The sequence below is a fragment of the Amblyomma mixtum genome, chromosome 1 (assembly GCF_055824585.1).
Source record: "Amblyomma mixtum isolate Tamu chromosome 1, ASM5582458v1, whole genome shotgun sequence".
Lineage (NCBI taxonomy): Eukaryota > Metazoa > Arthropoda > Arachnida > Ixodida > Ixodidae > Amblyomma > Amblyomma mixtum.
This window is the reverse complement of record NC_143012.1, coordinates 327,010,974-327,153,556: the sequence shown is the minus strand read 5'-3', so window position 1 is coordinate 327,153,556 and position 142,583 is coordinate 327,010,974. Positions and strand designations below refer to the sequence as shown.

Below are 142,583 nucleotides of genomic sequence, written 5' to 3'. Positions count from 1 at the left end.
AAAAAAAAAAAGTGAAGCAAAAGAGTGTTGCCGGCCGCGGCAATTGCTATCTAATATCTTAAGCACCCGAGCTGCAGCCGGCGGAAACGAAAGGGAAAGGAAGAGGATAGTGAGGAGAAGTATGCACCGGTGAAGCGGTGGTCCCGAGTTCGAACCCTAGACCAGGACGAATTTTTCTTTAACTACGAAGTTTCTGAGAAAGCTGTATAGCTTTCCTTTGTAGCCGTATGGCTGCGCTTGGGTGGATGTCAATGAGTAATTACTCCCTTAAGGCAAGCATGGCTTGCAACAAGGGGGCAGTCACCTCGGGTCCACAATTTTGTTGTCCAGCAAATCCGAAATGACCCCAGCCCCCCACGGCATGTCAGATTAGACTTTTGACAGCGTACGCCAGAACCGTTCTGCGTATGCGCACTGCAGGAGACGCCAGCGAACCTCGCCGAGATGCCGATATCTGTCCGTGCTAGACATCGGCGCCAGGGCACGGGCCCTGGCGCACGCGTCGGAAGCGGGGTCCGGTTGACAGCAATCGGAAGACCGTGGCGCTCTCGAGGACTCTTTTCTTGAAATCTTCGGATTCCCCGAACTTTTCTTCGCGGTTCTTCGCCCCCAACCCCTTTCCTGCACGGCTTGAAATTCTTTCCTTTGACTCGAGAGGAGAGCGAGCCAGCACCAGGGACATTTAGATGCCTTCCACTTTTCGGCGCGCGTTCCGGCGTATGCCAAGAGCGCCTAGCACGTGCAGTTTCCCGGCCCGCCGCTAATCTCGCTGGGGAAAATCCACTTCACATTTCTTGCTTGTCCGGTCCGCGGGAAGGCAGTGTGCCTCGCCTAGTAGGGAAGTATGAACACGTGATGCGCGCCCCGCGGTCCGAAGGTCCGTTGTGTCTATCGGACTTAAGACCGAACTCCATCGGCGCTCTTCGGCGCGCGTCCTGCGCGCTTGGGTCCCCACGCTTCGGCCAGAACAGGTCTGCGCATGCGCGACGCGTCGGCCGCCGCCCAGCGCGTCCACGACGCTCGCATCCGACAGTGCCAGATATCGGTGCCTGCGCGCGGGCGCTGGCGCGCGCGTCGGAAGCGGGGTCCGGTTTACAACAATGGTAGGACTGCGGGGCTCTCGGGGAGTCTTTTCCTCACGGCTGAAAGCTCTTTCAGGTTCCCTCAAATTTTCTCGGAATCCTTGCAGCTCCCCAACCATCTTTTGTTCACGGCTTGTCATTTTTTCAGTCGGCTCACGAGGGGCAGCGAGCGAGCACCAGGTGCATGGAGATGCACGCCCCTTTTCGACGCTCGTCGCGGCGCGTGCTGGTCGCGCGGGCGCTCCGCGCGCTCACCGAAAAGCGCCGATGGAGTTGTGCCTTTAAAACGAAGTTTGTCATAAGTCACGAGAATACTTAATCCTTCACCACATTCCACAGTAAGAATGATTTGCGTTAATTTTTGTGCTCCTCGCAGGATGCAAAGAAATCACGTGAGCTTTGATTTTTGCTGTAATTTCACCGGCTATTTCTATAATTTTTATAAAGCATTTCTTGAACATTTTAGCAATAGCTTTTTTGTAACACGTCCAAAAAATGTCTCTACCGGTCTGCGAACTTCACTTCAAGGAAAGCGAGACTATTTGGGAGGATCGACGTTTGGACGGCACTACCAGCCATACAAGTGCACCGATCCTTCACTTCCGCCTCCGACTATGGACGCTGTTCCATGGAAGTTCCTGAACTGCTCAAGTTGTTTATCTAGAAATTGCACAACGGAGGACCAATACACTAGATGAATTCGCCTGGATGTTACTGCGACAGAAAGATCCCTTGCTGACTCCCTCAAGACGTTTCAGTCCGGCGAAGAAAAATATACAGCACGAATCCTAAGTGACTCAGCGCTGAACACCTGAGAGTCAGTCAGTTTGCGTTTTGGCCTACAAAAGCACTGGACGCCTCGTATTGTTGCACGTTACTAAAGACGGTGCACTATATATGAATAAGATACTCAGTATATGTGAAAGCTGATTTTTCTATTACCTTGCACTACCTAAAGACGCCGCGGACAAGGCTTCGTTCCAATATCTGTTTCTTCCTCCTGTGGCGAAAAACACATCATTCATTATGATCATTGATAATATCAAGATTTGTGGCATCAGTATTACTTCTAGTTCCCGGGGCTAAATGAAGGCTCTCGACAACATCCCTTTGCTGCATGGCCAGCTATGCACGACACTATAGTTCACTATACACATCACTGTAAGAGGATAAGCATCATGCCTGCCATTTCCTCTGCGAACAGCTGAAGCCTCTGTTTGTGAAGAAAGAGCGAAGACAAGATTGCGTAGACTTCAGGGCGTGCTGTTTCATTCGCCTTCCTCGACATCACCACACCTCTGCAAGTAGTACATGAGAAGCTATAGAGCCATCACCACGCCTGGATTCTGATCTGAAGCGTTTCGAGCGGGATAAACGGCAAAGCTGCTCATGACAATAACAAACATAAAAAAGGAAAGCTGGAACACTTCAACTCAATTAAATGGGCCAGCTTTTGTTAAGTACATGTCCCCATGTACACAATTTTGATACTGCCTTTTGGTTAAGATCAAGGTGTTTGGTTTAGTTTGGTTTATGGGGTTTAACGTCCCAAAGCGACTAAGGCTATGAGAGACGCCGTAGTGAAGGGCTCCGGAAATTTCGACCACCTGGGGATCTTTAACGTGCACTGACATCGCACAGTACACGGCCCTCTAGAATTTCTCCTCCAAAGAAATTCTAGCCGCCGCGGCCGGGATCGAACCCGCGTCTTTCGGGTCAGCAGCCGAGCACCGTAACCGCTGAGCCACCGCGGATGCAAGGTCAAGGTGTATTAAAGGGACTATGAAACAAATTAATTGAGATTACGTAAAGATAGGCAATCCATCACTCGTCACCCCAGCGAAAGAATTTTCGAGCTAGCATGAATAACAACGAAGTTATAGACGATTAAAAATCACGCTCCTCCTCTCCCCCCTCAACTCATACGCGCGGAGCACCAAGAAAAAATAAAGAAAACAGCTCCGGGACTGGGCTCCGCCCATGAATACGTCATTCGCTGACGTTCTGTTTACGGCTTCCGGTTGTCGCACTCCCGAGGAGCAGCGTGCGTCGGCAGCGTCTCTCCGGTCTCGGCGCTTTCTTTGCTCCCGAACTCCCGGCAGAAAGAGGCGGCAGAGGTAAATTGGAAACATATGCGTGAAGGCAATGCCCTGGCCCGCGCTTGCCCGAGGGGGTCGCGCGGTGCCTCGAGCAGACGATTTTCACCGCTACCGGAACTTTCTTTCCTTTTTCATTATGCCTGATGGCAAACAGCTCGAATAAAAAAAAAAAAAAGTGTGCCCGTGACGTCGTAGCTGCCGCGGCTCGAGCGAATGACAGCGTGTGGTGGCCTACCGACGTCATGGGACTAGTGACGTCTGTTTTCCCGGTTTTGGTTTCAAAATCGTTCCCTACGAAGACACCAATCGGCCCGCGAATTTTAAAAAACGCGATTTTTAAAAAGCCATAATAAATTGCCGGCTCAGTTCCGAAGACTCATACTTGGTGTCAGTGCTTCTGAGCATAACTTCTAACATTTACAAGCGTCTTTTAATTCTTTTCATGGTCCCTTTAACAGCAACGTCATGCATTTGTAAAAAAGTTGGGCAGTGTTTAACCGTGCACGGTTATACCCAAAGGTCGAGCGATAGCACTTTGACAATGGCCTGGGCCAAATTTGGATGTCGCCATCGGGTCGGGCACGCTAAGTTATGGCTGGACATCGATTTTGGTCAAAACCGGCCAAGTTTCAATTTCGGGGGCTCCCAGGAAAAAAAAAATGAAAATTGTTTTTTTTTTTTAGGAAAGGAAATGGCGTAGTATCTGTCTCACATCTCGGTGCACACCTGAACGGCGCCGTAAGGGAAGGGAGGGAGGTGGGAGTGAACGAAGAAAAAGGTGCCGAAGTGTAGGAAAACTATTTTTATTGCGAAAGCAATACTACGCTCATGAACGGCCTTTCGCGTAGCGGCGGCCGGTAGCCACGTTTGACCTTTAGAATGACCTCTGACGTCATACCAGGGTGAGAGATGGGCTTAGTGATGCAAAACTATCGGAAAATTGACTATCGATAGTATCGATAGTTTTTTTTACACTATCGATAGTGTAAAAAACTATCGATAGCGCTACTATAGATAGACTATCGATAATACTATCGATAGTGTTGCTATCGATAGTACTACTAGCAATAGAACCGCTATCGATAGTGAAACTGTCGATGGTAAGATTATTGATAGTAACAATACTGATATTATGCATTTGTTGGGCAGCGATATAACCAAAACGTCACTTTTACGCAATTTTCCGTGTTACCAGAGCTGTTTTCAGCAACGGGGACTTATTTTCTATCACTTGACGCTAGCCTTTTATCAGCAAAGCTTTATTTTGTATTATACCATTGTCCCTTTAAAGCATTCAACATATATCTTGACTTTCCTCCGATTTGTAAAATGTCAATGAGTTGGAACACTGCGTTTAAAATCAACAACAGTACTTGTAAACATAAATACCCCTGAAAGCAGAAGGTTTGACAGCCGTCGCCGTAGCTCAGAGGTAGAGCACCGGACGCGTAATTCGGAGGTCGTGGGTTCGGATCCCACCGGCGGCATGTGGTTGTTTTTTCTTCTGCTTTTCTAATCAATTAGCTTTAAACGATGACATATTCAGTAATATTCTAAATTGATCAACACCACAAAATAAATAAATTAATTAAAAAAAATCCCCTGTGCCCCTTGGTTTCTGTGGCTGTTGGCTTCTGTCATATTTACAACGAGCCCCTCATCCCCTTCCTTGTTTGCTTAATTGCTTAGCGAGGGCCTCGATTCTGGCAGCCTTGATGGCATAGGAAGCATAAGAGGGTTCTCACACAACTTCCACCCTCTCCGTTCGATGACGTTCTACGTCACACCTGCGGTAACTCAGGACGTTCTACGTCCGCCGCTTATGAACGTGGGTGGCGCTGATGAACACTCTCAAGGTTAGGGTACTTGTAAACATAAATACCCCTGAAAGCAGAAGGTTTGACAGCCGTCGCCGTAGCTCAGAGGTAGAGCACCGGACGCGTAATTCGGAGGTCGTGGGTTCGGATCCCACCGGCGGCATGTGGTTGTTTTTTCTTCTGTTTTTCTAATCAATTAGCTTTAAACGATGACATATTCAGTAATATTCTAAACTGATCAACACCACAAAATAAATAAATTAATTTAAAAAAAAATCCCCTGTGCCCCTTGGTTTCTGTGGCTGTTGGCTTCTGTCATATTTACAACGAGCCCCTCATTCCCCTTCCTTGTTTGCTTAATTACACAGAATGCAGAAATTTAGACGTGAGAAAGTTGCTCATATCTGCTTAAGAAAGTCTCTGCTTGGCCACATGCACCAAAGCTTTGCATGCTGCAGTTACCATGCTGAAGATCACGTGAGAAATACTGCCAGAAAATTCCAAACTAAAAGATAAAATTTTTTTGCGAACCAAACATTTTAGCTCCACTTCTGGCCTTTTTTGAATTCCTTTTCCACCGATTCATGGTATAAAGTTATGCTGAGGTAGTAATTTAGTGCACTGACTCCCAATGTTCACCCCTTACTATCCGAAAAGCTGACGAAAAAGTTGAGAAATTTAAACTAATGAATCTGCAACATAAAATTAAAATTTACCTGGAGGAAGACACGACTGCAAATGATTTCGGTATCCTGGAGGTTTTCTCACAGCCATGGCAGCACTCGTCTGTCATCAAAGAGTATGCACGTGGTGGTAAAGGAAGTCGTACACATCTACAAGAATAAAGAAGCCGGATCCTCTGCTTTTGAAGCAGAGTTTTGTCCAGTCCGCGTATACGTGATGCCCATTGGCCAGTTGCACAGTAAAAAAAAAAAAAACAGTCTATTGAGGAAGGAAAAGACAGGACAGGTTCCACGTGTCTGCCGCGTCTGCAGGTCCCACGTCTGCATACTGACACACATGCCGGAAGTCACGTGCCCTTCTTTCTGCCTGCCACGACATGTCAGCCTTTCACAAAATAATCACAACCTCCTCTCCCTCAACAAACACACACGAATCTCTTACGTTTTCAGTGAGACTCCATCCACACTCAGGACCTCCACACAAATTTCTTCCGTCACGAAATAGCGGTGAAATAGCGTGCGCCCCAAAGCTGCTTTACGTTGGGTCAATATGGCGGCACCCATCGAAGCGGGCCCTCTCGCTTCATCACCGATTCGTCGTTGCCGCTACTCTGTGGCTCACGCTCACGGCAAACTAAAGGCGCACGAGGCTTTCGCTTTGGCTGAAGTTACCTCAACAACACAATTTTAACGTTAAAACGTGCCAAATTTTCAGATTGCTTCCGTGTTTACAGAGCTGCTAGGCTTAGCGAGTACGCGTCGACTGACGTCAGAAAGCGCGGGAGGTTCGAACTACTGATCTCCACAAACAGGTTTGCAATTTTGATCTTCCTGTGTGGATAGACTTCGGTCGGATTGAACATATCCGCATTATAACAAAAATATTTGCATCATTTTTCGCATTTCCTAAGTAGAAATTGGTAACTGCAACAGTTTGCATGTCGTTTTATTTACACAATGAAAAAATACAGCATATATATTAACTTATTCGTTCTGAAAGCTTCTCTTTCCCGCCGTTATGGCGCTGCCTTCAAGCAACGCAAAGCGGACAGAGAACGTGAACCTGTTCCCCTAACGCTAAGCGCATGCGGATAGGGCCACCCTATTCGCCCATGGATGGAAAACTTTATTAAGCAAGTGAGTTTGGACCGTACAAGGTCTCAGGGCCACCGCACAGCCCTCACATTACGCGCATGTGTCCAGGCCACGTAGGGCCATGGCACTGGCACCCCGGTTCACACAGCGAAGTTGCGCGTCCGGGTTCTGCGACGCAAGGAGGCCCTCCCATTCCCAGCTGCGACCAGCGAAGTAGAAGTGAAACGGAGCAGTTGCAAGAAAGGACAGGAGATGGCTATGTAAACTATTTACAAAACTCAATAAAGTAAAAAGTAAATAAAAAGTAAACAGAGGGTTATGAGCGGGCGCATCTGCGGCATTTGCTAACATTGGTTTTAATCAGCTCCTAACTTCCATTGCGGTAAGCGTAGGCGTTTTTTCACCCAAGCGTGGTCGGTGTTATTACGAACGCGACTGTACACTTCTAATTCGCCATGTTCTGATGAAGAATCACTTTGTGCTTCATCGAAAATGACTTTTTTTTTTTGCACACTTTCCATGCAGGCTTAATTTCGCTTCGCTGTATACTAATTAAAGCGTAAGCTGTCTTCATGCACTTCTCTCTTTCCTCTTTAATTCCCCTCATTCCCTTCCCCTGTGCAGGGTAGCCAACCGGAATCCTTTCTGGTTAACATCCCTGCCTTTCCCTCTCTCTCTCTGTCTTCATGCAGGAACCGAAGAAGGCTCCTGCTCTTATTGTTGTCGGTCAGCCACTTGGAGATATCCTTCACCCTTGTCTCCGTTAGTCCCGCTTCCTGTAAAATTCCTGTCCTTGAAGCTATTCTCTCTGCACAAGTCCAAGGCAGGTGGCGAGCATCCACCTCGGCAGCCGATGTGGAACACCTCGGGCAAGTGGTTTGTCCTGAGTTATGGTGACCTGAGTCTTCTTCAGAGCTCCATCGGCACGTGACCGACGGGGTAAGGGCCACCCCATGCAGCTCTGATCCTTCTAAGGCAGGGGTTCTCAAACTTTTTTGTTTGGAGGAACCCCAAAAGCCTTCAATAAGTTCCAGGAACCCCCCCCCCCCCCCCCCCCCCTGCTTTCACTTACCAGCAATGTTGTCGAGTGCATTTTTGCAAAGACAGAGTTGCAAAAGTTAAATGTTTATTGCTTAGATTAATACAAATACTAATGTGATGGGTGGTACTGCTTCCCTTTTAAGAGCAAGTCAAAGCGTGGCTCAGTAGCACTCAGAGCCAGTCTCATATCAGCTGCCGGGTCAGGACCGGTGAGGGTTCTCGCGGAACACAAGAAGACAGCCCGCGGAACACAGGGGTTCCGCGGAACCCAGTTTGAGAACCCCTGTTCTAAGGGATACACGCCCCCAAAATTTGTCTTCCGAGATCTTGGCATTCACACGTGGTGTTTATCGCCTCAAGCGGCACATGGGCTATGAGCGACGCCGCAGTGAAGGGCTCCTGGGTTTCTGTAACAGGCCCTGGCATCGCACAACACAGGGGCTTGTTTGCATTTCGTCTCCATCAAAATGCGGCCGCCATGGTCGGAATTGTATACAGCGACCATGGGATCAGCAGCCGACCGCCAAAGCGACTGAGCCGCTGAAGGGGGTCCCCCTAGATTCTGTATGAGTTATAAATACAAATCAAATATTGGCTCTTTCAATTACCCTAAATTGTTTAATTTCAGCTTCGTTTCGACGAGGACCAAAGGATGAACGGCGCCTGCTTAAACCAACAGCCGTTCCCTGTGCGCAGCTTCACATTTTTTTTAGGGTGGCTCTGCGTGCTGTTCTAACACTTCGGTTTTCTAAATATTGTGAATAAATTCCCAACGCTATTGTTTTCCGTGTATTTTGAATAAATGGACTGTGCTCTGCTGTTCAACATTTAACGGTTGTGTCTGTCTGTGACTTACAAGATATCATTAATGCTAACGCATTTGATGTAAGTGGTGTTTAACAGAAACAGTGCAGAGGGCTACAAATAGAAATAGACTAAAGTGTAAAAAAAAGATGTGTTTGTAAGCTGATGAATACGGAACGCTAAACATGGAGTGAAATTGGATTATATCGCGTCCAAACTGAAGTTGAGGTTTCAAGGCGAATGAGCGGTTAACGGTGTCATGCGCTTGAGCAAACAAATAATAACGTGAACAATATAATCGACGACGCAAAGAAAGCATTGCACGAACAGATACCTCGAAATCGACTGCTTCAACATATCTCACAAATGAAATACAGCCAGCCTATCACTCGTTTTTCCGTTTCAATGAGAACAACTTTGCGTACAATTGGAGCAGGTTATTGCAAGATGTTCTCAAAGAAACTGCACTTTTTATATTTGGCTTACTAATCACCGCTACTTCAGGCTATCATTGGCGGTTCAAGTGCATGGTAAACTTGCAGAATTGCAGGAAAGCTGACATACAGGAAGGTTTCTTCCAACCAAAAACGCTCGTTCACAGACCGCGTTCACTAGCGCGCGAGCTGCGCGAACTTGATTACTTTTGTATTTTGTAAATAGTGTACAAAGCTCTCTCCTGTCCTTTCTTGCTATCGCTCCCCTCTATACTTCTCCTGGCTATCCTCTGGTGGTGGTGGTAGGGGTCTATTTTTCAAAAATAAAAATGAAAAAGTGAAGCAAAAGAGTGTTGCCGGCCGCGGCAATTGCTATCTAATATCTTAAGCACCCGAGCTGCGGCCGGCGGAAATGAAAGGGAAAGGGAGAGGATAGTGAGGAGATGTATAGACGGGAGCGACAGCAAGAAAGGACAGGGGAGAGCTTTGTACACTATTTACAAAATACAAAAGTAATCAAGTTCGCGCCGCTCGCGCGCTAATGTCCAAGCATTGTCCGAAAATAAGTGCGCGCGAGCGGCCACTGCGCACAATCACTTACAAAAGAAGTAAACTGTATGTACATAGCAGCTCGGGTGCTTAAAATATTAGATAGCAATTGCCGCGGCCGGCAACACTCTTTTGCTTCACCTTTTTTTTATTTATTTTTTTTATTTTAAAAATAAATCACTACCACCACCAGACCGCGTTTTCCTCTCTGCTGAGTGAAGGGATTAGCGCGAGGGGAGAAGAGTCAGTAGCCCTCCACTGTATCCTTCCTCGAAAATGCGAGGGGAGCTAGCTGCCCCCTAATGTGCGTGAACCTGAAGCTCCGACAGGCACCACCAGCTTTCGAGCAAAAAGAAGTTCTCGAAAGGTTACAATGGTGCATTCCCTTAGCGTGGCAGCACACTCGGAATGCGCCGTCTCTCAGAACTGAGGGAAAAGCGTGTATTCGCGCTTGTACCTGTCTTGACCTGGTCCTCGCGTTCGCAGCCCCGCTCTGAACAGAAAAGTCAGTCGAAGTCAGTGAAAATTTTGGATACACAGGAAAGCTTTTTTGACAACTTTCTTGTGCACATTCAAGAGCTTCCCTGTCATACAGCTCAAGGGGCATATCTCCCTTTCCTTTGCAAGCAAGAATGTGGGAATGCACTCGGCCGCCGTGCCACAGTGTAGTTACCTATTGTTGCTCCCTCGACGACTGCACACCTGTTGTGCTGGCACAGTTCTAGCTTGGATGCATGCATCATCTCTAGAGTTACGCACGGAAAGGCGTAAGAAACAAAACGTGCAAAGTAATCACTACGTCGCTGCTTTCCTCCTCGTCCTTACATCTGCGACTCTCTTTGTTTGGTCGTGCTGCTTTGCCCAGGCGCCTTGCTTGAAACATTTGCAGTGTTTTGATTCATTTTCTTTACTTGCACTTTTGCTTAGCGGTGACGTTGAGCTTAATCCAGGCCCAGAGGTAGCAAAGAAACTCGATGAAATTATCGAGAACCAAAAGGTTTCTTCATGCGAACTACAGTCTCTAGGGGCAAAACTTGACTTGCATATATCGGAAACAAATCAGAGACTTGCTTCAGTTGAAAGCAAACTGAAAGTACTATCGCAAATAGCCCAAAGGGTGGAAGCCTACGAGCACTCGTTTGCAGGATTGAACAGAGAAATAGTTTCGCTAAGAACAAAGGTGGACTATCTTGAAAACTACCCTCGTCGAAACAACCTGCTCATTTGTGGCATTGAAGAGTCAGAAACTGAAACAGTAGATGACCTTAAGAAGCATGTTCTGACGGAAATATTTGAAAGCAAACTTGAAGTCAAAGTAGGGAGTTTGGTACACCGAGAGAGTACACCGCTTGGGGAAAAAAGCTGAAGATAAAAAGCGTCCCGTGATTATGAGGGTTTTTGATTTCACTGAAAAGGAAGCGGTTCTCCGGAATGCTTCAAAATTCAAAGGTTCCCAAACCTCCATCTCAGAGGACTTCTCGCCTAGGCTACGGAAAACGAGAAAGCTACTCTGGGCTACTGTTAAGGATGTTAAGAAATCAGAGGATAAAGTGTGCCTCATGTATGAGAAATTAGTTGTCAATAAAGAGGTGTACGCGTGGGACGAAAAGAAGAACCAAAGGTATAATGTAAGTGGTGCAGTTTCAGGTGATATCGGTCAAAACGCTCCGAGTAATGATGCAACTCCCTCTGAATCAGTGAAAAATGCCAGGCGTCCGCGAAGGAAATGTGCTCACGCTTCTACTTGACAAGCCACCAGTTCAATTCGGTCTTCCTTTAACGCCCTTAGTACTGATCATCAAATTAAACAGATACCCTCATCTGCAGAGAATATCGTTAGCAATTCTTTTGGCAGTCGGACGAAACCACCACCTGAAATTCGCCAACTACGTGTGATGAACGCCAGAAGCATTTTGAATAAAACAGACAGCCTTGAGGTAGTGCACTTTTCTTATGATCCCCATCTACTGGTGACAACCGAGACATGGTTACACAGTGGCATTTTTGATGAATAAATTGTGCCCCCGGGCTACGTCACATACAGACGTGATCGCGGTTCACGTGGTGGAGGGGTTGCTGTGATTGATCACAGCATTGATCAGCATTAAAGCTTGTTTTTGCACCTAATAACGCATGGCATCACCTTTCACCTTTGTGCTGTGTATCGTCCACCTGATGCAACGGATTATTTTATGTCTAGTCTTTTCGATCGTTTAATACGTTACCAGAATCGGAATCTAATTCTTACCGGTGATTTCAATCTCCCTGCCATCGACTGGGACAAACCGTCGTACGGCCTATGTGCCTCATGGGATATTATTTTAGATCTGATGCTTTCGTTAAACCTTGAGCAAGCTGTTCGTAAATACATCAGACAGTCATCTGTACTTGACCTATTCTTTGTTAGCCAAACCTTTTTCAATGGAGTGCTTGACGTTGAACCGGGGATCTCAGATCATAGTCTTTTATACTTTTGCTGTGCTTCGCCTGGTGCTTCGGGGGTGCGTCCAGCTAAAATGATAAAGGACTATGTTCGTGCTGATGATAATGCAGTCATCGACGCCTTACGATCGCTGTTCAGCAGCTCTTCCGGGAATGACGTTCATAGTTTGTGGCATCACTTTAAGAATGCAGTGCAGTACTGTTCCGAACATTTTATTCCACTTAGAAAAGTTCACACCAACCGTCGAAATCCTTGGATAAGCAGAAAAATTCTTCAACTGAAACGCAAAGTGAAGCCATGTAGGAAGAAAAAGATATCTTCCTTACAACAGTTCCATCTACTGAAACATAAACTTGCCTTAAAGTTAAAATCAGCGAAGTTTCATTATTTTAACATGACGCTCCCCGAATTCATCAGAAGTAATCCCCCAAAATTTGGAATTTTTTAGGACGAAAGAATGAGCAGTTGAGTAAAGTTCGAATTAATGATGACATTGTGACCAACTGCACAATGATTGCAGAAGGTGTTAACTCGTACTTTCAAAGCGTATTTCTGACAGGGCAACCACAGCTAGAATTCGAAGTGAAAATCCTGGTAACGTACCGGCTGTTTCTGTGAATGGTGCTCTGTCCATGCTGCGTAAACTTGATGATAAGAAATTTTCTGGTCCTGATGGGCTTGCAGATGCTTTTCTTAAAGGTTTTGCAGCACAATTATCTGAGGTTTTAACACATATATTTCAAGTTTCTTTACTTTCTGATGATGTACCGGAGGACTGGAAAATGGCCCGCGTTGTACCAATCCACAAAAAAAGGAGATAAGCTGAGTATTTCTAGCTACAAACCGATTTCAATTACTTCTTCTTGTTGTAAGTTAATAGAACACATAGTCTCTGGGTACCTTAATTCGTTTCTAGCTGAAAATAACATTTTATCCCCTTTGCAACACGGCTTCAGAAAGGGTATGTCCACCGTGACGCAGTTGGTTACTACGGTTAATGAGTTCTTGATAAATCCGGGCAGGTTGATGTTCTTTTTTTAGACTTCCGGAAAGCTTTTGACACTGTTTCTCATGGCAAACTCATTTATAAATTAGATAGTATTGGCGTCCCTACTTATCTTGTAGACTGGATTCATGTTTATCCTGAACACAGGAAATAATACGTAGACGTTAATGGCTGCAGATCTAACGAACTTCCAGTTACTTCAGGTGTACCCCAAGGCAGCGTCTTGGGGCCACTGCTTTTCCTAATCTATATAAATGACCTGTCTGCTTCCATCTCCGAAAATGTCTCTTTAAAGCTTTTTGCAGACGATTGCATATTTTTTAAGACCATAAATAAACAGAACGATCACTACATCTTGCAAAATGCGCTTCTAGCTCTTCATCAGTGGTAAGCAAAATGGGATATGCGATTAAACCTTGATAAAACTGTTGTCTTACGCATTTCGCGCAAAAAAAACAGTTTAGTCCTTTCTCTTACAGCCTGAAAAATCATGTAATCCACGAGGTTACACAATATAAATATTTAGGAGTAACGTTAACACATGACTAAACATGGATTTCATACATTACAGACATTTTCTCCTCGTCTTTTAGTAAAGTTAAACTCCTTGCATACTCAACATTCATTAGGTCCAAATTCGAGTTCGCTTCGGTATTATGGGATCCATTCATAAAGAAAGACATATAAAAGATAGAGATGGTGCAAAGGAAAGCGGTTAGGGTTAATTTATAACAAATACAGGAGGTTAGACTCACCTAGAACACAAATGAAAACCAACCATATCCTAATACTTGAAGTACGCAGAAAATTTCTCGTCTATTCTTTATGCATAACCCGCCCCGCAATTTTTGCAAGGACTGACTCTTTCAAGCACAGTTTTTTTCTACGGACTGTTTCGGACTGGAACACTCTTCCCGAGGCCATTTTGCAGTCCTCCAATTTTAATAAAGCTCTTGAGAAGCATTTTCTTGAGTGAATGAGCGTTGTATTTCATTATTCTGCTCATTGATTGTAACCCCATGTATTTCCTTTGGTATTTGTCATTTTAAATGCCTCGTATAGCCCCTCCTGCATGGGCCAACATATTGGCCTGCAATATTTTGATATAAATAAATAAATAAATCTCATGTCCGAGAAGGTACTTCCGCGCATAACCTGAAAGGAAGTACTTGCAGAGAATGGCATTCCTTTGAGCACAGTAGCCCCTGAAATATTGTTACCACGTTGACCGTACGCCGCCACAGTTTTCTCTGCGGGGCCTTTGCAGTGGAATGGTGGTAGTGGTTTATTTAAAAATAAAAAAGTGAAGCAAAAGAGTGCTGCCGGCCGCGGCAATTGCTATCTAATATCTTAAGCACCCGAGCTGCAGCCGGCGGAAATTAAAGGGAAAGGAAGAGGATAGTGAGGAGAAGTATAGACGGGAGCGACAGCAAGATAGGATGAAATAGGGATCTGAAAATGAGTGACAAATGATAAACGGCGAGAATAGCTGCAATGTCAAGGTTTTTAGAAAAAGGGCTGTACGTAGTTGCTTCGTAGTATTGCTCGGCCAGATGCATGCAAGCGCCCTGAGCCACTTTTGCTGCAAACATGGCTTAACCCCAAAGGGCGAACGGGGGGGGGGGGGGGGCATTGTCTCCAACGAAGCCTCGACTTTTGGGTACGCCGGCTCCTTGTCACCTCCGCAGGTGACAGCAGACAGTCCATAGTGAGGAGGGAGAAGGAAGAGGCAGCTTGGACAGGGAGAGCGTTGTTTGGGATTAGCGTCGATAAAGCCAGCAGGACGCCCATGCTCTTCGCTGGAGGCAGAAATGCTTTCCCGTCTTTTTTACCCCTTTTTTTTTACTTTTTTCCGGCTCAGAGGCAGTCCTGCACACACCTGATACAGAGGGAACAGCCACGTGCCATCATCATCACCATGGGGAGCAGAAGGGGTCAAGCTGCTAGGGTCCCTAGAAATACTTGCTAGTCTGGCGTCCGCCGGCTGCGGCGGGGGCTGCTGCTGGATGATCGCCGCGGTGACGCTGCGAGCAACCGGTGTGCCGTGCCGGCCACGGCGTCTGCAGTAGACGCGCGCGTTTCGCCCCGCGAAACGAGCGCGTTATCAGATACTTTGAGCATGCGATTGCGCACTTTCTATAATTTTACATTAGTAGTGGTATTTCAATGCACACTTCAGTTAACGACGCAGCGACGCCAATGATTTTTTTTTTTGCGAACGAATTTTGTGCGCGTACTCATGAGTCGAAGGCGAAACAAACCCGCTCATTTTTATGCCCTATTCTCCTCTCTGAATACTGCTACCGTGCCGTATCGTCATACCGTCTTCTCAGGAATTTAATAAATAAAAATACCTTGCATCAAGACATTACCCTAGGATTCTAAACCCCATGGCTGTGTGTTTGCAACAGAGCGCTGTTGAAAGCGGTAATCTGATCTCAACTTGTACGGACTTTGAAGTTAGAACACAGACTGAACACTGGAAACTTCTAGATGCAGGCACAATTAAAGCATGCAAGATTAAAACCCGAGCCCTGTAAATCGCAACGTGCTTCAAGCGAACTGCGGGCATGCATTCGTAGTGCTTAGGCAACCGAGTTACCTAAGAAATGAACACAAGCATGCATTCTAAGTAGTTTCTTTGAATTCCGTGCTCGGTAAAATAGCATTATTAGCGCATGCAATGTAGATCAGACGTATTGTCAGGGAAAATATACCGAAGAATCACTCACGTATGACACCAAATAAAAACTTTTGTTAAACACATTTATTTCTGTCAATTTTGCACTCAGTATCAGGCTGATCACATTCTTGTTTGCACTACCTACTGGCATCATCTCATCTTTAACAGCTTCAGCTGCTCCTTCTTGGTGGCCCTTTTAACATTGATTGACTTCGTGAAGCGCAGGTGAACCAGAATGTACAGTTTGATTATGTCATTAGCCAGTTCACGTCCATGTTTCACGCTGGCTAGAGACGGAAAACGTACAGAAGGCAAAACATATGTCTAGAACGACTCAGCTGTGTGTTCCGCAGCTCCCAAAGCCGCTGCGATGAGGAAGGCAAAAAATGACGATGAATGAGTTTGACTGCCCATGCTTACATCCAGACCATTTTTAACCAAATGTAATCACTAGATATCGCGTGTTCAACCGGAAACATACCAAGAACGTGTTCTAGACAAGCGGTTTGCCCTCTGTACATATGTTAAAAAATCATCGAAGTCAACAATTAAGGCTAAAATAAGCGAGATTAAGCTGTCTTCAAGGACGGTGATAAATTTTCTTCAAGGGGCCAGAGGGACACAGCAAGGCACCATTATGAAAGTTTGCAGTGAAAGCTGCAGCTTGATCATTTGCTGTAGACGCTGCTTTTTCAGTCGTCAAGGCTGACACAGTCGACACACTGGCTTTTTTCACTGCTTTTCTTGCTATGTAGCCCGAGATACAATAAATTAACACCTCGTGGCTTTTTCCTGTCACACAGGAGCTGGGGTCAGATGTATACGTGAAGCACAAGAGATCAATGCAGTTTCTGCATCCTTGATCGCTACTTTATCAATTAGGCTGTCGAGAATAGCCAACATATTCTAGCTGTATGGCTGTTCCTTAGGCACCAAAACTAATGAAGTGACCACTTCTGGTGCAGTTTCCCGATGGTGTTCGGTTCGCAAGATTGCAAAATCCGAGTGCATTAACAGCAACCGAACGTGGTGCGGCATTCGTCATTATAGCTCCTGACGACTACGGAACCATGCTAAATAGGCTTTCAAGCCTGTCTTGGCTCCGGTTTGCCACCAAACACCATTACTGCAGAAAAAAGAAAACAGCATTCCGGGCTCGCCACCAAGAAGCAGCGCGCAACACTTCCGTAGCCACGGCAGGCACAGCGCGGCGGCCGGTGCAGGCACAGCGTTCCGAATGCGTGCAGCGCCCCCTGCGCGTTCATCCGAGGCGCAGCCAACTGGTTTCGTGGGGAGCTCCGCGCGGACGGCAGACTAGCAAGTATTTCTAGGGACCCTAAAGCTGCAGAGACAAGAATCCGGCGGCACTGACCCTTAAGACCTGGGCTGAGAAGACAGGAGGAGGGTGACAGGGGGGGAGTGGAGATGAGCTTGACGGCATATTTTGCCGTGGCTCATACTTGAGGGGTTCCTGCAGCTTGTATTTTTTTCCTTTGGGTCTCTTCTGAGCAATGAACGTAGTACAATGGTTGAAAACTATCTCCGGAGTCTCAAGTATGCGAATCACCTGCGGCATCTGCTTCCAGTCTTTCAGGATGGTGGTTTCTTCCAGATCGGCAGCTTCTGAATGCCTCTCTTGAAGCTGCACCGCGGGCCCGAGAATTCGCGCTGCCTCATCTCTCCCTCACCTCACCTCACGTGCACGTGCGCGTGCAGTGCAGGCGGTTCTGGTCGAGTAGTGGTTTATTTTTTTTTAATAAAAAAAATCTTATGGGCAAAATATGCGTCTTCTTGCAGCTTGGTGTAGCAGGTGCGACGCGTACTGAGGGGGGTTCTAATCGGGAGAAGAGAAAATGGAGGGGGGGGGGGGGGGGGGGATCCACACATGCAACCCGGATCAGAAGCGAAAGTGGACGATTTTACCCAACCGGCCATGCCCCTTTGAGGTTCTTTTAATTATTTAAAGAAAATGTGCTCTTGGCTAAGCACTGCCAGTCATGCACGACATGCTTGCCATGTTTCGACAGTGTTAGAATTCTAGGCAGCAGCAAGTATCAAACGGCACGCGAACTCCTGGAGGCCTTTCATATAAAGAAAAGAGCAGATGGCTGTATTAGTGATGCGTCGGTTTTTATGTACACTGCGCAGGCGCGTGAGCCTTTTTTATGCCCGAAGTCTTACCCAATAAACCAGTTGTGAGTGCAGCGTTCGTCCGTGTTTTGCGTGTTCCTTCTGTCTGTGTGTGTGGGCTTCTTCGCTGCCGGTAGGATTCAAGAATGTTACCAACTTGCGCAAAAACGTGTTTTACCCAAGTATGCTTACTTCTTTCCAGACTTTTTTTTTTCTGGGAAACAAGGGACACAATTACCCCCCCCCCCCCCCATTCGTGCGTCCATCTAAGGGCAGAAGTATGCATGAAGGATGCCCAGAAGTCTCCAGAGTTTTGCAAAAAGAAGTCCTTTGTTCCATAACCACTACGGAAACATTGTACCTGTGACATTAATGAGATGTTTTGTCCAGACTGTTACATAATAGCTCGTCACAGTTTGATCGTTGAACGTAACTCGTTGATAGTAAAAGTAACATTGTGTTGTATTTGCATGTCAGATCTATGCTTGTTTGTACTGTCAGCTTCCAGTCCTGTCTGGAAGATGGCATTTATGCAACGCATCATGCCAATACGTCATTTCATTTCATTTCATCGCAGCTATCAGCATGTGATGGCTGCGATGTTGGGTAGGTCGTTCCAGTCTGCAGCTGCTCGGGAAAAAAAAATGAAGCGTCCAAAGTAACAATACGGGCACGTGTTCGGGAAACTTGAAAAGGATGACAAATGCTGCCAGATATGCGGTCTGGTGGAACAGCGTAGGGTGGGCAGCCAAGTGAACTATGGAAAAATTTATGAAATAAGCAAGGACTAGCAATACGGCGACGAACTAAGAGGGGTAATAAGCCGGACTGCGCTTTCCACGATGACACTGATCTCGTAAGTATATATAGAAAGGATTAACCTGGCCTCTCTGATTTAAAATGATTCAATGGAATTGACAACGTAAGCATGATGCGGGTTCCGAATGCGTGATGCATATTATAATTTTGATCTGACAAAGGATTTGCAGTAATAATTTTATGTGTTCGGGGGCTTACCGGAGATGACATCGCAAAAATTCAAGCGTTTTATTCGCAGAGAAATGATGTCAGTAACGTGTGTACTCCAGGAGAAATCGTTAAGGCGATGCCTAAGTATTTAAACGATGGAACAGACTGCACAGGGACGTTAGCGATTACGCAATCGAAATAAAGCGGTTTGCGGCGGCGATGGAAAGACACGCGCTTGCATTTATGACGGTTCAGTTCCATTAATCTGCGCACTATATCTGAATGCGGTTAAGGTCGTCTTGAAGAGATGTTCGGTCGAGGACGTTAGTAACTGAGCGATAAGCAACGCAGTCGTCGGCGAACATGCGAATATTACAACATATATTGGTTGGTAAGTCATTAATATAAGTTAAGAACAGAAGCAGATCGAGTATATATATACAGACCTTGGGGGACGCCTGATGTTACTGGAATAGAATTGGAATTGTGGCTGTTAACGGTGGCATACTGTGAGCTATTAGTAAAGAATTCTTCTATTCATTTTAAGAGGGCTTGTTTAAATGCGAAAGTTTTCGCAGTACGCGTTTATGGGGCACCTTGTCGAATGATTTTGCGTAGTTTTGGAAAATGGCATTGGTTAGAGTAAAGATTAGCATGCAGATCGCGAACAAAGATGGCCAGCTGCGTTTCACATGAGAAGCCTTTTCGAAAGCCATGTTGTGAAGGATGAAGAAGGAGTTAGAGTCGAGGAAGCTCGTGACATTTTCATGGATGACGTGTTCCACGATTCTGCAAAATACGCTAGTAATGGAAATGAGACGGTAATTAAGTGGCGAATATTTTTTACCCGATTTTTACCGCTTTTCCAGCCGTCTGGTGGTAGTCCTGAAGAAAGTGACTGCGAAATAAGCAAACACAAAAATTCCGTACAAATATCTCTGGTATTCTTCAGAAGCTTCGAGTTAGTACTGCCAACACCAGATGAGGATGAATGTTGCATGGTTTCAGTTAGAGACGAAATACCGGATGACAAGAATGCGAATGGTGGCATAGCATGATCTATCTTTGAAGGTTGCGTAGGAAATGACCTTTCAGTTTTTTGTGAAAACAGATGAGAAGGCGATATTCAACATGGTCGCGCACTCAGCATCAGATTTATCCGTGAGGGTTATCTCTGGCCTTTGATGCGTGTCTATGACTTGCCAAAATATTCTGGCGTCGGTGAGCATATTAGGCAGGTCCGAGCGGAAAAAGGTATGCTTGGCGTTACGAATAGCGGAGAGAGACGATTTTTGGTTTGGTTTGGTTTATTGGGGTTTAACGTCCCAAAGCAACTCAGGCGAAGAGAGACGCCGTAGTGAAGGGCTCCGGAAGTTTCGACCACCTGGGGTTCTTTAACGTGCACTGACATCGCACAGTACACGGGCCTCTAGAATTTCGCCTTCATCGAAATTCAGCCACCGCGGCCGGGATCGAACCCGCGTCTTTCGGGACAGCAGCCGAGCGCCGTAACCACTGAGCCACCGCGGCGGGGCAGAGACGATTTTTCGGCTCCGTGGTATCTCACCCATGCGCTACGAATCCCCGAAACCTGGCTGAACGGAATGACGCTTCTTTTTGTTCTCCAAGCGTTTAAGTGTTTCCTTAAACTATGGCTTCTTTGAATTACAGCGAAAACTGAATTGTGGATTGAACTTATCGATTAGACTTTCTAGTTTATATTTAAGTGATAACTAATTCTCTTCGATACTTCGGGAATGAAAACGTGACGCAAAGACTTGAAAAAAAAATACATTAAGTTCGTTATTTATCATGTGATAGTTTCCTTTGTCGTGAAGACGTATGGTTTTGTTGAATTTTGGCTCTGGATTGGTGTAAGGACAAGATTAGCGTGAATAACTTTCTGCTCGCTAATTTGAGCTAGCTATGTAATGGTCTGAACGCTGTCTGTGTGATTTGTTAATAAGAGATCTAAAATATTAGCATAATTTTTTGTTACGCGGGTAGGTTCCAGTAGAACCTGAGTGAGGCTGATGTTGTGCCCTGTCCTTTCTTGCTATACCGCTCCCCTCTATACTCTCCTCATTATCCTCTCCCTTTCCCTTTCATTTCCGCCGGCTGCAGCTCGGGTGCTTAAGATATTAGATTGCAATTGCCGTGGCCGGCAACACTCTTTTGCTTCACCTTTTTTATTTTTAAAATAAACCACTACCACCACCACCACCACCACCAAACGTCACTAATATGTTTTAAACGTTGTTCTATGATTTTACTACAACTGACAATGCAATTTTCCTGCTATATAAAGTCGCCAGAAATTGAAAAACATAACAAGATTTAATTCACGACGTTTCGGCTGTAGGACCAGCCTTTTTCGAGTGTATTACAGTATTTGAAACAAACATCCGCGAGGTACAGAAAAAAGTGTAAAACACAAATGCAAACAGTGGTGAGGGAAGAGGTTAAAAAAAAAAGTTGGTTACAACTTGAAAAGGCGGTAGGTGTTCGGAAGGAGGAAGCTGCCACAGGGTTGTGACAAAAAAAAAACTTTACTGCACAAATCGCGGCGACAAGCGCGAAGCGCTTGGCAGCTGCACAGAGAGAAGGCAACATTTCAGGAGAAAGTTCTAGGCATGGGGGTCCGCAGGGATGTCAAAGAAACACCTCCGATAAAAAAAAAAAAAGAAAAACGCTACTACACAAGAATATGAAAAATCCCACTTAGAGAAGGGTTGTGGCAACACAACACGGTACAAGATAGGTCATTAGGAAAAAACAACAAAAAACAACAAGCAGCCACGCCCGAACTCTGAAGTCAATCTTGTCCTTACACATTCGGCGTCAATCCCCAATGTTAATGCAGTTCTTAAGAAATACCACAACATCCTTCTACAGAGTGAAAGGATGAAAGAAGTGATCCCTGCTCCCCCACGCGTTGTGTATAGGGAACCCAAGCTCAAGTTTGGGAGCGCGACGCCAGCGCCGCAGCGGCGAGCAGCGGAAACTCGGGGCGGCGCCGTAGCAGACGCCCTGCTAGCTTTGTGTGCACGTGCGACGGGAGAGTCGCGCGAGGCGCAATCTTCGCGCTGACAGACGCGGTCTCGGCGAAGCAAAAAGGAGGTAGTACGAAGGCCGTAATGTAAAAACCAAAGCGTATGTACACGGTGATCCACTCTTACCGCGAACACGCGAGTATGCGGCCGCGCTCTTCGGAGAGCCAGTGAGTCTGTCCCTACCATGCACGAAAAAAGTGGCAGACGACGCGCAGGCAAGTCGCTCGCTGCTCGATTTTCCAGCCTTGCGACTGCGAGTCGCAAGCCGCTGAACTAATCGGCGAGACAGTGGAGCTTTTGGCAATGACGCCGTCCGCGGACAGTAGAGCTTTCGGCAACGACGTCGCCCGCGGCCACGCCGGGCGACGAGCTGCGCTGCTCCCTCGCTGCCGTAGTCGTCGCTAAGCCTAATCATTTCGCATCGATGCTGCAGTTGAGGGCACTTCGGAACTGGCCAGCGCTTTAATAAAAGTGCTACTCGCGTCACCGTTTTGCTATGTTCACCGTCACATAATAAAACAAAGACGTGATCGATTTCCGTGATGCCTTTAACTGCGGAGCCAGGTGACAACAGGCGAGCAGCACTGGGCATCAGCAAAGCGGATTTGGAAAAGAAATATGCTTGTATCGCAGTTATCGCTTCTACCAGCAGCTCGGTATTGGCCAACGATCCTCAAAAATGATTCATTTTTGACGTTGCTCTACTCCAGGGTTTGGTATGAACGCGAACAAACAATATTAGCGTATTTTTCTGACGGCGGCGGCAGGCAAACGGGTCGGCAGGCCGGCCCTGAGAAGCGCGCCGCTGTCGCTGTCATCATGACGCTTATACGACTGCGGTGCACATCAATACCGTCACGACATCCTCCTGGTCACCGTAGTGCATTGAGAATCGCACCGAGCGCGAGTGCAGGAGACGCGGTCAAAGCAGACGAAATTCTCGAAAGCGCGCAAGCAATGTTATTCCGGAGAGTTTTCGTTTCAAGCAAGAAGGCGACCCGCAGGTCGCACTTGCAAGTGTGAACAATGGTGGTCAAATGTTTAGGGGTTCCCCCCAAGGTGGAGTAGAATGTTGACGAACTGTTGCCTGGTCGCATGTCCTTTCGACTCGCACGTAAGTGGATCGCCCTGCGCATCGCATGCAACAACTGACAACTACGATCAACAAGTGTCTCGCTTTATTTCTCAGAGCTGATAGTACTTCGCATATTTCGAGCATATAATTATACCGTGGACTTACCTCTAGTTACATGTCATACAGTACGACGTTAATACTCTCTCGAGAAACGCATTTTACAGTCAAATGGGCCTCCTCATCGTCGACCGTCTGCTCCACACAGTAGACGCGACTAATCAGTTTCCCCCCTTTAATTAAGTTTGCATTGCAGTACTGCGCGTCAGTCTGAACGATCTTATTGTGGCTCATGCAGGCGACACATCGCGACAGCGCGGGCGCGCGCACGTGCAAGAAAGCGCGCGTGCAAAGAAGCGTGGTGAAAGCAGCGCGAGCAGCGAGCAGCGCCCCAGTTTTTACTTTTCTCCCATAGATGGCGCTGCACATCAGGCGCAGCAGCGCCACCCGGCGATGCTTTGGGAGCCTATAGGCGTGCTAGGAACATCCGTGATATCATAACATCATCTACAATCGGGAACCGTAGCTTCAGAGGATCTGCGCCATGCAATAAACCTAGGTGTAAACTCTGTTAGATGATGGAAACAACTACTAGTGCCAAAAGCACAGCGTCATCCTTCTCATTCCAGATAAAAGGCAACTTCTCAAGCGACAGCGCTAATGTTGTCTACCTCCTGGAATATGGCACCTGTAAAGCTCAGTACGTGGGACAAACAGTTACACCGTTCAGAATTCGCATCAACAATCACAGATCACATGTGCGGACGCAGCCAAATCTCCCCCTTTCAAAACACATAAACAACCTTGGGCATCCATTCCATAACTTTAAAGCTATTGTACTTCAATCGGGCTTCAAAACGCATTATGAGCGCGAGAGCTGTGAATCATACCTGATTCACAAATTTAACACATTCTCAAGCGGCATCAACGAAACAGTAGGCCGGCTATCATGCTTACATCCCTAGAGTATTGATGGCAGAGACTGACAGAACGGGCGTCAGAAAGCATAGCAAGCATTTCCTTCTTTTTTTCATGTCACGTGCATTGCCATCTATTTAGTGTGTTTTTCCCCCTTTTCTATACATTTTTTTATTTTTTGGTTTTTAAGTGTTTTTGTGTTGTATTGTCATTCCTTGTATTGCATTGTCACGCATTTCTTTTCTGCGCGCGCTCACGCACAGTGAGAATTACATTTGTCTTAACACGGTACATTGTACTTGCCACTGACTGCCGTTCGTTTCTGGTGTTGTGTGTGTGTTCGTTGTTAGCCTTGCGTCTTTTTCTTTTGTTGCGTATTGAGTGTTTGTGTACCGATTCTCCTTTTTTTGTGTATTGAGTGGTTGTGTAAGGATTCATTAGAAACTTGTTGTTTTTTCCTAATGACCTATCTTGTATCGTGTTGTGCTGCCGCAACCCTTCTCTGAGTGGGATTTTTCATATTCTTGTGTAGTAGCGTTCTTCTTTTTTTTTTTTATCGGAGATGTTTCTTTGACATTCCTGCGGACCCCCATGCCTAGAACTTTCTCCTGAAATGTTGCCTTCTCGCTGTGCAGCTGCCAAGCGCTTCGCGCTTGTCGCCGCGATTTGTGCAGTAAAGTTTTTTTTTCTTTCTTTTTTTTTTGTCACAACCCTGTGGCAGCTTCCTCCTTCCGTGGGTGCTACCTCGGCCGCTAGTGCAGTGTGCCGCGCGCGCGATTAATCCGAGACAGGACGCTACGTGCGCGCGGCTATGTACAGGGTCCGTCAAAAGTTCCAAGGCCACAGGGTTTGCTTTTGAGCAGTATAGTCGGGCTGTTGAGATACCCTCGAAGCTCAAAATATCTGTAGAGAATAGAAGAAGGATCGTTCTACCATCTGAGAACCTCGGTAGCTCTATCGGAATCTTAAGTGCCAGGATATACCGATGAAAAGCGGACCATGTGGCCTGGGAACTTTTGACGGACCCTGTACATACAGTTTACTTCTTTTGTAAGTGATTGTGCGCAGTGGCCGCTCGCGCGCACTTATTTTCGGACAATGCTTGGACATTAGCGCGCGAGCGGCGCGAACTTGATTACTTTTGTATTTTGTAAATAGTGTACAAAGCTCTACCCTGTCCTTTCTTGCTGTCGCTCCCCTCTATACTTCTCATTATCCTCTTCCTTTCCCTTTCGTTTCCGCCGGCTGCAGCTCGGGTGCTTAAGATATTAGATAGCAATTGCCGCGGTCGGCAACACTCTTTTGCTTCACTTTTTATTTTTTAAATAAACCACTACCACCACCACCACCTTCCTCCTTCCGAACACCTGCCGCCTTTTCAAGTTGTAACCAACTTTTTTTTTAACCTCTCCTCTCACCACTGTTTGCATTTGTTTTACACTTTTTTCTGTACCTCGCGGATGTTTGTTTCAAATACTGTAATACACTCGAAAAAGGCTGGTCCTCCAGCCGAAACGTCGTGAATTAAATCTTGTTATGTTTTTCAATTTCTGGTGACTATCTTATAATAATCAATCAGCTGGCAAGAAATAATTATATATATATATATATATATATATATATATATATATATATATATATATATATACGGCCGTTGACCCGAGCAGCCCACCGATCTCCGTGTTTATTGTAAAGGCTTTCAAGACTGCGCATTTGTGTTTGTTATGAAACTCCCAATTAATTTTGTTTATTGCGGACATTCAGGACCGACTGGATTATCGCGTTCTAAAAAAAAAAACTCCAGATCCGAACAGCCTTTGAGCCATCGTTTCTACTGACATGCATGATGCAAACACCACACCATGTAATTTCCAAAAATTGCTGAATGTTTTGCTTTATTTTCGCCTCTGTGAAGACAGTATCAATTAGGGCAGTTCTATTAAGCGATTTGTTCGATTTTATTTTAATTTAGCGGTATCGCCTGTGAGCTTACTCTAGGAATTCATTGCGCGGTATCCGGGTAAGTTTCAGGGAGCGCTTCCAAAAATTGCTAAAGATAAGGTGGTCGAAATTGAAATGAAGTCCTCTCAGGAACAAACTCATTCACAGCGAACGTCGGATATTGTGAAGATTATTCTAAATATATTGCTAATTAACTAAATATTAACAACAAATTTTTCATTAGGGTGATCCGGTGGTTAGTGCCAATGCTCGTGCAGTCTTACATACATACATACACACACACACACATACATACATACATACATACATACATACATACATACATACATACATACATACATACATACATGCATACATGCATGCATGCATACATACATACATACATACATACATACATACATACATACATACATACATACATACATACATACATACATACATACATACATACATACAGATTTCTTAGGCGAGGAAAGTGTTCTTCGTGAGGGTGTGATTTTTCCGCACAAACCAAGCGCTCCGCACTTCCTCGCGCTTTAGCGAATGAAACTGATATGACATCGCGTTGTCCGCGAACTAACCATAGACTATGATAAATAAAAAGAAAGTTGGTAAGTTTGAGTTAATTATCAAGCGAAATAGCGTGATTCTCATATTAACTAACGCAGCCCTGTTTGTTCCTGGAAAGATTTTGGTTCTATTTCGACCACACGTAAGAATTATTGAATGCGTTCGTTAAAGCGCCTGGTATACTCGACCACTGCACTGAAAACGCGGCAGGTGCGGACATTTCGCACGGTATTCACAGATTATTTCCTAACCACCTATGAGCTGCCTATATTCTCCTGCTACTTCTTAAACATTAGTCAATGAATACCAACAAAATATTTGTGGAAGGGCGGTTCTCAGTTCCCTTTATGTTACCGTTCAGAAAGAACACGAACAATGAATTGGCCCTAAGGTAACGCTCCTGACACTCTTACGCTTAGTAGAGCAGAACGTTGGGCCAGTTGGTGTAGCGACATATTGAAGAAAGCTTTGCGCAGATTAACTCAAGACTGGGGGATAAACACGTACATACACACGAGCGCTCGTGTGCGCTCGTGCGTGTGTACGTGTTTATCCCTCCGTCTTGTGTTAATCTGCGCAAAGTTTTCTTGAACTGTTACGCTTCTCTGCACCCATGGCCACTTACTCCTCCTTTCCTATATAAAGTTTCCCGTATCAGATTAGGTAGGTAGGAAAGACTCTAGAAAGGTGCTAGTAGCAGACGAGAAAAAAGAGGTCCATAGTATCTTAAAAGAGCCAACCAGCTTGGCTGAAAGTAGTGTCAGCGTAAAGTTATCCCTGCCTCGACTTTGCATCCGTTCCACCGCCCTACGCATCATTCCAAGTCACAGACGCCGCAAGAGATGGAGAGGCAAACGCTAGTAATCAACTCGCATTGCTGAGGTGTGAGCAGTATTCATAGAATGGGGCCTGAGGGACCTTACTGTGTTTTCAGCATTGGAAAGACCGGAAGATGGCGGGACTGCGGTACTCCCCACCTCGTATGGAGGCTACTTCGCGTTGAGTATACATAACGAGTGTACTACTCTGACAAAAGGGTGCTCGTTTTGTTAAAGGAAGCCGCAATATAGCTTTCTTTCTCTCGAATGCTTAGTGGCCTTGTGAAGACGTAATTAAACTGCAGCCACAATTAAATTAAAAAAGAAAAACAGCCATAGAATCTTGAGGCATCGGTTCGCGGTTGGGGATCGCGGATCACGCTATGCTAAATCTTCATGCTCAGCGTTCTCCTTCGTTGACGGCCGAGTGCGAGGGAGCGGCCTGCTCCTCTTCTTCAGCGTCCTCCTCTCCCTCCTCATCTTCCGACCCTTCCTCCCCCTCGTCGTCGTCCTCCTCATCTCCTGAGTCGTCAAGGAGCGGCGTGGTCTCGTCCATTTCGCCTCCGCCGGTGGCGGCGCCGTCCGCGCTGCTCGCCTTGCTTGTCTCCTTGGCCTTGGTACGCTGGTCGCCGGCGGCCGACACCGTCTCGGAATCACAGGACAGCTGCGGTCTCCGCATGAACAGGTAGCCGATAGAGTAGGTAATCTGCACCAGAGAACGCGAGGAGCGCATTCAGGCACACGGGTAGCGCTTCTTCATGATCACCCTGCCAACACGAACACGTGGCTCGCTGCACTCAAGGCTTAATTAAAGCCTCTCTAGTGAAAAATGACTGGGGCTCTTTATGTCTATACGCACGCACGCACGCACTCACGCGTGCGCGCACACACACGCGTGGCATCATGGGCGCCTTGCTACGCGCAACTTACACGGTACAGGTGTACAGGTCCAAGCAGGTGATGACAAAGCGAGCTGGACAAAACTGGACCTTTCTCCCCTACTCCTGGTTATAATGTTCTCCCGGTCGTTTCAGCCAAGCTCTTAATTAATGAAACAAGCTTTGTGAAGTATAAAGATGGTTTTTAACGCGATAGCATTAACCGTTAATTGTTAACCGTTAACCAGAAAATCCGGCGTCAGCGCTGTCGGCGTTGTGAACGAAAAATAGGGTGGCGTAGGTTTGCCCAGGTGGCCACCCACCGGGGAAGCAACCTAAGTGGGCCACCTAGGTCACGTGACCTTGTGACGTCACCACAACCTGCCCACCGGATTGGTTGGGTCGCACAAGCCCCACCGGTGGCAGCGCCTGCCGTCGCAGTGCCGTGGTCCGTCCCTTACCAGGACTCGCAGTGACCTATGGCCTATGGATGTAACATTGAGAATGACCAAATTCCTCATATATGGGCATTAACTCATTAACCCTGGCGCATCGTATCACTAAGGCGGAGTAAGTGTCCCTCCAATTTTTGCAGCACAGTAATTCCAGTGTTGGCTGATATCAGGAAACATGTGAACCTTGTTCAAATGACCGTGAAATGGTATTGACAGTCATATTCTAGTGCAACAGGTCTGCAGAGGTGGCTTTTTTTACTATTTGAGTCAAATTTCAAACCTCTGCGTGGACCCTGCAATATGCAAACAATTTTTTTAATTGCGGCTCCCAGTAGCTCGCAACCAATTAGAGCGATATCTCATCGCGCATTCTTAGCCGCCTCTGCCTTGATGACGTCAGGGGGCAGTCTGGACGAGCCTTTTCATTGGGAGTGCCCAAGTGGCGCTGTGGCGGGATGGGGCTCGGAGGGATGCGGTCCCGAACTGTTTTTTTTTTTTATTAATGCGTAAGTATTGTATGGCGATGCTTACACGAGCTTGTCCGCACGATTACGTCCGAACGCATGGGTTTATGCGAAAAAGAATGGTACCATCGGATAGAGCATCAAAAAATATCGTACGGGAAATCGAGGGGTCGAGGCGGCTTAATTATCTAATTAATTAGAACTAAAAATGTCCAAAAAGTGGACGGAGCCGGAGCAAAAGTGGCGCCAAATTTGAAAACGCCGGAAGTGTGGCACCACGTGACCGGAAGTGTCGGCGGAGCCAATTTGAAAAACAAGCATGGCACGAAGTTTCAGAACTCAGATGGGCAATTGATTGAACTTGATTAAGTAAGACAAATAATTATGGTATGGATAAGATATCGATACGTGATCGATAACTGATCGATAAGTAGTCGATAACGGATCGACTTGCGGTTTGAGGGTCTTGACTTCCGGTCACGAGTCACAGTTGGCGTGAAAAGTGTGGAAGTGTTACGTCGACGCCTTGGTGCGACGTCATAAGGTGTGACGTCATGCTTACGCATTTCTCCAATGCGGGTACCCCAGTGATCGCTAACGTTTCTCATGCTATACGCGACCTGTACTGATCTTAACAACACGCGACATAAAATTAAATTTAATTATTTTTTGATGGCACACCGGCATAGATGAGCTGATTACTGAAGCTGTAGGCTATTTTTTTCGCTGTTCGGTGACGCGTGATATCATACCGATCTCTCGTGCGCTTTTCCTAACCTCTGTAAATATAATTTCATGGTTCCTTAATGGAGTACAGACACCTAACTTTTGGGTTCATGTTTTCTTTTTTTTAATGATGTGTAAGGCATTAGTATACATGGATTACCGCGTGGTACTCGTCTACGACCGCTAAATCCTTTAGGATCTAATTTTTCTCTCACGCTGTTTCGGACTCACCGGTACGGTGGCTGTGACGTCAAAGTTGCATTTGGGTCGCATGAGGCATGAAAAAACTGCGATATAATCTCTGCTTGGTCGGTTTAATTCACTACAACGCTATATCCAGCCTGCCTGAATAGCTGGACTGGCAACAAATGAAGAAGGAGCAATTATATTGCAATTTTTGCATGTCCCACATAACATAAACACAGCTTAGACATCACAGAGCGGTTGAAACCGAAAGCGAAACAGCACGAGAAAAAATTCTATTACAAATTATTAAAGGACATGTCAAACACCTCCTGAGGAGAGTCCATAAGCTCGTCCAGTCATTATACATCCTCTGTCATGAACACCTGAGCTGACGAGTGCACTTCTACTGGCAGCAGACAACCGCATGCAATCACGTTCTAAAGTTGGAGAATCTTTTCCGCCGACTTTTTCATGCTCGCACCCTCCTCCGTCGTGCGCTGCTGCATAATTCCGTTGAGAGATGACTATTGGTTAGATTCTTTCAGGCGTCACGGGGCTACAATCCATGCATTCAGGCCGAGTGATGGGGCCGCGGCCGATGAGCGCCGACCTTTGAGTATGTGAAACATGAGGAGAGGAAAGGGAAAGGCGCGAAGACGCTGAAATTCAAATTTTGACTGCAGACAGCTTAGCTTTACAAAACTCACTAAAAAAATTCTTGCCGGAGGATATTCGTGACCGAACTCTTACGAAAAGCCCCGTTCAGTGCCCCTTTATGAGGTCGTAGGCGAAAAAAATGTATTATGCATCACTGCAAAGAAGAAAACATGAGATCAAAATTACGTCTCTATACTCCTTTAATTAACTATAGTGAGCTGGCGCACTAAATTCTAATAAACTTTTTAACTCTCAGAGCTAAGTGCCTGATCGCAAATGCAGATTTGTAGTTGTCCATTAGTAATAGCCTCATCAGTTATTAGAAATTAAAGAATGCAATTTCAGTCAGCCCCGTGGCTCAACAGCTGCTGGCAATCTCGATCACGCTCCATTCGAAAGCAGCGGCGAGTAGCGCAGCGCGGGCGAGACAGAAAAAGTCACGTGGTGTATGCGCCACTTGGGGACGTGACCTGGTGGGCGCTGATGTTCTCGCTTTTCGAACGGCGCGTGAAACTGCCAAAATTTCTTGAACCACAGCTGCTTCGAGGGTAATGGCGTTTTAGAAATTTTAAAAGCTGGTATAACTACTAATGGCCAGCAAATCTCAAACATAACCAGGCGCTTAACCGCTAGACAATGGGTTTCGTTTGGTTTATGGGGTTTAGCGTCCCAAAGCGACTAAGGCTATGAGAGACGCCGTAGTGGAGGGGGCTAAACAATTAACGACTATAACTTAATTAACCAAATTACTTCTAAGCATAATCCACATGCTTTCTGACGTCCACCACTACTGGTATGCCACTAAAGTCATCTTTACACACCTCAAAAAGCCCGTTTTTAAAAATGAATGGTGGGCTTTCCTGAAACACCCGGCATATCGTAGTCTTGAGAAAATAGTAAACATAAAAATGGGTAAATTGGTTTTTGAGGAATGGAAATGGCGCAGTATCTGTCTCACATATCTCGGTGGGCACCTGAACCACGCCGTAAGGGAACTTAGGAAAAGGAAACACTTCCTTTTGGTGTTTCCTTTCCCTTCAAGAATTTGACGAGTGTATGTTTACTATTTCCGCAATGTTCGCTCCTCGCCAGATGGTATTCCGTCAAACCCTGGACTATACAATCGTGGTCTCTAACATGGCAGTAAATGTGACGTCTATGACAGCTGTAGCGAGCCTACAAAGGAACAGCCGTTGAGCACACGCGATAGGATCGTCATAGGAGCCAAGAAAACACGCTGCAAGTGTAATGCCGCCAGTTTAGCCCTTTAACCACGAAAATTACTGAGTCGAATCATAATCTCACTTAATCGGAGATCAGGTCCGGGTTCTTCACTAAACGTTTTGTGAGGGAAGGGTGGTCCTCCCATTCCTTTCGAGCTCCCTAGGAAAACACAAAGGGCGCAAGATCAGCAGCGATGTAGTCGAGCAAGACGCGATAAATCCAGCTGAATGAAATAAAGCGCGCAAACGCGAGCTTTTGAGAGTTGCGCCGACTCCCAGTAAAAACTTCGTTTTAAAAAGATACATAGTTTTAAGGCGGAAGCCTTTAATGTCTCATCGTTGTAAGCAGAAATGTCGTTGTCGACAGAAATGTCACGCTTTTCAATTGGTCGAAATGGTCATGACGTCACAATGCGCGAATTTCAAACGGGACCAATTGTACTTTGGCGAGTGACCATGCAACCAATTAGAGGAATGGTATAGTGATGCTCCAAGTAAGTGGGACTGAGTTTAGTTAATTTGATTAATTAACAAATTAATCTCATTCCTTTCTAGTCAGACGAGATAAATAAATAAAACAGAGTAGGAAATTGGTCGAGTTGGGGAATCGAACCAGGGACTCCGGAGTGCGAGACGAGCGCGCTAACCTCTCCGCCATGCCAGCTCGATGGAATGAACTAAGGCGCGTCTAGTGAATACGGTGATCGTTCACTCCCATCTTCCTCCCTTCCCTTACGCGAGGTTCAGGTCGAGATATGCGAGACAGATACGTTTCCTTTCCTCAAAAACTAATTTACTTACATGCAAGGCGTAGAGCCGAACGGGCGATAGCGTTCTGTGGACTCCCTGGCAGCGTTGCAAGACGCTGTCGCGCTCCACTCGCGTTCCACTCTTAAGCTTAACATCTTGACCACATATCAGTGACACAAGCAGCAACACCGCGCTTAAGGCTTCCGCCTCACCGCACTTTAGGTCAATTGTCCCCTTGAATTTTTTAGCGCAGCTTTTTGGCGTTTCGCTGCGTCGCCGTTGCCGTCGTCGTCGCCGTTGTTCGTTGTAACCAGCGGTGGACACCTTAGTCGCGCTTTAAGCTGTGAAACCAATGGAGCGGGAGCTTGGAAAGCAGAGGGTAAAATTGGTAAATTGGTTTTTGAGGAAAGGAAATGGCGCAGTATCTCACACATCTCGGTGGACACCTGAACCAGCTGCAGAAGGAAGGCGCATAACTGCATTCTTGGAACAGTGGACACCTCAATCGTGTCTTTAGCTACGTCGCGGTAGTGGCAGATGTGCGCTGCATGCTTTGGCATTGACAACGTTGTCCCACAAACGCGGGGCTGAAGCCATAGGCCGTTGGCGTTCACTGTGTTCATTGGCGTTGGCGTTGACAACGTTTTAAAGTCGCATAATCGCACAGTGGACACCTCAATCGGGCTTTAAGCTAAGTGGCGGTAGTGACAGATGAGCGCAGCATGTGTTGGTATTGACAACGTAGTGCCAGAAACGCGGCGCTGAAGCCATAGGCCGTCGGCGTTCGTTGTGTTCGTGGGCATTCACGTTGACAAAAACGTTTTACACACCGATCATTTTAAGGAAAAGAAGTGCGCATAAATGGATCACTGGGTCGGTGGACGCCTGAATCGCGCTTATAGGTAAGTCATGGTGATGAGAGAGAGATGTGGGCTGCAGGCATTGACAACGTTGCATTGAAAACGTTGTCAGGCATTGACAACGAGTAACGTAATAGCCGTCAATTTTTTTTAAAGTTACAAAACAGCACATGGAATGTATCAAACGACAACCGAAACCTCAGTGCAGGGCTGATTAATTGGTTCTCCAAAACTGATTTTGAAGCGAAAGCTTCACTACGCTAGGTGAAGCCAAGGTCACTGTGCTTGCGGATTTCGCCTTCATTTGACCTTCAGAGAAAGCAGTCAAACAGCAGCTAATTTTTTAAGGAAAGGAATTGGCGCAGTAATTGTCCCACATCTCGGTGGACACCCGAACCGTATCGTCAGGGAAGAGAAGGTGGTGGGAGTAAAAGAAGAGGTACCGTAGTGGAGGGCTCCGGTAACGTGCAGTGACATCCCACAGCACACGGGAGCCTTTTTCGTTTCGCCTCCATCGAAACGCGGCCGCCGCGATCGGGTTCGAACCTGGGAACTCTGGCTCGGTAGACGAGCGCCTTAACCACTCAGCCTTCGATCACTTGGGGATATTAAGGCGAAAGTCTTCTATGGCTTACGACTCGACAGCGAGTCCGTCTGTCCGTGCGTCCGCGGCACCTGTCAATCATCAGTGATTTGGTTTATTGGGGTTTAACGCCCCGAAGCGACTCAGGCTATGAGGGGTGCCGTAGTGAAGGGCTCCGGAAATTTCGACCACCTGGGGTTCTTTAACGTGCACTGACATCGCACAGTACACGGGCCTCTAGAATTTCTCCTCCAAAGAAAGTCAACCACCGCGGCCGGGATCGAACCCGCGTCTTTCGGGTCAGCAGCCGAGGACTATAACCACTGAGCCACAGCGGCCAGTAAGAATGGGCAATGGTTACTTGAAAAGTCAGTAATGATAGTTAATGGTATAGTGGTAGATGTATGAAAGTAGTTTATGATGACTCGTTGATTAGTTAATGATACCCAGTAAGCGCGAAAACTCACTCAGCGCGCACAATGTGCATGCGCAGTGCCCCCACGTGCAATCCTCTGGTGGTTTAACAACGGCGCATGCGCAGTGACGTCACAAGATTGCGAAATGATCGTACCACCCAGAGCTCTCTGCTCAGTTGTTTTCTGAACGTTGTTGGAGGAAGGATGCCGCCCGCGCGCTCCAATGTCGCCCGGACGCGCGCGTTCGCACGGTGAGTCAGACGTGCTGCACATCGGCTCCGCCGATTTTCAGCCGGAGCAGCGGAAGTTTCCGCCTGACCCCATCAAGATCATCCCCAACGTACACTTAAAGCTTTCGGGAACATCTGGACACCAGTTTCTCCAAGGTGGGCCCGATTAAACCCCTTTTTCGGGCAACACATGGCCCGATCGGGTCGATGGCGTGGCTGGGCCTAACGGCCGAACCGGCACCCGGCACAACGGGGCCTCTGGCCACCGACGCCAGTATGGCTGCTACGCAAGTCTCCTGCCGGGGCTACGACCCCGAAAACATGCACTGGACAGCGGTTAACCCAGCGGCAACCAAAGGCCAATTTCGGCAACGGTTAACGCAGCGGCAACCGGAGGCCCAGTTTCGGCAAGATTTCGCAGCGCCGCGTTGAACGCCGCAGTGCTGCGCCGAGCGCAGGACCTTAAAGCCGGCGTCCGTAGACGCGGCCGGCGTTCACGCCGGAAACCAGCAGTCACCCGCCCCGCGCGCGGCGGGCCGCAATCGTCGACTGTGGAAACCGCCTGTTATCCCCAAGCCTGCTCCAGACGACTACGTTGTCGTCATCAAGCCTGGGACCCGCGTCTCGTTGTGCGAGACTTCCCAGGAGACCGGCTACGGCCGGGCGTTCACGGCTCTCCTGGGCACGCAACCCGCATCAGACCTTACCATACCGCTAAGAGAACAACACCTAATTATTGTTCAGACTGCTGAACCCGAGCTAGCCGACCGTATCATCGAGGATTTTGAACTTAATGCACCCGGCGGGCGGGTTCCCCTTGTGGGGCACCTGCGCCAAGACGGAAAGAACGTCTGTTACGGCGTTGTTACCGTCCGTAACACTGACACTACGGACTCGCTCCGTACTATAGGCTCCAATGGCGCTACGGCACCATCGTGGAAGTGCTTAAATTTGGGAGCTCCAACAAAGCAAGACTGACTTTCGCCGGAACAGGAAAGCCATGTTTCGTGCATTACGACTTGGAGCTTGTGCAAGTCAGGCCTTACCAGCGAACCATTCCAGCCTGCCGACATTGCGGTGTGGTCGGCCACCGCGTGGACGCCTGCCCCGGCCAGAGGCTGGACCGGTGTGGCCTGTGCGGACAGCAGGGGGTACGGGCCCCTCACGAGTGCAACCCAAAGTGCTCAGTGTGCGGCGGGCCCATGCTACGGGGGGCCCTGCGTGTACGGGCTAAATATCCTGCTATCCAGACGCCGCATGCGGAGCGCGGGCGTAAATCCAAGCGGAACCGACGCAGGCGCGGCAAGCGTCGCCCGGACAAGCTCAAGGCGAAATTCTAGAGGCCCGTGTGCTGTGCGATGTCAGTGCACGTTAAAGATCCCCAGGTGGTCGAAATTTCTGGAGCCCTTCACTACGCCGTCCCTCATAGCCTGAGTTGTTTTTGGGACGTTAAACCCCAATAACCAACCAACCTACCTATACCACCCTCCCTCCGCCCACGGCGAGAAATTTTGCTAAGGGAAACACGCTGAACCCAATTTTTCGACGAATTAAGTTCTTCACAGTTTTGCGGTCATTCGTGCCAAATTTCGCAGCCGGGCCGAGTCTTGTTGCGGCAGAAATTAATTTGAATGTTTTTCTCATTTCGCATCCTGAGTGGAGGTGACTTCTACGGGCAGCCTTGTGTGTGTGTCGTCACAGTTTAGCACCACCTCGATATTCGCTCTGCGTTTCGCGCGTTTTTGGTCACTTCAGACAAATAATGACCCAAGTTGCCGCGTTTAGCCAGTAAAAGCACACACGATGAGTATTGGGACAGTATCCGTGACGTTTTAGTTCGGTCAAAATTCAGTTTCGGTTTCCTGATTTCCGCTGTCTTAAAATATGACGATTATAGTGAATTTTTATTGTGCAAGGACGTCTGCGACTGCAGGGCGTCATGGCACAAGGTATTTTCGTTTGCTCAAGGTGAGATCAAAGACCCAACTCCCATGCATTTCGCCCTGATTAAGCCGGGCACCAGGCGAGGGGAAGTTTGTACCCATTGTATCACTGGTGGGTACCCGGCGGTACTGGGGATCGAACCCCGTACCTCCCGAATGCGAGGCGGACGCTCAACCACTTCGAAACCGCTGCGGTCCTGTCATAAAATACTTTTACTCGATATTTTGAAAAACATTTTTTTTTTTTTTTTACCAGAGAAAGGGAACTCAGAAGAACGTGATATCATTATCGACTTAAAATGGTCGAAATACTGTCCAAACGTTTTTTTTTTTTGTTTAGTGCAAATATCTTGTTCACATATTACACCAATTCCCAAATGTGTACCGAATGTAGCGTGAAATACACACTGCGAACCCAACCAATGGAAATTTCATTTGTTCAGACACGCGGCAAGCCCTCTTCGGGCCGTCACGTCACTCATCAAAGTTTCGGCTATAGAAGTTGCACATTTTTTGGAAACTATTAAAGACATAAAAAACTCGAACATTTACTCCAGATCGGCGAAGGACGAATGGCTGTAGGCAGATAATACTAAATCTGAGCGCTGAATGGCTGTACTCACCACAAAAGCAAACACTAATATCAGCAAGAGGCTGGCGTTGCTGCTCCCAATTGTCTTGAGAAACATGCTGCCAAACGAAGACCCAAATAAGGCACTGTAAAAATGCGTAATTATGTTAGATTGCAACGCGTATTTACTTAAACAAAACTCTACTGAAGCGGCGCACGGAAAAAATTTTGTACTGACCAAAACGAAGCTTAATTGAAGCGGACTTACGTTGAAGGCAGAACCATTGCGTATGGCTTCATGTGGCCAATATTTCAATTTTATTGCTTCGATTACATGGCCTACAAGTCGTACCTCGCATCAGAGTTCACGCGTTGTCAGCCTGAAAAAGAAATCAGTACGGACTTTGTCACAAGGTGATCGTTATCGAGTTTACCGCTGCAGCAGCCATGCCGCGGCCTTGTAACAGCAATATGCTAGGAGACGGCCAATTTAATTTTTTGGTCTATTAAATTTTATTCCTTTCTATAAGTGCATATGTGCACAGCCACTTGATCCTAGTACAAACAGCGGCTTTAAACTTTGGTCAAGCGACTTCACTCCATGCGTTCCTTTTCTAACTTCAACGCAACATCGTTAAAAAGATAGATGGGGGTTTCGTTCAATTTTTCTTTTTAAATGGCGTCTCACTCTCTAGACTTTGCAATCTTTTCGAGCATTAAACTATTTAGACGAAACGAACACGATGTATGCTCACGTTCAGCGCCCGAAGCCGCGATGTTGTGGTCATCCAGAAAGCGCGCAGGAGCGACCGCGACAGAACGAAAGCGGCGCTGTGGTCAAGGTGTCGGTCACTGTACCGCCGCGGCTTGCGCATGGAATGTGCGACCGCGTGACACACATTGATTGTTTCCCAAGAGAATTCATCGACCTTAGCTACGGTTGCTATAGGCCAAAATAAGCGAGCGGCCGTCCCCGAATCAATGAAGAGCCCAAAATGTGAACGCACAGCACTCCCATGCTGCGTAATCACGTTTGCAACTGCTGATGTTTGCGCTGGTGTCGCGATATTATGCGGATGCGAAAGTCTAGCGGCGATTTCAGAAGGCTTTCTGGTCCCTCTTCCCCGCATCCGTAAAAGGAAATTACATAAATGGGTGCGCATGCGTTGACTAATTCAACTTTCCCGCTGAAGCGACGTGTGCGCGACCAATGTGCGCGACCGTTAAGTTGTGCGAAGCGAGCAATGCATGGAGCAGTGCCACGCAAACAAAACAGAAACCAGCACTGACGACACGTGTACAAATAATGAGGCTCTCGGCTCAAGTTTAGCCTTATACGTAGTTAGTGCTAGCAACACTGGCAAATTTCCATCAGCTGGCAAGATGGCCGACTGGAAGGAAAAAATCTTACACTACGGTAAACGACTAGAGAGAAATCAGAGCGATGAAAAGGCGAGTTTGAGCTGCTTTTGCTCCGGTTATTATGCTCGGTTATTTCTTTAGGCTCCACCCGTTGTTTGGAGCCGGCTTCGTTGGCGATGTGTTTAGTGGCAAGTTTCAATGATCAGCATTTGCCGCAGTTAGCTTTGCGCCCGCGGTAATAAACAAGAGACGTCAGCTATCGGCACCCGTGCACAGCGGTGAAAATCACCAAAAATGGACAGAAATAAAAAGACAAACTAAAATGGTGGCTTGTAAAGACCTGCTAACCCGTGACTGGTCGCTAGTTCGTGAGAATGAGCCGACGCTGTTTGTAGTTATTGCGAGCTTGTTCACGACGTGGAAAATATCTACGCAATCGGCGTGCAGCGAGCTGCTACCGTTCTTGTTTCCGTCGGCCTAAATACGCGCAAGTGGCGTTTGCGTTTTCCCACATGTTTGTGTAAGAGGGGACCGAAAAAAAATATAACGTGATTTGGGACGAAAGAAAGTAACCGGTAGTACTCAAAAGCCGTTGCCGTTACTGGAAATCCATCGAGAAACTTACTTTTCCATCTTTTTGTTTTCTTCTTCACAGGTTTTGGAAACTCTTCGCAAACTTCAAAAAGTTCCTATGACGATAACGCTATTACAAGTGAGTGAAGCATATTTATTTATTGAAAGCGTTCACTTGAACTCCGAAGAACCTGCGAAAGTCGCCAATTAGTGAAGATGTCTTGCGAATGCTCTTGTAGAGAAGTTTCTCGAAGTCTACATTATGTTGCTTTTCTCCACTCTTTGCCTGATCTTCGGCGTAAAAGTCTTTCTCCTGACCTAGATAAACTAATCTTTCGCCTTTATTGCAAACAGGAAACCGGCATTGGACGAACTGTCAACCACTTGAAGAAGAACGACGGAGTTGTTGGAGAAACTGCGCGGTCAATAATTGGCGCGTGGAAACAGGTACAAGTTCCACTCTTTTTTTTTTTCTTATTACTGTAACTTGTTTGCATTACTTCACTGTCTTGTGTAATGAAAAAAAAAATAAAGCATTCCGAAGTGCGTGCTTGATCGTACATGTCTCTCTTGAAAAAGCACGTTTTCACTAGATAGCTAAAGCTTGCTCTGAACGTAGCACCCTGGTATCTAGAACCTAACTTGTACTAACACTTCCCTCATGTTGATTATTTGGGTTAAGCTGTCAGCTTCCTTTAAACTCTCCTTTTCTGCACATCCTCAAAAAAATTTCTGCTTCTTTTTAACATGGATTGTCAGAGCAAACAGTTTTTCTTCTGGTGTCAGTATCCTGAGACTAGATTGACACACAAGTGGAACAGGAGAAGCAACTTTGTGCATAATTTCTTGTGTTTTGAGTGCGATATCAATGCGTGAACACTTCAATACTGATAAGGCATGACGTGTAATGTTGAAACATAGAATGCTGCTTGCTTGCTGGGCCAAACCTAGCAAAATGGATGAGTGCTTTTTCTGGTTCATGCGAGTTGTTTGCACACCAGTAGGCACAAATTGCTGTGCTTACCTTTGAGTTCATCTTGAAAGTTTTAGTGCTGCAAAGATGAGACACGGAAAGGGAGACAGCATGGGTGCCGGTGTCATCTTTCTTTTCTCTCATGTTTGCCGCACTAAAACTTTTGAGATGAATGTAAACCGAGTCCAGTGTGGTGTCCCTTTGAGTTGTTTGCTTTTGTGCTTTGCTGCAACATCTGCAGCAATGTTATATTTCACCAATAGTGCTTGTTTCATGATAATGTTGGATTGGAATGCACCCTCAGACCTGCTACTTTTTTACAGGTGGTCTCGGACAGCACTGCAGAGTATCCTGAGCAGCCAGTTCAGTCAGTGCCATCAAAGAGGCATCACGAAAGCATACATGAAGGACCGCCAGCAAAGTCCGCACGGCCATCGAAGCCATACTCTATTGAAGTCGAGACATCTAGCCATGTTGCGAACACTTCTGCACACTCCCGGCACGAACACAATGGAGACACACACCAAGATAACAGGCATCACCGCGACCACCACCATTTATCACGAAAGCACCACCGGGAGGAGCCCGCAGTTGTGTCGCCAAAGGTAAGTGTGTCTAGCACGCAAAGTGAAGGAATACACTTGCCTTTGCAGGGAGGGAATAGCACATAATAATGGTTTTTGAATTAGCTGGCACTTCTTGAGGTTCTTCCTTGTTTACTCTTTTCATCGACTTCTTGATGCCAGCCGTTGGCAAAGCAAGCGGTGACTTTAAATTTGTCTGAAAAGCACAGCTGTTTTTGCAATGGGAGCAGCTATACCAGATATTGCAGTGTGCAGCTAATAAAGTGTGTTTAATATGTTGTTGATTGAAATTTTCATATAGTTATTGGATGAGTTGTTTCTCATGACATCGGCAACACGAGAACATTGTGCGGAATGATTGGAAAGTGAATGCATGGAATATGTCAAGACCACAAAGTATGACTGGCAATTTAAGTACTCTACGCCTTTTTAATATGCTTGTAGCGTAACTTTGACGCTGACTGAAAATGGTCAAAAATGGGCTGCACGCATTTTATTTGTTGGCCGCCATATGAGTTGACACTTCTGACCTGCATCAGTGAGCCTGTGATCTTTCATATTTACTGCAGCTTTGGTACACAACCAGCAAATATGCTTTCAGGCTGAGGCAGCTGCAAAGAAGAGCCCCGAAAAGAAAGCGGAGAAGAAACAGATGAAGAAGCTGCTCAAGAAGGCCGGCCACAGCGAAGGTGGCCTGGACGGTTCCATGGCATCGTTTGAGGCCTGTCTGGGTCTCAATGACACAGTGCAACTGCCCAAGCCTAAGAAGAAGCCCCAGGCTGCAAGCCCTGTCAAAAAACCATCCAAAGCAGAGCCCGTCAGGGAGACGAGCAAGCATACCTCTTCTTCCAAGCTGGCTGAACCTTCCCACTCAAGGAATGGCGAGAGCAGCAGCAGCGGCAGCAAGAGCAGCAAGCACTCCACTAGCAAAAGGGAACTGCTCATGCCCGAGGCCCTGCGCAAGGTGGGCTGCTGCTCTTTATCCCTGGTAGCCACTTCAGTATCTCTGTCCTTGGCGGCAGTGTAGTCTTTCCCAGCTGTGCAGCCAGCTGGGTTTCCTATTGTTATTGCCTTCTTTTCCTATTCATATCCTGCTCTCCTGCCTGGGTGCCCTCTGCTTAGTGACGAACCTGACCTTCAACAGTTAGTGTAGGGAGACAGTCAGCGAGCCGTAGTGCCTCCATGGTTCAGCTGTGTGAACATTTGCTAAAGCTTTGAGCAAAGTTAGGAAGGATCCCGGAAAACAACCAGTGAAACCAGCACAGTAGTGTGCGGAGAACTGTGACAAAATGACTGCGCTGGCTGTGGCAGCATCCCAAGAGCCAGGACGTGTTATTGCTGAGAGCTCTTTGAAGATACTAGTTGCGAAATGCGCCCTAGGTTCAGTGTATTGAAATCTGACAGTCTGATAAGGCCAAAACACGGAGGTTCACATACTGTCACTAGGGTGTCCTGCGACAGAAAACTTGGAGTTGTCAGGAAGCTTTGTGCACCTAAAAAAAAAAACACTTAATTCTTGGGATAACCATAAAAAAATTAGCCAAGTCAGGGAAAATGATTGACTCAGATTAACGCGATGGTCTGCCGTGAATTGCAACAGAACTGCGAGCTCCCAACACTTGGTTTAGCCACGCTCGCATGACATCTTTTTGTTTTGAATGAATATAATGCGTGACATCCTATACTTTTTAATAGTCTTCTTCTCGCTGGGCACGAAGTGAGCACTGCATATACTGGTTGCCACTCTGCTTCATTATGCGTAGCTTCGTTCAGAAGTATTTTCCACTGAATAAGCAGAACCAGTAGCGCGTGGAATCTGTGCACATTCGGTTTCCTCATACAACGCACCACGCTGCCCTATTGTGGCATCAAAGTCGTTCTGGAAAGCTTGCCTTCAGGCTGCGTCGATCTCATAGGCCATGCAGAAACTAAAACTAATACAGGATAGTTGGGTTTTTGAGCTGTGATTCCAAGGTCATAATAAGCTGCAACTTTTTCTGAAAATCACCTTGTGCTTATCCCTCAAGGGGCATCAGAGTGAGCTAAGGGGGCCTTCAGTGAAAGGACGGGGAAAAAAAACAGTGCCTTTCATAGATTATGACCCACTCAACCTGTGTCAGCATCGCTTAGCCACTGCACCAGGGGTGGTCTGAGGACCCCCAGTGTTTTATGAATGTAAAGAATGGCCAATTTCGCATATGTGGGCATTAACTCATTATCGCTATCCGAAAAACTTCCACCCATGAACGATGGATTCGATTGCTGTAACCGAAGTGAAAGCCAAGGTGCTAGCGCAAATAAATTGCATTTGGCCTAACTGTGCAAATCGATCATCACGTTTTTGAGGGTAACAGTGAAGGTTGGACTGTTAGTTTGAAGCGCTGCGCTTTTGCATTTGAACCAGACTCTAAGGAAGCTTGAATTCTGCGCATTGGTTAGTGCTCATATTCGCTTCAGTTTTCAGTCGTATTTTCTATGTAACAAAATCTGGACATGCTTGACTTTGTGTGCTGCAGCCTTTGGTATTATGCTTGCTTGCTTCATATCTGCCATCCTTGAGTGGGATTTGTGTAGGGATGATGAGTGGACATTCTGTCTTCCACACACACTGCCGTTTCTCGTATTGTGTTTGGAGATGAACTCTAGGCTGCCTTTTTTTTACTGTCACCTGTGAGCTGCAATTTGTTGGCTGAGGTCATTATGGTATTTGCTGGAAAAGCAGTGAGCAAGCGGTTCTCGGAGTATGATCTGAAATCTTTTATAGGTGTTTTGTGAATTTTGTTTCCGATTTTGATGTTTGATATTTAACTCAATGTTGACTTGTCCCATGCTGGAGGTGTTTGATTTGAATTTTATTTTATATGAAGCTTTACATTTCGCACAGTGCTTCATTTTCCAAGAATCGTTTTCAAGCTTTTGCTTGGTCACTATAGTGCTTTGCTAAGTCGGGATCCCTTGTTTGCTTTGCGATTGACGAGAGATGGCCTTGTTGACCATTGTGCTCAATTTGTTTTGCAGCCTGACTTGGCACCTTTAGACAAGGACGAAGTGTCCTCAATGCTGCCGGAGATCCAGCCCGTATACAAGCCCCTGCCGCACAGGTTCCTCGATGAACCGCCAGCAAAACCAGCCAAGAAAAGTGAGAAGGCAGCCCTTTTGCAGCACTCCAAGTGGATTGGAAATGGCATCGTTTTTCTGGCTCTCTGCTTTAATCTGTGTCTCTTGTTCACTTCCGCAGCTATGACCAACGAGGAAGCCATCATCTTCACGTCCTCTCGGAAAGACAGAACGCAAGTCTACTCAGGACGACGCAACTGCTTTTTACCTGGTGGGTGGAGGGTGTTTTGCATTGAAGTAACCTGAAAAAAAAAGATAATAATAATAATAAAGAAAAGAAAAAGAGAGAGAGATCCTCTGACCATTCTTTGTGTAGGCAGTTGCACTTAGTGATATGTGGGGGAGGGCATCAATTTTATTTTTTTTCTTTGACCCAACTAATTATTTGTGCCATTTTAAACGATGTATTTCTCTGAACACATTGGACTAATGACTAGACATACAAGTTGCTTGATAAGCATTTATTTATAAGTAACTCTTGATGCCATGGTGGTGGTTACACATTTTCCTCTCATTTTTGCTCTCTCTTTCCCCAGAGGTCCCCACGCTGCATGAAGCTTGCGTCAGGGTGCTTATAGACAACATTGAAGGTAAGGATGAAAGTGCAATTAATTTTGTCTCACAGGCTCTTTTGGGTGACGATGCAATGACTTGAGGCATGGCAAGGATATTTTCTTTCCTTCTTTCCCAGGCATGGCATACACAGGGGGGGTGCCATATGACATCTTGAAACCTGTATTGGAAAAGTGTACAGCCAAACAACTGTATGGCCTCGAAGACTACAACCCTGTGAGTTCCACGTTCTTTGGACACAAACTCCTGTGACATGCAGATTTCAGCCATGCTTCCATTTCCTGCAAAAAAATTTAGAGTGCTACTAGCCAGGGATTAGAAGATTTGCATTGTCTGTGGTGCCACAATAGTACTCACGAGCCACTGCGAGAACCTTTTTGTGTGCAGTCTTCCAATGTGAAGCCCATCCATTCTGCCGCAGTACCTCCTTGACGACACGGACGAGCTCTGGCAGGCACATTGTGTTCGAGAGTTCAAAGGCAGCGTCCCTGAAGAGGGAGAGACCTGGCGGGAGCTGTATTTGGTGAGAGGCAGAACTACCATCACCTACGTTCACTGCTTGTTGGCGCACAAGATGGCCAATATGTCTCAACATGTTCTGACTGCAGTGAACTTCCCCTATACACCAATTTCTTACACTAGGGAATTCAAGCTGAGAGCTCTTGCATAAAGCACGGTTCCTGGTTTGATTGCATTAGTGCCTGTTCTAATTTTGAATTCAAGATAAAGTGTTTCTTTTTTTCTTCCTGTGCTAAAAAAAAACTGTAGTGTGAGCAGTCATATGAAGCTAGTGCTGTAAAACATTGTTGTGAGGAGCGCCATATGCCTCCTAGTGTTGTGTTTCACTTTACAATGCATCTCCTTTCAGAAAAAATATGATGAACGTGAACAGAAGTTCAAGTCATTAACTGCCACGATCACTGCATCAATGGCGAAGGCTACACCAGGTAATTTTTGGATTATGCCTATACTGTATGCCAGTCAGTCAAAGTGAACACCATTTGTGTATCCTTGAGAATTGAAAGTTTGTTAAAAAAGCCTTTCATGGTGTGAAGTTTTGGTCCAGCTTCACGTTGTTTTTTCACGAAGTGTTGCTCTGATTTAGGCGCATTTGGCGCATTTAGGCGCATTTGTATGCTGCTCATTGCTTTTTCGTAGCAGAGCTTTGCAAACAGGACAACAGCTCACCTCATTTGTATGTAAGGTGCAGGCCGGAAGTTCTCAGAAGGATGGTATACGTTTGGCTGCTGCATTGCGGAGTGACTCTTCCAGTCCGCTGGTAGACTAGCCTTTAACTTGCTGTTGGTACACAAAAGCCATGCGTGTTCACGTAACACCTCTTACTGATGCATTTAAGCTGCCATCAGCTATCGTGGCTCAGTGGCTTTGGCACATCCGGTTGCTGAGCACAAGGTTGTGGGTTTGATCCTGACGATGGCTGCTGCATTTCATCGAAAGGGAACTGCAAAAATTCTTGGGCATTGAAACTCGGTGCCCATTAAAGAACTACAAGCATCCCTTCGCCTTGCTCTTGAGCTTTTCCAGAGGTTAAATACTCATGAAAGGAGCTAGTGTATTGAAATCTCATTACCTTGTGAGTGCAACATGTGCCAGTCTTCAAGAGTTGTGAAATGCTTCTCATTTCTTACTTTTATCATAAATTATAGCACCTACCTTACCATTCACTGAAAAGCGGTGAATGTGCATCAGAAAATGTGGGTTCTCTTGGCCTTTTAGTGAGACCTCTTATCAGTGTCTGACCGCTAAGCTGTTTAGTTTCAGTGATCAGACGAAAACCAGTGTATTCAGCATGGTAAGGCTGATAAGTCTATGGCAGCAGAATGAATCTCTAAATTGTCCTGTGTTGAGGGACAAATGGATTGGGGCAGAGGCATTTGAAGGACTTGGTCAGGGTCTGGCAGGAACCGTTTCCAGTAGGTTGACACTGTGGTTTGGTCAGAAACTGTCTGGCCCTTTGGCAAGTGGTTGGTTTGGTTTGGTTTATGGGGTTTAACGTCCCAAAGAGACTAAGGCTATGAGAGACGCCGTAGTGGAGGGCTCCGGAAATTTCCGACCACCTGGGGTTCTTTAACGTGCACTGACATCGCACAGTACACGGGCCTCGAATTTCTCCTCCAAAGAAATTCAACCGCCGCGGCCGGGATCGAACCCACGTCTTTCGGGCCAGCAGCTGAGCACCATAGCCACTGAGCCACCGCGGCGGCTGGCAAGTGGTTCATCCTGAACAAACATCAGCACAGCCACAAAAGCCAAACAGTCTATTTTCACTGAGGGCAAAAGTTGGATGCCTAAAAGCAGCGCACTAGACACAACAGAGTAGACGAAGACACCAGTGCTAATGTCTTCTACTCTTTCCTATGTAATGCAGTGCTAATTTTATGTCTCGTGTATCAACTGGCCCATGTAATTCTTCTGTTGGGTCCAATTTCTTGCACATCGGGCTTGTTTGTTCAGTGGTTCTACAGCGCTGGCGTTTGTGTCCCTTTATGCTCTGTCTCTTCTAGTGCCCTGCTAATTTCACATGTCATGTGCCAAATAGCTCGTCTAATTCCTCTCTTGGAAAAATTGGCTGGAGTTGACTTCAGTGCCTCTTTAATAGCCTGGTCGCATGAAAGGGGGTAAAAATAAACAAGAACAGAACAAAGCAGCAGTGTTCTTTGCTTGAGTTGCTGTTCACTGCTGTCATCATACACCTTACAGTGCGCCAGACCAAGCTGGCTTATGTCGACACGGTGGCCAAACCTCCCCGCAATGTTTTGCGGCAACAGGCCAAGCACGGCACAGGTGCACAGGCTGCTGTTGCAATCAGGCCTTCCGACCGTCTGGCAGCCAGGCCCTCTGCATCTCCAAGCATCAGTGCGCCTGTCGGTCGACCGCCCTCGACTTCATCTTCACTACCTAAAAGTAAGCCCCCTGCATTAGGTTCCAGTTCCCTTTCTGTCTCCACCAGTGTAAGTTCGATGATTCTGTGCTGCAGTGAATGTGGGCTGCAGTCCTGTTTAGTGCAGTATCAAAGGAGAAAATTGTCGGCCGATAAACTGCAGCTGTGGGGAGCCTTTCTGTACTGATAATAAATACTCAACATGGCATTCCTCAGTGATCATATTTTGAAATTGTATTTAGTGCCTGCTATAGTTGGTTAGCAGGGTCCTCTTACTTTATTAGCTCCGTTTTTGTGCCCGGTAGAGAGTTTCATCTACAGTGGTATGAAGTAAGGGTTACCATTTTCGAATCTAGTGTGTGCGACTTTGCAGAACAATGTGGTCCGCATAAATGTGTGCTACCTGTGTGAATTTGTGAGGATGGAATGAATTGTGGCCTTAGATAAGCATGTCACAGAATCCTGTCTACAGGGAGTACAAGGCACTTATGGCCTTAACCCTTAATCTGCCACTCCCGAGATAACTCAGGCTACCACATATGCACACCCCCTGCCTCTCTCGAGTTAACTCGTTTTGGCTTTTTAACTCACCCCCTGCCGCTCCCGAAAATACTAGTGTAAAAGAAATTATGCAAACATGTAGCGCCATCTATGGAGAGACTCCGTAAATTCATAGATCTTGTAGGGTAAATTTTAAACAACAGATGACGCGCATGTTTCCACATCCGAGTAACTTTGTTTTGGTCTGCGCACAGCAGCCATGAGGCTATGTGCCACTCTCGTCCGCGCTTTGACGGACGAAGAAATTCAAAATTCCTCTTGAATTCGGAGCTCAATGATAATGAGAACGAGGAAGGAGCCAACCTAAGTGCCTTGTCGAGTGATGACAGCGATGAAGTCCCCCTGCCACCGAAAAATCCGCGTAAGAAGAGGAAATCCGACAGGCCAGATTGGTGCTGAAAGATTTGATTCATTACAACTAATATCTATAAGATTATCCTGAATAAACATGTCTACATGTCCTGCAGAGCATTTTAGTGCGTTACTAGCTAAAAATTTCAAGGAAACTAACATGCAGAAAAAACCCGGCAGGGTGTGTGCGGATCTGAGTAAAAAAACCTGGCAGTGAAAGGGTTAAGAGTGCGGGAAGCAGGAACGATTCCGCTTCGTGCAACCTTACATGAAGTAGTTGACGGTAATGGTAACAGCAGCAGCAAAAATAACAACCATTCATTTCATTGGTAGTCATCATTACCAAAGACTCACTCATCTAGTGAAGCTATTATTTTCTGAGACTAATGTGCAAGCATCATGGCACATGTGGGTGGCGGGGGGGGTGATTTTAAAAGCACAGGATACAAATGCAGCAAAAGTAAGAACGTAAAAATGGGTACCAGGGGCACACAAGCTTCATAGCTGAAAATCACTAGCTGAAGAAAATAATTCAGACAAAAATTTGCTTGAAAATTGTACTAACAAGATGACTAGCAGAAAGCAAGGTGTGTTGTGTCGAACTGAAGTGGAGTGAAACGACAACTGCAGCAGCATTTTAAGTTTTCATCAAAATGCAAGGTTTGAAATGGTGCCCTTTGGGAGCAGGTTTCTTTCAGGCAGCAGTTGACCTCAACCTTCTGTCTTACTATATTTTTTTTTCTGTCTTGCAGAACCAAAGCATGCTCCACTAATGCAGAAAACCCTCAAGTTTATGAAGCAGCGCTTTAAGAGGTAGTGATGGCATTCACAGCATCATTACCGTGTACAGATCAAGAGACCCAGCGACAGTGAAGCTGACCACATATGCAGAGTGGCACTGCAGTGTCCTGTTTTACCTGTAATCCTGTATAAGGAATGTCCTGTAAAAAAAGAAGAAACATACACTAGCTATTTAATAGGTGTAGCATTCACACTTTTTGTGTGCCTCTAGTGAAAGAGTGTGCATGGCACGCGAATCATTCATGCTGTTTTCGGAAAAGAGCATTTTTGCGTATTTTCTGCCTCGATTTGTGCGCGGCACACTTGAAAGCTTTTTTTCATGATGCCCCTCCTGTAATAAGAGCTTTTTTAGAGCCTCAAGGCATTCAGAATCATGCTTTTTACAGATACGATTGTTGATCGCCCTTGCAAGTTTTGAGATCACCCTTTCTTTGAAGAGTGTAGGTGGCCCAATATTGTTTGTGCACATAATGCGTAGGGATTTTGGTATGAATTGTGAGTCTTCTATGCCTTCCATAGACTGTAGATGTCAATTCGTTCGCTATTCTTTCTGTTGCGAATTGTGCAGATCTTTCAGAGAATGGAGTGTTCGTTTAATAAGAATTCTTTCACCTGAATTTGTGTGTGCATGTCTATGTGAGTGTGTGTTTTCGTGTACATTCAGTATGGTGTTCATGTTGTGCCTGGTACACTAAGAATGTATGAAATAAATTTGAATGCATCCATATTGTATTCTACTTGGCCGCTCTGAACTGCTTCAACAGTTCACAATGTTCAGAAGCTGAGCATAAAAGGGCCTCTAACCAGGTTTGGACATTTGAAATGAACAAGCGCCAAGCTTACATGGAGGCGTTACGATTGTCTTTGCAAAAACATGTGCCGAAAGTGGTCAAAATTGGCGCCAAAGCCAGTTAACACAATGTTTCGACAAAGTCAATCTCCTCATCCACGGCACGCCAGTGACGGCAAACCTACTGAGCACTTCACTGGTGTTTTGTTCTGATTCAGGAGTGAATGGGGGACCGTTTCTCGTCACCTGCTGTAGCTGCTTCCCTTCTTTTTTGTTATGTTATTTTCGTTGCGCCATTTTAGTTTCTTGCCCTGGTCTTTATGTGCTCTGGGTGATGTGTAGCTTGTTTATAGTTTAGGTCGTCCATTTCTTTATATTCTAGCATGGGTGGCACCGTCTCTAAAGGGCTGCTTGCACGATTTCATGCCCTCGCCCTCAGATTTTGATATAGTCGAACCTAGACTTATGGGACACAGATATAATGAAATTATTGGCTATATCGAACTTCCGAAATTGGACAAATGTAAGAAATTTTTACTTTATGCATTGAACGGAGCAAAAGCTACAGAGCCAGAACACGCCCACGCCCTGTCTATTGTCTGCAACGTAACTGTAGTCTCTGCTTGCACTTAATAGTATTCTCTTAAAACATTATATACGTATAGGTGCCACTCGTTATTTAAGGTGTATGTCTTAACACCAATGCACAATTTCAATGCCAGACAGTCCTTTTCTTTTTTTTTTAAAAAAAAAGAAATAGCTGAGCATGTCCAGTTGCTAGAAGCTTCCACAGACTGCGATAGCGACGGAGCGAAGCGACCACGCAGCGAGCTACGTACAGGTGGCCGTCCTGTGGTGGGGGGGGGGTGCGTTTTGCGGCCGGTAATATTCCCAGTAGCAGCGGCGTGGGCGTGTACGGTTTTAACCTTTCAATGGCCATAGTGTGGTGCAATTTTACAACTCAAGGCGGCTGTCACGGAGATGATGAAAACTGGGACAGCTTTCGTTCTAGTGTTCCATTTTCCGCTCGACACTACTCTAATGCGGGGAGCCAACATAATTTGGTGCTCCACGTTTTTCACGGCTTCTGTAATCGCAGTGAGCGCCTTCTAAGCAGTGCTAAAACTTCAGCAAAGGTCTCTCCCTACTCTCTAGTAATGTCGTGATGGCTCTCAAATGGCTTTAAAAGGTACGTCTGCGCGAAAAAGACAAGGACAGTAGACATATAGGAACGAAAATGGCACCACGAGCGCCATATGTACGGCTGAAACTTCAGCTTGCTTCCGTGCATGAGGTCCATATCGAACTTGAAAAGAAATGCGAAATAGTTTGATATATCGACAGTTCTGTATGTATCTGTAACTTAAAAGCAAGAATACGTCGCACCCATGCCGTTTCTTGTAACAGCGTGCTGTTGCTGGGCCTAACCTGCTGCACATCCTGTTACCAGTACAATATAAATAAAATTATCCCATTAAAATTAAGATGCAGTTCACCTCGTTGCGCTGCTTTCACAAGGCCACTGCCGATCATATGTGCCTTATATGTTTGCATAAAGATAGCCCAGAGTAATTTGCAGTTCGCACGCTGCAACCAAAGACGTGTACCATATATCTGGCAGCTCATCGTAACTGAACCACTGACATGTACGGAGAATCCGTGATAATAAATGCACACGATTATGCTCTGGCGTAGTGAAACACTCGCAGTGTTGTAACGCGACTGTAATCGCGTTTCGCACTGCTATGCAATGTCGGGTGCCAGGTGCATACATGGGAAGCACACGGAAGCGCCAAGTAAATACTCCACGCAGAAGAAAGCAAGAAATCTTGGATATGGGGTATTATGACGTAGGCCTCTTACGTACTCTGTGGCTCCTCTGTGAAAGGGAAATTCGGCTTGCGGAGGCTAGAACCTCACCTCCCTGCCAGGTGAGGGGAAACTCCTCGGATAGGACCTGGCTGGCAGAGAGAAGCGCGGTGAAGACACTTGACTGCGGCAGCTCTAACTCTGCTATTGCCAAGTATTTAAAAACAAGAAAATTGGTTGGCGGTTTAGCATTGCTAAGCAAGAAATATTGTGCAAAAGCAGTTTTTTGCAGGTGCGTGGACACCATTACCGTGTATATTGAAAGTGCGATTGAGATGTCCACTAACCCTTGGAGCCAGTTATGTGCATCCAACCTTTTCATCGTCAGTGCCAATTTACCCAATGTAGGCACCAGTGCCGCGTTTCTGCAGCAGCGTTGTCTGCGCCAACGCATGCAGAGCATATATCTCTGTCAACTGCCACATAGCTCAGTGCGCGAATATTAGTTGGATAGTGGTGATGATGACCAGCTGATCAAGACGACGATGTACAACGCACAGCGTGAGTGTGTGTTGCAGTTTAACATGAGGCGTGATGGGCTGCGGCGATAGCTTAGTGCTCTCGTGGAGTGGCCAGCGAAGCTGCTCTGTTCGCGCCACCATGAGTACAAATCCCAGTCGTGGCAACATTTATGGTTTGCCCAAGGTCACGCTTGGTCGCAAACCGGCTCATGAAGTAGTGCTTTCGCACTAAAAAATATTACAGCCGCACTTTCCAGAGGTAATGCCCGATGGTCACCGAATTTGGAAACATCAGATGGTCAACAAGGAGTTGGCCATTCCCAACAAAGGAATTGCAGCCAGTAGAATCGTGGGCAAATGTAAAAGCACCCCCCCCCCCCCCAGTGTTTCAGAGGTTGACATGGGGGCGCCAAATTACGAAGCCCTCAAGCTGTCAAGATCGGCCAAGCGCACCTGTCTTGACAGCAGGAGGGCTTAGTCATGTGGCGCCCCCATGCAGAGGGGCAAGCTTCGGAACACAAGGGGGAAAGTCAGGGTTTGTTTGTCCAAAGCTTGCTTTGTGGCTGGCTGCCGTCAAAGCCTGCCCACCGGGCTGTGGGCAACCTGCATGCTTAGGTGTGTGTATACATACACATGGCAGGTTGTGAGATGTCATAGCATCACGTGACCTAGATGGCAGGTGGACGATGAACAATGAAAAACAAGCTGCCGCGATGGCTCAGTGGTTATATAGCGCTCAGCTACAGAGCTGAAGTTCATGGGTTTGATCCCGGTCGCAGCGGCCACGTTTCGATGGAGGCGAAACGCAAAGGCACCTGTGTGCTGTGCGGTGTCGGTGCACGTTAAAGACCCCCAGGTGGTCAAAATTACTCTGGAGCCCCCCACTATGGCGTCCCTCATAGCCTGAGTCGCTTTGGAATGTTAAGCCTCCTGAAACTTAAAACAATGCAAAATAGTGGCCACACAGTGCTAGCGCACCTAATTCGTCATGTTTTATTGTCAGTCGGTGGTGGTCGGAACATTTCTTCTGTATCGTTTTGAAAATTTTGCTGTGATCTTTAGTAATAATCATCTTGTTCTCTAAAACTCAAGTCGGAAAAAATACATATTTGGCAGTACTACACAAAGGGTGGAAGAAAGAGGGAAACCCATGCCCTCACACCATGAATCAGTCCAGAGCTGTGCAGAGTGTGGGGATCATTTGTTTCAGGTCTGTGACGTAGCTGAGCAAACAACTTTTAAAAATAATGTCCCTTTGTATAAAGTAATGTGTAAAACAGGCCATCAGCCACTTTCTTTCCCTCCCTCCATTTCCCTCTCCACCTGTGCCTGAATCACTAGAGACCCCCTTTGGATGGAGCCCAAGTCCGGAGGGGGGGGGGGGACTCTTTTGCTCACGACTGTACATCTCTGGTCATTGCATACGAAGAGAAGAAGAGGTATACGAAGAGAACAGTGTCCATGATTAGAAAGAGGACCCCAGGCCACTGAAGGGACCCATTAACACTTTTGCATCATACACTTGAGGCGGAGCTCAAGTGTCCCCGAATTTTTAATCCGTGCAGTGGTGGCCTAAGGGTCCGAGCCAGCACACACAGGTAGCGATAATTAACGTAGACTGCACACCTTGCCATGCTTCCCTTGGTTGCATAACCATTTCTCAGTTCGAACCAAACTTCTGTTGATTCAAAAAATGGGAAAGTCCAGGTTGCTTTATTTTACTTCTAACCAGAAATGCTGCATGCCAAGTATAAGGTATCTCTCGCTCCTTATGACACATGCTACACATACACCAGTGCTTGCAGCCTCATGAGTAGGGCCCGGAAATTTAGGCGTTTGCCTAAACATGCCTATAAATGCCTAAACAGGGGATTTTTGCACTTGCCTGCCTTTTTGTCATTTTTTAGTAAATACTACCTATTTAACCGCACTTTTTGCCTATAAATGCCTAAATCCGGCACTCCAGTCCTTGGTGCCGTTTCTCACTTTTGAAAAATCTGTCTATGTGTGGTGAAAGGCGCGCGCCGATGCATGCACAAAAGGCGCGGGTCTCGCTAAACATTTTTCTCGAATTGTAACTTGAACATAGTGTAACGAAGTGTTTATCTCGAAGTGTAGCAACAGGCGAGTTTGGGAAGAGACCTGACATACATTAGTGCGAACTTCTCAACACTGACAGAAAGGATGACAAAGTTGGAAAAGGTTGGACTCTCAATAGATGAATCGTTGAAGATAGTGGCAGAAGTACCAGCAGCACTTCGGCGACTGGAAGGAAAGGGTGCTACTGCTTCCACGAAGATGCAACAATTGGTAGAAAAAAATAGATGCCTAGAAACAATTTCCCAAATCGGAGACTTTCTACGCGGAGACGATACGGCCACATCACCTGAAGGCCTGAGCCTTTATCAACTCTCATGTTTTAGGTTCGTGCCACTAAGTTATTGTGATGTCAAAGAAGCCTTTTAAAGTACAAAGCTATGCTTAGCGAAAAACGAAGGCGCTTTATTGCTTCAGTTGAGGACTGCGCACGCTCCGTGCTTGGCTTACAGGTCTTGTACTTATGAATAAAGAGTATTGTTCAAAGCGCCTATTTTTGCTTTATAGCGCCTATTTCAATATTTTTTAGAGCCTAGATGCCTGCCTATTTCGGGGTTTTTTAGTGCCTAAATTTCCGGGCCCTACTCATGAGGCATGTCAGCTTTGAAGACGTCAATCATGCAATGCTAGTGCCAGTGCGCTATAACATTGTGCTGGGTAGCTGAGCATTTCTGTGCCCCATTTTTTGTGAACACAAGCAGCCTTACACAGCAAGTTTCATATTTTATTAGTTTTTTTTTTTTAGCAAACACTGGTAACTTGTGGCACATTTGTGATTTTGCAAGAAACACTGTCTTTCAAGCACTGAACAAAGCATGGAGAAATGGGTCGCAGGTGAAAGTGGAAGGTGACAATGCTCTTCTCCTGCATACGGCACTGCACTACAGGTGTCAGGAGATGGATGACATGTCGGCAGTGGAACCAGCCGCTGTAGAGCCAGCAAGGGTGAGAAGGTTGCGTGGTGCATACCGCACCAAGTGCAGTGAAGATGTGGATGTGGGGAAACTTGCCAGGTGCTCTGGCGACATGTGGCCATTGCTGTCAGCATCACTGCAACACCAGAACAACGCCAGTCAGTGCTGACAATAGATGCGTAAAAATGAGACTCCCTTGTCATTAAGAAGGGGATCAGCACAAAACGTATACAACGAGTAGCTTTGTGCCATTTGGTGCTATGTAAAGAAATATAGTTGCATTACTCTTTTTCACTAAAGAATGTCACTATGTGGGAGTTGTGCTTATTGCATGAGATAAAATTTACGCTGCAGCAAAATAATTTTTTGTAATTTTAATACCGTATTTTCCGATGTATAAGACGCACCCTTGTATAAGACGCACCTGCCATATATGCAGGCTGTTATTGAAAAAGTTGGCATATAAAACGCACCCGTGTATAAGACGCACCCCATTTACCCAGTTAGGCTAGTGAGGCTTAATTAAACATGCTTGTGTGACCATCATGAAATGCACCGTACCTGTGAGTTCTTAAGCAAGGCTAAGTGATCAATAAGGCAACACTCATGCCATACATGCCCACGTTTTAGCAAAAAAAAACAAAAACGAAAGAACTCTCCTTATGTCCATAACAACATTTTATTTTCACTTAAAACCTTCGAAGTCTTTATCTTCGGATGCGCTATCAAAAAGTTTGCCCCTTTCTGGAGGAAATGCAGCTGAAACATTCTCTTGGCACAATGCACGTACTACGTACACAGAGCAGACAAAGTTGCAAAGGAGACTAAAAAAAAAATGCCGGCTTGTCTTGACAATGGCGAAAAGCGCGATTGTCGCCATCTTTTTGGCATTTCACATTACTTTTGCTTGGGGCCTCCGACGGCCGCGTGTTTATGATCCCGGAAGTCATCATCCCTGCCGTTTCATGATAAAGTTCACCTAAAAAAGTTGCGCATGGCGGTCCCCGTATTATAGCAGTGTTAAAATTGCGTTATTCGTAGCAATATTTTTCCGGTGAAAAAAGCTTCAACATGAACCTGAGTAATTTCTGAACTCACAAAAAAAAGCCGAAAAATTCGCATATAAGACGCACCCTTGTATAAGATGCACCAGAAAGATTTTTGAAAAAAAGCCGCGTCTTATACACCGGAAAATACGGTATATGAGGCAAGAGCTGCATTTATTATGCGAGTGCGCTCAATGTGTGAGTAACTGTGGCATATGCAAACATGATATATTCACCTCATCACAGCCACTAGAAACAAAGGAAAATCCAAATGGCATGGAGAGCTTTCCCAGACTTGGCCCAGTTCTCTTTGCAAGGTCTCCAAGACCCATGAGACCAGACCCAAAATGTAGTATGCTGTTACTTTATTATTATATATTCTCGAAATGTATTAAAAACACACAGTTGACTTTAATTAAAACTCGAGTGGAGACCAAGATTTGTTCACATTACACAGAGTTTGAATTAAGGGCAGCTTCTTTAATACGATAGACGCTGGCAGGTCCAAAGCTTGTTTGTATAAACCAGAGGTTTAAACTGAGCAACAAGTTCAAAATAGCACCCGCCGTGGTGGTTCAGTGGTTAAGGTGGTCGTCTACCGAGTGGAGTACCCGGGTTCGACCCCGACCGAGGTCGACCGCTGCATTTCCATGGAGGTGAAACCCAACAGGCGCTGGTGTGCTGTGTAATGTCAGTGCATATTAAAGATCCCCAGGTGGTGGTTATTATTCCAGAGCCTTGCACTACAGCACCTCTTTCTTCCTTTCTTTTCACTCCCTCCTTTATCCCTTTCCTTAAGGTCAGGGTGTCCACCAAAATATACAAGATAGTTACTGCCTTATTACCTTTCCTCAAAAACCAATTTTTAATTTTTCGAAGTAACGACTCTAATGTTCCCATTGCAGCAGTACAACACTGCAGTCCCCCTGTCCTTCCCTTGGTTTCAGTGGCTGCAGCAGGCTTTCTTTGGTGTAGTCACTTCTCCATGACCTCAATAACTGCGGATATGTCACTCGGGCATTCCAAAAGGGCACACAAGCAGAAGAGGTCGCGATTGCTCTCGCGGCCTCACATTCCAATTCAAAATACATAATCACCGACTCGCGAGGGGCCTGTCGGAATGTCGAACAAGGCTGCACTCCCTTCCTAGCCTATCGAATATACCAAAATTGCATACGGGATACGGACCCCGCACACCGTTACCTCATATGCGCCCCTGCTCATCAGGGGTTGGCAGGAAACGAGGCAGCAGACGCAGCTGCCCGCGCGCTCTCTCACCGGGCTGTTTTCTCCTCCCCACCCGATCAGGAACCCGATTTTAATCCGGTCTATACATTCAAAGATATTACAACATATTATCAAAATTGTCATCGCCTTTACCCTAGCCCATGTAAAGGCCTGAAGAAGGTGGATGAGCGGCTCCTTCTCCGCCTTCTCACCAATACATTGCTGTGCCCGGCAGCGCTAAAACATTTTGACCCCTCCCTTAGCTGCAGCTGCCCACACTGTAGTGCGGTGTCTTCTGACACCTATCACATGGTGTGGGCCTGCCCCTTCAATCCGGCTATTCCCCCCATCCCCAACCCAACCCGGGAGGACTGGGAGGCGACCCTGCTCGGCTGCCACGACTTACAGGCCCAACAAGCCTTAGTCGGGCGCGCCCGGGCGGCGGCAACCGCCACTGGGGTCCCATACTAGGGATTTCCACCTAGTGTTTGTAAGGATCGGTCCCTTACGGGCTGATCCAAACATACCTCCTGTTCATTCGTAATAAATGTTTTCACCACCACCACCACCAAAAGGGCAAGAAGATGCAAACCTGGATGAAGAGCTGACACTTCGCCGGAGGTCCCAGAGGTGAACAAGTGGCTCGGCGCCACCAGACGCCAGCACAGAGCCGTCACGGCTGAACGAGATACTGTACACTGCGTCCGTGTGGCCTCGCAACTCCTTGAGCAAGGAGGAGCTGCCCAGGTCCCACACTTTGATCCTGCGATCCTCACCTGCACATACAAAATCCACCAAGACAGCTGATAACTACTTAGTTTAGAGCCTGAGGAAAGCCCAGGAAAAAAAAAAAACTGGAGTCGAGATATTGTACTGCGTCAAACAACATAACACTATAGCCGATAATACTGTCACGTAGTGGTGACTGCAGTTCGGCGAACAGCAAAACATCAAGAATGGCTGCTAAACGAAACTGTTTATTTGGGCTGAATTGCGCCCACAACGAACTGAATCACTTAGTGGCGGCCTAGCAACAAGCGTGCTCGGCAGTCACCGAACAGAATGCCCACCGCTCTCGGCCGCGCTCTTTTTAAAGCTGATAGCAAACTTTCGAGATAAAGCTTGGAAAGTTAGTAGAACACTCTGGAACAACGTAGAGTTGGCTCCGCCTGGATGTGATCAATCGAGATAAATCTAGGCATGTCTTGCATCACAAACAAAGCGATAAAGCGGCGTGCCTGCAGCTTTGAAGAATGAACAAACACTACAAACATTCGCGGCAAGATGCGTAAAGGAGTATAGATGCCAAAAGTTTGATTGCGTATTTTCTTCTTTCAAATGATGCATAAGACATTAGCGTAGATGGATCACTCTGTGGTATCTCCCAAACGACTGCTAAATAATATGTAATTTAATTTCTTCTTGATACTGTTTCAGCTTCGTTTTCAAAACCTGGACAATGGCTGTGATGTGTAAAGCGCGTTTAGGTCACAGGAGGCCTGAAAAAAAAAAAAGAATGGTAGCTGATTTAGCATGGTTCGGCCAAATGCAAATGAGGTGCACAAGCATATCTTAGCCATTGTTTTGCTGGTTATGGCAAGGCTATATCAAGGCACACGCAATGTAAGCATTCACAGAACGATCAGTTCCACACGAGACTTGATTGGTGTCATGGTACTGTTTGTACATACCCATAACCAAATGCAACACTAATGTCTTTCCAAAACCAACTGTTGTTTCAGAGAGTGTCTTCTGTAAACAGTGTTTTGCATAGTTGGCCATCAAGCCTGCTGGCAGGCTGCCCACAACCCGGTGGGCAGGTTACCCCCTGCCAGAGGCTTTGGACAGACAAACATCGGCAAAATCTGAGATTGAGACAAGCAAAATCTGAGATCGGGGGTTTCAGAGCTAGTGCACTAGAAACTGTAATATAGCCACGGATATGTCATCTGTTGTCATTCTAGTTCTTGAAACAGACTGGCTTTTAACCCTTTGAAGGTTTTTGCCGTATATGCACGGCGGGGGTTTTCTGTCCCACAAGGTCTTTGCCGTACGGGTACGGTTTCGATCTTCTGTTTGAAATTTTGCGCCAAAAGAACAATGCATGCTCACTGGGGGGTGCTGCCACCTCTTAGGACTTGCAAGAAGTGTTTGAATTTTGTGCTGCCTTCTTGCGGAGATAAGCAGAACTTATGTCTAGCTTTAGCGCGGCGGCACAGACTGCGGCAACACCCCTTTTGTTTTGGTTTCGCCGCGTGATCGCAACGGAGTCGCGCAAAATTTGAGTTTTCTTTTTGTCAGCACTTTCTTGCAGGGGCTGCCAAAGTTGATTTCTATCTTTATTGGCGCTGCTCTTAGCTTGCTTATCACCGCTGCTCGCGAGGTATTCTCGCCCTCTGTGGCAACGCGCCTATGCGGTTTCGATTCCGCCGCGGGATCACAACGGAGTCGCGCAAAACGTGTTTTCTCTTTGTGGGCACTGTTTTGCAGGGGCGGCGAAAGTTGATTTCTATCTTTATTGGTGCTGCTCTTAGCTTGCTTATCACCATGGCTATTCTATTCTATTGAACATTTTCCAGTTGTGAGTGATGCTGTCACCAAAGTACTGTTCCTAATTTTTTTTTACTATTTATTCTCGATTATATACATTTTGTAGATTCAAGATCCGCAATAAAGTAATTTGACCACCTGGGAAAGTTTTCTTCAAAATAATTCGACCCTCAAAGGGTTAAGCATTGTAGTGAATTAAAACTATGTATCAGCGATTATACTACAGATATTTTTTTTTGTACCTCATGTGACTTAAACACACCTTAACATCACAGCCATCATATGGTTGATGAGACAAACTGACACTGCATGAGAGAAGATATTCAATTATAAATTATGTATTTAGCAGTCATAGGGAAATTCCATGCCATAATTCACGTATATTCTAATGTCTTGTGCACCATTACAGAGAAGAAAACATGCAACTAAAATGCAACTGAGCCCAAAAATGCACGCACAAGCACATGACAAAATGCATACAAATACTGGCTTGGTGTGTCTGTGTATTCAGCTCCCATGGACAGTTGTGGTGGATAGCCATTTAATCAGCATTCAGAATGCCTTGCAAATCAATCTCCAGAGAGGTGCAACACAGTTGTGGTGAAAACTTAGACCGCCGCTGCAGTATGGAAACCATGCCACCTGTCAGGACACTTTCAGATGCATCTTGCCCAACGAATTAGCAATTTGCATTTCGCTAGCTGCATAATGAAGTCATACTTGTTGCTGCTCAACTGTCATTTGTGCATATTGAGGGGACGCGCCCTGCTCCGTCCCCTTGGGTTTGCTTCCCCGTGATGCATTCTCCCCTAATTATCTTAACTAACAGGGGAGGGCGCCTACATTACAGCAACACTAGGGCCACGGATGCAATGATTGCTGCGCGAGGTGGAGAGACAGCTCACTCCCTCTGCAAGCTCGGGAACTCGCCACGTGCAGACGTTTCGGCACGGCGCTCCGCTCTTCACCACCGGGGCGCGGTCTGGCAGTAACTTTACCACAAGCTCGTTCCGTCCAGCCTCGGAGCTTCTCCTCTGCCCTAGTGTGGGCGAACATTCAGTTGTAACCTTGCTGGTGAGTCGGACGACCTCGATTGCTTAGCCTACCGTATTTTCCGGTGTATAAGACGCACCCGTGTATAAGACGCACCCCAGTTTACCCTGTTAGGCTATTGAGGCTTAATTAAACACGCTTGCGCGACTATGGCGAAATGCACCGTACCTGTGAGCAATTCTTAAGCAACGCTAAGTGATCGAAAAAGGCAACACTAACGCCATACCCATCCACGTTTTAGCAAAAAAGAAAGAAAAAAACGATACAGCTCCCCATATGTCCATAACAACATTTTATTTCTACTTGAAACCTTTGAAGTCTTCATCTTCAGATGCGCTATCAAAAGGTTCACCCATTTCTGGAAGCATCTCGGTTGAAACATGCACTACGTACACGGAGCAAAAATAGTTGCAAAGGGTGACTAAAAAAGAACGCCGGCTTGTCTTGACAATGGCGAGAAGCGCGATTGTCACCATCTTTTGGCGCTTCTCACTACTTTTGCTTGGGGCCTCCGAAACAGCCGCGCGTTTGTGATCCCCGAAGTCGTCATCCCCGCTGTTTCATGATAAAGATCACCTAGAATGTCGCGCACGGCGGTCCCGGTATTGAAGTATTAACCGTATTGCAACCGCGTTATTGGTAGTGATATTTTTTAGGTGAAAAAAGCTTGAGCATGAACCGGAGTAATCGATGAACTCGAAAAAAAAAAAAAGATGAAAAATTCGCATATAAGACGCACCCTTGTATAGGACGCACCAGCAAGATTTTCGAAAAAAAGCCGCGTCTTGTACACCGGAAAATACGGTATTTTGTTGCTAGCCGGTGTTATTGTTGTAGCAATAAATGCCATTTTGTGTCAGCCAGTGTCGTTCCTTTGTTTCGCACAGAGCAGGGCCCGCCATGGTCGGAGTGTGCTCAGTAGCGCACGCAATCACAGGGTGGGTTCAGCGGTTTTGAGCTATCAGCTGTGGTTAAGTGGGGAAAACGCATTTATCTCCCTTGCTTCAATCCCATAATGTGCATGTATACAAGTATGCATATGAACCACAAGTCCACAAATAAATTTGAAAAAGTCTTTGAGCCAATTTCATCTTGGGCACTAAGAAGTCAAGTCAAACTGGCAGCATTATAATTTGCCCCCATGTATACAGACTTCTCAAGCACTGCTGATACTTACCTCCATTAGGTTCAACTTGCAATAATTATAAAATTATTAGCATTTCAAACACACACACGTACACCACAGTCTGCATGTGACAGCTACAGAAACAGAGCAATAAGAATAGTTTCGCAGCAATGCCATTCTTCTAACATGCATCAATGATGATGAATTTTTATGACGCAAGGTCATCTGCGGCCAAAGAGCGCCATGGCACAAGGCATTTCTTCTTTGCTCAAGGTGGGGTCACAGACCCATTTCCCACGCATTCCATCCTTATTAAGCCGAGCACCAGGCCAGCGGAAGCTTTATCAACGGTCGGTACCTGGCGGCACTGGGGATCAAACCCCGCACCTCCTGCATGCGAAGCGTGTGCTCGACCACTGCTGCGGTCTAACATGCATCAAGTGGGCCAACAAGTTCCGACTTAGGCCTGTCCTGACAGCACCCTCACCGGCTGAAGCCAGCAGCTGCCCGTCGGGTGAGAAGGCGAGAGCAAAGATGGTTCCCCGGTGGGCAGGCAGGCTGCGCACCACACGGCCATCCTGTACCGACCACAGACGCAGGCACCGGTCACTCGAACCCGTTGCCACATAGTTGCAGTTCGGGTGGAACCTGACGCACTGCAAGGAACGACAAAGCAAGCACACATGCATAACAGCGCATAGCATTTCCACATCCTAAACAAGCAGGGGGGGCTTGCACAAAGGTACCCGACACACGAAGGACTATAAGTGAGCCTTGCCTATCATAGACTGGTGCGTCTCTCGACCTCAGTTAATGCAGCCAGCTAGCCAAACTGTGCTTACGCCAGACCCCAGTCAAAAGGGCATATGAAAGCTCCTTTAAAGCTATGTAAGCGAGTGCCCTTTTCATTTGATTATTCGCATTTTGAATGCATTTTTGTGACAGAAAATATCCTTGTAAGTTTTATCCTTCCTGCAGACTAGCACAGAAGTGAGAATGAAAAATATGAGCTGAAAATGGCATTTGAACTGACAGGCTTTGAAGCACATTTACTACAGAGCTACAACGGAACTGAATCTGCTTCAATTAACCAGATATATGAATTACTTGAGACCAAACTACTATGAGTCAACTGTGTATGGCAATAATAAGAAATATTTTACCTGACAAAGAGAGAGGCACCATCTGGGTGTGTGATTATTCATGGCCTCCTTATGATGCCAATAACACTGGAGTTGTTAGGCTTTGTAAAGAAGCATCTTCATCCGACACAAGGTCTCACATGCACCACACGAAAAGAAGCATTGCTTTCACCGTCATTTCCAACCATGAATGCTAGGCAAAATTTTCAACTCCACTGCTGCTAACCATGCCATACAGTCTGTACTAGGGACGGTCTGTACTAGGAGACTGAAACATGGGACCCCCACAAATACCAAGTTGGCCACATGTTTCTTTCTTGATCTGAACTTGCAATCACAGCAATGCTCACAACTCTTTTAGACCACCTTTGCTGCAGGCTTCTTAAGGGGGGACACTGGTCTTAGACCTATTTTCCTTATTTTTGGTCCAATCCTAACGAAACTGTACCACCTTGCTTATTATTTTATACTGATTTCAATAATGAAATTACCTTTCTCATAAACCAGTTGGTTCCCAAGATAATCAGTCTTAATTAGTCATTCATTAGTACCTCGGTGCAAAAAAAACTGCTCAGTAAAAAATCATTTTTAATCCATGGCTACATAGTATGGTGAGTAAAGAGCGCAATAATCAAAACCATTTTTCCATTTTACCCTCATTAGTAATTTTACAGCACTTCGAATATCAATGTTCAAGGTGTGATTGTAAATGCATTGGTAAACTGCGAAATTATAAATTTTTGAATTGTGATTGAACAAATCTGCTTCGATTATTGCACACACTATGCCTTCAGCTTCCCTTAGCAAACAATGTGACATCTCTATCTGTCCTAGATGTTGAGATATCGACATACTCAGACAGCCAGATGTCCAAAATTTTTATGCCATCAAATTGTCAGCTCCTGCATAAATCCAGCCCCCATGTTGACCTGAATTTGATATTATGTTTAAAATACTGATTTCTTGAAGGAAAAAATTGGTACAGTTGGAGAATAATAGCTGTAAATTCCACAAATGTCATTTTTTGAAAATCGAATTATTGGTCATTTTTTGGTCTCAAAGACCAGTGTCCCCCCCTTAAAAAAAAATCAGTCCAAATATTTTCTATAATTTATGTAAATTTGTTCAGCTCGCTTCCTCAATGCTCGCAACATGTCTTCCCTCCTTCCGTCACGCCTGTACGTGCACAGCTGACCATGCTTTCTGGCTCATATTGGTTCCCACCTTTGACAACAAGTGGCAAAAACCGGGAAGCCTGAAAACTGGCAGGATGAGCTACGTACACAATGAAGTTGTAAAGGAACACTCACATCTACATCCATGTTGTGGCCAGCGAGTATCCTCAGAGGGAAAGTCCTCTCGAGAGTCCAGATCTTCGCAGTGGTGTCCTTAGATGCTGTGGCAAAGTAAATTCCGAGAGGCCTGCAGACACCAGACGACAACATGCACTCAGCTGATCAAATCATAAATCCAAAAACACCGAACTTCAAAGGGAAGTCAGAGTTTCGACATCTCTGACCTCAAACATGTCCACCAAACTGCCCTCTCGAAAAAAAAAAAAAAAGTTCCAGAGGAAGCTTTAGCTCGAATAGAGCCATCTACATTAACATTTACAAATCTATCGTTCAACCTAAGTCTTATTATGGCATTCAATGTCAACAAAAAATGGGCACCTTAAATCTGGCCCAAGCTATGCTATTACTTTGTGATTGAGACTTTTACAAAACTCTCAATCTACATAAATTTGTGCACAGTGTAAATTAAGATGCCCATCTGAATAGCTGCTTTATCTGTAAAGCTTGACAACTGTGATACCAAAGTTGTGAAATTTCTTGAATGACTATAGACATCTGATTTTAGTTGAAGCTTTTCTTCTTTGTAATAATGCAATAACACATTAAAATATGCAGAGCATCCTGTGGTGTTCCCCTACGACTGCTAATTAACGACTATTTTTTTTATGCTGTTTTGGTTTCGGTTTCATCAACCAAATGATGGCTGTAATGTGTAAGAAGAGTTTAGGTCACGTGAGGCACGAAAAAAAAAACTGCAATATAACCATTGATACTTTGTTTGTTGTCACTCTAACTTCGAAGCAGGCTGGCTTAAGCACTGTAGTGAATTAAAACTACATATTAGCGACTATAATGCAGTTTTTTTTCATTCCTCACATGTCCTAAACACACCTTACATATCACAGCTATTGTATGGTTGTTGAAACAGCACCAAGAAGAAATTGAGTCTGAATAATGTAGCAGTCGTAGGAGAATACCATGGGGTGATCCATGCATAATAATGTCTAATGCATAATTTGAAAGAAGAAAACACGCAAGTAAAAGTTTGTTGTCTGTATTCCTCCAAGATTTGTGGTTTTGGGCAATCACACGAAAGGATTGAGGCCCAATGCTACATCCGGTTCTGAAAAATCACTATACTTTAACCTTTCCTTTTGGTGCAACTAGTTGCATCTTCCTTGTGTATTCAATGTATAGAAAAACGAGCCCACAGCAGGCCAACGCTCCCTCGTGGTATGCTTTTAAAGCGTGCCTATCATATAATAAACGGTGAAAAAGCAAGCATAGAATAGACTAAAATTATTGAATCCAACGTGACAAATCAATCAACAAATGGAGCACCATATGCACATCAAAGAAGGCCGAAAGATTCCGGGTTTCTCCCTTCAGAGTTCTATATTTAAAGGTGGAGTGAAGAGGAATCTGGACTCGTCTTTTTGCCGCGGGAACTCAATCTACACGTTCCGAGCATTCCTAGAAACTTCGGATTATTGCCATGTGTGGCCGATTTCCCTAATTAAATCGGATTAACGTCCGGCTCCCGCCTTTTTTTTTTTTAATTCTCCTGGTACGGTGGGCGGAGTCGACCAACGCGTGGAGCGCCTTTCACCCAGTCCCGTGGCGGCTTGCCGCTCTGCCATCGGCGGAGTAATATGTAGTAATCCGTAGAAGCAAATAGCCCGCACAAGTTTTTATTTCTGTGGGCTTATTTTGCAGCTATATTATCTGCGAATGTAACTATTTATTCACGGAAACCTTAAAAACAAAATAAAGCAAAAGCAAAGCCTCCACGGAGCTGGCTGAAAGGCACTCCACGCGTTGGTCGACTCCGCCCATTGTACGGGAAGAATTCAAAAAGTAAAGGCGGGAGCCGGACGTTAATTCGATTTAATTAGGGAAATTGGCCACACAGGTCAATAAATCGCAGTTTCTAAGAATGCTAGGAACGTGTAGATCGAGTTCCCGTGGCAAAAAGACGAGTTAGATTTCTCTTCAGTGCACCTTTAAGAAACAGTCTCATGCTCATTATAACGCTCTAAAGAAATTAGCAATCATATCATACTGAAAACCACACTGCATAGCCATGTGTTAGTCCAATCAGCTTTTGGAAGAGAGATGTGGCATACCCAACATCGATGTCCCAGATGGGATAAGAGTGACCTCTATAAATAGCGACATTGGTGTGTGTCTTCAAGCTCCATGCTCGCACTAGAAAAGAAGGCAAGGGAAGAATAAGATAAAATTACAATCCGTGGTTACAAACCTGCACCAGGTCAGAGCACTTTAGTCTTCAAACATGAAGTTCAGTACGTGTTATAATGAATTACAAATTCGAATGGCAGCATCCAAGGACCTCAAAGCGTTTTTCGCACCACTTAAATATATCTCCACATCAGATGGCAAATGGCGGTTATCTTCTGCTTAACATTATTTCTGACATTTCTTCCAAAGTGAAAAGCTTACAAGTACTAACTAGCAACATGCAGACATATGCAGGGAACAAGTATATATATATTCCTTATGCTTCCATGTGCTCAATAGAAAAAAAAATTCTGGATCACAGATAATCAGTATTAATGCTTCTCTTTATATTTTTGTGACTGCCTTTTTTTTTTTTAAAGCAAGGAGGCAAGGCATTTGAAGAGGGTGCAGATGTCTCGATGGATAGACAATAAGCAGCGAAGATAAGTAGCTGCCATGAGCAGAGTGGGACGGCAGCTGTACACTTGCCTGTTGTATCCTCAGAGCATGACAGCATCACCTCATTTCCTGGCAGAAAGTCAAGGCCATACACAGGTCCACTGTGACCTCGAAGCAATTTGCTGTCACTGGAAAAATGAAACCAAACACGACCCTTAGGCCACTGAAAATAATTTCTGCGGCCTGCAACATACTGCTAAGAATTCCGTGGCACAGCGGCAACAGAAATGTGAATCTACAAAGGAAGAGCACACCATTTATGGGTTTGCTTTTTCCACATAGCTACTGCATGGCTGAAATGTAAGCATGAACATTCCACAACAGTTGTTACATCTTGTTAAAATAGCGATGACATGCTGTTGTGACTGCGACAACTTATGAAGTATTAAAAAGAAACCCAAACCAGTAAAAATGATGACATATTAGTTGTTCCAGATGTAGACACAGTAAAGACAATGAACGCTGCAAACCTGCATAGATAGCACTGAAAGCAGTGATCGATGAAATGATTCAATGAGCCATACCTTTCTTCTGGAGTGCTGTCGTCTTCTACTTCATTGGAATCACAGTACAGCCTCACTCTGGAGATGTCCACATCAGCTGGATCACTCCGCAGTGGACGGGGCAGTAGACTGTACAGCCGAATAGCAGAGTCTTCAAAGCCGCACGCTAACATGCTACCGTCGTCCACTTGTGACGCTGAACAGAGCCTGTCGACATCCGAAAAGTGGCAAGTGATAAAAAAAAATACCAATTTCTCCCTCACTCTCCGAGACCACGTGCGAGTGTAAAATTCTTTGCAGCGAGTAGCTCAACTTAAGCAAAAAAACTTGCCTGCATTAATTTTTTTTGTCATTGGTGTACTTCATAGTAGACACCTCTGCCCTCTTATAACCCAGCCATCTCGCAACCACCTGCTAGTACTCAGCAGGTAACTAGTTCTATAACATGAAACCTTCCTCAATCTTATTTCGACAGTATCAAGGCCAGAGGAATCTTCTAGCTTTGCACTGAAATCTAAGTCAACTATGTAAAATGTGCCATTCAAAAACCCACACAGTTTTATCTCAAAGCATTCTGTGCTAAACAGTATACCACACTGATATCAGCGTGCAGTGTGGTATGTGTGACAAAACAGAAGGTGAGGAAATGCAAACTGGCCCTCAACACACTAAGAGGTGAGCTGCCCAATTCATGCACTGTGGCAGCTCGCACGCATAATGCGGGTAGCTCGGCATGCAGAGAGATGAAGAGAGATGACACTCTTCCTAAAGCTGTAGATGCAGGGAGTGGCTCTGCCTCTGGTTCCCCCTAAGCAGGCAGGTTTCCGCCCAGCTCATTGGCATTCTGTGCAAAATTTGCTGTCTTTTCCTTTTGAGTTCCCAGGCTATTGCGTTCCTCATGCTTTTGCAACTGCCTTTTCTAGTAAAGAAACAGCATAGCAAAATTAGTATTCTGCATTTTTTTTTCTTTTTACATCAGTTTTTTTCCCCTTAAACTGATTTTTTAAAATTTACAAGCATTCTGCAAAATGCATTAGCTACATAATTCCAGTTTTGTAAGACTGCCCGTGACTGGAGTGACCTCCCGACCGGTGGCCGCCGTCATCAACCATCGACTGTTCGCCATCAAGGAAGCACACTGTTCAATGTAAGCCACTGTCCATTATTGTAAATAACGAATAATGTTATTTTTTGCCAGGTTATGCCCACCACTTATGTAATGTGCCACAGGGGACCTTTGAGAAATAATAAATAAATAAAAAATAAATAAAATGCTTCCACCTCAGATTTTGCCGTCACTAGGAATGTGATTCCCAGTCAAGCCCATGTTTCACAAAGGAAAAGCCATTTCACCCTCCTTTCCATACTAAGGAAATACTGGCTGCACTGTTTAGTGCTTTTTTTTTTTAATCTAGTATGAAGTGACCTTTAATCCATATCTGCCTAAACTTCAGAAAAAATTATTTCTTGATACAAAATGTTTATTTGACTTAAGAATTCAGAATCATCATTTTATAGCTGGAAATGGAAATTTTTTCTCAACACCGGCTTTCGAGCCATCCTACCATATAGGGCACCAGGCAAATGCGCTCCCTATTATGATAAATCTTGTGTAGGGGTGCGTTTATTAGGCGTCCTCAGGAGACCGAACCGCTGTGCAGGGTCTGGCAGCGTAGACGGGCGTAGCCAGCACCAAGAGAGAAGAGAGCGGGGGAACTTCGTCGTCGTCAGGCGCAGCGTAGTGTCGGCGCATAACTTCGTCGTCGTCAGGCGCAGCGCAGTGTCGGCGCATGGTGGTAGCGGAACCTGTCACACTTGGCACACTACAGTTTCCCCCGGGTGAAAAGGAGCCATCCTGGCGTCTTAAGGGGAAGGAAGAACAGAGGGGTCGTAGTACGGCTTCAGTCTGTCGACGTGGACGGTTTCGCGGCCACGGCGACGCAAGTCCGCAGCGGGTGCAACAGGCTCAACAATATAATTGACCGGAGATGTTTGCTTGAGAACCCGGTAGGGACCATGATAGCGATGCAGCAGTTTCCGCGAAAGGCCGGGAGTTGTGGGAGGCACCCAGAGCCACACAAGGGAGTCGGCAGGGTAGGAGGTAGAGGCCGCGGAAGTGTCGTGGTCATGTTTTTGCTGCCACTGGGTCTGCGTGGTAAACGAGCGAGCAAGCTGGCGGCATTCTTCGGCGTACCTGGCAGCGTCGGACAGTGGCGTGGACTCGGAAATGTCGAGTCGGTAGCAAAGAAGAGTATCCATCGTGCAGGGGGGCTCGCGGCCGTACAGAAGAAAGAAGGGGGAGAATCCAGTGGTGGTTTGTGTCGCAGTGTTATATGCGTAGGTGACGAAGGGAAGAACTTGGTCCCAGTTGGAGTGGTTGGCGTCGACGTACATGGACAGCATGTCACTGAGGGTTCGGTTGAAACGCTCGGTCAGGCCGTTGGTCTGAGGGTGGTAAGACGAAGCGGTTCGATGGATAATGCGGCATTCCTTGAGGAGGGCCTCAAGAGCGTCAGACAGGAATACGCGTCCACGGTCGCTGAGCAGTTCTTGAGGAGCACCATGGCGAAGAATCAGGTTCTTTAGAAGAAAGGAGGCCACGTCGCGGGCGGAGGCAGATGGTAATGGAGACGTTTCAGCATAACGTGTGAGATGATCCACGGCCACGATAATCCAGCGGTGACCAGCGGGAGTGGGAGGGAGGGGGCCGTAGAGGTCTATGCCAACGCGGTCAAACGGGCGGGCAGGGCAGGGTAACGGTTGCAGTGGAGCAGGCGAGGTGTGAGGCGGACATTTACGCCGTTGACAGGATGGGCAAGATCGCACAAAGTGGCGAACAAAGCGGTACATGCCACGCCAGTAGAATCGAAGACGCAGACGCGTGTAGGTTTTCAACACGCCGCCGTGGGCACACTGTGGGTCCGCATGAAAAGCGGCGCAAATGTCGGTGCGTAGATGGCGGGGGATCACTAGGAGCCATTTGCGTCCGTCGAACAGGTAATTGCGACGGTAGAGGAGACCGTCCCGAATAGAAAAGTGACGGGCTTGACGTAAGAGAGAACGGGACGAATTATCAGTCGTAGGACTCGAAAGGAAGTTAATAAGACTGGTGATCCAAGGGTCTTTCTGCTGCTCGGTTCACATGTCGGCAGTGGCAAGCGAGGACAAGTCGTAAGCAGACACAGGAGCAGGCGATGAAGCACTAGGTAGCGGCGAGCGGGAAAGAGCGTCCGCGTCATTATGCTTGAGGCCGGAGCGGTAAATGACATGAATGTCATACTTCTGCAATCGCAGAGCCCAGCGAGCTAGGCGGCCTGACGGGTCTTTGAGAGAGGCCAGCCAGCACAGGGCATGGTGGTCGGTTACTATACAGAACGGGCGACCGTAGACATAGGGACGAAATTTTCCAATGGCCCAAATGATGGCCAAACATTCTCGTTCGGTAACAGAATAGTTGGCCTCCGCTTTGCTCAAGGTCCGACTGGCGTAGGCGACCACATATTCACAGAAGCCAGGTTTGCGTTGGGTGAGAACGGCACCCAGTCCAATACCGCTGGCGTCAGTGTGGATCTCAGTAGGCGCAGTCGGGTCAAAGTGGCGCAGGATAGGAGGCGAAACCAAAAGGCGGCGCAAGGTGTCGAAGGCGTCATCGCAAGCAGGCGTCCAAGCGGAGAGGTTGGAGCTGCCTGCGAGTAGCTGGGTCAGAGGAGCGATGATCGAGGCGAAATTTAAGATGAAGCGACGGAAGTACGAGCAAAGGCCAACGAAGCTACGAAGCTGCTTCAGTGAGGTGGGCTTCGGAAATTCGGCAACTGCACGAAGTTTTGGCGGGGTCCGGAAGAATGCCGTCTTTAGAGACTACATGTCCTAAAATGGTGAGTTGTCGGGCAGCAAAGCGGCACTTTTTCAAATTCATCTGGAGCCCAGCGTCAGTAAGACAAGTCAGAACGTGCTCCAGGCGGATGAGATGAGAAGAAAAGTCCGCAGAAAAGACGACGATGTCATCGAGATAGCAAAGACAACTCTCCCACTTGAGTCCACTAAGGATGGTGTCCATCAGGCGTTCGAAAGTTGCCGGGGCGTTGCAAAGGCCAAACGGCATGACGTTGAACTCATATAAGCCGTCAGGTGTTATGAAGGCAGTTTTTGAGCGATCAGTGTCAGCCATAGGCACCTGCCAGTAACCTGACCTCAAATCCAGCGAGGAGAAATACTCAGCTCCTTGCAAGCAGTCCAGGGCGTCATCGATTCGTGGCAGGGGATAGACGTCCTTGCGTGTGATGTTGTTGAGCCGGCGGTAATCAACGCAGAACCTGATGGAACCATCTTTCTTTTTTACCAACACAACAGGAGACGCCCAGGGACTGTGAGAGGGCTGTATGACACCCCGACGGAGCATGTCGTCCACGTGATCAGAAATGACGCGGCGCTCAGAAGCCGAGACACGATAGGGGCGCTGGCGAAGAGGGGCGTGTGTACCGGTGTCGATGGTGTGTGCAACGACAGACGTACGGCCCAAGGCAGTCTGAGGAAGATCGAAAGAAGACCTGAAGCGCTGGAGGAGGGCGACGAGTTGATCACGTAGCGCGGGTGGAAGGTCAGCGTCAATGGCACGGTGGAAGACGTCGGAGGGCGGTGGATCATTCTTAACATCACAGGAGCTGAGCACATCGACATCGAAGGAAGCGGTGGTATCAAGAATAGGGTAGGGAAGGCAGGAATCAAGTTCTTCAATACGCCCGAGGCATTCACCTCGGAGCACTGCTGACGGGCACGAAGATGGGTTCGAGACGTAAATTGCACTTTGTCCATGGTCGATCGTCAGAACAGCAAAGGGAAGCAGGAGGCAGGGATGGCGGGAAGCGGTTTCGGAAGGCGTGAAGAAAACAGTTGAATGAGTGACGCCGGCACAGGAGAGGGGTACGAGGGCAGCAGAAAACGGAGGAATGTCGGTATCAGTCGCGACCACAAGTTTGGCAGACTGCGTAGGTACGTCGCAAAAGGGAGCGTCACACAGCGGAGAAAAGGCGATTTCAGCTCGAGCGCAGTCAATAACGGCACGATGGGTCGAAAGGAAGTCACATCCCAGGATGATGTCGTGTGAGCAGTGAGACAGCACAATAAACTCGATGGTGTACAAAACATCTTGAATGAGGACACGGGCCGTACATGCGGCTGAGGGATGAATGCGCTGTGATGAGGCGGTGCGAAGCAAAAAGTCAGAAAGTGGGGTAGTCACTTTGCGGAGTCGGCGGCAGAGAGCTTCACTTATAACAGATACTGCAGCGCCCGTGTCGACGAGGGCGAGAACCTGGGCACCTTCCACGAACACTACGATTACATTAGCGGGACGACTCGGAGGACTTGAGGAGTTCGAAACAAGCGCAGTTCTTGCCCCCGGAACTGCGGCTGTTAGTTTCCCTCAAGTGCGGAGCTAGAACGTCGCAGCATCGGAGAAGGGGAACGGCGTCGAGGGGAAGGCGATCGGCGAGTGGTGTAAATTTGGCGATCAGGGGAAACAAAGGGGGGACCAGGTGGACTTCTCGGCGAGGATAGTTCGGCATCGTACGGGTAGGAGCGCAGGTCAGGTCGAGAAGGCGGAAGGCGCTGGCGGCAAAGCCGCGCGACATGGCCGGGCCGACCACAGGCGTAACAGATGGGTCGGTTGTCCGCAGTACGCCAGGGATTCGTAGGATGTGGGCGAACTCTTGAGAACGGAGCTTGAGACGGGGGCTCAGACGGCGGCGGCGGACGGAAAGAAGGGGCGGCCTGCTAGGAATCGGGTGCCGGCGTATGTCGTGGCCTGGCCACTGCTTGGGCGTACGTCAGGGGTGCTGTCACAGGCGGGAGCACAGGGCTTGACGGTAGCAGGTCAGCGACTTGGTCTTGCACGACACGGCGAATGGTAGGAGCCAAAGACGGGGTCGAGTCAGGAACTTGGCGGGCGGGGTCTTGAAAATGTGATATGAGGGACAGCTGGCGAGCGACCTCTTCACGAACGAAGGCTTTGATTTGGTTGAGAAGAGGGGAGTCCTCAGGAGAAGTACCGCCCAGGGCCAGTGTAGAGAGGGCCTCGTCGCAGACACCGGCACGCCGTGTGGAAGCGCGCTGCTTGCGGAACTCGTCGTAGCTCTGGCAAAGCTTAATAACCTCACTGACGGTGGTAGGATTTTTCGCGAGGAGCATCTGAAATGCGTCGTCAGCGATGCCTTTGAGGATGTGGTGGATCTTGTCCGCTTCTGGCATGGCGGCGTTGACACGTTTGCAGAGGTCAACGATGTCCTCAATGTAACTTGTGAAGGTCTCGTCGGTGTGTTGAGCGCGGTCCCGTAAGCGCTGTTCGGCACGGAGCTTGCGCACCGCAGGGCGGCCGAATACTTCCGCAAAACTCTTCTTAAATACGGGCCAAGTGGGTAGGTCCGCCTCATGGTTTCGAAACCAGAGGTTCGCCACGTCCGTGAGATAAAAGATGACGTTACTCAGCTTGATAGTGTCATCCCATTTGTTGTAGCTGCTCACTCGCTCATACGATGACAACCAGTCGTCAACATCTTGGTCGGCAGTGCCACTGAAGAGGGCAGGGTCACGCTGCCGGATGGCGCCAGAACAAATGACGGTGGTTGAACTGGCCGCCGGTGTTGGGGCAGTCTCATTGGGCATGGTTGACACAGGCGGCAGCGTACGGCTCCGGAGTTCCAGGTTGGTAGGGGACGAACCCAGCACCTGCACCAATTGTAGGGGTGCGTTTATTAGGCGTCCTCAAGAGACCGAACCGCTGTGCAGGGTCTGGCAGCGTAGACGGGCGTAGCCAGCACCAAGAGAGAAGAGAGCGGGGGAACTTCGTCGTCGTCAGGCGCAGCGTAGTGTCGGCGCATAACTTCGTCGTCGTCAGGCGCAGCGCAGTGTCGGCGCATGGTGGTAGCGGAACCTGTCACACTTGGCACACTACACTTGAAACATTTGACATCGACTCTAATATCACATTTCTCATCACGTGTTACACGTGATGGGAATGGCCAAAACCATTTTGTAGCAGGCCTTGTAGCAGGAAAATATTCGCTTTGTAGCAAGCGTCACTTGTTTTGTAGCAAGAGCCGGCATTTCCGAAAAAAAAAGCTTAGAAGACAAATTTATAGTTTATTTGTAACAGCATACATCAATGCAATGCAATACAGAAACACACAAAGTGTATATTGACTAGCACTGGTAATCATTACCATGGTAATTGTACCGCAAGACAAAGAAACATTGTCTTCACCAGCAACAAAGAACTGAGACCGAAGTACTCAAAATATTAAAATAAATTATGAGTGTAAACAGGAGCAGCCACTGAACTAAACCTGCTTTCGAGAAAAAAAGGAACTGACCATCTTGGATTGCAGTAAGCATGTATGACAACCCTTCGCACAAGAATCAAGAGAAATGAAAGGGAATTAGGCATGTGCTTTAAAAATACTGATATCAGATGGACAGGCCTATGTTCCTTTCTTTGAGCCCTTATTAAAGGCAGCCAGATGAGAGACACTATCATTCATTTTTTCCCTAGCTTGGCTCAATATTGCCTGGCCACTCGCAATGTCACTGAAGTTCTTCAGCTTCATGCCCCGCTCAATCAGCAATTCAGCATTTCTGAACATGTGCTGCGCTTCATCTACCTTCTGTTTCGCTTGTGCTTTAGACAAGCTGGCACTTGCTAGCACTGGATCCGCACCTGCACGTGGCCTTTTCGACTTCTCTTGTTCGCAGGCAATGCGCTCTGCATACCGTTTCGATGCGCCTCGAACGGCCCTAATGACATTTGGACAAATTGAAAGCTGGCATGGGTCACTGTTGTACCTTCTGGCAAATGACATAATCTGGCGAATACCATTCACGCTTGCCAGACAAAGGTTCGACCTCTCATTCAAAACCCTTGTATTCTGGCTGAAGCCTCGCTCAACATCAGCGTTCCCATGCGGAAGCGAAAGAAGGGCCTTGACAAGCTTAGTCAAAAGCGGATATTTTCTCTCACCTTGAGCGCCCTTGATGATAAATATATTATGCCAGTATTTGTCAAGTGGCCCATCAGTGCCCACATTCAGCGCTTCAGAGCTTAAGAGTGTCACCTCATCAAGGAGAGATGAAACTTGGCTAGGTTGTATCACTTGAGGCGCACATTTTGCAAGATATCTGAACGATTCTGCTGAAGACTCCTGGGAGTGGGTGTTTGGGTGCAAGCACCTGAGGTGCTGAAGTGTCAAATTCTGAAGAGGAAGCCTTGTCAGAAGGTACTTTGAGCACGCTATGTAAAATGACCTAGCTCCTAGTCGAAATTCAGCTTTCTCTGAAGCAGACCAAGATTTCATAGCTTCCTCAGTATCTGCCCCAACTACTATGCTTTCCTTCCAATTCTGCGAACTTTCGACATCAATGGAAGCGAGCTCATGTCCCTGTTTCAACATGAACACCTGAGGCCTCAGAAATCTGCCCAAAATTTTCTTCAACATCATCACCATTTCATCATAAAGAACATGCAGCAAAGGTTCACTCTTTTGAAACAGCGTCAGAAATCCCACAACTAGGTCACCTGCATTCTTCACAAACAGAGCCTTTGCGTAGAAACTTTTGTCATTCAGGTTTCTGTTTAGTCTCGCCCTCATGCTACCTGCAGCACGCACTGGTTTCTGGGAGTCTAGGATGCTCTTTAGGGCAGAAAACTGCTCGACTAGTCTTTCCACGGCTGGTACAAGAGACAACCAGCGACAGTTGACATGACGCAAAAACACAGTTTCAGGCAATCCAAGAGCCTCTTGTTTTTCTTGGAGCTGGGCACTTTGCACCGAAGATGTCTTGAAAAAGTAATACACGTCACTGACTACAGTTTCAACTTCACTACCAAATGAATCAAGAGCACATGAAAACGCGTTGTGCACCTTGTGCAGCGAGCACTCTCCGATTTCCATTAAGGGGCCGTTTTCCTGGGTCAATTTTTTCTTTAAACACTTCATTACATTTGGACCATCACTGAAAAATGAAAAAAACCCTGCTCGAGGAATATTTTCAGTGGCTTCATTTACACATTTCAAAAGGATATCAGCCGTTGCTCTCCCCAAACGAAACGACTGCAGGTGCTCGACCACTACTCCTTTTTCAGCACCAGAAAAGTAGCGCACGAGAACATCAAACTGCTGGCACCGCTGTTCTGGCAGTGGTGTTTCATCTACACTGATACTGTAAAACACACCAGGACGATTCAGTTCCTCATGCACAAGTCCCTTGAAATAAGGCCCAAGCCCATCTGACACAACGTAAGACACTTTTTTCCTACTACAGGAGAAGTCTTTAGCCACCTTTGAGTCGGGAAACATCAAGCGATGAAGGGGTGTAGCCGTATCCGCCCATGAGTATGGGAGACCTTTTATCGTCAATGCCAAAACAAAAAGTGCTTCGCTAGCTGTGACACGGTCTGCATGGGTCATCGTGCCTGTCGATGAAAAATCCAACGATGCTTGAACAGCAGCTGGCCTCTTCAGCCTCCCGTCAGGGCCCCGAAGCTTGCTGGTCAGCTCCAAGTGCTTTTTACTCTGTGAATGCCGTTTCACTGCTGTGACACCATGCTGTGAGCAGTTGATTGTCTGGTTACAAATAATGCAATAAGCATTTTCTTCCCTTTTTCCTGGTCTGCACCACACCTCGAAGCAATCTCCATTGCAGTCGACATCTTTCAATATGCCAGAGTTAAATTTGCTGTTGCGTCCTGCAAACGATAAATAATAATGTTAGTTTGATGAAATAAAAAGCTGTTATGCAAGCAATATGATCCTGTAAATTAGAGAATAATTGTAGAGTGCTTAAACATATTCTAAAAAAAAAATAAAGACCCAGGAAACACTACGGTTCTTTTCCCACAACAGTCATGGTTAACAATTATACACTTCATTCAAACGTGGCAGTACAAGTTATAGAAACACGTTCCTCGATACAGAACTGAATATTAAAAATTAACTTTAACAAAATTTCAATGGAGGCAAAATTCCAGAGGGCCGTGCGATGTCAGTGCACGTTAAAGATACCTAGGTGGTCGAAATTTCCAGACCCCTTCACTGCAGCGTCCTTAGGTTGTAGCTGTTGCACTAATAGCTGCAAAAGTAGCTTTTTCAGGGCTTTCAGAGCACCTGAGCTGCACATACCGGCAATCTTTCCTGCACTAATTTGATGAATAAACGTTAATTTGGATAAACGTTAATTTGAACACGTAAAAACAAAAGAGCAGTTTGTGATAAATCCAGAATAAGCAAAGTGCCAAAAATTTGCAGCTCACTAATTGCAAAGTATTGAAGGCTTCTGTCTAGATGTTTGGCAGAGCAAGCTCCATTCTAAAAACCGGACACGTGTAATTATAAAAGCAGTACCACTTTCGCCGACAAAGAGCGCACCTGCTTTGAGCGCGCGATCGCGCTATCATGCAGTCCTCGACCGCCGAGGAAGGGTGGAGGCTTTCTCCCACGTATCCCTTACCCGCCCGTTAATTGCTGCCCTGAAAAACGACCTTGTTTCCCCTTACTTTTTGAAAGCTTCCGCCGTAAATTCGCGAAGCCTGCCAAGCTTCGACAACAGACAGGGCCGTCAGCGCAGCGCCAAAATCGTACGAACGTAGCGGGCGCGCCAGAAGACGCTTGTTGCTTCATCGTATAGCCGGAAGGCCGCAAAATACCGCATTCCGTGGAACTTTCTTTCATTTTCGCCTCGGAAGTTTTTTTAATTACGGCAGCAACACGAGCACGAAGGCCAGAAGGCCCACCAACTCCGTGAGAAATGTACGGCGTCATATACGTCCGCGGTATACACTTTATTTCAGAAGCCGCTACATAAAACTCCTTAGCATGAGTTCAGTGCTCATATCCATATAACACTTTCAGCTCAAGCTGCAAAGGCACCGCTTTAAGGACGTCTTTCAATCAGCCAAGTGATGTCAGGAAAACGCATTCCGTAGGCTCCGCAGCCGGACAATCCGAAACTACCAAGCGACCTCGCATGCCGAGTGAATAAAGGAGCGCGTGAATGGCCCGGTCGCCGGCGAGTTTTATGCATTTCGTGCCGCAAGGTTGTTATGGGCAGCCCGGACGTCACTGTAGCTTTATTTCAACCACGGAATTCGTAGAACTGCGGATGGCAATATGAAATTACTGAGCGACGTTACACGGCTGCCCAGCACGCCACGTGCTCCAGGGCTTTCGAAGCTGATACTAGCGTAAGACGAACGCCACAAAACTACAAGTACTCTTTCATAAAAAGTAAACAAACCGGGAATTAACAGCACCCTCTCTTGCAGGCTCAAACTACCACGGTCCTGAAACATGCATCCACCGCCATTCGCTCAATTTGCTACTGTTAAGTCATGTTCAGTTTCTAAATTTGAACCCCGCCACACTGACTCATCAGCTCTTATGTCCAGAAAGACTCATTTGAATAAACTAAAAGGCGCAAAAAACGAGAAAAAGCTTACCTTTCAGTTTCGAGAGCGCCATCGTGACGCCGCCACAACGCCGCTGAAACCGCTGAAACCACGCAGTCGAGGCGAACGAGCGGCAGGAAAGTGCAAGAGCGCGCACCGACGCGCCAAGGCCTAGCCACGGCCCACTCCACCAACTACTCGCCTCCGGTGCCGGCCCACCGGAAACGCTCGGAGCTCGGACGCGGTGGAAAGCGTGACGCGTTCACGACACCCTCACTCAGTCACACTCTCCCATCAGAGACGAAGTAGACGGAGCACCATGCGGAGCACTCTAGACGAAGACTGAGAACTGGATCGTATTGGATTTTACCGGCTACTCTCAAACTTCAATGGCGGACAACAGTCGCAAGCATAGTTCCCTCACAGGGCAGTACCTGACGTTGGCGACGGCTCGTTTTGGCGCAGCTTTGGCGCAATTTTGCAAAAAGGCCCCTTTTTGGAGCAGCATGTAGCAGCTTTATCGAAATGGCGCAGATTGGCGCAATTGGCGCAGCATTCCCATCACTGCGTGTAGTGGTTTTCTCAAGACAGTGCACAGATCTTGTTTGCTTTTCTTGCGGGATCACAATGTAGTAGATGTGGTCGAATCAGCTCACTGCATCCAGAGAAGACCAGAGGCTTTCTGAACATACACAATGCACACAACTGAATGCACACAACAAAAAGGTTGCACAGGAAAAGTTGAAAGCTTTTTAACCTATGCTAGAGGGCGCTAGCTTTTACAAAATAAATTTTAGTGTTACTGTGCAAAAAAAAAGGTGTCCTACACGTAGGACACTAGGCGTATATCGGTTAATGGTTCCCACGTGTAATGTGTCCCAATACTGGACTGTAAAGATTGAGAAACTGCATCTTAGTTATCTGTGTGCCATTAGTCCATTTGATGCATAGTTTGAATATAGATTAAGTGCTTCCTAGGCTTTTAGATATTAGTTTCCAAATATTTAAAATATTTATGGATGACACTGCTCAATGAATTCAACAGCTAGCCTATTACATGCAAGTTTACAAGCAACGATAAAAAGAATCAGAGACTGCATCAACATCCTCAATTACCGGTCACTAAAAAATAAATTATTATTCAGATCAACAGTAGCAGTCAATAAAGATCTCGACAGCATCAAAAGATTGCTTATGTAGTAAGAAACATGGTACAAGGAGATCAGGAGTACAAGTAGAAGGACCTTTTCATTGGGAATTGCACATTAAAACAATAGTTAATACTTAATACTTAAGCAATACTTAAGCAAGCTAAAATAGGGAACCACTAACATAGCTCGAACAGAACAGAACAGAGATTCATGCAAATTAAAATTCTTAGCAAGAACTTAAGCACTCTTGCATTCAAACTTTTGGTAACATTTTTAACAAAAAGGCAGTCTAACGATTGCATCAGCAAACTTTTGATACCTTTGCCAGTGAAAGGTGTTGGAGTGATGCAGTAACTGCCATTAGAAAGGCAGACTGGGTGCTTTTGTGCCAGTCACAATAAATTTTGTTATTTTCATTTGTGATGCATGTACGGTCTTCTGGGCATTTCTGAGCTTAGAGTGCAGGACTGTCCTGTGCACCGAGTGTTGTGTGCATTCGCTTCAGCTTGTATCGCTTGCTTTTATAGTAGTATTTTGAAATTACATAAAAAAAAAGGTCTCCGATTGCATCACTAGTGGTATGGATGCAAGGACAATCTTATGGCACCAGATGCAAATGGAAGAACATCTTGCTCGGCAAGTTGACAACTGGTCATCTTTGGTTACAGGCGCGAAAAAAGAGACAACACAAGGCAGAAAGAAGGGACGAAGCGCCCAAAGCGTCCCGTCTTCCTTCCTTGTTTGTGTTGTGTCTTTTTTTGCGCCTGTAACCAAAGAAGATGCAAACGAAGATGAAATTTTTCCAATGCAGTTGACTCCCAATAGTTTGAGCTCGAAGGGGACTGAAAACTTGTTTGAAAAATGTGTCGCTTGAATTAAGAGGAGCTTTCCAATACACTTAAAGTTGATAGAACCAGAACAGCAGTTCACATTAAGCAAGTTTGAAATATTGAGAGTGCACTGTATTAAGGTTTCTCGGTTTTGTCTATCCCCACCCATCACAACATGACGACATTACTGTTGACACAATATTTTGCAGAAAGAAATGCCTCCACCGTCTGGAAGATGTTGAAGTAACAAGCGTTAGTGGTTCGGTGGGGCCATGTATCGTCCATGTGATGTATTGCCACGTGATTAGTAGGGCCCGGAAATTTAGGCATTTGCCTAAACATGCCTATGAATGCCTAAACGAGGGATTTTTGCACTTGCCTGCCTTTTTGTCATTTTTTTAGGAAATACTACCTATTTAACTGCACTTTTTGCCTATAAATGCCTAAAACCGGCATTTCGGACGTCGGTGCCGTTTTTCAATTTTGAGACATCTGTCCATGTATGGTGAAAGGCACGCGCCGATGTGCGCATAAAAGGCGCGGGTCTCGCCGAACGTTTTTCTCGATTTGTAACTTGAACGTAGTGTAACGAAGTGTTTATCTCGAAGTGTAGCAAGAGGCGAGTTTGGAAAGAGACCTGACATACATTAGTGCCATCTTCTCAACATTGACGGAAAGAGTGACAAAGTTGGAAAAGGCTGGATTCTCAATAGATGAATCGCTGAAGGTAGTGGCAGAAGTACCGCAGCACTTCGGGGACTGGAAGGAAAGGGCGGTACTGCTTCTACGAAGATGCAACAATTGGTAGAAAAAAATAAATGCCTAGAAACAATTTCCCAAATCAGAGTCTTTCTACGCGGAGACGATACAGCCACATCTAACAAGTGAAGGCGGGCTAGTTGGTGGTTGACTATGGAGTGTTTTGCGCAAAACGACGCGCAAAACGACTGTGCTTTCCTCTCTTCGTCCTGCGTCGTTTTGCGCGGTTGCAATATGCACTCCCCGGCCACATCACCTCTCATGTTTTAGGTTCGCGCCACTAAGTTCATGCGATGTCACAAGAAGCCTTTTAAAGTACAAAGCTATGCTTAACGAAAACCGAAGCAGCTTCAAGTTCGAAAACTTGAGAATGCGCTTTATTTCTTCAGTTGAGCACTCCACATGCTCCGTGTTTGACTTACAAATCTTGTACTTCTGAATAAAGAGTATTATTCAAAGCGCCTATTTTTGCTTTATAGCGCGTATTTCAATATTTTTTAGAGCCTAGATGCCTCCCTATTTCGGGGTTCTTTACTGCCTAAATTTCCGGGCCCTAGTGATTAGGCTACTTTTCCATACCTTAAAGCGAGCGGGCACCTACTGCCTTGAGGTCGGATATTTTTGACCAATTTGGGCCGAAAAAGTTTTTCGACTCTTTCGAGGGCCATTTTTTCTCACCTCAAGGCGGTAGGTGCCCGGTCACCATGAGGTACGAAATTGTGAGCTGCCGAGTACTGACGACATGGCCGCCATGTTAAGCCTAACCATACGTAAATATTAACCTAATTAGACAATACTGGTGGCCAAAATGTCCTACTCATCGAGCCCGTTACAAATATCCATTAGTTAGATCATGACGTTATTGGTTAGTTAATTATAAGTAATTAAATATAAGCATGACCAGAACTAAATATTAACTTCATTAGTTCATTTTGGTGTCTAGCCTGTTCTACTCATATAGAGGATTCCAAATATCTAATCCGTTTTATGACGACTCATTAATTACTGAGTTAAAAGCGATTAAACCTAGTCATGTGACTAGTTAATTATGACGTCACAAAATCAGTGACGTCGCCAATCACCAATTCGATATACTAATGACGTCACTAATAGATCACCAATTGGGTTGCTATATCGATTTAATATGGGGGCCACCATCTTGAATTCCTCGGAACCTGGAAAATTTCACGCCGAAGGGAGGTGGCAGCAGACCCCAAGAAATCGAGAAACATGATGAATAAGAGCTAATGCTCTTAAAATGTCTTCTAACACGGAGCCAATCACAACACTGTGCACGCACACACTTGCATGTGCACACACACATGCACAGAAGAAGGTTTCAGTGAAGTCCAGTTCTCCACTCACCCCGACAGACGGTCACTGACTGTGTAGAGGCAGACGGAAGGAATGCAGGGCGTCCCTTCCCTGACCTTTTTGATGGCCTGCCGCAGTGAAGCCAGGGACTCCTTGCAGTGCTCAGCACTGGGCACCTGCTTGGCATCAGCAGTGGCTCCTCGGGACGCTGTCGATGTTGTTCCCACGGGCTGCTGCGAACCCAGGGGCTGTGCCTCGCCATTTGTTTTCTCATGGGGTAGCTGTACTGCAAATCAGAAAGCACGAAAGATGAGCATTCACTGATTTCATTTCACTTATTTCAAGATCCACTGACAGGTGTTACATACGGGGTGGGAACAAACCCTGAGATGATCAAGTGTTAATACAACGAAAGGTGGTTTGTAACATTTTCGGTGAAAGCGGATGAGGAACGTGATGGCAGCGATGCCGTTGGATAGGTTGTTCCAGTCTGCAGCAGCACAGGAGAAAAATGAAGTGGCGAAAATGACAATGCAGGCACGTGAACGGGAAACTTGAAGTGGATGACGTGTGCGGTGAGATATGTGCGTTGGTGGGACAGTGTAGGGTGCGCCGCCAAGTGAACCATGGAAAAACCTGTGAAATAAGCAAAGGCTGGCAATAAGGTGACCGAGTGAAAGGTGTAATAAACCGGATTCTGCTTTCAGTGATGACACACTGATGTCGTATGAATATGATGAGTGAATAAATCTGGTTACTCTGTTTTGAAGTGATTCAAGTGCCTTTATGAGGTAGGCATGATGAGGGTTCCACATGGGTGATGCATATCCTAACCTTGGTCTTACAAGAGATTTATAAGCTAATAATTTTATGTGTTCAGGGGCATGGCAGAGATGACGGCGTAAAAATTCAAGTGTTTCATTAGCGGATGCAATGATATTAGTAATGTGCGAGGTCCAGGATAAGTCACTAGAGCTGTGCACGGGCCGCAAATTTCAGCCCGCGCCCGGCCCGAGCCCTACACCACTGATGGAGGCCCGGCCCGGCCCGACACTGAAGAAACCTAAGCCCGCCCGGGCCCGGCCCGAGTTAAGGCCTGGCCCGGGCCCGGCCCGAGTTAAGGCCTGGCCCGGGCCCGGCCCGACCTGCAAAACTGAAATTGAAGTGGCGATGAAACAGAAAGAGACAATTTAAAGAAAATCAGTTTATTTCAATGTTTTTAAAATGCTCGGCTCTCATGCTCTAGATGAAAATTAGTGAGTATATGCAAACATGGCGCATGTAGAGAGTTATCGCCTACGCCTACTCAGGTAACCATGGCGAGCAAGAAGATAATGGTCACAACACGTCGTTGTTGCCACACGAGCGAGAATCCTGTTGTCCCGTACATGTGATAATGACCCCCCTCCCACCCGGCCCCCGTCAACGCGTGGCGGAGGGTACTTTTGCGAGTGCCTTCGGTTCGACACACCTCACCTTCCTTTGTGCAGTGTCATTTGGGCTCGTGAGACCACTCATGTGGAGATTAGTTTCGAACCTTGCAACAGTAGGGCGGCTGGAGCCACGCAGGAGCAATCGCGATCGCGAAGCCCGGCCAGCCCGTCCGAGGCAAATATACTGTGGCCCGAGCCCGGCCCGGGCCCGGGTGAATAGACTTCCGCAAGGCCCGAGCCCGGCCAGCGGGCCGGGCCGGGTACGGGCTTTCGGGCCGGCCCGAGCCCGTGCACAGCTCTATAAGTCACTACACAGGTTAACACCTAAATACTCACGTGATAGAATGAACTGCAAAGGGACATTAACTAATACGTAGGGAAAGCAACAATCACTGATGTGCTCGCATGGGGTAGCAGTGAACACAGCTGCACAGAATGAGCAAAGTAGTTGCATTGCCATGCCTTGGAAAGAGGCACCTGCTACAAGTATGGCAATAGAGCTGATTTACAGGAACCTGCACTTCTGCCTAGGCAGCACGAGTAAACTTCTCTGGAATAAACACACCTTTCTCCTCACACTCAAGTTTCATACAAGGATGGCATTCTGCAGTGTATTTTGTTGGAGTCACATTCAGCATGAGTACTTGCTCGGCTTGTTTAAAAGAATTAAATATAAATACTACTGGCCGTGAATAAGCGCACTCAGTGAGCTGAACTGATTTCAGTGCGGGCTGGAAAAGCGCAGGACTTTGTAGAACAGTCACAAGACTGTTTGTTTCATCTATTTCAGCAGCCAGTAATGTCCTCAAGAAGGCAGAGCATGAAATTGCAACACTGTGAAGGGCCTGTTAAGACTAGCATGGGAACGACAGAGGGAAAACATTCAGCAAATGTGATTTTGTAATAAATATGCAAGTTCCTGAACAATTAATTGGAACAGTGCCATTTACCATAAGCCAAACCTGACATAGGACAGCAAACAGAGCCCTAGCAATGTCAGCACTTGCAGAGTTGAGGCTACACATACTGTTAGGAAGCATGAAGTGCACATTTCCAGCACACGCACACACTCCTAGTTAGAATATGACAGTAGCTATGCTGATGTATGAAGTGACAAAAAAAGACAAGCTTCATTCAGTATGTCAAGGAACTCACCATCAACGTCAATATGTAGGTTGAAAACTTGAAGCAGGATAAGATTGTCACTATCCTGCAAAGGGGAAAAGGAACACTTCAGTCCACATATCATGTGGCTCCTAAACTAGGACTTTGGTGTCTCACCCTTAGGAAATTCAAAACATATTCCAAGCTGTCATCTGACAACTTCACGGAATATTTGTTTTCTCTGAAAGCAAACAAAAGAAAATTCAACATTTTTTTTCAACACACAAAACTCATTTTTTAAGTAAAAAGTAGGAGACACGAACAACGAAGGTTAAAGAGGGCACAATGACAGGTTTCATGTTCTGTTAAAAGCTGCAACACAACAGCAACATATAAGGAAAATCGTTGCCTATTCTGTTAATGCACCAAGGCGACTGTAAAAATGTTAGGCTAGTCAGCTTCACAGTAAAAGCTGTCAATGAGAAAAACCTCTGCCTTGGTGCCATGAAAAGAAACTTCCCTGCAAAACAAAGCAATACTTTACTACCATTCACTGACCATTTCATTTATACAAGCTTCACACTGAGTTTTGCAACAGAGAAGAACAAATTACCTGAACTCTTTCACAGGAGGATGAGATGGTACGTCCGATGCAGAAGTGATGCTTGGAAGCATGTCTGTGATCGTACGATACTGATCTGATGATTGAAATGTGCCTCGGTGACGATTATGAAACTTCTGAGCTGTATGCACGATTGCAAAAAAAAAAAAAACGGTTTAGTAAGTATGTTTGTAACAGCATGCATGTAATCGCATCAGCTATAATGTTTCACAAAAGCAAGCAGTGGCTCAGAAAGCAGGTAATTTCAGACTAAGAGTTGATGGCAAGCAAGATAGAAATCTGGACAAGTCTGTGGCTATTGGCGGAAAACAAAAACTGTGTAAAACGGGGCAATGGAAATAAGGCTCGTCTGTGTACCTTCCTACTCCTGTTTTCCATTTTGCACTGTTTTTGTAGACAATGACTCTGTGTTAACAATTAAAAGGGAGCAGGAAAAGATAATACAGCCTTTCTAACTTACAGACACCATTATAAATGTGCTATAGACAGTTCAAGAAAACAAAACTAGGAAATTCTGGCCAAAGCTGCCTTCTGAAGCAGCTGTCATGAGTGACGGCATGCAGTTATTCCTCCAAATGTAAAGCACAATGTTCTTGCAACATATAACAGGAACATTGTGTTGTAGTCCTTCATTCCAGTTAATGACAATGTGGAAATACTGATGGAAGCTAGCAGCCTGCAGGCTGCACAAAATACATACAAGCCAGCTATGAAGCAGCTGCTTGGCTACAATAGTAAATGACAATTACACACTGTATCTTTTATGTTACACATGACTTCCAGGTAAAGTGAAATCTTTCTCACTAGCAATCCAAGGTGAAAGTTTGTTACCTGATGACTTCTGGCCATTGGCAATGAGGTCAAGATACAAATGTACAAACACAGGAAACAAGATGAAGGTGAGTTCAGACTTGAATGGTTCGCATGCATCAGCAATGAAGCTCTTGAGCCTGCAAAAAAAGAAAGACAAACAAAAAAACAAAGAAAGAACTTAACACGTCTTGCCAAATTTTCAATATGGCTCCAGATAGCATGCCCAGTCCTTCAAACTGTTGAAAGCATTTCTTAAATACAAGGGAGATGAATAAAGTTAATCCATCAACTTGACATGAAACTTGGTCATCGTTGAAAAAAAAGTTGATGAAGCCTTTGACTACCACCCTGGCAAAGAAATTCTGGCGCATTCTCAACGCTATTTCGTATGAACTGGGGACTCGGAGTCCGACGTGTAGACACGAAGCCGCCTACTGAACCAGCAGTGGGCGCAGGGTCGCAATGTTTCAAGAAGGCATGTCAGACCACTTGAAGGTAAATTACCACCATGACTTCTTTAATGCGAAAATATATTTTACAGCAGTTACTGGTGGTTACACAAACTCTAAAACGAAAGGCCACAAACCAGCCGGGGAAATTTTAAGTTATATTGCGTTTTATAGCGCAAAAGCAACTGAGGTTTTGATGCTTCAAGGGAAATTTTGAGAGAATTTTTTCATGTCAGAACACTGTGGGCTAGGAGGCAGATCGTAGAAGAGAGTTCCGGCTTAATTTCTACTATCTACATGCCGTCCTTTAACGCACATGGAATCTTAATTACAAACTGCACTTGGAAAGCATCATGACAGACGCCAAGGAAGCGCCGCAAGTTACCACCAAAAGAGCCATTAAAGCAACTCACTTGGTAAACTGCTGCTCGACCACTTGGGCGTCTTTATTTACAGGGCTATAGCTTATTACATTTTTAGACCCAGTCTCTGATGCCACCGTTCCGTTCAATGCAAAATCGCTGACGCTTTGATGCAGTTTCACGTCGGTTTTCTTGAAGGTGTCGCAGTCCTGTGGAAAAACAGGAATTAAGTAGACTCGTTATTCGCTTCTTAAATGACATCAAACAGTGCGTCCTGAAAGTGAGGTAGTTAACGTTGTCAATGGTTCCACCTCGCGGACGAGGATTCAGCGCAAGTTCACATCCACCACCAACCACGCACATAGGAGGCTGAAAACACGGTTACCATGTACTGCCTTCCTTTCAAATAGCGTCCGACTGCTGCAGCAACCATCTCGCTTCTGTTTTTCTTCATAGTTGAAAATCATTGGTACGTGTATCACATGTTCGCACGCTCTTGAATGTTCAGCGTGCGCTTAATCCAACGGCCTGAAACAAAACTATAACAAAACCACAAATGTGCGGCTACTGATATCGCCAACGATACATACTCCATAGCACCAGCATCAGCATCACGCCAATCAAGCTCGTACAAGCCTACGGCTGCCCAACGTCTTTGAAATAAAGTTGTTTGCAGTGCAATTAAGCGCTCACCTGAGATTTTTTAACCCCCCAGTGACACCTCAACAGTGCAGTTTCCTTAACCATCTCTAACCTGAGTAGTTCAGTACGAAGGTGTGGTTATGGCCGCTAACCGCAAGCTTTGAATGGGCGCCAGGAAACGCGCTAAATTTGAAAGCACTGCACCGCCACAAGGGTTTGCCCGACGTGAGTCTCCTTTTTGGTTGACCTAGCTAAACAATGCTTTGTTTTTTTTCTTCAGTTACACATATTAAAGGTACAGTCGCAAGCAGGTTCCCCGAATAAGTACTCGGAAAGGCTGCTACTCAAAACACTTTATTTTCTCTCACACATGAACACAAAAGACAAAAGCAAAAAAAAAAAAGTTCCAAGAACACAAAGCCAAAGGAGTTCACTTCTTGCAGGCTGCTTTTTTCACTGCAAATCCGAGCGCTGACCCATCGAGCTTCTGCATCTTTTTTGAACCCTTTGGAGCCGCTCCAGAGTTGACGGTAGCCCCACGAGGCTGGGTCGTTCCGCCAGGACCCCGCATGCCTGCCTGCTGCTTCCATTGGGCCCTTCGCTGAGCGTAATCACGGGCGAAGCGCAACGCCTCTTCACCATTGCCGAGGTGCATACGGACGTACTCTTCAATCTCGGCGCTCGACTCGACATCCCTCAGCAGCTCGAGGAAGGTCGGCACGTGTATGTACGCGGACAAGTTTCGTAGCATGTCGAAACTCCAACGAGTGAAATCCCGGTCATCGGCGATGCGTCGCGGCCAAGCAGCCTGGTTTTTCTTCTGCATAGAGTCGGTGAAGGCCTTGCCGCCGAGCGACGGGAATCGCGTCATGTTTTCGATGGCGACGGGCTCCTGCCTCACGGGCCCGCTGGTGAAGCTTGTTTTGTCAAGGGCTCTTTGGCACACTTTGGCCCAGGTCAGCGGAGCAGCAGGTGCGGATGGTTGACGCCTGTTCACGATCATCGGAGCGGGCGGCGTCACCACTGGCTTGAAGCTTTGCGCGGCCGGTGGGCACTTCTTGTAGTCGATCCAAGTTTCATTGGAGAACGGCTGAGCCATGGCATTGCTCCCAGAGCGCTTGTTCTCGTACGCTTGTTGTCGCACTAAACGATCGTTCTCGGACGAGGGTAAAACGTCGCGGAACCCCAATGGGGCCCTGTCCAGCTCTTCACGCACACATTGGCGCGGTGCGGCCGGCGGAGGCTGACCTGTCACAGGTGGTTTCGTCGTGACTCCAACAACTTTGAGAGGTCTTTCCTGCAAACCCTTGCACGAAGCAGTCTTGACTTTAAAGGAGTTGCTGTCGGAAGGCGTAACGATCTTGTCCGTGGGACAATTGGTGCTCGCCTGAGGATTTTCAGTGTCGCCATCTTTTACCGAAGGGAGCGGACGCAGGAAGGGCAGTCGTCCCCACGCCTTGATGACTTGGCCGAGTAGCTGGAATTCTTGGTCGCAGATGCGCTTCACGGGCAGCGACATGAGGAAGCAGCCGGAGGCAAACCAGGAAGCCATGCGCATGTCGGAATAGGGCCCATGCACGCAGCCCAGTGCGTCCTTGTAGAGCCAGAGCTCGCCGTCGCTGTTGCCATATGTCGGGACCAAGGCTGGTTGCTTGTCGGTCGGTTCGCTGGCGCGCAGGTGTACCTTAGTCGGATTGGGATGTTCGTCGCTGGAGGGTGGCGCCCCTGATTCGAGTTCGGTGTTTGTCTCGTCAATGCTTCTCTGAACCGCTCGAATCATGGTGCCGTGGTCTCCCAGGTCACCGGGTACTGCATGGGCCCTGCGCAGCGACATCTCCGGACATCTGTTCGACTCGGAACGTGCGCCGCTTCTCGCTCTTGCCCGTGCACGCAGCGCGGTCTGCGCTGCTACTGCTCACTTCTTTCTTGCCTCCGGACACAGAGGTGCAGTAGTGCCCCGGAAACGGCGCTGTTTCCAGTGCACTCCTCCAAATATATTCCCTGGGATTCTTCAGACTCAAAGACTTCGACTGCAGGAGGTGCGGATACTATGCACAAGCTCATGCCGCGCAGTGGAACACCTTCGATTGTGAACCGCACTGAGCGAAGACAAGAGTCAAAGGCTTCTTCCGTAAGAAAGGGAAATTTACGGAAATAAAGCGGTGGCTGCGAAATCCCGTGCCCAGCGAGAAGCTGTGCCCAGACAGGGGAAGGGACAGCCAGTGTTCCCACGAGGGTCTGGCGTGGTAGCTGATGAGCAACTCGCGCATTCCCGAACCATGCGGGGTAGAGGGTCCGGGGCATGTGCAGAAACTACAGGTTGGACTGTAGCTTGGAGGTGTGTCGGTTGGGGGCTTTGCAAGCCGGTTCTGGGGCTAATGTAAGATTTCTGTATGTACAGCTGCCTAAGAACAGCTAACGTCCTCTAGAGAGAGCGGGGTGCGGGGGGTTACAAGCGCGGTTGTCCTCGCGGCTTCCGAGCAACAGCCCCCCGCAATCCGGGTCGAGCGGCGAAGCCCGAGTGGCTCTTCCGTGAGTGCGCACTAGTTGTGACGTTTGTTCTTTCGAGAAACGAACGCTGCCGCCAGACTGTACTTTCTTTCCAATGACTTCGGAACGCAATGTAGTTAATGCAATTAACTGTGCGTTGTGTGTCAGAAAGCTGATATGAACGTAGACATTTGTCGAGAGGTGTGGGGGGCTCGCCACATTTGCTCCAGAGTCCCTGTTTCTTTCTTAGAAATAGCTGCGCGAGGGACTCTCCAAGATGAACGGTGACGGCATTTTATTTTTATAGTGCTGCATGTCGTAACCATTTCGTAACCGAAAATTCCCGCGTTCACAGCTGCTGACCAATGAGAATACGTTGTCAGGACATTCGGGATCTGAACCTCCGCTGCGATGCCATCTTTTCTTTTCTCGCCCAGTTTTCGTGCTTCCTTTCACTTCTTACACTCCACTCATGAAGTTCTGTGCTTTTTCACGTGAGTGCTGGTTGATTCGAAATTTGCAAAGGTCTCTAGCTATGGCGCTGTGCACACTGAAGGACCGCTCCCCCCCTTTTTTTTTCTGCGAATAAAGTCCTAGACATAGTTCTTTCCTTCCTCCATGGTCCTAGAAATACATCGCCCCGTTCTAAAAGTGCCCATAAATTCACCTGTGACCACTTCAACGGTGGAGCTTTAAAACAAAACGCCTCCAGCAAGCCTGAGTGGCTCAATGCGTCTTTGTATGCGCGTGATTTTTTTTCTTTTTAGTTTTGTTTTAGCAAAGGAAATGGCGCAGTAATTGTCTTGTAATCTTGGTGGACACCCGAACCGCTCCATAAGGGAAGCGAGGAAGTGGAAGTGAAAGAAAAAAGAGAGGCGAGTGGCACGAGCGTTATTTTTGTGCCATTGTGCACCTGGAAAGTTCGCATAGCAGACCTGAGAGGGCGCATCGAGCGCTGAAGCAAGCGCAAAGAAAAAAAAAATACAAGGCGAAGTGGCGAAGTCCACAGCAAGCCCGAGCGGTAGACGTCAGGGTTGCCAGGTTTGGCTATTTTGCGCCAAATTGGCTACTTTTGGGACCCCTTGGCGACAAAAATTTGAATTTGGCTACTTGGCTACTTTTTGGCTACATTTGAATTCGAAGTGAGGACTGAATAATAGACCTATTTTTTCGCCAACGGTCCCAGTGCATCTTTGCTGGAGTGCGTTAGAATGCCACACGTAACACTATTATTCTACGGTGCCTGCCCTGTTGTTGAAAATGTACCTGTAATCATCTCCTAGACATAAAATACTTCTCGCTCCTGTGTTCACTTAATGCTCGCCGGACTTGTTCTCCCAGCCGAGACTCCGAAATTCTGGCTCTGCTATGCAATGCGGATATGTAGCTTCCTTAGAACTAGCAATAAGAAATGTCATATCTCCAGTCACTGAATGCACCTCAGTTAATCAGGGAAGTGTCTTGCTACTTATCTGATACACCCGTATCCTCAGTTGACAACTGGTTCAACGCGAGTTGATCAGCCGCACATGCCAGCCCGACAGCCACTTGCATGATGCTGAGAATTACAGTCCTAATTGAAATTTTTCAAGGCACACGTTTTTTTTAGCCGATTAGTGGCGAGCGGGGAAGACCAAAAAGTTCTGAAACGTGATGACGAAGGATCTTGGTATCGCATAGCGATGCTGGGGAGCCATAAGTGGCTGAAAAGCAACCCATTTGACCTGAAAAACTTTGGCCAGGGCCTCGTGCTTTCTATGCCTTCAATACAAATGAACTGCACGTGGCGATCAGTCTGTTTTGCAATAGAAAGCTGAAAAAAAGATCGAAGGAGAAAAACGGAACAAGAAATAGGTGCATATGAAATCATGCCCTTGTTTACAGAACAGTGAAAAAATTTCATAAAAAAAGCCATGCATGCCATATTTATATGGGAATGCAAATTGTTATGGAAGTGACTTAGGAACCCAAATTATTTCTCCTCTGCAGAGAAGAAACACTCTTCTGGTTACTTTACCACACTTTCACTCCCTTTAGAAATTCCTCGCGCGTTTCCGTGGTCCTGTCCCATGATGTTCATGTATTTCCTTCCATTTGATTTGATGCTTTTATACTTCAGTTACTCGCATCCAGTGTTAACCTGCATTCGGCAAGAATTACAAATTTGTTGCGCTGCTTTTCTGCAACTTTGGCGCTTTTTTGGCTACTTTTGACACTCCGGCGGTACGTTGGCTACTTTTTGGCTACTTTTGCGATTTTTGTGGCGCTTTTTTGAGTTTAGGACCTGGCAACCCTGGACTAGACGTTGGTCCATAGAGAAAGATATTGGTGCACTGTAATATTGGTAAAGAGCGGACACTCGGCGAAATCTGGCCCCAGGAAATGACGCGCAATCCTCCTCCTCCTCCACTAGATAATCTTCCAACTCCAGGATGGCGCCACCAGTCTCTAAACGCGCGCGCGCGCGCGCGGGCGGGTAGCCGGCGCGGCGGCTCAGACCCATCCGAGTGGCAGACAACGGAGCGTCGTGGGGGCTGTTTTGTGCGCGTGAAAGCGTGCGGCGTATTTGTTCGTGCGGGCAGACCGCAATTTTTTTCGTCTCTCTTGCCCTTCGACGCAGAACTCCTCCTGTTTATGACGGCGGCAAGGTGAGAAATGTTTATTTGTGGAAGTACGCTGTATTGCATGCAATTTAGGCGGCCGCGCCGGCCGCCGTTGCCTGTCTGCAGTTCGTGAAGCGGCGCGCTCGCTCTGTGGCCAGCCGGCTGTTGTTCACGGCATTCTTGCAGTTTGTGACAACGTCAAGGAAGGAATGTTTTGTTTTTGCAAAAGTACGCTACATTTCAAGCACTTTATGCAAAATTACGCTGCATTTCGAGCACTCTAGCTTAGTACGCCGGCGCAGTTGTGAAGGGCGCGCGCACGCTGTGTCATGCTACGCCGTGGCGGGAGCGGCGGGAGGAATGATGCTGCATGATGCAGCCTCGCCGGTCGGTGCGTAGAAACAAAAAAAAAAAACCTGCCCACGGCCTGTGGCCCGACGCGCTGTGCCTAGCGGTTAGTTTTGCTTGGTTTCGCGCTTTCTCGGGACGTCACGTTTTTGTATGGCCCCCGACAATATGTAACTTCTTATGGGTGACATTTGTCGGTGTAAGGTTAAAATGTACTATTTTGAAAGTGGGCGAACGGCGAAGACGACCGTTCCCGCGCAGCAAGTACGGGACCGTAGTTTTCAAGACTGGTGGAAAAAAAAGATGACGCACGAAAGGCTCAAAAACCTTACTCTTGTAGTACGTATGTATGTATGTAGTACGTGTGAAAGAGTCCGTTATCTGCGCTCGTGGAAACGCACATTTCGCCCGTGCATTGACAACACAGGGATGCGCTTTTGAAAACCGACAAAAAAAGGCAACGCGTCGGGCTTTCTAAACTCTAAAGAGCTTGAAAACCAAGAACTGTTGCGTCGATAGTTTAATTTTCTATGCTTCTTAAAACGTACGTTGCACCCGTGTATTTCTCAGTGCCCCTAACACATTGTGTACTTCTGGTTCGTAGTCCGTGTTGTGGCCGTCTTTGTACGAAATATTCTCGAACAAACCGCGTACTCTGCTGTCCACCTAGGTTTTAGAAGGTAGACAATAACGTCGGGGAATGTAGAAATGCTTGCAAAAAGCTGATTGGTATCTGCCGTGTAGTACGGTATGTGTATTGTACTTTGCGCAACGACGTTCAGCACGCGAGTTTCGCAAAAACATGTTTACTCCGCTCGTAATTTCGTTCCCTCGCCGCTTTCGCACCTTTTCACTGTTTACAGAGTTACAATATAAGGTGACTGAGAGTGACCATACTTGCGAATTTTTCAGGTGATGCCACCCGTCGGCGACACCTGCTGTGTGCCGTGGTGCCGCAACAGGATCACCTTCAGCAGGAGGCCAGGAACCATCTTCCGCATCCCACGGCTTTGTTTATGTTGCACAAAATAAATGTTCTCATTTCACTCAAAACCTGGTGTCTTTTGTGGAGTGCTAATGTTTGGCAAAGGCTGTGATGCAGCTGCGTTCATGGCTGGTCAAAAGCACTCGAAATCTATTTAATTATACGCTGCCAACGGCGCAGCGGTGCGCGGCGTATGCTAACATTCAAACCGCGCGCCCCTGAAACCGGAACCGGAAGTCGTCCCAGGCAGCGAGGCGCAGCGCATGCAGCCATTCAAACTGCGCGCGTTGAAACCGAAACCGGATGTTATGAGACTCCGCCCGCTTGGTGCGCTGCAGTCAAATGGGCCGCTGGGCCCTATGGGAGTGTCCGCAAGGTAGATGTTGGTGTCCGCTCTTTACCAATATCTTTCTCTATGGTTGGTCAGCTGCGCATTACGAAGGCCTTCAGCGTGTTTGTATTTTACAGCTTGCCAGCAAAGACTGAAAATGGTGCGAGCATGGTACATGGATAACGACCTCACTGTTGACCAGAGAGAGGAGCATCAACTGGACCCAACGGTGCCGGTATCTTTGGACGAAATTCGTAAGAGGAGCGGTGTCCTCCACTGGAAGGTGTGTGGTTCGAAGCAAGGTTCGAAGTCTTGAAACTTGCGCGCGCGTTTGTGAACCTTGGCATTGACGGAAGATTAAACGTAACTTTTAGAATTGTGGCTTTAGTTTGACGCATTGATAAAACCGTAAAAAATTCTATGTGATCCGCCCGTTTACACAATGAAAACTTCAGTGCTTTAGCTGTGTGTAGTACGTTGTGTTTATGCGAGGTTGGCGGCGTGACGTTATCTGCAGGTGTGCATATCAGTGAACACGATCAAACGAGTGGGAGTCGGAGGTCCTTGTCTACATCAGCTTGCCAACATATTGACTGTTGCGTCGGTTGCGTCGCTCAGAGAAAGTCGAAAAAAAAAAAAAGTTTCCCGAGGTATAACCGCTCGCTTGTTCGGGCTCAAATTTAGCACAGAGACATTTGACAGTCAGTTTTGTTTTAAACTGCGTGTGGGTGGAGTACTTGCCCGATTCGGTCAAAATTAATGGGAAATCTCTATCATCTGCGGCGACGGCGAACCAAAACGGCAAGCTTTTGCAGCAATGGTGCTGGTAGCGCAGTCACGCGCCCTTGAGACTACACTGTACTTGAGACGAACGAGCGCTCTACCGTGCAGGGAGGCAGTGGAAAAACGCATGGGAGTATGCATGGGAGGAACGCAGTGTAAGGATAAGAAGACAGTCGCGTGAAAACATAGATAAAACATTGATTTCAGAGCCCAATATTGATAAAGTAGACGAGAAAGCACTTTCAAAACAAGCCGCACAACCACTTTCTCACTCATTCGTTTCTCCGCGTCGTCAACGGTGAGAGCTCCGGAGCGCTCAAGATGGTGCTACCGCCACCACTGCACCAGCTTCCGTATTACTTTGAACTAATGCTGCATTCAGACTAGGACACATCGGATGCGACCACCCATTCCAAAGGAAAGAGCCTCACCATCATCAGAAAGCTTGCCATTTTGTTCCGCTGTTACCGCAGATGACGGAGATTTCCGGTTAATTTTGACCGAACGAGGCAAGTACCCTACCAAACGTAGTTTAAAACAATACTGACCACCAAATGCCACCTCTGTGCGAAATTTGAGCCCAAGCAAGCAAGCGGTAGGCCAAGGGAAAATTTTTTCCGATTTTCTCTGAGCGATGTAACAGTCAGTAGTTGTTTTGGTGTGTCTAGAAGCGAATAATTTCATGCTGAGCTATGAGAATTCATTCCTTATGATTATGTAACTCGGGATTTTCACTGTGTGCAAACAATTTTCAGCTGAATGCCGATAACTACGTGGAGGACGGGGAACTCGACAAGATCAAGAAAGAGCGCGGATACTCGTACACTGATGTCATTGAGATATCCAGGGACAAACTGCCGAACTACGAAGAGAAGGTATAGATTTGTGATAGTCTGTGCATACTTGTAACGAAAAGTGCCTTACTGCTACAACACAGCTGCTGAAAGCAGGAGTGTCTTTGATAAACAGAGCATCACGTTTGATGGCATCGTTACTGGGGTGGGATGTGTAGAGCTTATTATTGTACGAACAATTGCATTTTCTTTAGTGTTCATGGTGGTTCAAGGGCTGAGGTTTATGCGCATTTAACGCAGAAACTGAGATGCTTTTGTGAAGCAAATGATATTGGCTTGAACGTCATATGTAACCAAGAATACCAAGGCTTGTTGCTGTATTTGTGCTTTGGCTGAGGGGCTATTTTTATATTTATCCTCTTTAGATGCGCTGTCTCAATTGCTTTCGAGTCAACTCACGAATTTATAGCCTCAGAGCAACACAGGCGGTAAAAATAATACACATCCAACTGTTTTGACAGATGTTTAGCTAGATTGATGTGGGCACTCGTGGCCAGGGCACTAAATAGGCATTGTATGTTTGACTACTGGAAATGTGTTTTGTTCTTAGATAAAGACATTCTTTCAAGAGCACCTGCATTCTGACGAAGAGATCCGCTTCGTCTTGGATGGCAGTGGCTACTTTGATGTTCGGGACTGCGAAGACAAGTGGATAAGGATTGCAGTGGCCAAAGGAGACCTTCTAGTCTTGCCTGCCGGCATCTACCATAGATTCACTCTTGACAAGCAGGTATGTAAATGAAATCATGTGAATGCTTACCTGCATAAATTGTGCTGTTACATTGAAATGTTCCACGCGAAAACATTTTTTCCCAGTCCTTCATTGAAGCCGTGCATGTGCTAGTGACTTCAAACGCTTCAAAGCATCAACGCACAAAAAGAAACCCTTGTCATAGATTTGAGGCATTAATTCAAGTGAGGGCATAGTGCGTCACTGTATAAAATATTTGTGCAGTGTTTCACACAGCGTCACGATGTGCACTTAAATGTTCCACCTTCATGTCGTACTAGCTTCTTAGCTGTTGCGTGCAAATATCTTTCTTGTGAGTTTATCAGTGTTCCTTGGGGATGTTGCACTCATTTGCGAGACGTGGAAGTGGTTTTCGTGCTTGTCGTGGAACTCCTGATGCCCTGGCATTATGGCAGAGGTATGTTACGGGTGAAATAACTAACAAGAAATGAACCATTTTGTTGCATTTGGCAGAACACGCTCGCTATTATGTGGTCTAACTCTTACTCATTGAGGGATGATAGGATTGTTGGCCAGAGATACAGTTTCTTCTAGCTTTTGTGAATGTTTGCCACGTGTCCTCACCACTACTGAATCGAACATATATGCTAGAAACAAGCTTGATAGCATTGGTCAAGTTCACTGCCCTACCTGCCCAAGTACAGTCGGGGACTGCCCTTATCAACAAAAAGAAGCAGGCACTCTGCTGTTGCTTTGCATTCCCAATCCTTTGGTGTGCACAAAGCAGATTGTTCTCAGTGGTAGGGGTAGCTGAGAGAGCTTACTGCTATTGTTTGAGAGACAGCCAAATAGCAGATAACTTTATGTACACCTCATGTGCATCTCTGATAAAGCTCAATGGAAAGAACTAGAAAATCCAGATAGGCTGACAGGGTTGGCTGCTGTGACCTGTACGTTCAGTAAACAGCTTGCCAAGTTCATTTTTGCTGTCCTTTGCAGACTTTTTCTTTTATTTAGCACATTCACTGTGTCGTCGGGCACCATTCAGTCACATCACTCATGCAAGCTGTGTGACCACGAATACCGAGTTATGCAATGATGCTGTGGGGTGGCTCAGTAAGTTTCAAAAAACCTGCAAAAAGTGTACATGAAAGTTTGCTATTGCCATCTTTTGGCAGCTCAAAGAAGTTTTCCTTCAGTAGCTAACTGGGTCGCACTGCTCTGAAGAAAATTTAAAGGGCGGTGCAGCGGTGGGCCTCGCCACACAGAGAATAGGGCTCCGAAAATCGGTGCTGAAGTTAGCGTGTTAAAGCCAACAGTAATTTTATAAAGGCTTACAAAGGATAAGGTCATTGGTAGTTTTGTGAAGTTCCTGTCCTTTAAGTGGACGTACACAAATAGGTCCAAAAACTGCAGTGGTGAATGTGAACAATGTGCAGGTGTCGTGAATTGCTGATGGGCAGTGGCAAGGGAGGCCAACGGCGGTAGTTCAGTCACTGCAGCTCTTTCCTGGCAATTGCCAGAATGCTAGTTAATTCTTTGTTGCAGCGGTCTTACTGTGGCAGAGAAAAATTGTTTATACCGAGATTTCGGTCATGTTAATAATCCTTAGGTAGGTAAAACTAACCCGAGGTCCTCCTGTAGGGCAGGTAGTCTACGCATTATTGCCTTGATGCCTAAAAACCTATTAACTGGCGAGAAGTACGGATTCAAGAGTGGAGATATATGGTGGTAAGGCTGGACCTCATTAAAGGAGGAAATGAGCATTTGCTTTATCTTTGTGTGCACTTAGATGCACAGTAAAGCCTGTCTGTGGTGTTTTGAAGCAAGTACTACAGGCTCTCTTTTATAAGTCAAGGATGTCCAAGATTTTCGAGGCGGGTGATTGCTCAACGCATGTAGCACCTTCTGGGTTTGTTGCAAACTGTTATGCACCAACTGCATTTTTGTTCGAGATGCCCCATGCTGCACTTTGACTACGAGGGCAAGTAACTGCACATTTGTTGAAGGCCATGCAGAAGATTTACGCTTTTAATCTGCCACTTCCACTGTCACAGTGAGGTGCAAATTGGTATACTACACCAACCAGACAAGCAACAAATAATGACACACATGCTCAGAAGTTCTACTTAATCTATGCCTCTTCCATTCACGTCCTTACATCTTTTTGACAAACTCTGCTCTTTCTCGTAAAAAAACAAAACAGTGCCTTGCAAGCCTTGATAGTATTCGACCGCAGTGCAGGGTAGCCAACCAGAAACCTTTCTGGTTAACATCCCTGCCTTTCCCCCTCTCTGTCTCTCTCTCTGCTCTTTCCCTGTCCCAGTGCACAGAAGCTTTAATCTCTGCTAGCATGAGACTGCTGAAACCTTTCATTCAACTTTTGATCTCTTGCTTGCGTGTTTGATACAGTACTCAGACAGACTGCTTAATATTTTAAAGTTCTCTTTCAGCTGGCCAGCTACGTTAGTACACACAAACATGGGTCTCTTTGTGCAGTTGTAGCATTACGGGAAACAGAGAGCAAATTGTAAGTGAAACATATTTAATAGGCACAGTAAGTTCACATACGTGTTGGGTCTAGCATCTGCAGCCTTCACAAGGGATCCACAGTCTCGTACACATCGCTGTGCCGGAAGCACATGGCATGGCACTGACAGCACTTGTTGGTCATTGCAGAACTACATTAAGGCTATGCGGCTGTTTGTGGGAGAGCCTGTTTGGACACCAATCAACCGCCCAGCCGATGACCATCCAGCCCGGTCCCAATATCTTGACAACCTTCGCCAAGAGTGCAATTGTGCTGCTTGATATCAAATTTTCAGAAATGGAAGCCGGCATCTGTGCAACTTGCGGGGAGAAAGTTTTATGCCATATTTTTTTACATGAATCGCTTAACTATCGGATAATGATGTGAATAAATGTATAAATCAACGTATAAAGATATATTCTTCAAAAATGGTGAGTTGCTTTTTTTATTAAGTACATCGTCATGCGCAGTGAACAACCTGCAGCAAGATGAGGAAGTACAGCCAGGGAAAATAAATAACATGCTGTAATATTGTAAGCCACGACTAGAACTAACAAAGAGCACATAAAATACTATACACACTTTGTAATGCTCCATGTTGTTTTTCTCTGAATTCAATCACACGGTGCATATGTGGACATTTTCAATGTCAGAAATGTGCATGTGGAATGCAGTTTATTCTGTGTTATAAAACCCTGCAGCCAAGGATCTGAAAGTCTACTCAGTGAGGCACAAATGTGCAATTAATTTTGCTGGGAATGTTACTTTTGAGTGGAAAGGGAACATGAAACATGTAAAAGTGAAAAGGCAGTTCTTCAGCAATGGTGCAGCAATGAAGTACTTGTTTCTGAAGTTCACAGTGCCTGTGAACACAATAAAATTTTTCAGAATTACCTCAAAGCAAGACGTCTGATGCAGAAATTCTCGTCTGTGACAGGAATGTAATGCTGCACGCTTTGGTGCTTATGTAGTCGCATGACCTATGAACATGTTATTCAGGTACAACCACAAAACAAGCATTTGTGCATAGTTCCATTCCACGGGCATTTCCTCACTGCTGTGTCGCTACTACATAAAAGTTAGCCTCTTACACATTGTGTAGTCAATTGACAGGCACTAGAGATCAATGGTAAACATTCGCAAACTACTTTAAACATGTCCAACAAGCTTGGTGGCTGAAAGACAAGCTTCACTTGAGTGCCAAGTGTCTCATTGCTACAGCAGGTGAATATAAGTACTCTGTGGCCTAAGTGACTGACTGAACCCAGCACTTACGTTTGGTGATTTGCTTTGCCTGTTGCATTTGGTGAAAATCCTCACCGATACTCTGTGCCAACTTATGCCTTCTGCTGAAGAGACAGCCTATCATCATCTATGCTCTGCCACTAGTGCTCATATTATTCCCCTTATGACAATTTCACATCTGCACAGCTCTGATTAGGCTTTGCCATAGACTGCCCCTTTCTGTTTAATCCAATGAATCATGCAGATACTGAAAGCACATTTTGTGTCAGACAGTACTGACCACTGAAGACCACTTTGATGTCGAACATAAGCACAAGTGGGTTAGTGCTCTAGGCTGGAGAGGCAATTATGCCTGCCTCCAGTAGCGTACAGCACATTGCACAGTTGTCAGTACTTGATGGTATGAATGAAAAGTTCAGTACGAAAAAATTAGCTGTCATTTTTTTTTTAATTTTCTTTTTCACCACAATACCTTGCAGAGGAATGTCCTACATGTGAAGTAGCAAAATTTGTTGCTTTTCAGTCTGACGCTAAATTCAAGGCAATAAAAGCTGGCAAGAGAGCTCCGCAAGCTGCCACTCTTGGCAGCATTGCACAAACACGCAGTGAAGGGGCCCAAAGTACAAACAAATGATGCACGTAATGAGAGAAAAACCAAAAATAACATCACATGCCCCTACTGCAGCTTCTTAACGAGGCCAAGAATGAGATGCACTGTAGCAGTTGCAATCCACAGTCTTTCGTTTGCACTGAGGAACACTCAGCGTAAGGAGCTTCATTGCCATCTGCTGGCAGAGTTCTTCACACATTGGTGTTCTTGCTGCTGTCAGCCCAGTAGTTTTGAATGGTCACTGCTTCGAGACTGTTGAGAAATGAATCGTTGTCCAAAGAGGTCATTTCTTCAGAATTTTCCTGCAGCAAGGAGAAAAGAAAATTGCAATTGTTGAAAACACCACAATGCTTTCTAGATACAGTGATGTTATGCGCACAAAATAAGACAGGTTCTGGGGCCATAGTTGCAATGCTAAGCTCTGCTTATGCGAAAAATTCCGTAACCTATGTATGCTCAACTCCTTTCATGAAGATAGGCAAGAAACTCATTCAATGAAATCTTCATTGTAACCTATCTGTGCTTGTCTTTCCGAAAACAGGTAAACTCAGCAAGTTCAGTGCTTCATGTAGCACACCTCAATAGCCAAGACTAACAAACTGAGCAAAAAAAAGACAGCATACGAATAAACAGAGCACAAGCAAAAGCCTCATTTATGCAACCAATTTTAATGTTGTGTCAGTGTGCCTGTTACCTCTCTTCCACAGTGAGAATTTATAAATTTAGTTATCCGTGCTTTAGGTATAATGGAATTATTTCACACACTGGCATGCACTGTTTATTCTGACCATATCACGTGTTTTAATCTGACCTGACTTGTTCTGTGCCACATGTTGGATCACATGGCGCAAAAGCATATATAGTTTAGCATCAGCTTCCTTTTCAAGTTCCACTTTCCAAAACGGAATATGAAAATGAGCTATTTCATTTGTTCTTTTCCCTTCTACAAAATAACTTATCTTTGACTTTTTGAAGCATGTGTGCCAACCGCGCACTAGCAACATATTTAACCTTTGCCACTAGGAAGGTTGCCATATATGTAAGGAGATCTCATATGCTTGATTGATTGATTTATGGGATTTAATGTTACAAAGCGACTCAGGCTATGAAGGATGCCGTAGCGAAGGGCTCCGGAAATTTCGACCACCTGGAGTTCTTTAACGTGCACTGACATCGCACAGTACACGGGCCTCTAGGGTTTCGCCTTCATCGAAATTGGGCTGTCGCGGCCGGGATCGAACCCGTGTCTTTCGGGTCAGCAGCCAAGCGCCGTAACCACTGAGCCACCGCGGCAGGGAAGATGTCATATGCATTTTCTTTGAAAACTCTCTAGGTCATTTTCAGTGCGGGCTTCAGTGCATCCTCATTATACTGGAAAAGCATTTCCAAATAGCCCATTTCTGTTTCCTGGCCTCTCGAAGCAGTTGGTAGTGTTTGACTTTCGGTTACACAGTGGCCTTTAATGCAGCCTTTAATAATGCAAGCACACTGTCTTTCTCTTTACATCTGTTTCTGTTTTTACTCTCAAAAACTGAGCAGACAATCCCCGAAAAACGAACTAAAATTGAGAGGGAAAAAAAAAAAAGAATGAAATGAATTCACAGCTGATCTGCAATATTGCTATTGACAGCATGTGTCCATGCTTTCCTTTCAAGTGCATATTAACTCCAAGGCAATATGCATTTGTCTCACTTGTCTACACTTGTCCCCAAGGAAAGTGTGAGCACTTTACAACAACAGAACAAGCCGAGTACATAATACTCCTATCACACAGGCAATCTCAATGCTCATTAAGTCAATGGCCATCAGAATTTTTGATGGCCATCCGAATGAACACCTGCCACATGCTAAATTTCAATGATCACTGAGTAGTGAACATTGTGATCCGACAGTTCACACTAGGGGCGGCAACAATGAGTAAAAACACGAAGTGAAGCAGTAATAGAATGAGGCAAATATTGAAGTGCTATTATAATTAAAAGTTCGTTCGGAAAAAAGCTATTCAAATACTTCATAGTACAGCACAGTACACACAAAGCAATGGTGAGCCAACGGTGTCGGTGGGTAACGATGCACACTTTGTTTCAGAAGCATTAATTTCTTGCCAGTGAAGCTGCCATAGATCTGTGACAGTCTCTGTCCACAGCTGCTACTGTTGCAGCACTTCGGCAGTTCTTTGTCTCAGTTGTCATAAAGCATGCCAGAAGGCAAGAACAGACAAAATGTAGAGGCACACCACAAAACAAAAAGCCGCACAACACCGTCGGTTTGTTTGCATCTGACCCCTGGTCAGCCTGTTGAATAAAAATGAGCTTATTAACTGGTAACGTAGTTTAAAATTCTATAAATTAATCAAAATGATTTCCTTTATCTCTATAATGTTTTTCTTTTCTCTTTTTATTTTCAATGTTTGGGGCTGCTCTCAAGAACCCTTGAGATTTCAATGCTCATTCGCGAACCCCAACTGAGTCGATCCATATTAACTTTGATGTCCATTGACTAAACAGGCATCCAAACCATCTACGTTACAGGGGTATGAGAGACTATGTTGTGTGTGCAAATACAAAGCACAACAGTTTTTAATTAAAAAAGGCACTTAGTCTCCACCCCCAAATCTAGCTCACATTAGTGTCTAGAACTGAACAGAAAAGCAAGCAAGGAAAAGAAAAGAAAAGAAAATATAGGAAACGTTGAAATGCACACTTGACCAGTGCTACCTATGCCTAGTTGCACGTATCTGCGCTTGATTTTAAAATGTGAAGAAATAATTAGGCAACAACACAGGGTTTTCACTGAGAGTTTATCCACATTGCTTTTGCTGCAGACATCACTGGCAGTAGGAGTTCTTAGTGGGCTGCAACAAAATGACAGGTGACAAAAGTAGTATGTACAATGACTGGCAATTCATTTGCTGCGACTGTGAATGCATTCCCTATGACAATAAAAATTAGAACCTAAAAAATAGAAATTAGAAGAGATGGCTTAATGTTTTCTGTTCAATAAAGAAAATCCTAAAATGTCCAGGCACTTCTTACTTGAACGGGAATCATTCACAACTTTTCACTTTGCGTGTGCCTTGAAGGATACTGTGCGAAAAACCTGTCAGAGTAAAGTTCAGTGCAAGTCCTGTCACTCCTCTGAAAGTAAGCCTAAGTGAAGTGGTAAAGCAGTGAGAACTGCAAGCATCATGGATCATCATAATGAACAGTGTGCATGACATGTAAAGCACGGTGATACTGTCCTACACATCCAAAAGAAGTGGAGTGCCTTGTTGGACTGAGCAGGAGGCTGTGCTATTACTGCAAATACAAATGCCAAGTACCTTAGGCAGCTCTATATGGGTGTTCATGTAGCCACTGCGCACTGTGTCATCAATGTAGGCAACATTGTCGGAAGAAGACTTGTCCTGGCTGTTCAGCAGCTTCAGGAAAGGCCTCCGCAAAACAATGTATGTAATGAGACCTGGGAAGAAGACGAAGGCAGATTACCACTATTAAACAACTTCTTATGGGTGCTTTCAAAGCTGTTAATGTTATCCGTCTCCTTTAGAAATTAGTCATTTCAGAGAACGACTACACTGCTGAGTTAAAAGCCAGCACAACGAAACGTACACAGCAAAATATTTGTAGCTGAACATGCAGAAAAGTAGCAATATTCTTTACAGTACTGTTTAAGCTTGAGCTGAAACAAAGCTTACATAATGCTTTGAAGGCGCAAACCCACAAAAAACACAAGCTGGGACACATTACTTCAATAAGAAAGAACATTTTTCACAACTGCTTGAGCTACTGGGGAAGTTTCCTGAGCTATTGCTCAGGAAACTTGACAACGTATGACATGTGCTCATGACATAAGCAAACAATGTGCTTTACAAAGCTCTCAACCTTCTGCCTCCCACGAATGCACCGCCTTGGTTCATTCTGTCTGCACGCCATTTAAGGCTAGATGTGGGTTTCAGAGGTGAAATTTTTAATTTTTTGGTGTAAAGCGATGAAATTTGGCACGGTTATTAGAAAGTGCATGAAATGAATAAATATGAATCTTCACTCATATATCAGTTGTTCTGACATTATAAATTTTTATGTGCTTCATTGCTGTACCAAACTTGCAGAAAGCCTGGCATGACAACAAAACATGGTAGGAACCTAGGGTTGCTCCTAAATTTTAGCCAAAGGAATGGCTCACTCAGTGACATTCTCCAAATATTATTATCAGCCTGAGTTCAACCTGAGTGTTTTCTACACAGAACATTATATCCATGCTTGCATAATGCACTCAATATAGCCATGACAAGTTAGTGCCAGAGTGAAAAAATAAAGTAATTCCAAAATATAGGAATGTCGCTGCATAAAGAATTCATCAAGGAACACAATGCAACAAACCACATGAAAATCCATGAAGCCACTGTCATGCTACATTTTCTGCAAGCAGGGCAGTCAGGTCAAAAAACACTTAAGAAAACTGGTGTTTACACGGAGATCTCCGCAAGGTTTTTGCTACCTACGGTCACAAAAAACATTTTTGATGTCACTTCCGGGCTGTTTCTGGGGAAAGTCGTTCGAGATATAATTAGCAAGGCCTTATACATACGAAATCTGACGTTTTCTAAGGTTAGTTTTTTTTTTCCCGAGATATTCGAAATTTGAAAGCCGCATCCCCACTTACTGAGCATGAGCAAAAGCCAGAGCAGTCAGAACAGTAAATATGACAGCACTGTTAAGTGCTTTCAGCAGGTCTGAAAACAGGTAAAATTAATGGCTGTAAAGCATTTTCTATTTTATAACCAACCTAATGAAAGCTTGAGATCCCCACTTCGCGCACCCCAGGCTACATATGACCAAAATTCTTCTAATGCAGAGTGCTGGTGCTCTGGCGTTCAGCCCGAACAATTACAACTGAGGAACTTACCTGCAAGCAGTGCCACTGATGCAATGGAACCGATGACAATGCCGGCCACAGCACCCCCTGCTAGTGGGTAGTCAGGGGACTCAATATTTGGCGAGTCCTTATCGACAGCAGGCGGTGTCGACGTTTCGTTTGGCGTGGCAGTCACACTGCTTCCACCTGCATCCACGTCCACAGAAACACCCTCACGATGCGCGTTTTTCTCGTCCAACAAGTCACCAGGGACACGCAGAGGACTGAAGTCATTCAACGTGGAGGATGTGGTCGTCGCGTAACTACTCTGTTGCTGCACATGGTCTTTGTGTTGCCCAGGCACAGTATTCACAGAAAGAGGCACTGTTGCGTCCGCTGTTGCCGTAGCATGTGTGGTGTCTGATGGCCCTTCCTCGTCCGGTCTCGTGGTGGTGAGGACTGGGTGTAGCACGGGATTCTCTCTGGTCGGTGCTGGGGGGCCTGTCCTGACTCGAGGAATGTCATTGGAGAGCTGAGGTAGTGGTGGTGTCTCGGGTGATATGGTGTGTCCGGGTGTTGGTGGTATGGTGTTTGCCCAGACCGGATGCACAACAGGGCCCTGTGCTGCTTGTGGAAATGCTGGAGCAGCAGTGAGAGGTGGCTTGTTTCCCGGGAAAATGAACGGGCCCTGCGTAAGATTAAGCCAAGGTAAATGCTGTGGCAGCCTCTTCATTTACCAAATCCCAACAGTAACATGTGCTTGTGCTGTTGCACATGAAAACAGCACTCTCGCACGTACAAAGTCATTTTTAAAAAATGCAAAAAGCTTGGCCTTCAGTCATTAGTCATTTTGCCTTGCATAACAATGAAAAAAAAAAATAGTTTGGAAACAGAAGAACCAGCTTTTCATGTCGCAGGAGATATAAGGGGAGAATACCGTATTTTCCGGTGTACAAGACGCACCCTTGTATAAGATGCACCTGCCATATATGCAGGGTGTCATTGAAAAAATTGGTATATAAGACGCACCCGTGTATAAGACGCACCCCCATTTACCCAGTTAGGCTAGTGAGGCTTAATTAAACATGCTTATGGGACCATCGCAAAATGCACCGTACGTGTGAGAAGTTCTTAAGCAACGCTAAGTGTTCGAAAAATGCAACACTCACGCCATACCAGCCCACGTTTTAGCACAAAAGAAAAAAAAAGCGAAAGAACTCTATGTCCATAGCAATTTATTTTTACATAAAACCTTCAAAGTCTTCATCTTCGGATGCGCTATCGAAAAGGCAACGCGTCTGAAGCATTCTCTTCGCACTACGTACTTGCAAAGGGTAACTAAAAAAAAACATCGGCTTCTCTTGGCTTGTCTTGACAATGGCGAGAAGCGCGACTGTCACTATCTTTTGTCATTTCACATTACCTTTGCTTGGGGCTACCGAAACGGCCGCGTGTTTAAGATCCCGGAAGTGGTCAACCCCGCTGTTTCATGATAAAGTTCACCTAAAAAAGTTGCGCACGGCGGTCCCCGTATTGAAGTATTAACCATGTTACAACCGCGTTATTGGTAGTAATATTTTTTCGGGGGAAAAAGCTTGAACATGAACCTGAGTAATTTCTGAACTCGCAAAAAAAAAACGGAAAATTCGCATATAAGACGCACCCTTGTATAGGACGCACCAGCAAGATTTCTGAAAAAAAAAAAACCGCGTCTTATACACCGGAAAATACGGTACATGATTTGGAGCAAAATGGTGTGCAAGTTAAAGCTAGGATGATGGCTGTGTACAAAAGTATTCCTACAGTATAATGGCTCCATAATATTTGGGTGGACTGAGATGAGCGTCAAACAACAAGTTACAATCTTAAAAAAAGGACAGTACAATGTTTCCAATCATGGCTAATAGCAACCTGATCCCTCCACTGGACACCATGGGCTGCAATTGCTTTGATTCTTGCTATAACCTGCCTCCATGTACTAGTGCCCAACCATGAGAAGGAATGCAATCCATTTGTTCGCCCTGCTAAAATGATAGATCCGCATTTCGAACAGGGTAAGCAAACAACATACCGTATTTTCCGGTGTATAAGACGCGGCTTTTTTTCGAAAATCTTGCTGGTGCGTCCTATACAAGGGTGCGTCTTATATGCGAATTTTTCGTTTTTTTTTTTCCGAGTTCAGAAATTATTCACGTTCATGCTCAAGTTTTTTTTACCGAAAAAATATCACTACCAATGACGCAGTTGTAACACGGTTAATACTTCAATACGGGGACCGCCGTGCGCAACTTCTTTTAGGTGAACTTTATCACGAAACGGCAGGGATGACGACTTCTGGGATCACAAACACGTGACCGTTTCGGAGGCCCCAAGAAAAAGTAATGTAAAATGCCAAAAGATTACGACAATCGCGCTCCTCGCCATTGTCAAGACAAGCCAAGAGAAGCCGGCGTTCTTTTTTTAGCCACCCTTTGCAACTTTCTTTGCTCCGTGTACGTAGTGCGAAAAGAATGTTTCAGCCGCGTTGCCTCCAGAAATGGGCGAACTTTTTGACAGCTCATCCGAAGATGAAGACTTCGAACGTCTTAGGTATAAATATGTTCTTATTGACATGTGGGACAGTTCTTTCGTTTTTTCTTTTTTTTTTTCTAAGATGTGGGCGTATGGCGTGAGTGTTGCCTTTTTCGACCACTTAGCGTTCCTTAAGAATTTCTCAGAGGTACGGTGAATTTCGCGATGGTCGTGCAAGCGTGTTTAATTAACCCTCACTATCCTAACTGGGTAAATTGGGGTGCGTCTTATATACGGGTGCGTCTTATATACCAACTTTTTCAATGACAGCCTGCATATATGGCGGGTGCGTCTGATACAAGGGTGCGTCTTATACACCGGAAAATACAGTATGAATGTGGCTATGCACGCATAAAAAGTGTGGCATCAAAATTTGTAGGGTTGCCTGAGATGGCATTATGTAGCTTCCATTGCTACAATTGGCAAGAATGGAACCATCTTAGCTAACATTGTAATTAGCCAGCCTACACTGTTCTGTGACTGCTTTTCAGATTTTGCACCCCAACATGCATTTAAAATTATCTGGAGTCAGAAAATATAACGAGTGGCAACAGACTTTCGGAACACTGGTGGTGTGCCTGCATATTCGACACTATTGTGAACCACAGCTTACAACACTGACAAAGGCCCTATAAGTCTATTCGCTTGCTGCTCCTGTCGATCTGAGGAGATCAGTGTAGGTTCCATGCCAGGTCACCCACCATGCTCACAGCCGGGTTGTCAGGGTGAGGCTGGGATGGCCAGCTGGAAGGATGCATGGGTTGCCAACCCGTTCCCTGGGGCTCGCTTAGGGCAACGGGCTCAGCACGCACGAAGATGGGGGACGTGTGAGGGGTCTCGTAAGTGGGCTCCTGAGGTTGGCTGCTGCCTACTTCCCAGGGGGTCACCAGAACCACAGGGTGCTGTGGTGGGCCACTGCCTCCCTGTGGCACTCCTCTGCAGGGCTGTTGCAGCAGCACGAGGGCACCCCACACCACTGCAAACGCTGCGAATGGAAGCGTGAGAGAAATGCACATCTTCCCTGGCAATCGCAGTGCACAATCACCTTACAGCAGCTTACAGCAACTAAAAAGTGCTGGTCTGTCTTGGTGTCTTGACTGTATACAGAGCTTCAGGCTAAGCTGTTTGTACATATTGGACATTATGCAAATTTCTATGTGCAAAAAACGCATGACTACAGCATTGGGTATATTGGAGGTACCATTACTGGACGGTCAAGGCAGTGACACAAATGTAATGCATTTTCACTAGTCAACACAAGTGTGCGTCTAACTCGTTTGGAACACAGCACTTGCCCTGTCCAATGTCTTCCTCTTGTGATTCTCATTTTGTGTAGCTTTTTCACCAACATCTAAGCACCGCCAAGAACAATGAAACACACAATGTTAGTAGTGGCTAGCTTAGTGTCATCCGCTGCTATGCAAAGCAGCTTTATCGCCCTCAGCTCCGTGCCATTTAGTGCTTCTCAAAGAAACTGCACTCCTTACATCTTTGCTCCAGTGCTGTAAAATGGGCTTCTACAGCTGCGTTCCTCTGAGGCTAAGATGTATTCCTGCTTAACATCTAGCAGTTTGACATCATCACTCAGAACTTCACATATGGTAACTTTGGCAGAGCCCTAAGTTAGTGAGTTCCAGTGCTTGCTTCTGTTTTGTCAAGTTCACTGCTCAAAATCTGCAAACTACTGCTTTCAAGAATTTTGTGCACAATAAAATGGGCTGAGGCAACCTGCTTTCTGGCCCCTGTTTACAAGTGGGATATGTGTGCATGGCATAAAACCAATTTCCCGCACTCACCATCATGAATCATTTCAACCATCTCGGACTACTGCACTTTTTGCACAAGATTTGCAACCATGTGTATTGTTCCATGCATAAAGGCGATTAATTTCCACAAAGCCTGGCAGCATTTCGGCTTTTCGTAGGGTTGATGTTCAAGGTAGGGAAAAACACTAACAATATTTAAGGGAGCGTAGTATCATTGCAACAAAAGTGAACTATCATTGCAACAAAAGCGTGTAAACACATCAATAATGAAATTTCTGCAAGACAGTAAAAAGTCAAGATGAGCAAAGTAAGTTTCTACAAAGGAAAAAAATGGCTTGCAGTTTAACATCCCTAAACACAAAACACTGTTTTTTGCAGGTGGAAACCACTGCTATGTACCTGAAAGCGTGAGTGAGGCGTTCACTGACCCAGGGAGCCAGTTATACGCCTTTCCTTTCCTTGAAATGAATGGAGCCTAAACTTTCCGCTGGTTTTGAGAAAAGAAAAGGCGCATAACTTCCTCAATTTGTAGGTGGATGCCTCCACCTACCCACAGTGCAAATGATGTGTCCACTAAACCAGTGACCCAGTTACACCTGCTACTCAGAGGCTTCACACAAATAGACACACACTGCTGAAACCCAGGGAGTGTGGTTAGAAGAGCTTTCACACTGACACAAGCAAGAGCAAAAATACACTGAAGAACACAACATACAGTAATGGTCCAGTAATGGTATCTCTTGACTACGCACTATCAAAAAAGATAGTCTTAACACACTAGAGTGTTACACTAACACACTACAGAGATTACATTCACAATGATCAGGAAGTTAGCCCCTAGTGACGACTAAATTATGTATAGCATACTTCCTATCAGGAATCAATTACATTTTAGACGTGTTTGCCAAAACCTGTGCTATGTACACGACCTGGAAAGTCACAAGGCATTTAATTACTCATCTATACCAGGAAACTATGAATGTGGACTAGGACTACAGTCCACAGCCATCAAAGTATGTACCATAAACAGATGTGAAAGTAGATTTATCCAGCTTCTGCAACACATTTCATAAGGCAACTTTATATTCTGGTTGTAAATACATAAAAGAAAAAGACCTCATTCTACATGCGCACAATACAGCTAAGAAGCTGCATTAAAGCACTTCTGAATTAACTGTCAAAGTGACAGTATCCCATTTAAGAGCACATGCTGAGCATTACACCCACCTGTAGTGATGTCCATTTTTTCTTATGTCACCAGCATCATGTGTATGCCGCATTGTCGGTCAGGAAGTAAAAGCATAAGCCATTCCCAGCTGGAAAGACGGGAATAAATTCAATGCCCACAGAGAAACAAAATTAGGACATGTTGCTGACATATTGCACCTAGACATGGCCATGTGCAGAGTCACCATAATTTATTCAGGCATCCGCACACTTGTTCTGCCACCTTGTGCTCATCACATGTGCAGCATTCCATTTAGGTCAGTTCGGGGTGCAGTATGGGGCAGAGTATGATGCCAAACATTACAGTGAAATTCACAGAACACCGACCACTAAACACAATGTGTGCATGGAATCACACACATTAGCAGATCACCCTACCAGAAATCTGCTCTATCAGCTGAATCAAGTAACTAATGCATTGCTGATTCAAATATTTACCATTACAGTTTGTCATATGCCTACTAGCTTGGCTGTACTCAGTCATTGTCACCATTAGCCAGAAAAGGCAATCTTCAGTACACTTGAAGCATGTATGTAAGGTTTTGTTTGGAAAGACTTGTCAAGTGCTCCACATGGAAACGCGATAAACAGTGCAGAAATTCCGTAGCGAAAGAGAATGTAAGAGGCATGGTAAAGCTTTTCCATTAGCTGCTCCTGCTCTATTTTCATTGCATAGGTATTCCTATGACTGCACTAGTATTCTGATGACTACATCACAATCAGTGGATCCACAGTCTGCAAAGCCTTACATTATGGTGCTGAATTAAGAATATGAGTGCACTATACTACAAGTCGACAATTTTTTGCAGCTGCAATATGCAATAACCAAGAACTACACAATAAAGAAAGCTCTTGCAGATGTCATGCAAGTGACCCTATATCCATTTGCTTCAGTTTTTTTTTCCAAGAAATAATGACACAGGTATGCCTTGCAGCTTTCAAAACTTGCACTGAGGCAAGATATCTGTTTTGGAGTGCTACCTGCACACATGTAAGAAACTTCTCGAACATCTACTCAAAAACTTCGTTGATAACGCATAGCATATCATTTATATAATCATGATTCATATAGCTTTGTTTTCAGCTGCTTCAGACTTTTGCTGACTCATTGGTTCTGTTCATACGCAGCTACCCTCATGTATACCTGAAATGTTTTCTTTTGCTTTTGTGTAACTCTTCGTGCATTTCGCCCACTTTTTGTTCAATGGCGCATAGTAGCCTTATACGTTTACCAATTTTTGTGAACTGTGATATGTTACCTGAACTCACTTGTTTTTGTCTGTTTTGCTGCACTTTTACTAGGCTTTTTTTTTCTAGCCTATTTTACACAAACTTCTGTATTTGACCCCCCCTTACACAATGCCTCTCCGGAGGCCTGTAAGGTATTTGTAAATAAATAAATAAATAAACTGCTCCACAAAGCACAATACCATGCACAAAACAAACTGTCATGAATGTAGACTGCCTATGACAAAGTGGCAACAATGTAGCACCACTTGCTAGCAGCACCTGCATGATATTCGTACATTAGACAGTAATAATGTTTCAATCTGATGTGCCATACTTATGACCAGCTTAGTATAAAAAAGAAAAAGAAAGCCCCATTTATGTCACTTGTTAATAAAGGGCACCTGGTACAACACGACACATACGCAAACATGGCACAATATATACAGTCACGTCATAAGGCCTACCACACACTTATGCAGGTAGGCTGCACGTGACATAACAGATGCCATGATGGAGCGTGAAGCATAGCTTCCATAGTTCATTCCAGAACAGGTGGCAATAAACAGATTGAAAAAACATGCAGGTTTTCACCGTGCCTTCAGTCGCAAACAGTGCAGCCACAATGATGAGCTATGCATGCTGGCTGGACAGGTGGACTGCATTAAATCGGCCATTTTATTTATTCATGTGCTATACATAGGCCATGCTACACATACATAGGCTTAAACCGAAAAAAGCTGATAAACATACGTCAGTACAAAAAAAAAACAAATAACAGACGATTCAGTGTAGCTTGGCCAAATGCTAATTTTGGTTAGAGGCTCGGTTCAAGAGGGAAATGCAATAGCGGTGTGTTCTGGATTCATTGCGCACGGATGGAAGTTGATGAAGACGGTGATATCCAAAGCGCAGCACGAGATACTAGCACCTAAACATGCGGGATGTTTGCTACAGCAATACTCAGTGGTGTAATGCAGTGACCAGTGAAAATGATCTGCTCGTGCCGCCGTGAGTTTGAAACTCACTCGCAGCCATGGAGTACGTGTTTTGCACAGTTGACCATAATAAAGCCTGCTGGAAGGTTGCCTGAAACCAGGTGGGCCGCCTCCCAGAGGCTTCAGACGAACAAATATTGGTGAAATCTGAGAAAAGGGGTTTTAGTACTAGTACACTAAAATATCGAATCAGCTAGAACTAAAGAAAGCCAGTTCCTAAGCATGTTCAGGTAGGAAGAAGGTCCGCCCTATCCTAGGCATGAAACTTGTTGCCTTGCAAAAGAAGTAAAATCGGGCACCAGCAAGGAGGTATGAGAGCCTAACTGATATATAGTAGCCAAGGACCTCAGGGTGACACTCGTGGCAACTTTCACACTGTATTGCAACAAGATATTCTAGGACAAATGATTCTTTACCATCCAGAGGAACATCCCATTAGTTCCATGTCGATATTTAACCGGTGTGCCAAAATGAAGCTGCCGGAGAAATTTATGCAATATAAGAGGACCTACAGGGTCATAGTGCAGGACGAACGCAGTCTGAAAGAGCTCGAGTCAGAGTTACAAACTTAAAGGCAGTATACAATAAGTGATGTCATTGACACTCCATGGTTCTGGAACCTACACGCATGCGACCAGTTGTATTATACCAAGCATCTGTGGACATCTTAGAGTTTCTTTAGTGCTAATGACAAATGAGCATTTTCTGAAGCGTATGCTGTCAACACAAAGCAGCGCACATAAATGGCTGATACTGTCTACATACGTATGCATCTACTACCGCTAACCGTAAATAGTGCTTACGCTAGTAAGGTGATAAAATCGGTACCCTTTGCTTCTACGGGATCTTTTCTTTCATGGGTTTGAGAATTTTGGAACTGATAATCACCGTATTTAACGTTTACACAAGGCATTGAGCTGAAAAGTGATTTTTAAAATAAAGAATATGCGCCGACAAACATTTACCGACTTTTCGCAAAAATGAACATCGCAGTCCTGAGCCTATTATACACATAAGCTATTCATTGTGAACACTTTGTCATACAGATGTTGATATTCCTTATGTATTGTTTGACCAGATACTATGTCTGTAATTATACCTTGTGTACTCTGTTTTTCCTGTGTGATGTGCCTTATGTTTGCAAGGTATGGCGTAAATAAATCATGGCGGGAAATAACAAGCGCTGACTAATCGTTAGACACAAACAAAAAGAGACGTTTAAATCATAAATAAATAATGACAACCAGTTGGCTGCAGAATGACTTCAACCACACATCATAAAGCCAGACCACAGAAAACAGAACAATATCATCATCAGCCTGACTACGCACATTCTCCCATGTCTCTCCATTTAACCATGTCCTTTGCCAGTTGCGGCCACCATGTCGCTGCTAACTTCTTAATCTCATCCGCCCACCTAACTTTCTGCTGCCCCCTGTTACGCTTGCCTTGTCTTGAAATCCACTCCGTTACCCTTAACGACCAGCGGTTATCTTGCCTTCGCATTACATGCCCTGCCCAAGCCCACTTCTTCCTCTTGATTTCAACTAGGATATCATCAACGCGCATTTGTTCTCTCCCCCACTCCGCCCGCTTCCGATCTTTTAACGTTACACCTATCATTTTTCTTTCCATAGCTCGCTGCGTTGTCCTTAACTTAAGCTGAACCCTCTTTGTTAGCCTCCACGTTTCTGCCCCATAAGTGAGTACCGGTAAGATGCGGCTGTTGTATACTTTTCTTTTGAGGGATATTTGTAAACTGCCATTCATGATCTGAGAGAACCTACCATATGTGCTCCACCCCATTCTTATTCTTCTAGTTACTTCCTTCTCATGATCCGGATCACCGGTCACTACCTGCCCTAAGCAGACATATTCTCTTACTACTTCCAGCACCTCGCTGCCAATTGCGAACCTCTTCCCTTGCTAGACTGTTGAACATTACTCTGGTTTCTTGCATGTTAACTTTTAGCCCCGCTGATATGAAAAATCTAAAAGCCATGAAATGAGCAAGTAATGGACAAATATTTTAATGAATCTTTGTCGTTCAAGAACCTTTATATTTTTGTACACACGCAACGCTGTCCTTCGTTCCAGTGTATTCTACAGCAGCAGCTGTCACCGGTCATGTATTGCGAGTAATTGCACCGAAATATTAGCCGCAACAGCGAGCACATGTATAAACAAGCAGTTCAGCAAAATATAGATTAGAAGTGCGAAGATAAAATGGAGTATTGGAAATGTGATGATACAACTTGGTAAAGGACAAAAAAGTGACACTGGTAACAAAGTCACTGTATGTATACACAAAACCTCACAACAAGATATTTAAATACACGTATGTCTCCATTAAATCTAGGTATCTAAGCAAAAGTCACTTTATATAATATGTCAAACAAGGCAAAAAGCATCTTGCGCAATCATAGATAGTAAACTTTACTCACGGAAAGACAGGCGATCCAGGCAAGAACAAAACTATGATAGAAGTCGCGATATGTACTTCGGCTATGCTGCGGTTGCGACAGCACCATATAGTTAGAATAATAGAGGAAATATGCAGAAATCAATACCAAAGTATGTATCTTTAACTGCCTGCACGGCGACAATTATTCTGCACCCATAATTACAGAAGCGTATTTATTCCTTTGGTTCAAAGAAAAAGTAAAAGCAGTTAGCTAAAAAGGAAAGAGAAGGACAAACGAAAGCCACGAATGATGCTGCAAGTTGAAATAACGAAAAGCCGAGTGTGTATGTTGGGAAATGCCACGTGGGGAGGGCTTTCAATAAGCAAAGTCTGTCAAAATCAGTTATTGATGTCCTCAAAATTTTCATATTCGCACGGTAATTTTGATCATGATATTAACTGATGCTTGCATTACGTGACTCCAGGTGCATGGCATTGCCACAATCGAAATGCAACCAGTTAGCAATGTTTGCGGCAAAAGGTCTTTACTAGTCTGAAAAAGACATTGTACGTAACCAAACCCAGAATGACTTCCAGGGCTTGTAGTTGTTTTGGTCAGCAGTACGTGACAGTTTGAAAAAATTTCGGGGGGGGGGGGGGGGGGGGGGGCTGAAGCACCATAAGCCCCCCACCCTGGCTACGCCCCAGCTTAAGGATGCGTGTATTATATAAAGCATAAATGGATATTGGCTGATTTAAGGCAGTTCCACAATGGCGTTTAGAAACGCCTAAATGCACATATAGTTTCGGTTCTTATTCAACAAATATTCGCAGAGATAAACCCACAGCCAGTGAGCAACGCTTGAGACGCGGCAGACGCCCTGCTTTGTTCTCGAATCAGCGGCCTACATTGGCTGCCTTGAGTACAGCTGTCGGTTGGTTTCGGTTTATCGCAAGCTCTCGACTCGTTCAAGTGCCGCAGTAACAGCAAGCCCCGGCTTTCGAGGATTGTCACGCGGGGAGTGGTCGACGTGCACAGGGTAGGGTTGCACCACGGTGGTGTAACCACATATAATGTGGAATAAAGTAGAAGAAAATGACAGGGCTTCTCAGGTTAGCACCAACGCAGCAAATAAAACCTCGAACACTCTGTAGATTTCAAGCGCCTACCGTTTCCCAAAAACGACCGTGACACAGACGGGCGAGATCGAGATGGGCTTGTTTTGCGCTCGCTCAGAATGGAGACACAGCCCAGGTGCACCGGCGAGCAGTCGCGCCCTATGCTCAAGATCCGTTCAAGGTCTACGCGTGTCCCTCACTTTTACGCATCAGCGCGACGAGCGAATATCGCAGGTGTTCTCGCGTCCTACCCCGTCTTTTGTTGCTCTCTTGCTATTCTCACTCGCTTTATATTTCCGGCGAGGAAAGCTGCGCAACGATCGGCCTCATTTCCACGGAGCAATAGGTGGCTGTCCAAATATCGGTTCAGTTAATCCGCGCACGTGCAGTACGCGTAGGCGTACGGCCGTGGACGGCTCCGTACTACAAACACCGTTCGCTCAACAAAATCCACGCAACATACACGCTGCATATACCCACCTTCGGCGAATTTCCGCTACCTTTTTCCCGGCCCGGTGCGTAGGCCGCACGAGTGCGTTGCGCTGATAGACGAAGACAAACCGCGCAGGGAAGATATATCTCGGCGCGCGCTCCCTTGTCACCGGTTGTCACCGGAACCCCACTCTACCACTACTCCGGGAAACAGCGTCGACATTGTGGGGCGCCGCTGTTGTCTCCTGGGCTGGCGACGGAGACACGACAGCGAACAGGCCACGCGACGCAGCTTCAACGTTTCCGAACCACGATGTCCCGCGCAGTGAAACCGAACGTCGCCCGCTGCACGCACGCTCTTCCACCCGTCACCGACGCTTCGCCGCGGTACTCCGTTGCCGCTGGGAACACAAGCGCGGCGGCAGCCTGGAGAAGGGACAGCTCTCTTGTCGACGGCTGCTTCCCTCGTCGCCGCCGCCACAGTGTCACACGCGCCGCGCAAATCCGCTTGGTTACGCTTCGCACACACTTCGCTGCGGCTGGCTCGCACGGCCGGCCAGCTCGACGCACGAACCAAAACAAACGCATTCAGCGGAGGAAGCAAAGCTGAGAGAGCGAGCGAACTGCTGCCGCCGCGGGAGGGGAGCGGTGAAGGCAATCGCGGAGAAAGGGAGCGCGCTCTCGGGCTCCTCCTCTCATACCTGTGTGACGTCACAATACGAACGTTGCATGAATAACGGAGCGCGGCTAAGGATGCAGCGCGTGCTACGAAACCGATGGTAGGGGCAGTGGAGGAGGGAGACAAGTGCTTTCTCTCTGGGCAGCAAAATCGAACCGGTCGCGGTCGTCGAAAATAGAGGGCGGGTAAGCGTGTAGCGGGAGCTCTGTGTAAGTGGTCCAGTTTCGATTTTTGTCTTCCGGCTCTCGTTTTTCACAGCATACCGCTGTCGCGATCGCTTTGGCCGAGTTTGGTAGATTCCCTGCCCTAGTAAATGAGAAAATGGAAAGGAAGTAGGTATCGGTGTCGTGCCTCGCGGCATACACGTAGGCTTGAGGAGAGGACGTTTCTTTGTTCTGCCAGTTCGAGGGAAAAAAAGCAAATAAAACACCTTGCTTGCATTGTCTACGCAAGACTCGAGGTACTTTTTCTCACGCAGACAACGAAAAGTTGTTTTTACCATTTTTTTTTTTTTGCCATCTACGGGCTGACAAAGCATTTGCGAAGGTCCGCACGCGGCTATTCGTATTCGCGTTGTTGGCTAGTTGATGATCAGCTCGCGCGAACAGGTTCAGTAGTTGATCTGAAACTTGGATTGAGCATCGAGTTCTTGTGAATAGCATCCGCATCTGAAAGCACATATGCAAGGCCCCTTTCGATGTGCATGGGACATATCTGTATTACATTTGTATGCTACGTGACCCATATTATAGCTTACGAGGTGGGATATAATTTTTAAAACGTGGGTCACCTTCTGACCCCATTCTATTTAGCACATTGAATCACGCACATGGAGGTTGCTATTATTAGCCGCCATGTTTCACAGCCACATAAGGCACGTGCTGAATGTCTTATTATTAAAATGCCTGTTGAATAAAATTGCCCTGACAAATCTGGTCCGGAAAAAAAAAAATGCGTCGTATTAAATTCCTTAGGAACAAGTACAAACAGCGCGATGCTTCACCGTAGTGCACACCGAAGTCCTAATTTTCGACATATATCGTCAATGGTGTGCATTTTTCGCCAGCGCTGCGCCCCATGCCGACAAAAGTCAGTACCGTTCACGCAGTTCATCTTTCATAAACTCGGGAAGGAAGACGCAAAAATCCCAGATCTCGACGGTACAGTGGGTGCTGTAAAACTGTGCAGCAAAGGTGGACTCACTTATGTTGAAGCCTTCGGACACATAGAGAGCATAGCTTTGCATTGCTAGAGAAATATTTTTCTTCTCTGACGTGGCCCTGTTAATTTGAACCTTTAGCTCAGTCGGGGTTGTAGCTTTCAAAGTGGGCAGTCTGTTCATACCAATTCCGTATGGATTACCCATCCAGTGTTTCAAAACAGACATCAATTGACTCGCTGAGAGCCGCTGCTTGAACTTTGCTGCGGTGATTTCACATGTAGCCGCTGCATGGACTGCCATTCTGATCCAAGCTCCTATAGTGATGACACCATATATGTGTTCATATAGTATATAGTGCCACTGGTGGTGGGGATATCCAGCAGCTTGTCGGTTTGCCAACCTCCATGGCAAGCTTGCATACGGTGTTCTTTTTGCTGCAGTGATCATGCACAGGAGGTCCACGAGGCACAGACTTACGGATAACGCAACACTGGCAGCTTTGTTTCTCACATGTTGAAACTAATATCCGGGCTCAAGCAGGATTGTCTGGTCGTAACCCACAGATTCGTGCAGTCGAGCTGTGGGAGACAGTCTTTACTATAGTCGGATACAACTCAAGAACAAAGCGGCAAATGCCCCTGAAAGGAGGCCCCACAGCTAATGGCGTCGACCGGTTCCCATGACGTCGTGGTTAATCCCTTTTGACCTGCTGGCGTGAAATCACAGTGGGTGGCAGATGTAAAGTTATTAACCACAGCTTAATATGATTAACTGTGGCGTCCCGAATACTGGCCGACACCATTGGCAGCTGCACACTGTTCAGGTGAACATATACATGGTCTGTTCTGAAAGTAGTAGGACTCATTTTTTTAAACAAAATTTATTCAAGAGAATAGTACAAACGATTACAATTTTTCAAGGTAGCACCCTTCCGCACCTACACGCTGCTGCCAATGAGTTTTACAGTTTTCGTACGCCTCCAGGAACGCCTGGACCGGAATGCTGTTTAGCTCCCTCGTCACGGCCTGTTGAACCACCTCTACTGATCCGTGATGTTTCCCCTCGAGCGTCGATTTTATTCTCGGGAATAGAAAAAAGTCTGGCGGGGGCCAAGTCGAGGCTGTAGGGGTGCTGAGGCAGCGTTGCCGCCTTGTGCTGGGCAAAAAATCGGGGTCCTCATTCACATGATGAAGAAGATCCTACCGGTTGGCCTTTTCCTCCTCTGACAACACTCCCGGCACCAACTTCGCGCACGCTTTCCTCATGGATAAGTTTTCTGTCACGATCTCAAAAACTTGGGTTTGAGGAATGCTCAAGTCATCAGCAATCATTCTGATACTCATTCTACCATCACTGTTTCACTCGCTACCCATTTTCGTTGGTCTTGCTGGTCGAAGGGCGTCTGGAGCGGTCGTCTTCCTCCACTCTTTCCTTACCTTCTCGGAAAAGCTCGTGCCACTAAAAAAACACATGATCTACCCATGGAAGTGTCACCGTAGGCCTCCTTAATCATGTTGTGAGTCTCTTTGCCCGTTTTACCAAGATTTACTCAAAATTTGATCGCGTATCGCTGATCCAGTAAACGCTCGACGATTCTGCGTGACGAGACGTTTCGACAGGGGTTCACAGTACAAGCGACCTCCTCTCTTCAACGACCGAGAGCCGACTGCCGATTTTCCCCAGCATTCCCAACATCCTGCTTCAACGATCCTGCACGCGCAGACCACCTCTCGTCCGCCCATTCGCCCGGGAAAAAACCAGTCCTACTACTTTCAGAACAGACCCTGTATGTTCTGGTCAGCTGGATGGTACGGTATATTATGGCATGGCATCTTTTGTTTATTTGTTTATTGTGAGGTGCCCGCTAACAGTCATGGGCGTTTTACAGTGGTGCACTCAGAGCAGTGAAATAGAAAAAACAACAACAAAAGAATAAGAAAAGAATAACAAAGAAGCAATGGAAACGATGGAGACAATGACAATGAACGACAGAGCAGTTAACGGTCAAAATATGTTCGAGTACCAGCGAGCACAGCAGGTTTCGCCTGAAAGAGCTAAAATCCCGAAGAAATATATCGGGACCACATGATGCCATGCCGTTATACGTGCACATCAGTCGCACACGTGGGGCTCAGTTTGAAGGATGACACGTAAAACATATGGCTTTGTCGCACGGACCGTCCGGGCACCCGAAGCGTGATCAATGACGATAGGTCCATGCAGTCAATGCATGCATGTAAACACCTGAAAAGGAAGACAATGTCCCGCGACTTCCGTCTAGTCTCCAAGTCAGTTAATGCCAGTGCGCGCAAGGCAATCCTGTAATCGTCACGGGGAGCAGGCAAACAGACTGCACGACCCATGGCGTTCCTCGCACCTCCTATGAAAAAACCGAAACGACGGTAGCAGATTTAGTAGACAATGACGCTCCTAAACGAGCTGCCCGAGCAGCGGCTCAGCACCGCCGCCGAGCGTTCGTGCCGCTGGAGCAGACAGAGTTGCGCTCAAATTTCGCATTAGGGAGTACCATAACTGTCCTTAGATTTTTTTGTGTGTTTTTTTTTCACGTTTCTGCCGCCAGTAACAGATCAAGGTGGCGAGGAAGGGGGGGGGGGGGGGGGGCGTTCTTCCCTCTCCCCACAGCTCCCTTGTGTTTGGTGTGTTTCTATAGCGCGATGAGGTGAACAGCGCCTTTAGCCAACTCTAGAGGGTGTGGCTTCAGCGCGGCAGTCATCAAATCCCAGCGAGTATAGCCGAAGAAGCGGCTAAAGGTGAAAAAGGCTGAACCTGAACCAATAAAGACATTTATAATAGGGTGACCCTAACGCTTATGGGCATAGGGGAGTAGAGAGGCGCAGGTGCAGGAAAATAACGCGATCTCTCCGGCTATATTGTCCTCGGACAAAAGTGCCGCTATGACAAAAGGGCCTCAACCGGCATGTTGAACGTGCGGACACGTACATCATATATGTACCGGCATAGTGTAAGTCAACTCTTGTTGATATTCACATTTATGTTATTTACTGTCCTGCAAGAGGTCGAGAAAAAAAAAAATTAACAGACGATTGCGATAGCAGTCAATGCGAAGTTTGAGCGCAGCTCTTCACATGCCACGTGCGGTGGCGTGTTACCGCTGCTAGCACCCCCCCCCCCCTCGTCCCCCGGGAACTTCCTGCGGCAGCCACCTTCCACTGGTGCCGTTTTGTTGTGCTACTTGGACAACCGGTTACGCCGACAACGTGGACGACGCGTAGCACAGTTGATTCATGAGGCTGCCTTCAGAGGTCTTCTGTAGCAATTGTATACGGCTCGGCGAAGCTCTTGAGATTTATAGGGTTAGTTCTACCTACTTGGCAGTGCCTGATGTTTGGTATACGCAACAGACGCGCGTAAAAACGCGAAGGCCATCAGGAGAGTTGGGGGAGGGGGGGGGGGGGGGGGTAGGAAGGGGGGGTAGACGGAGGAGGAAATGTATCTTGCTTTGCGTAAGCGATATTCCTGAATGTGGCTGACCGTTATGAACGGCCACGACTCCCATCATCCTAACCGCACTCTTCCCTCCGTTCATAAATCCTACAACGCCCTTTCAATTCGCATTGACCTCGCCACGCCTGCGATTCTGCTCTACGACGCTCCATATGATGATAAATTGATTTGGGTTGTTGCACTAAGCTGCTAAGTTTTACAAGTCATAGTTCATATTCCATGCTAAACCCCCCGCAGAAAATCCAGCTTCCAGTCACCGACCTGCGCTTCACCCATGCCTCGAGCACACCCCTCGTCCTTTGGGCGCTCGCCCATCCAACGAGGCCAAGAATGACTGTACCTTATGAGCTCGCAAGGGAGTTCGAAGTCGTTTGAAGAGAACTCCGCTGATCCGCATGCTCGTGGCAAATTTTCTGGAAAAAGAGTACGCGTTTCTGATCTTCACCGCCGCGTTCAATCGGCGTGCCTTAATGCGCTGCGCGTCATTCAATTCTTCCATCCACCAGTCTTTCTATCTCGAGTCCGTTCACTCTTCGTCTCTCGCATGCATGAAGTTTTCAGCGCGATGAAGCTTTCAGGCCGTCGCACGGCAACCGTGTGTAAGTGGCGCCGGTCAGTTAGAGAGATCGCAGACCTAGACAGGCGCGACGGGGCAGGCGATAGCCCCGGCCGCGCGCCCCGACTGAGTGGAGCCATTTGTGGCATAAACGACCAGCTTTTGTCTCGGATGGGCTGCTCGCGCCGCCTTCGAGGCGCACCGCGCTCTAGGTCAAGGCGACCACGCCGCTGCTTCTGGTGCCTCCCCTTTGTGCCAATGTGGGTCGCCATGCAGACAAGCGCCCTTTGTGCGGCAACCGCACCCGTGGGACAAGGGTTCGACACTGCAGCGGACTTCTTCGCGCCGCCTTTGTCTGCCGGAGAGACTCCTTGCGCGGTTCGCAGCCGCGTCACGCTCCCCTCCGTTCTCGTTCGCAAACCGCCTGCAAATGTGTGCGAATGCGCACTCTCAATTGGACCTACTATGAGTTGTCTTGAAAAGAGGGCTCCGCGCTTGGTCTCGAACTCTTCACTCATCACCGACGCCACTATTGAAATGCCGACGACATTTGGTTTCCTAATGGGAAATTTCCGATGACGTGTAGTAATTGGTATCAAAAGAGAGCTTCCTAGTGCAGTCTCTGCAGGCTATGCACCCAGTTTTAACACTAGATCTCCAAAACTTATTGGACTTTCTTGTTTGACAAGTGTACCCGTATGACGCGAGGAGCGAATATCAACAATGCGAGGGCAGCTTGAAAGCACCCTGGCAGCAGTGAAACTGAACACTAATAGACTGGCGCCTGTATTTCATTTTCCTTCAGCGCCAAGTAGGCGGACGCTCAACTATGCGAGCGCGCGCTGCATACGACGCTGTTGATCGTGGCGATGTGATCAACAGTTGTACGTTTGTTTTCGCCTTTTTGTGATTTGTGTCGTTTTGTGTGTAGGGCAATAAAGTGCACGCTGCAAGGGCACGCCAATGCCTCATGCACTGCAGCTGCGATTTTCACTCTGGCATGAACGCTTTGTACTGGGTCAATGGCATTTCTCTCGGGCGTGCTGGCAGTGAAACATGGCAGCACAAAGGCCCTGCAGAGTGATGGCGGACATCCTGACAACACCGTTCGTGGCGGTGCACAGCGCAAGGAAGCACGGTCACCGAGACGATTAAGTCATGCTGTCATTTTTACTTTTGCGCTGAGAAGAAGGAGAAAGAAAAATATAATCTTAACTAGCAGCAACTACCCGAGATAAGGGGTGTGACTCGAGACCTAGTGAGGTCTTTCGACAATTCACTGACTGGGCGAAAACGACAGCGATTGTAGTAGAGCAGCGTTATCATATCTCTTGTTCCTCTTTCGCTCATTTCCATGTGCCGGTTTCCCCCGTGTGGAGCGGACATACGTGACACCTTGACATTAGAAGAGCCTCACCGACACCCCGTTACAATCTGCCCTTATTCTGATGCTGTCCTTGTTTGTTCTATTTGACTGGCCGGTTGAAACCGGTTAATGGTTCAATTTCTGCCACATTCATCATGCGAAGCACACCTCCTTCTTAATTGGGATGCGACTCGCCTCGACTATGAGTTTCAAGCACGACACACTTGCATAGCTGGGGCGTTGTCTTGAGCCTGTAGCATAGCATCGCTGATCTCCTGTCGGTGACGCACGCAGAAACCCCTCCAGGGAGCTGTATACGTCATACGACTCTATTTTTATTACTCTATATGGGAGGTACGCTGACGTCAGACCTAGAGACACTGCGGTTCAGGGTCAAAATATGGTTTCCAGAGCGCCTGCAACGCCTCTCGGGCAAGTAACTGTGCAGAGGTGCTGCTTACGTTCCTTTTTTCTTTTTCTCGCAGTGCAGCTCTTGGATCAAACAAAGTGTCTATATATCGTATCTATCGGGCTCGAAGATTAACGCAATCGTCACCTCATTGTGTGACGCTCTGCCTTCTCACTAGGCCAACGGATAAATCTGTATCACCCCCATCGTTGAGAGCCATAGATAAAAAAAAAAGGCATATTTTTCTTCGATGGGATTTGGGGTTCAGCGACGTCGAAGAGTGAATTTCATAGCCGTGTTGACTAAATTTCAGACGGTCAGGATGTGGGACCTTTGTAGAATGACCGCTGTTTTGCGGATACTCCAAACGCAGGTGGCACATAAAACATACCTGCATTTCGTAGACGCAACGCGTTCAGAGTACTCGTTTCGAATGAAAATTTTGGCTCGCCTCGTAACGGTAACACTCAGGGCCCCTGCTGACACGCGGGCAGGTTCATCGGCGTTCCTACAGGTCTTGAGAGTTTCCCGGTTTCACGGGGAATTTTCGAAATCCTTTGTAGTTTTTGAATTCTCGTGCGGAGGGTCGCGTATCGAGCCACTTTCTGAACACTTTGCGAAAAGTAAAATGAAAGCCAAACGAATCTTTCTTATAGCCGGTTTCAACCTTAACATATCTAAGCAGTGTTGTTTCATAGCGGAAGGCAAGCGTAGCAAGACGCGGCAGAAAGTGATAGGTGGGGCGGGTGGGATTAGGAAGTTTGCGAGGATAGTGTGGCCGCTGCCACAGGACAATTGGAGGGATATGTAGAGACCTCTGTGCTGCAATGATTGTAGTAAGGTTGCTAATGATTGTGATGATGATGATGATGATGACATTATAGCGGGATAAGTTACGTGGCTTGTTACAAAGCTACAGACGTGCTGTATTTGTTGTACTTGAGGGTACCAGCCGCGGTGGCCGGCCGCACTAGAATGCTGGAGGTGCCCAAGTTCCAGCAGTTGAGCGACGTGATTGCCGACACTGCTTTCGTTGAAAAGGAACCCACAAAGTCGCGTGCAATTATTATGCGGGGCCTTCGGCATGAACACACTCACACAGCGCCAAAAAAAAAAAAACACGGCGCGCAGAAACGTCTTTTAACACAATAGCATGAGGAGTGCCATGAGGGCGAAATCTGTACGGCGGCGGCATCTTCGTCTGAAGCCTCCACCTGCCGATCATAACAGGCGGCAGGCGCTGTTAAGGGGGAATTTCCCTCTCTCCACCAGCCTCCTGCCAACCGCCCCCCTATCCAACAGCCCCCCTCTTTCAGCCTCCTCTCCACTTGTAGGAGAGAGGAGAGAGACGCCGGACTAAGAATAACACAGCAAAAATGAATAAAAGAAGAGGTTTCGAACAGAAATGGAATGCGAATATCATCAGAATCAGAACTGGATCAGAATTGGAATATAATCAGACTTGGTACAGAATCGGAATTGGAATACGTTCAGAATTGCAATAGATTGGCGTGTGAAAGACAATAGAAGCAGAACTGGAATAGACTTGCGAGTGAAAGAGAAATGCCATCACATTTCCTCTGGATCAATCCAATTGATCGACCCTAAATTTTTTGTGCAGTCCCGTCCCTGCTGCCGCTTTTGCTCCTCCGCTTGGGGGAAGTGCGGTTGCCGAGTATACGCACGCAATCGGCTGGCGTAACAAGGCGGCTGACTGTGATGTCATGACAATGGGTCGACGCCATTGACTGGAGGTCCTCCTTTAAGAGGAATTTTCCGCTTCATTCTTGAGTCGTGCCATACTTTTAGACGTTCTTTCTTTGTAATTCTTTTTCTTCTGCCCCATCATAGTGTCTTTATAAGCGTTTGAGCTACGCCCAATATACTGCGATTGTCCTCGTCGTTAGTGCGTCTCTTCCACCTTCATGCAGTTTACCATCACAAAAAGGCTGTGAAGCAACTAAAGCAGCAGCGAGCTGCGCTAAGCTACTACGAGGACCCGAGGATTGGCTGTGCTTCTTCCGGATGCGGGATAAATTTCAGGGTAACTATAGAGAACACTCCCGGGGCTGAGTTTTTCGTGTTCTGTGCGTTTGTATTTTCTTCTATCTCCGATGTTCTCTGCCATCTTCTCTTGGGTCATGGCATTATATCTGAGCATTCCGCTGGTGGACGCACAGAACTCTATAAACTCAACCACATGTAGATAGTGAACATCTCATTAAACCGACCCTCTTCCTTCCTGAGTTGAGATTATTCTCTTTTGCTGCTGGAAGTCTCGATCTCGCTGCCATGTAGCTTGGGAGCTTGCAGGAACCGACGTCCGCAGCCATGTCAACATCATGACCTGCAGTAACAATTGGGTATTTATGCGCTAAAGCCGACCCAGCAGTTAGGAGGCATCCCTCTATAGTAGAGATTTCCGGATTAATTTCCACCGCCCGGAGTTAATAAGCGGGCTCGCGACCTCGTGTTCAGAAAAATAAAGTGGAGAAAAAGATGCGACGCTTAAGTCACATCTTCGCATTTGTCGCAGCTTCTGTGTGTGTTTGCGTCAGTTTCTTTGCAATTGTCGGTTCATATCAACCGCCATATTTGGACTGCAGTAGCAGGAATCCGCTATGCTCTGACGGTGCCGACAATTGCACATAGCGCATTTTTTTTTTCTGATTTTTGATTTCGATTCTCTATTCAGGTTGCTGTCTAGAAACTAGATTGCTCACAAACCGTTGGGCAGGTTGCGATGGCGCCACAAGGTCGCGTGACATCTCTCGGCCAATCAGCGAACTTCGTGACACCGGACATCGGCGGGTGTTTGGTGTGACGAGAAGTCTACTGCTATTCCATTAAAACGTTTCATTTTTACCTTGTATACAGCAACTGTTGCTGCTCCCGCATCAGATGCTAACAACTGGCACGTGTTTCGTGCACATGATCAATTAGTGGAACGTCTTAGGGTGGCCACTACATAAGTTACCGCACCGGTAACTACCTGCACAAGCAATCCGCATACGTGGGCGCTGCCGACGCATAAGTAGCAGCGATAGTCGCTGCGTACGCGAACGGCAAACTATGAAGTTCTGATAACTGCTGTAATTAGAAGGACAGTCAGCAGGCACGCTAGAAGTCGCTCTCATGTGCCCGTCGTGAGTTTCAAGGGAGATATGTGCAGCTAGCTCCTCCCGAAGGCGTTCAAGCGCTTACATATTGCTTCACTTATGCAGAAGGTAGGTTGAAACTCTAAGGGAAGAAGAGGTCTCCACCCCCACCCCCACCGCAGGAAACAGGCTGCTCTTACACAGCAAAAGGCTACGTAGTCCGATCTGAAAATCAGTATCGACGTCGCCAGATGTTTAATAACTATGTTCCATGCCTTTCGTGGTGAAGTTTGCTGGGGGACCATGATGGACCGAATAGCAGACGACGACTTGTTTTGTAATTCTGACGACCTGGAGACCTTGAAACGTGCGCTCGAATCCCGCGGCTCGTCATTCTTCGTTTTGTTCTTTCTTTCTTTGCCTTCTTCTTTTTTGCACTCAGACATCATCGGAATGGGGCCGCTAAGGCCAGACATCTCGCCTGAGATCTCAGCCAGCTCAGCAGGTAACTCGTGATAACCGCCAGTATAGCAAAATGCGAATACCTCTACACAGCTTCGGTGACAACGTTTACTGCGCCTGTTATACGGTAAAAATTTCTCAACGGCTCGACGTTCACGCTGGCGCAAGAGGCAGCCTCAGGGGCTCCCTAATTGCTTCGCTCTCTTTCAGACCTCTTCTCGAGAGCGGACAAGCGACATTCACGAGTGTCTCTCACACAAAAAGCACCGCGTGCACTGTTGCCTTCTTTCCACGTCCGTGTTTCGCTGTGCTGTAATGTTCAGGTGGGAAGATACCAAACTCGCCCCATTTACTATTCAATGTACTATACTCAGTCTTGTTCTCGAGTGTACAGAGGCCGCTTTGCAACTCGCGACCTGCACGCATTGATGATTTTTCTTTTTCTTTTCTTTGCGTGCATACATCGCCGTCGCAACTCGTGCAACATGGCGGCCCACCCAATGCACGCCATTCACGCAGGGCCGTTATGCATACGGGGAAATGGAGGGGGGCAGTCCACTTTCCCCGCGGCCAGCGACGATGCGCCTTTGTGTGTCGAGGACCCGGAAGCCACCGCCCGGGCAGCCGCCCGTGCAAACCCGTGCAGCAGCATACACACTGCAGCGTATGCGTCGACGCCGTAACGCACTTCCCGTCCGGAGATTGGACTCGGCCAAGCAAGACCCAGCTTCGCCTCCGGCGTCTTGAATCAATCTGTCGCGGGGGACCGCCTGCGGCCGCACCGTCCGCGTCGGGGCTTCCTGCGCCCGGCCCTCGTTCCGCAAGCGAGGCACATTGGGCGCGCAGACAGACAAATACTCGACGGTAACACGAAAGCCCCGAGCGCGCCGCCGGCGTCATGGATCGGCGGCGCGCTGGTCGAAAACGAATGGGGAAAGCCAAATTGTTAGCACGCAACTGTGGCTGCCGCAGCAACCGTCGCCGAGCGTGCACGCTATTCCAAGGTTGCGCTGCTGCCGCTGCTACCGAGCACGCCCCTTTCGCCCACCGCCGCCGCCTCATTTCACCGGTCGGCCGGCGCCGAGAGGGGTATAATGCGGCGCGGTTCCAAGCGGATCGCGTATATGTACCGAGCGTCGTTACGCTGTCCGCGCGACGATGGCTGCACTTGGCCCTTTTGGGACGACCAGACACGTCCCACGCTGAGACCTTGCCGCAAGCGGTCAATACGTATGCAGCGGCTGATGAAGCGCTTCCCTTTGAGATGCGCGTTAATTCTACGGACGTTCGTACTGAACGCCGCGAACTACAGTGCATGCACAGTGACAAAAGAGTTTTATAAAATCTTGAAACCCGTCGATCTGCTGAAGCTTTCTGTGGCATTGATTCGTTGTCGTCGAGGTTGACCGAATTAAGACGCTGCAGGGGAAAGGTCCCCATCCATCGCACCCCTGTCCGGGTCAACGTGAGCTCCACGACTGCGACTTTTCCACCGACATCACTGCACCGTATTCGATGCCTTCCTTTCTGTCTACGCTTCTTTTCTTGTAGTCCACTCCGTTGTTGTAATACCAGAGCGGACAAATCTGTTTTGGGCAACAGATGCTTCACTGAAGACCACTTCCTGCATGCCTCTCTATAGTGCAGCTAGGATATAGCCGAATGCCGTCCATGCAGCTCCTGTTCTCATGGTTAGCATGTTACGCAACAGCGTAAGGGCCCCGTTCTGCAGAAAAGCCACCGTTGTCGTCGGCGTTCCTCTTGTTACCGAAAAATCCCGATTGGCCGAAAAAGTGGCAGCTACAAGGCGCTCCAGAAGATGACGCCAGCCACACCAGCGACGCTTCGGATCTTCAGCGATCGGAGCAACCGCGAGCAACGCGCCTAGCGCACGGGCCGTCAGCCGTCGTCTTCCTCCACACTCTCATAAAAACACGCAGCAGACGATGAATCACTATGTATACATACGTTGCTATAGCGTCGCCTCCCAAGCTGCTACGAAGCGGTCTCGTCGCTGCATTTCCTGACATTCGGGTTGCGAGTCAGACAAGCTACGCGCTAGGGCACACATATGCACATCCGTACGGCTTCGTTAAAGCAGGGCTTTATATGTATGTGTGCCACGTCATACCCTTAAAGGCGGAGCTTATGTAACCCCCCAATTTTTCTTTTCCATTTCTCGGTACTCTGTCCTCAGTTCAGACCTTTCTCCGGGATTCCTATCTTGGTGGCAATTTTACACATGCTTGAAATGTGTCTTATGAAAGCCAGTGATTTGCGTCCAAATCACAATTCTCTCAGGTCCCCGCACCACTGGCCTGATAAGCCTGAAAATCTTTCAGCGCCATCATCCGCTTTGACAACTGTGTGCACACATGTGGCAAGACCGGATGATGGCGGTGCAAGAAGATTTGTAGGCTTATCAGATCAGTGTTTCGAGGCGCTGAGAGAGTTCTCACTTGGATGCAAATAGCTGTATCAGGAAGGTTTCCTAGAGTTAGCCGCAGTGCATGTCTTTTAGAATTGAAAATTCAGCGATGTCATTAGCCCTGGGTTCCATGACCAACTTTAGACCACTGAGAATGGAGCACTGACATGTTCTCCGCCGGCCAATGTAATTGGTCTCATCTGTGAGAGTGGTCTGCCGCGGTCACATTTTCACCTGTTGGACAATGAGAAAGTGCCGCTTGGTTATGGAGAAAGCCTTATCGAAAGAAGTGTGGAAGGGACCGTACACACATTGTCGCTACTTCTCCCCAGTGGACAATAGCTGCTTCCTCCAATGTTGATGGCGTTAGCTGGCGTAATCGTCGGCCTGTCTCGCTGTAGCCGGGACCATCTGCCACATTTCGGCGTGCCTTTCGCTTAATACTTTGCACAATGCCTGTGGGTGTCTGGAATTCATACCTTTACTAAAAACTTGCAGACTGACCATCAGCGGCGATTTCTTGAAGGCGTTCGGCTCGTGGCCTCCTTTGCTTTGGCACTAGGTGAAGGCCGGGGAATGTCCGGTTAAAACATTACGCTATGCCAACGATGGACGTCACGAAACACAGGAGAAAGTTCCTCGTACGCCCACCGCTGTAAAAAACAAATCCCTTTACTGGCTATCCCGCACTGATCTACATTCCGGAAACCACGGCGCTCGCGGGCTGCGTGTCTGAAATCCCGGGTACACTGCCTGAGGCGCACTACGTCAGCAAGGCCAAAGCGTCAGCTCTGTTGCCGCCGATACTTCGTGCGTAATGCGCGCTGACATCGAAGGCCGCGCCTCGAACGCCCGCGGCAAGGCCGCCGTCAAGGCAGTTCCTGAGGGGGTAACACCGGCGCTCGGTCCGTTGGCTCGGTCCGGCGCACCTCGGACACCCTGCAGCGGTGGCGGCACAATTACACCGACCGCTGAACGCCCGCGTATCACACAAAGGGACGTGGCCAGTTGCAGGCTGCTGTGCTGGGTGGCACGGGGCCCCTTCATTTTTCTCTCGCGGCCGTAAACGTGCTCTGCCGCCAAGGCCTACTTGCGCGGGACAATGGGCCGTCGCTCTTCGCCTCCCGGCGCGCAGCGACATCGCCGCGCCGGTCGGAGCGTCTCTGTATATCGCCGGGGCGTTGCCGCCATCCCGCTGGGCTCAACGCTGCTTCGGGAAGATAAAATTGGCCTAATGTTCCGGAGCTTAGACTCGTGCGACCTGCGCCGCACGTGGAAGGGGACGTCGTAATTGCTCTCGCACTTTGCAATAGCGCGGCGCGAGATATATATATGTGCGGCGACAGAAGAGCGATTTCTAAAGTAGGGCGCGCGTTTGGAACCCCCCGGTGGGAGTATATAGTGTTTGTCATCAGCAAGGCCGCTGAGGTCGGGCTTTGTGACGTTGTCGGATTGCGACGACCAGAAGAATGCCTTCGCGTGTCCCCGGAAAGGATCGTCATATAAGAAGCGACGGGCGTGACCTGTGTATACAGGAAGGTAAATGATGAGGCGGACTAACTGGTCTTGATGGGGGGAGCTAGCGGCGAAATGCAGCGAGAGGAAGACAATGTATGGACCGAGCTCTGGGGTAACTAACTGAACAAATCCACTCGCTCCAACGTTGCCGCTTTGAAATGTGGTGTACCCGTCTCATTTGAGGATCCCTGCGTATAGTTTGCATATCAGAGTAACGCTCGTCCCCACTGCTTTAACCGTTGAAATCAATCCTGCTGCTGTGACGCAAGCCTCGTGTAACGGTATGGGAGGCAGTTAATCTTCTGGCTCTATCTTTGACGGCAGTATGTGCTCTGTTGTTAGGCGGCCTGTTTTTCATGCGCTTGAGAGAGGAGCGGGATGAGGGAACGAGAGCGTATCAGGCTATAACACATTTTTGCATGCATGAAAAGAAAATTGTGGAAGGCACTTAAGGATATACGTGCTTTGAATACGGAAGCATTGGGCTCCTTTTTATTTCATTTTTATTTTTATCTTTTAATGTGTTTATATTTTTCTTCATTTTTAATGACGCACCTGCTCATTAGCATACAGTCAACACATATACTTAGCTTACCTTTGTTCGCCATAAAGCAACGCGATTTTGAGGTCTATGGATTGCGTCCTCGCTTCGCAATCTGAAAGTCCTGGTTTCCATTCCCCGTACCTTCGGGAGAAATTTTATTTTCCCTTGATACCGCGGTGAAGTCATCTGAGATTTTTGAGACCACTGCTGCTGTTCAACGCCAACGTCGGGTTTTGCTAGCCGCATAATGTTTTCACATTAAAACACAAAGCGAGCCCCTATACTCGACAGAAGACAGCTGGGACGCTGCGTGTGGCGCAAAAGCCTTCGGAAAAAATATTGACAGCGAGGAGTTGACAGGCCTTCCTGTGTCCGGGTACGACTGTACATACTCGGGAGTGCTGTGTGTGAACCGGCGCTTTATCTGTTTTCCACTTAGCCGTATGTCACTGTGACCTGTGTTCTTTGCGACGAGTGTATGGCGCAAAAAGGGCGACTGTCGCCGCGGGTGCGGAGTGTGTTTTCGTCACTTAGACACGACTTGTGTACATCGTAGCCTCGTGTGTGCAGTGGGAACCGGCAGATGTCCTGCCTGTAATCGTTAGTAGTTTGGGAAAGTGTGATGGCTACCGTTAAGTCAGAGTAGTAGTAGCAGTAGATGTAGTAGTAGTAGTAGTAGTAGTAATAATAATAATAATAATAATAATAATAATAATAATAATAATAATAATAATAATAATAATAATAATAATAATAATAATAATAATAATAATAATAATAATAATAAAGTCCACAACTGCCGCTTGCATTCAAACCTGGCCTATTGTGGTGAAAAGGCTTTTCAGTAAGTTACTCCTGCATTGCAAGACCTTCATTAAGCGAAAAAACCATATGCCAGAATCAAAATCGCAGAAACAACTACTGCCAATGACCCTCAGTAATTCTATATACATAGCATGGCGCAGTGGCGCACTCTTACGACAAACATGAAAAAGAAAAAAAAATTAAGCAACCACTGGAGGACCATCGAGTGCTTATTCGACATTACATTCCATCTACTTATGGCCTTCTCTTGCCTCTTCTAGATAAATAATGTCCTCAGATAAGAGTGTTGAAGGCGTCTCTAATAAGCACATGTACTTCACTCGTGTACTAGCGAGTACACCGTCAGCTCCGCGGGGTGGTTTCAAGTTCCAGACGCTTTCGCCAAAAATACCGGCCATTTCGCCTCTTTCTCTTTTTTTTTTAAAGTCACGTTGCAGGGAAAACCGTTAGTACACTTCAAGGAACTTTAAGTTCACTAGCCCTGACTCACTCCCGCAGGGTGGCTATGAGCACAGACGATCATCAGAGAAGATCAGCACAGAGGCTTATGATCACGTGACCACATATGGCGCATGCGCGCGCGCACGCGCTCACATCGGCCAGCTTATGATCATGGCGATGCATGTCTTATTGGTCAGAAGGTGACCACGTGATATCAGAGAAGCGGGGTCGTTTATTTTTACCTTACAATGCACTTGCTGCACATCTATACTGCACCGTGAAAGTCGGTATAAACTCCCTGACACGACTGTCGCTGTAAAAATCGGCACAGTTTCTGAATAGCCGTGTGCGTTCCATTCATGTGCCTCCACAAATGAAGACAAACGAGGCCACCGGGGGCGGTGTCATGGCTTGCGCGTGCGCGGCTCGATAACAATGTCTGATGCCGCGTATCATACACTGTTCAACCAGTGTGAGGAAGGACCGCACCTCTTTCTCACGCGCTATTTTTCTGTTTCTTTTTATCGAAGGGGTTGCAAACAACGCGTCCGACACGGACAACAGCAGCAGCACCAGCAGCACGCGCCCAAATGCCCGGGTACTTAGCCGTGTGGACAGCACAGCCACGTGACCACCTGTCGGGTCATGACGCGTCTCTCTCTTTGCGCAGCGCGTGGTTACTGGCTGCCCTGGCGGACACAAAGGCGACGCCTGTGTTCTTTCTGCACTGCCCTCTCATTGACCCGGTCCCCCGGGACTCGACGCTCGCATGTGGCGTACGCAGCGCAGACGAGAATGGCCGGTGCCCTCTGACCCCGCGGCCGCCTCTGCGCCGCGGTGGTCTCGATTACAGCCAGTGCGTGGGAAACGACGCCGGGATGCCGTCCGGCCTTTTGCGCAAGTTTCCAGGTAGCCAGTGCCCTGATGATGGCCAGCAGTCTGTCTGCGGCGGGGCTATGCCATAGAAGACGTAGTCAGAGGGCGTGCGCGTGCATGGCCGCGCGGGAGTCTTGTGCAGTGGACGGCCAAAAGGGTGTCGTGTGGGACGGGACGTGAATGCTGCTTCCAAGGCCGGCGATATACTTTTTATTTATTTTTAAATTTCTGCTTCTTCGCAAATCACGGTCCACAAGTTATAGCGGCTGGTCCTTCTGCTTCTTTCTTTCTTTATGGTGTGGCGTATGAAGACGTGCATGCATCCACAGGAGGCCTCGAGCGGGAACAAAAGAATGATGACTGATCACGTTAAATAATCTTTGCTTGCAGGAAGCTCGCTCAGGGCGTGTTCGTATGATTAGATGCGAGCACAAAGAAAAGTGTGCCCATTGTCCGTAGTGAACGTTTGGACGGCAGTCTTTGCATAGATAACTTACTATTGTCGCTTGGCGAGCGTGCTGATCAGAGTTGAGCAATTCGTGACGTAGTGCATTATGTGTAGGGCTTCTTCGTTTTCAGGTAAAGCCTTATTTTGCCCAATTCTTGCACCACAAAACATTTCTTAAAAATCGGGTGAAACTCGATTTCCACCCAAAAAAGCGTCTTGCCGAAAACATGCTGACAGTAAAAGGTAGCCCTTATAAATATCGAAGCTGCTTTCAATGTGGCTCGAAAAGGTGACCTGTCGTAAGGGCGAAATGGGTTTTCGTTTCCTCATTCACCCCCCCATCTCTCATCCGAGTCACTACCCATCTCAAGTTTCTCGAAAATTAGATTGGAAGCGCTATCGGCTGGCGTCAGATTTCTGCCGGTCCTCCCTACTATACAGAAGCAGCTTGCAGGCAAGGCAAAGCCTCGTCGTTGAAATAGTCAGAATTTGTTGGGCCGCAAAATCGGGGGTAACTGTGTTTTCGAAATTCTAAAACTCGCCTCTGGATAAATAGGGTTACTAACAGTCAAATTTAAAAAGTTGAGTATTCAATATTAGTTAGCCAGTCTACTAGTTATCACGTTACTATTACTAGTTACCAGTTAGAAGTGGTGCTATATACCACTGACAGTGCTATGCGAAAAAAAAACGCTCTTAAAACTCAAAAAGCCTATTTTTAAAAGTTGCAGAACATCTTAGGTGAAACACCTGTTATTTGTTTTCAACAGGACGTAATGCGCAATTGCCAGTTATTACGTATAAGTTCCGCCAGTTACGATAAGTATTACATATAAGTTAGGAGCAAAAAACAAAGTTTGAAAAAAAAAATGGGAGTGGTAAACCCAAGCAATTTGCATGGCTCTTAGATAAGCCTGTTCCTTCCTGCTGTAGGTCGTCAGCTGTGGTGGCCATGGTCATTAAAGAAAAAAAATATCTGGTGAACAGGGAGTATCCACGCTCGGGTCTCAGTCCAAAGGACAGCGAGTTCGAATCATCTTGTATTCTAGTGTGTTTATTTCTGATTCCTTTATTGTAATATGTGTGATCAGGGATGTCAGAATCTATATGCTTTGATTTACCTCGTAAATCACGCTTCATTGGCTTTTTTTCTTTAAACGGATGCTACTGACGACTGTTACATACATTTCCTAGGGGACCAACAGTAAAACCCTTTGAAGTTAGTTCCGAAAAGAAGGAAACGTTGTGGTAGTTAAGTTAGTCCCCAATTGGACTAACCTGTCGCCCTCTTTAGTCCCTTTTTGCTTGAAGTGAAGAGTGCAGTCTAGTGCCTTCATTCATTTGATCGCCATTCCCTTTCATCAGCGGCCGAGAGGTGGAAACCATATTTCTGTCCGATGTTTACCTTCATGCCTCTTTGGCAACTGCACCATTCCCACAGCACAACGCACCACGTTTGCGACTTCTAGCGACTGCTGGGACGCGCTGAGGACGTGTTGTCGGCCGATGACGCTGTGACCGTTTTTTTTTTTTTTTTTTTTTTTTTTAGCGGCGGCGTCTGATAAGACGGACTACAATGCGACGCTTCGCTGTACACGCGCGGCTCTCTCTTCTCTTTTTGCAACCGGATTATGTTCGCCGGTTACAACAATGTGTGAGGTCGTTTGTACGGCAGCTCGGTGCACGTCGTCTCCGGCGGATCGAGACTGTCGACAGGGCGGCCTTGAAAGCGAACCACTGACCGGAACAGACTTACGCTCTGGAAACGGCCACCCATTGTTGCGCTCCGCGAAACACTTGACGCCGCCGGTGCATAAATGTGCTTCAAGGAGGCAGCAACGCCTCCGACCTTCCCGGCTTGGGTTTGCCTGCTTGGTATCGCTGCACTCCAGTCGTGCACCCATTCAGAAGAGGAAACGCGCTGTACCACAGTCACTTGGCCGTCATGCTTGTCGCACTTAGCGGACACTGCCTGCCCGAAAGTGAGGCATGCCAACGGTACTTGTTTGAGTTTCAGTATAATGTACTAGATTTTCGGATCCTCTTTGGGAGAGATCGAATTCAGGTCGCGGCGGCACATTTCGACGCAGGCGAGATGAAAAAAAAACGAAAAAAAAAAAACCGGTCGATTTGCGTGTTTTCACTTTGGTTTCGGTGCTTGGTGGTGATCTCTTTTATTACTCCCAAAAATAGGGGACTAGTCCATGGACCCATTCATTATTCACGGATTGTAGTTGTTCGGATAGCGATAATGGGTTAAAAACGCACGCACGACAAGGTATCGAGACCCCCCCCTTTCATCTCTGTCGTTTCGAAAATTTCACTGTGATTTTTTTTTTAGAATCTTTAACATGTTTCCAAAAAACCCGAGACGGAGAAAAATAGAAAAGGCGGCTGCACTACACAAGGGGTGGATGGAAAGGGGAAACTCGTGCCCTCACACCTCGAGTCAGTCTAGAAATGGCCACTCATCTCCAAGGCTACACAACAACACACAAAAACAACACTCCTGCAGTACGTGGGGATTTCAGGTCTGGGACATAAAATCAGCAAACAGCGACCCTTAAAAATCATTTCTGCCTTTTGTATAAAACGATGTGTAAAATAGGTCGCCAGCCAATTTCTCTCTCTCTAAGGAATATTTCTCTCTCCACCTGTGCTCGGATCACGATACATTCAGACCCCCCAGACTTTAAGCACTGCCGATACCGCTACAAGGCCGCTAGAGCTTGCACCGCGCGCATGCCAAACTGATTTGGGAAGAAAAAAAAGCGGGGGCAGGGTCCACCGCGGCCTGCCTCTAACCACTTTTTCTTCGAGGAAGAAGTTCAAGAAATGCGTTGTACCTGTTAGGAAGACAGGCGTGTAGCATCTTTAGTGAGTGGTTTTCGCCTCAACAAGTGATCTCCACAATATGCATTTTCAGGATCAGTGCAGAAGTAAGGATTAACTCGGTTTCTGGGTGGAACCTAAAGTGTTTCACTTTATATCGCCCGCACGAGTTGTATCATATATGTAGCGCCATTGACGTACTGGATGCAGTTGACAGCGTTATTTCACTTGTCCCTTCAGGCTCTTCATTGACAATCCTCTTTACTCGGCTGAGAACGATGTCGGGACTCCACTGGGTTCCCCACGTCTCATCCAGGTGGGAACTTAGTCGGTACCCTCATTGACAAAGAAGGAAAATTACGACCGACGGAAGAGTTTACGTGCCACTTGGAATCTGTTCCCGTGATCAGCGTTCCCACCGCGAGAGGGCGGAGCGATAAACGGAATCAGACGGGGAAATGAGACAACACTGTTCCGTTCGTATACAATAGACACGAACAGAAACGGCGGCGCGACGAAAATAACGGCGTATACGATAACAAGGCGGCAAACGACGACGCACTCCAACATAGACGACGCGCCGGCGTCACCCGTCCCTTTCCCCTTCGCCCTTTTTCCGACGTACTGCTCGCGCGGTCCACAACACAAACGGAAAGCGAGAACAGGAAACAGCCGCGACACAAAGCCGCACGTGCGCCGTCGCGATGCAATGATTCAGGAAGCATGAGAATCTGCTCCATTCCACAACGCAGGGAAAATGAGCCGAAGCAGGCTCGCGGATCGCTTGGAGCAACTTAAGCTGCTTTGTATTTTTCCTGAACTCCTTTTTCTCACCTTCAAATTTGAAGTTAAATTTGTAGATAGTCCGATACAACTCAAGAACGAAGCGGCAGATACCCCTCAGAGGAGGAACTCCAGCCAACGGCGTCGACCGATTTTCATGACGTCACGTTCAATCGGTTTAAACCGTGGTTAAAACCCGTTCACCTACCACACCCTGCGAAGCCAAGTTGGCAGGTCCAAGGGGTTAACCACGAAGTCATTAGAATCTGTAGACGCCATTGACTGGAGGGCATTCTCCGACAGACATTTGCCGCTTTCTTTTTTTGAATGTGTGGCCGCATATGGAACTCCACAATTTCTTGCGGCCTCACGTTCTCACCGCACGGACATTGACCGCAGCGGCGGCTTCACAGGATTAACTGCGCGGGTAAAGTTTAAGTCGCATGTATGTATATATATTTCCTGTGCTCATAAGCTTTCAGAAGTATAGCCGTGGGCTGTTTCAGCTATGTGCATACGCGCTTGTTTTATTTCTTCGTTTCCGGCCTACGTAATCAGCGCAGGTGTGACTGGCATGGTAAGCACTACACATGGGCGACTATACTTTGATCATGAGAGGGATCGAAGGCGGCACAGAGGCACGGGGGAGAGGGTACATAAATGTGGGCGGTTTTATAATTCAAATTCTTTATTTACATTTAAAAGTACACAAAGACGTGTCCAACACTGTCTGGACCTGTAGCCGTAGGCTAGTTGCGGCTCCAAAAAACTTACGCACAGTCCGTTGTCCACGTAACTTGCGAGTTGTGCATTTATTACACTTTGAGGCGCCTCATAGTTTGATCTAGAGAGCAACAGTCACGGTGGGAAATACGTTGTGAAGTTCAGCACGTTGAAAGTTTGTCAGAAATCACCAGCAGTCACAAGTGTCACTGATCGAAAATAATAAAAGGCCGCTTGGGGTTCCAAACGCCGTTTTTTGAAGCCTCAGCCAACTGCCACTTCATCATCGCGTCGATGCGGAGATGGACATGTGGAGGGTTTGACATACGTGGTCATCAGTGAACTTGCTGCGGCTGCTGGGAGTGTTATAGTAGCTCGCTGTTAGAGCTACGCTGTAAAGGTTCTATTGCGTCACTGACGCAGAAACGTCTCCACTAGCTTGGTATATCGAGTTAGAAAAGAACAGCTGCACTTTCACCAGAGCATTGGGGAAACGGAAAAAAATTGCTCGCCCACCACCAAAGGTGTTGCGGATTTCGGCGCTACGCCGCCTCACGGTGACGTTACTGATGAATGCGGTGGATAATTTCACACAGCTACTTCTGATATTTGCAGCATAGAGCCAACATACGAAGGCGTACTGGTTGGCGTTGTACTGACGCTCAAATGCGCGATATCGTGATAGGCTTTTCCGCAGTAGGGCGACTTCAGCTTCGCAGACGCGCTGTTGCTGATGCCGTTGTCTCATATTCTTGGCATCGCGAGGTGGCACGTCAGGACCATTTCGAGTTGGCGCTTCACGGGCGCACAACTCCGCATGGGACGTAACGTTCACGTTCGCGGCGTTGTCTTTCGTGAAGTTGAGTACTGCTTCGGACGACCCATCTTCTCTGCCACGATAGCAAGCGGCTTACTGGCTGCTATCTCACGAGCCACGCGTTACACGCCGTGACTCTATGAAGTCAGAATAAGTAAGAGGCCGAACATCGTGAAACCGACACACCTTCCTTTATGCAGCCACAGTGCAGCAAACGGTTGCAGTATTTTGGCGCCTGATCGACCAAGCGCAGCATCCGTCACCGGTGCTTTGTCTCTCGTCCATCCAACAGACCACCAAAGCCGAGCGGATAAAAAAAGCTTGGGAAGAAACGAAACCTTCGACA

At 46.7% G+C, this 142,583-nt stretch overlaps 6 protein-coding genes across 9 annotated transcripts; 2 read left to right on the top strand and 4 right to left on the bottom strand.

The window, feature by feature from the left end:
- Window positions 1-27,032: 27,032 nt before the first annotated feature.
- LOC149372820 (uncharacterized) lies at window positions 27,033-38,367 on the bottom strand. 2 transcript variants are annotated; one of them, XM_089567353.1, is made up of 4 exons: window positions 37,986-38,125; window positions 37,499-37,610; window positions 37,283-37,376; window positions 27,033-27,994 (listed from the first exon to the last, which is right to left on the bottom strand). In XM_089567353.1, the coding sequence occupies exons 2-4, from the start codon at window positions 37,528-37,530 to the stop codon at window positions 27,689-27,691; spliced, it is 432 nt and encodes a 143-aa protein (XP_089423479.1). In that variant the 5' UTR covers window positions 37,531-37,610; window positions 37,986-38,125; the 3' UTR covers window positions 27,033-27,688. The 2 variants fall into 2 exon arrangements, with proteins under 2 accessions (XP_089423479.1, XP_089423478.1); XM_089567352.1 differs by lacking the exons at window positions 37,283-37,376; window positions 37,499-37,610 and having other exon boundaries at window positions 37,986-38,367.
- LOC149372819 (uncharacterized) lies at window positions 38,266-49,752 on the top strand. Its single transcript, XM_089567351.1, has 13 exons — window positions 38,266-38,682; window positions 39,248-39,304; window positions 39,520-39,612; window positions 40,462-40,743; window positions 41,324-41,686; window positions 43,741-43,861; window positions 43,961-44,050; window positions 44,376-44,429; window positions 44,531-44,628; window positions 44,834-44,935; window positions 45,281-45,359; window positions 47,134-47,337; window positions 48,979-49,752. The coding sequence occupies exons 1-13, from the start codon at window positions 38,479-38,481 to the stop codon at window positions 49,041-49,043; spliced, it is 1,812 nt and encodes a 603-aa protein (XP_089423477.1). The 5' UTR covers window positions 38,266-38,478; the 3' UTR covers window positions 49,044-49,752.
- Window positions 49,753-54,015: 4,263 nt separating this feature from the next.
- On the bottom strand, window positions 54,016-88,862 carry LOC149372818 (TAF5-like RNA polymerase II p300/CBP-associated factor-associated factor 65 kDa subunit 5L). 2 transcript variants are annotated; one of them, XM_089567349.1, is made up of 15 exons: window positions 88,765-88,862; window positions 88,457-88,610; window positions 88,123-88,280; window positions 87,279-87,397; window positions 86,439-86,568; window positions 86,003-86,066; window positions 85,877-85,931; window positions 83,340-83,574; window positions 67,822-68,007; window positions 67,328-67,425; window positions 66,724-66,805; window positions 64,613-64,724; window positions 62,648-62,816; window positions 58,024-58,207; window positions 54,016-55,294 (listed from the first exon to the last, which is right to left on the bottom strand). In XM_089567349.1, the coding sequence occupies exons 2-15, from the start codon at window positions 88,523-88,525 to the stop codon at window positions 55,135-55,137; spliced, it is 1,821 nt and encodes a 606-aa protein (XP_089423475.1). In that variant the 5' UTR covers window positions 88,526-88,610; window positions 88,765-88,862; the 3' UTR covers window positions 54,016-55,134. The 2 variants fall into 2 exon arrangements, with proteins under 2 accessions (XP_089423475.1, XP_089423476.1); XM_089567350.1 differs by lacking the exon at window positions 88,765-88,862 and adding an exon at window positions 88,662-88,679.
- Window positions 88,863-89,077: 215 nt separating this feature from the next.
- LOC149372817 (uncharacterized) lies at window positions 89,078-90,547 on the bottom strand. The gene has a single exon (XM_089587597.1). It carries the CDS (start codon window positions 90,545-90,547, stop codon window positions 89,144-89,146), a length of 1,404 nt encoding a protein of 467 aa, XP_089443723.1. The 3' UTR covers window positions 89,078-89,143.
- A 4,980-nt stretch (window positions 90,548-95,527) lies between these two features.
- On the top strand, window positions 95,528-100,747 carry LOC149372816 (acireductone dioxygenase). Its single transcript, XM_089567348.1, has 4 exons — window positions 95,528-95,753; window positions 97,009-97,128; window positions 97,658-97,837; window positions 100,478-100,747. Exons 1-4 carry the CDS (start codon window positions 95,628-95,630, stop codon window positions 100,607-100,609), a joined length of 558 nt encoding a protein of 185 aa, XP_089423474.1. The 5' UTR covers window positions 95,528-95,627; the 3' UTR covers window positions 100,610-100,747.
- Window positions 100,748-100,755: 8 nt separating this feature from the next.
- LOC149372815 (uncharacterized) lies at window positions 100,756-119,432 on the bottom strand. 2 transcript variants are annotated; one of them, XM_089567345.1, is made up of 6 exons: window positions 118,833-119,432; window positions 112,605-112,693; window positions 110,313-110,596; window positions 107,092-107,728; window positions 105,506-105,645; window positions 100,756-102,485 (listed from the first exon to the last, which is right to left on the bottom strand). In XM_089567345.1, the coding sequence occupies exons 2-6, from the start codon at window positions 112,618-112,620 to the stop codon at window positions 102,375-102,377; spliced, it is 1,188 nt and encodes a 395-aa protein (XP_089423471.1). In that variant the 5' UTR covers window positions 112,621-112,693; window positions 118,833-119,432; the 3' UTR covers window positions 100,756-102,374. The 2 variants fall into 2 exon arrangements, with proteins under 2 accessions (XP_089423471.1, XP_089423472.1); XM_089567346.1 differs by having other exon boundaries at window positions 112,605-112,703; window positions 118,834-119,432.
- Between the last annotated feature and the right edge of the window lie 23,151 nt (window positions 119,433-142,583).

What these genes read in the sequence shown, in the direction of transcription:
- LOC149372817 (XM_089587597.1), bottom strand. Translation starts at nt 90,547, where the DNA reads ATGTCGCTGCGCAGGGCCCATGCAGTACCCGGTGACCTGGGAGACCAC.
- LOC149372815 (XM_089567345.1), bottom strand. An exon ending in ACAACCCGGCTGTGAGCATG is followed by an intron (nt 107,729 to 110,312) that starts GTGGGTGACCTG and finishes AATCTTACGCAG; the next exon opens with GGCCCGTTCATTTTCCCGGG. An exon ending in ATCAGTGGCACTGCTTGCAG is followed by an intron (nt 105,646 to 107,091) that starts GTAAGTTCCTCA and finishes TCTTCTTCCCAG; the next exon opens with GTCTCATTACATACATTGTT.
- LOC149372819 (XM_089567351.1), top strand. Translation starts at nt 38,479, where the DNA reads ATGGAGCAGTGCCACGCAAACAAAACAGAAACCAGCACTGACGACACG. An exon ending in AGCAAAACCAGCCAAGAAAA is followed by an intron (nt 43,862 to 43,960) that starts GTGAGAAGGCAG and finishes TCACTTCCGCAG; the next exon opens with CTATGACCAACGAGGAAGCC. An exon ending in ACGCAACTGCTTTTTACCTG is followed by an intron (nt 44,051 to 44,375) that starts GTGGGTGGAGGG and finishes CTCTTTCCCCAG; the next exon opens with AGGTCCCCACGCTGCATGAA.
- LOC149372818 (XM_089567349.1), bottom strand. Translation starts at nt 88,525, where the DNA reads ATGAAGAAAAACAGAAGCGAGATGGTTGCTGCAGCAGTCGGACGCTAT. An exon ending in GTCAGTGACCGTCTGTCGGG is followed by an intron (nt 68,008 to 83,339) that starts GTGAGTGGAGAA and finishes GGATGTCGACAG; the next exon opens with GCTCTGTTCAGCGTCACAAG. An exon ending in GCAGCTGCTGGCTTCAGCCG is followed by an intron (nt 58,208 to 62,647) that starts GTGAGGGTGCTG and finishes TTGTATGTGCAG; the next exon opens with GTGAGGATCGCAGGATCAAA.
- LOC149372816 (XM_089567348.1), top strand. Translation starts at nt 95,628, where the DNA reads ATGGTGCGAGCATGGTACATGGATAACGACCTCACTGTTGACCAGAGA. An exon ending in GCGGTGTCCTCCACTGGAAG is followed by an intron (nt 95,754 to 97,008) that starts GTGTGTGGTTCG and finishes AACAATTTTCAG; the next exon opens with CTGAATGCCGATAACTACGT. An exon ending in TGCCGAACTACGAAGAGAAG is followed by an intron (nt 97,129 to 97,657) that starts GTATAGATTTGT and finishes TTTTGTTCTTAG; the next exon opens with ATAAAGACATTCTTTCAAGA.
- LOC149372820 (XM_089567352.1), bottom strand. Translation starts at nt 38,360, where the DNA reads ATGCGGGGAAGAGGGACCAGAAAGCCTTCTGAAATCGCCGCTAGACTT. An exon ending in CGCGGCTTCGGGCGCTGAAC is followed by an intron (nt 27,995 to 37,985) that starts GTGAGCATACAT and finishes TCTCTGGTGCAG; the next exon opens with ATTACCTACTCTATCGGCTA.